The following is a 121,896-nucleotide window of genomic DNA, read 5'->3' as shown; positions in this document are numbered from 1 at the left end:
CCAGAAACACTCCTCCCCTTCTCTGCTCCCCCTGTCCAGCAGTAGCGCTTCTCCTTAACTTTTACCTCCCCCCTGTTCAAAAGCACCCCTTCCCTGCTCCCCCTGTCCAACAGTAGCCATTATCACTTCCTTTTACCTTCCCCCTGTCCAGCAGCACCATTTGTTCCAAATTCCAGCGGTCTCTCCCTATCAACCGGTTCATCGGGCCCTCTCCTCTTCCCGTTGCCGGGGTGCCTGCAGCGCCGCCTTATGTGGAGCTATCTCCAACGCTCACACTTTCTTCCTGTCCTCCTGCTCCATAGTGCTCAATTTCCCGCCCCCCAACGGACAGGAGCGGGCGAGGGAGAAGCAGGAGTCCGGGACACGAGGGTGAAGAAGAGAAGGGAGGGATAATGAGTTAGAATTGATTGTGTGACTGCATGTGGTGGTCCTTTGCTTCCTGTTTGTCTCCATGGGTAGTGTTTTTTTTTTCGTGTAGGCCGGCATTGTTTTTATTTTTGTTGTTGAGGCCGGCTTCCAACCGCCGCTGAAACCACCATGTGCGCCGCTAGCTGCAAACAGCTGCATGCAGCGCAAATGGAACACGGCCACAGAGTCACGGATTACAGCGCTGTAAGTGTGCTTAGGATTTTATTATAGAGGATAGATAATAATTAGCAAATATGGTAAGCAAGTTACAAAAATGCACGCCAAAGCTTACATAAAATAGATAGATATTTTAATTACACTCCAATACTTTCCTGAGACAATATAACAAACCAGCAGCTATATTAGGCTATAAATCATGTGTCCAACAATAACCAACCCATGGTAAGTTAAGACAAGTGACCAGCTAGTCCCCTGAATGACAGAAATCTTGTTCTCACCCTTAAAGGTCTGCAGCTTCAGCATCTAGCTGTGATAAATTGGTTCCTCTTCAGGGCTCTAGTTATGGAAAGTGAGACCCCTGACTAGTATTAGGTATAGTCCTTGATTTGCAAGACAGCAAGATTCTCAGTCTGTTCCTAAGTTCAGTACAAGGAAGCTTATTATTTACGGCTTCTTTCAGACCGTTCCTAGGTGTTACTGACAATTTGGTCCCTCTCCTCAGAGATGCATATGCCAGTTAGTCATCTTCTGGTCCAAAAACGCTCTCCCAAGCCCAATACTGGCTTTGTCCCGATGGTCCACTGGTGACAATCCTAGACCAATCAGGATATATATATATGTATATATATATCAGTAGGTGATATACAGGCACCCATAATGAGGGGCCGATTGGCTTTGAGATGGTCCATCTGTTCAGGAATTGTATGAGATGCCTCATTGAAGTAGCTCACAAGGATTACCTCATGCCAATGTTTCTGTGAAACTCTCTCCACAGTTTCACACTAGGAAAACCTCAGGTCCCTGTTTGCTGCCAGCTATTTCAATTCCGCTTGCAAACCTGAAATGGGACCGACGTCACCGGTTTTGACCTCCCCCCTACCTTTTAACTTCTGCTTATAGCTTAAACTTATAATTTCAAATCTCTTCTTAAATGTTTAAATTCATCAAAATAATTGAGTACTCGGCTTTAGGCTTTCACGTCAGAATGTTGCCCTTATTACAGCTGTGGTGCTTTGAGTCAAGCTGAATTCAAATAGTTGGCAGCAAACAGGGACCTGAGATTTTCCTTCCAATACAATAAATACATGTTATATTCATGATCTGAAAATAAGTATTTGTGAGCGATTTGTTGGTTTCCTGGACCAAGCCTGTATTTTGGAGTGTACTGTATGTGCTAATATTCCCCACTAGTAAGTGTAATCTTCCCACTGCCTTCTGGGTTCAGCCTTCCTTTGTTTCACAACAGCAGCAAAAGCTATTGATCATGGTAGAAAAGAATAAGTTAGATTTCCCCTGAAACAAAGGGCTCCTTTTACAAAGCCGCGATAAATTGCCGCACACGCTAGCCACTACAGCCTCCTTTGGAGCAGGCGGTAGCTTTCCGGCTAATCCGGTGTGTGTGTTAAAACCACTAGCACGGCTTTGTAAAAGGAGCCCAAAGTTTGTATTCCCCAATTTTGCAGCAGGGGTACTTAAAGATATTAAACGGATTCAAAGTTTAGAGCTGGAGGAATTACGATCTTCCAGGCAGGAAAGAAACTTTTCAACCAGATTTTCTGTTAAATTAATATTAAATACGGTAGTTTATTGCACAAGATGACTAAAAATATAAAATAATTGTTTTAAAAATGTTTTTCTAAAAGATAAGAACCAGAAAACTTTAACTCCAATGGAGCTGTGACTGCTTTCCAACTCTGCTCTCTCGTGCCCAGGGCTGCTGAGGCACGAGAGCTGAAGTTAAGAGGCGATAGGCTCAGCAGTAATGTAAGGAGATACTTTTTTGCAGAAAGGGTGGTAGATGCGTGGAACAGTCTCTCAGAAGAGGTGGTAGAGACAGAGACTGTGTCTGAATTCAAGAAGGCATGCGATAAGCAAGTGGAATCTCTTAGAGAGAGGACAAGATAATGGTTACTGCGGATGGGCAGACTGGAAGGGCTATTTGGCCTTTATCTGCCATCATGTTTCTGTTTCTATTTCTGTGGGCTGCCCTTCCCTCCAGGTGAGGGTACAATTAATCATTTAAAAAAACAAACAAACTGGTTACATAATCAAGACCTAGTGGCATAGTAAGGGAGGGGGTGGGCAGACCACCCCAGGCCCCATCTCTGCCACCCCACCCCCACAAATCTTATCCAGCATGAGCAGCTTCTCAGGCCTGCTGCTTGTGTCGACCTGTAGTAGTAGTAGGGTAACGGGGCCAGGAAGTGACATCAGAGGGAAAGCCAATGCCGGCATGAGAAGCTGCTTGCTCTGGCAAAGATTTAAAGAGGTTCATGAGAAGGGAGGGCATGGTGGGAGGTACCACTGCCCTGGGTAGCTCTAACCTTTGCTATGCCAGTCAAGACCTAGAAATAATTAAGATAGGATCACATCACCTTCATATGTGCCTTCACATTAACCCTGCATTAGCCTTCGGGACAGTAAGGGAATTTTTCAAGTACCTTTCTTATTTCTAATCTTAATGTATATTTTCTGTAAACCGCTTAGAACCTAACGGATGTAGCGGTATATAAGAAATAAATTACATTACATTACATTACATTACTACCTGGATAATGTAGGAATGCCAAAAATACCACTAAACACTAATGCATTTCGCAATAGCCAGTTCCTGTGGGCTTATATTAAGGGGTTTTTAGCACCCTTTGGTAAAACAGCCCCTATTGCAGCGGTCTCAAACACGCGGCCCACATGTGGCTCTCCAAGTTTTTTTTGCGGCCCGCAGTCTAGACTGGATCATTCCCTTCCTTTTGGAGCAGCAGCGGGTCTGGCCGGTTCGTTCCGTTCAAAGTCGCGGGTTGGCGGCTCCTTGCGCTATCCACTCCTGCATCTGAAGCCTCGCTGACATCACAACATCAGAGAGGCTTCAGACGCAGGCGTGGATCTCGCAAGGAGCCGCCACCCGCGGCTTTGAATGGAATGAGCCGGCCAGACACGCTGCTGCTCCAGTGGCGTACCAAGGGGGGGGGCGGTCCGCACAACTGGTCACCCTCCACTGTTCTTCCTAGTGCGGCTCGCGGCTCCTCTAGAGCAGGGGTGCCCAACTGCTTCCCTTCCCTTCTCACCGCCGGCACCATGCTCTTTAAGCTCCCTGCTTCTCTCGCCGCCCGACCTCAATTCTGACGTCGAGAGGACGTTCTGGCTAGCCAATCGCTGCCTGGCTGCCCAGAACGTCCTTTCCGACGTTAGAATTGTAGTCGGGCGGCGAGAGTTGGTCGGCCCCGTGGAGATCTCGACCTGTTCCCGATGGCGGCAGCAGCAGCCTATTCCCCGGCGGCGGTGGTGGCATGGGGGAGGGCAGGAAGGAAGAAAGAAAGAAGGGGGGGGCAGGGAGCCAGAAGGAAAAAAGAAAGGGGGGGGGGGACAGGGAGCCAGAAACAAAGCCAAAAATGGGACAAGGAATCAGAGAAAGATAGACATAGAAAAAGAAAGAAAAAGTTGGGGGAGGGAATGAGGTCTGGAGGAGAAGAAGCACACAGGAGGCTGAAAGAAGAGAAGAAACATTGGATGCACAGTCAGAAGAATAAAGTGCAACCAGAGACTGATGAAATTATCAAACAAAGGTAGGAAAATTTTATTTTCAATTTAGTAATAGAAATGTGCCAGTTTTGAGAAAGAAAAGATATTGCACTTTAAATGTGGGTGGTGCAGAAAAAATAGAGTACTTGGAGGGCCGCAGAAAAAATAGTTAATGTCTTATTAAAGAAATGACAGTTTGCATAAGGTAAAACTGTTAAAGGAAAGTTTTATAAACTATAAAGAGTTTAACCTCATGCAAAATTGTCATTTCTTTAATAAGACATTAACTATTTTTTTCTGCGGCCCTCCAAGTACCTACAAATCCAAAATGTGGCCCCGCAAAGGGTTTGAGTTTGAGACCACTGCCCTTTTGTGAAAATTGTCTTAGAAACCCCAAATGCTCCCATCTTTAAGTACTTCTTAAGATTGTAAAGGACAGTCTGTGCTCTGCAAAATACTTTGTTTTACTGTCAATTAACTTTATTAAATGTGTGCTGTGAGTTAAAAAAAAAAAGTTTTGTGCTGTCTTTATTCACCACTTTAACAATAATTTTAATGTAATCTGAAGTATGCAAGAATTTACCGTATAGTTTTTATCATCTGTACAATCTTTTCACCTTTTAACGTAGAACTGCACAAAAAAAAAAAAAAACAAACCACAGACTTGCCATGAAAGACATGTTTATTTGATTAAGCAAAAAATAAAATAAAATGCATAGGAACATTTTTAAAGTCCACAGAGATGCTGACTTTATTTTAAGGCTGCCAGTAGCTGATATGTCATCTCCTTGCTACATCCCTCAGCCTTCTCCCTGGACCGTGGTGATACATTCAGAAATTTTTATTAGCACAGAGTGCTCCTAACATTTCGTATACAGTCTGACATGCTTCTTCTATGCAGTAAACATGGGTTTGAGGACAACATTCTTCGGTTTGCATTAACAAGCAACCAAAATAACCTCTCCCCTTTTAACGGCATTATTTGTGCCACTATTAACCACTATTGCACCTTTTAAGTGCAGCACACTGATGCCTGAATCAATGAAAGCCTATTTTCATTAAAAGGGACAAGCACTTAACACTGAAAATGTTAAAAAGGGACACAGGGTTGTAAGAACAGGAAATCAGAAGTTGTCTGAAGACAGACTTGCCAATGGCTGGTCACCCTGGGCGGAAATGATGCTTAATAAACTACACTAGATTTAAACAGCAGTGCTCATCAATCAATTGATACATAGGAGGGGGTTTCCCCCCACCCCCAATTTACTGCAGGTCCTTTTTATAGGTAGGAGATCTCAAGACTGCTACAGTGCATGTTGCGCTACACTCCAGGGGTCTCTTTGCTGGCCTCAGAGCTCCGGAATTTTCTGCTGTTGATTCCATCTCTCCATCAAGTAGCGTCAACAGCAACACGCCTACCACTCAGAAGGGCATGACAGATGAAGCACAAAACACACAATCATCAATAGCCATAAACAAGAGAAAAGAACATTTGGGTAACTACATATGCCTTTCGTTTCAACAGATTTCCCCCCTCCCCCATATCATCTACAATTTTTTGATATTTTTAAAAAAGCCTAAAAACACCTCTCCTGACATTATCTCCCACTGTAACAAAACTACCTACATTGAGACTTTAAGTACAAAGGTTATAAAGGCATTACCAATCTGCAAACTGAAAGAAGGTTACTTATTTCACTACACAGACACTTAAACATTCAGTCAGCAAGCTCTCGGGGAAAAGAGCTTTAAAAAAAAAATCTACCTGAGTTTATAAGATAATACAATCATGAAAAGGAGGTCTACGACCAGATACACAAAGCTTTAGAACCATTACTGGTTAAACATTGATGGAATATGCCAGTCTGGCTTGTTAACCCGTAAGACTTTTTTTTTTTTTTAAAGACACAAAGTACATTTTCCACCATGACGGTTACACAATATATATATAGCAGTATGAACCCAAAGGAGAGCAAACAAAGCTACCATTTAATCCCCTTCCTCAAATTATTTGGGGAAGGGGTAAAATCCACACTCCCCTAAACCCCATCAACAGTTAACTTTATTCATAGATGAGTCCAGTGCTAAGGAAACACTCAGCCAGTCAAGATTAATACAATGAATATACATAAAGACTGAGCTGCACATAAAGGTGACAATATGTAAATGCCTCGCCTATATAGTCACAGTGGATCTCCTGAAACCCAACCAACAGGATGTGTCCTGAGCATGGGTTGAGAAAAGTAAACTGAACAGCAGCTAAAGCTTTTGTAATTTTTTTTTTTTTTACTCAGTTTCTACATTGTACGTTTCACAGTCACAATGGAAAATATTCTGTTGGGTCAACAAAACAACAAATACAATCACAAAGTCAAGCAATTATCTAATTTCCCTTCAAATGGTTGATATTGTGGGTTTTCTTCTCCATTGAAAGAAATTCTACAATCAGAATTCCTTTTTTTAATTTTTTTTTAATTAACAGAATATTTTACGCATGCAAAAAATATATAAAATAAAGTGTTTTTCTCTTGAAGAGAAAGACCTTAAGGTCCTAAAGGAGATAAGAACTCTGCAAATAAAACAACTCCAAATACCTATTATCAACCAACCAGTAGTTTTACCATAATACTGAAGACACATCATTCAAGTTTGCACAATTCGTAGTGGAAAACAGCAACCAAACATGGACAGAATCCTGTTAACTAGATTTGCCTGAGTGTGAACATTGTCTTATTTACAGTTTTTACCAAAGGCAGCCTCACATTCCATAAAATCTGCATGTTGTATACAACTTACTTTTATTTAAATAAAATTCTAATCTATCTGCCAGGCACTGGATATATATCTTCTCATGCAGACTAATACTTTCTTCTGAAACCTGTCCAGCACTTAACTGAGGTAGATACTGGACAAAAGAAAATTACTGAGGTAGAAATTAAAGTCTGTTTCGCGTAGAATTCCATGTGCATTATTCTATCACAGTGACCTGGGACTACTTGTCTTACAAAGGACTCTACAACCATCTTTAGATTATGATCAAACGCAAGTACCAGTGTTTATACAGTTCCAAACTGTTGTGGTTTTTTTTTTTTTTTGCTTAAGCTTTTTGTTTAAATATAGTATCACCTTTTGGCACTACTTGGATACTCTACATAAAACTTTGGCACTGACATTTCAGTAGATACGAAGCACTTCAACAATCTTCATAAGAGAGAGAAGATAGATCCATCTGGACTAAGCACCAGGGATTTACTCATCAAATAAATTAGTTTTGGCTCAACTAAAGCTGAAGAAGAGCACCATGCTTGAACCACTTCAATGAAAGACTATCAAGTGAAATGCCAAGGTATATTTTGTTAAGTGTAACTGTTGCCCGGGTAATGTTCATCCCATTTTTTGATTTTTCTCAATGACTATATATTGTAAACAAGCTATCCTTACGGGGCACCATTTATAGTAATTCCCTGAGGTGCTGCCTCATCAGTGCTTAGCCAGTCAAGTAACGTTTCCCAGAACCTTGGCCGGTGCTTGGAAGAGACCCAAGCAGAACAGTTTCCCTCAGTCTCTGAGGGGACCTGCAACCCTGCTGTCTACCCCCTGCTCAAAGCCTAAAGGACCATGGTCCTGGAAGTAGTAATCTTCAGGCCACAGAGAAAATGTAACATTTAACTTGACAGCTACCCTTGTTCTTTCACAAGCAAGCAAGTAGTGTCAGAAGGGCTGCCAGAGGACCTGAGCTCATAGGACTGGTGCTGCCCTAGGACAAAAGATTGCCACTTCCCCTAGCCACGAGCCAGGTAGATACAATGAGAGGTGAGAGATGAAGAACGAGAACTGTGGGGTGGCAGGGGAGAAAAGGAAAGTATCCAAGAAGGGGCCATCAGAGGTAAAGAGGAGAGGAAGAAGCTGGGAAGGAGCCTTAAGGGGGATTTAGTGCAGGAGAGGGTCATGAGCAGAAGTACATTAGCTGCTTAAAATACTTCATGCCTGGCAGAACTTACGCATCTGAACCGCAGGCGACTCTCTCCAAAGTCATTACTGTTGGGTTGGGGGACCCCTCCCAAGTCAGTCTCTCTCCCTTTATTTCAATGATGCGACTGCTAGAACTTTGTTCCAGGCACAAGAGATAACTACCTACTCTGCCTATTGGGAAGTCTGCCCTTGTCCATGACAGGCATGTACAGCAGGAAAAGGCCATGGAAAGGTAGGATAGGGTGGAGAGGAGATGAAGGCTTGAGAAGATGTAAGAACATGCACAAATATATCATAGGTGGGGTTGCAGGACAGATGGAGGGCATTCAGAAAAAGGGCCACAGCTGAGTAGAAAAAGTGAGGTCAGGAAGATGAGATGGGAAGAGCAGAATGAACACTAGAGGGGACTGTGAGGAAATACCCAAGAAGGGATCATGGAGAATAGAAGGGAAAACAGTAAGCAATAAGCCTTGGGGGAGGAAAAATAAGGGCAGGAAAGAGGCCTAGTAATGGCCCATTTAGGAGTAGGGCTAGGCCAGGAGAAAGAACTGCTAGGATCATGGGGGCCAATTCCCAAATTTCTATCTGGGTCTCACTATGGTTAACACCGGCCCTGACCGGGACTCGGAGCCAGATTTTCATTATTAAACTTGGAAAGCATTTGACCACTCTCCTAATTCTGCTGGTACAGTGTAACCTTGACAATTACAGTGGCTGACACTTTTGCCAACAGCAATATCCAAGCTATGTTAGCACAATTTTAATTAATCCTTTCCAAACTTTTTACAGTGGCTAAGTATATCCAGGTTCGATACCATCTCCAAAGCCAAAAGGCTTTGACAACAGTCCTCCACCCTTGGAGATCTAGCACAGGATAATGTAGTGGGGTCTGCCCAGGCAGCAGGCCACCATCGCCATCCTCTGCCCTACCTCATGAGTTGTCCTGGTCCTGCGACCTTCCTACCTTTCCCCAAACTAGCAGCATTACGAATACCACTTAGATGGCGACAATCCATCGTCTGAATTTTACTTTTGTTTTTGGGATTGTTAAAAAATTAAAAGTTTATAGACAATTGTCCAATCATAGGATCACCTTGTCAGTGTTAAATGTCATAGCTAACTGCGATGGGGGATCTGAGAAATTTAAATCGGATGCCAAAGGGGTCTCTGAAAAGTTTGGGAACTGCTAATCTATAAAAGGATTAACTAACTCTCAATTGTCAAGAGCCATCATTTAACTTGATAGTCTAAATGTAAAAAGTTCTAAGTGAATGATTTTTTAAAAATTATTATTATTTTGTTCATCTCTTCTAGTTTTCCTTTAATGGGCTTCTTTTTACCCATTTTCTGCAAGTATTTGTATACTTTTATTACCACAAAAACATTTTAAAATAAGGCCTAAAACAAAAGTTCTCCTTTATCAAAATCAATGTCAAAAAGAACAGAATACCAGGGTGCTTCAGCCCAAGGTGAAAAAAGTTCAATAGATCTGTTTGGAAAAACACATCAAAGAGGTTTCTAAAATTATTGAAGGTGGTATAACTTATTAACTCAGACCCTACTAGCTGAGGCTGAACAGCAAAGTAGCACAATCTCTCTAAATCGTATCTTCTAAATAAAATATTTAACCATGCTTCTGTCAGTGTGTAAACCCCATATAGACAGACTTAAGTGTATTGCTGTGGACTTCTCAATCGTATACAAATTAAATCATCTAACTTTAGCTGAAAAAAGTCAAAGTAACTTGTCATCGCTCATCTCCACATGAAACTCGGGGCTGGGTCACCAAGCGATCTGTTATTCATGCCAACTGTACCTCGATTAAATGCTCCTCTATGGCATATACTCACACGAGGCCTAAAATCAGCTTTCAGAGTGTGTTCCACACAGCATTCAATATTTCTTAATAGCCCCTCAGCATTCAGAGGGGGGCTTTTCCGTTTTATTTTTCAAAATAAGCATTAACAAAGACCCTGCAGGTTAATGTTTGTCACCTGCTGGGACATTCAAATTTTGCCACCTTCGTGGTGTTTATACTCAGAGTGGGACATTTTTAAACATTTAGAAAGTACAATATATTATAAAGATTCTGCTTTTTGGCATGTGGGTTAGCCTTTCTAAATTAGCCCAATGTCTGTACATTGGATTCCTGTTTGATATTGATGTTTTCATATTACCCATAACGAATTTTCATAGAACACCGATTCCATCCCATAAAGTTTATGCTGACCATAAAGGACTCAGAGTTAAATTTTACCTTGGCTTTATCTTTTTGCTCAATACTAAATGACTACTTTTACTACACTGCACTCTCACTCTGGAGAAGATATATCAGCTTTCCTGTAGATTCTAATGCGCTTCACTCCAGCAGCTACACACAAGAGAAATTATTTAGGCATGTCACCGCTGCCAAGTTTGAAAGACAACAGTTTGCCTCTTGTAAAACACAATCATCATATAGTCTTTTGTAGAAAAGAGTTAGGCATGATGAATGAAGCAACATTTGCTAAAATAAGACTGCAGACTAAATATAGACAAGCACCAAAAAGGTCTCAAAAATAATGTCTCCTATCTCAACTCTGATTAACTCCAGTAGCATTATTTAATCTAGTACCTGGCTGTGCTGATTAACACTGGAAGGCCAATATATTTTTTGATTATATGAAAACTTTCTTGAACAGCCCAAGTTTGCAATTATCTTTGGTATCTAACAACACATCAAATTTGCATCTCTCTTATTTCATTCTGAAAACTTCTACAGGTGAAGACAATTGAAGATTACTGCACTCTTGTTTATAGCTTGAGGAAAATGTCCTCATTCATCTTAGCAAAATATATATTTGCAACGAGATACTAATACTCTTAGTTTGATCCACCACTGCATTTCAGATTTCCTATTCAAATTATGTTACCATGAAAGTTACATCTGGGATCACTGGTACTCCCAAAGAGGTAGCGGGTGTCTGTGTGTGGGAGGGACATTTTAAGAGTTGTGGCATATGCACATAGAGGATACTGTAGGTATGAGCAGATAATGCTTATAAATATATACAAGTTATCATGAACTACACAGTGGTTCCCAACCCTGTCCTGGAGGACCACCAGGCCAGTCGGGTTTTCAGGACAGCCCTAATGAATATGCATGAGAGAGACCTGCATATAATGGAGGTGCCAGGCATGCATATCTGCTCCATGCATATTCATTAGGGCTATCCTGAAAACCCAACTGGCCTAGTGGTCCTCCAGGACAGGGTTGGGAACCACTACAGGGCACTTAATCATGATCACATAAATTTTCCTATGTAAGGAGTCCCTTTAACACTGCTGCACTTTAAAATATGTGAAAGCAATATTTTTTTTTTTGAATGGAGGTTACATCATTTTTTATTTTTTTTTGCTGCTATATAGAACACTCTAGTTGAGGTAATCAAGATATTTTTTTTATAAAGAGCATCACTGCTTCCTATTTCCTGTCAATTTTGGCCACTAGTACCCTTATCCTTAAAAAAGGTATTTGCAAGACAAAATCTTTCGGCTTGCCAGTCAATTTTGTCTCCACTTGTGTTTCTCAAACACTGAGCACAGCACTTAAACATGGCTACCATCTACTTGCATGTCCCCCAGCACCATACATCCTTTGTCGCAATTATCTTAAGAATGCTTTGACCACTTCTTCCCCTATTCCTAGGGAGGGAAAAAGTGCAAAGAAAACCATGCTAGTACTGCAGGTTTCTCATGTTCAGTCAAGTTAGAAAAAAAACAACCAACCCTGGTGCTCAAAACTGAGGACATTTTTTGGGCTATGATCCAAATGCAGGGTCTAAGTCAAGAGCTGAGGATGGCTCTCCCTTCTTGGCCTTTTTGACCGAGTGTGAAAATCATTTGTACAAAAATTACTGAGGGGAGGTAGAGAGCAGATGGATGGGGGTTAACATCCTGCTACCAAACCCCCTAGGGATGAGACAAGATGTTACAACCATTGCCAAAGCCTGAACTTAAATTTCAGAAAAGAAAAAAAAAAAAGACATTTGAATGTTCTTGTTTTGTTGGGATACTTTTTTTGTATTTTGCCCTACAGGAATCGAATATGTTGCAGCTTATACAGTGGAGCCCCAAAATATTCTGGTAAACACAAGCAAATGATGGAAACCAACAAATTTGCAACCGACAGGTCTGTCTAGGAAGGGGACTAACTAAAAAAATTAAGCAAATGAAACGTTTTAAAGTCAGTTGGGGAATATTCTTTTTCATCTGACTACATTTCTCAGATGCCTATCTCAGCCAGCAATAAAATCTATCATGACAAAGTGCTTGTCCTACATTACATCTAATGGAAAATTGCCTATAAAACACCATAAAAATACTCTACAAATCCCTTCATGTTTGACAGATGGTCGCTCTGCTGCTGTCCTAGGACGGCGACTGGCTCTGGCTCTGTGATGAAGACAGAAGCGTACTGGCAATGTGCCCAGGTCATGCGCAGAGATCCAGTAACCAGAGTTGGGTGTCAGTAATTTCAAAGAATACCTAGGACAGGATAGCATGCTCTTGTCCTTAAAGTTGGCATGCTTTGATTAACCCTTAACTATTACCTGAGCTTAGCATTTTCTATCTACGCTTTGTGGAATTGAAATAAACCCCCTCGTGCATTCTACAGTTATATTTGTCATCTGGCATATAGTTTATCAAACTTTTTCCCCTCCCTTAGTCCTTCTGTGTGAAATATATGCAACTTAAAAAACTGAAGATGACTTTCATTTCATGCACTGTTAAGACTTGCCTCTTCAACTGTTTATTAGCAAAACAAATGTGAGCCAGCTTATAGCTGGAGGGTTTTCTATCACAAAGGCAGATATCTAGTATGGCCAACACTGCTGCCTTATAGACAGATTAGATTGTGATATCTAGAGTTTAACTCTGCTTGCAAACTCCCAACCCTTAAGGTCAAATTCTTTGGTACAAGGGTTTGCATTTCCCATTTCTGGTTGCATTATATGAAGATGATCAACTGCATGTTAAAAAAAAAAAAAATTCCCCCCTTTCCTTGGATTTACATATTACATTTAAAGGGTAGGAGCTGGTATGAAGACCGACGAACCTGCCCTTGGTAATACTGAAACTGCCTACACACCACAAGCCCCCCCAACCCACAGGGTAACCCGTACATACGTCATCATTCAACATTACATAGAATCTGTGGAACTCAACTGCTTTGCGAGACCATCAAATTCTGATGCTTCCTGAAATAATGTGGCATTTTAAGGGGGGAAAATATAAGAAATCCCTGAATTGTTGTATCTGTACAAATTGTGCTGCTTTTTTTTCCCCAATATTTTTTGATCTGTTAAATGACATATCTGTCTTCAAAGCAATTTTTCAAGTTATAGGAAAAAGGTGGAGGAAGGAGAGAATTAGTTAAAAATGTTATGCAACTTTAAAGCTAATCTAAAAAAAAGTCAATGCAAAACTTCAAGTCAACAAGACATGGACAATATAACCAGATCAGAAAAACATCCTATTCCTTCCATCAAAATAAAAAAAAACAAAACAAAACCCAATCACCACCTAAACATTGTTCATGTTGATCATTTTTCCGTTTGAAACTATGACCACACTAACACCATCAGAAGATAATAGAAAACATTTTCAGAAGTTTGTGCATTTTTTCATCCTTTGCACTCAATGTATAATAATGCCCTCCAACTCCTGCCCATGCGAAATAAAGTCACTGTGAACCTGCTGTGCCCTGACCAGCAAGCTCCACCCCCGATAAGAAAAATACAGCCTGTATTCTAAGAATTGGACTTTGTGCTGAACAGCAATTAACTTGAACACAATGAGGTATAAGAGACCAGGAAGATTTTCCCTGTTGGAGCAGCATTAACCACCACCACCATCACCAACACAGCATGGTCAACGAGAACACTGATGTCCTACGGGAACAAACTATTCTACTTTTTTATCCTCCTTTTAAAAAAAAAAAAAAATAAGGTTACATATAGCCTTTATGGCTTGGTCCACAAAATCACACTGAAATCTTCCACTGTGCACAGCAGCACATTTGTGTGCATCTAAACCCACAAACTGGGGAAGAACTAAGTCTTCACTGCACTTTACTGGAAAAATGAGATGGGGGGGGGGAGGGAAGGTGGTTATGAGGTAGATAGACCCAAATTCACAGGCTTAAAACCCGCAGGGAAAGGTAACACATTCGTCTTAAAAAAAAAAAAAATTCTTTTAAGATGAGGTAGGCATAAAACAGTGTTGTATCTTTTTTCACTCTTAAAGAATTTCCCTGAGACACAGTTTCTCCTTGTAATTTTTACAAACAGTTTAGAAGGCAAGAATTCGATTGTTTCCAAAGTCCACCACAATGATCATGCCATCGGGTGTGACTGCTATACCCGAGGGGCGGTCCATCTGCCCGAAGCCACTTCCCTGAGTGCCAAACTTGCACAAAAAGCTGCCATTGGCCTCAAATATCTGCACTCGATGATTCCGTGAGTCAGCTACGATGATTCGTCCTTCTTGATCCACTGCAACTCCCTGTGGGCGCAGGAACTGCCCATTGCTTGTGCCCTCTGACCCCAGGAAGCGTGCTGACTGGCAATCTGGGTGAATGACGAGCAGGCGGTGATTGTTGAAGTCGGTCACAACAAGGTGCCCCTCATGGTTGAAGGCCACACCTCGAGGAGAATCAAAGTGCTTCCAGAGCGCTCCTTCAAAGCCATACTTATTTAAGAAGGCTCCATCTGGGCCAAAAAGCTGAATCCGATGATTCCTTGTATCTGAAACCAGGATTTTTCCCTCCGAGTTGACTGCTACATCCCATGGGTAATTGAATTGCCCATTTTTAGTTCCCTTTTCTCCAAACTTCAATATGAACTGACCATCAAATGTGAAGATCTGTATGCGATGATTGTCCTTGTCTGCCACAATGATTCTCCGGGAGCTATCGCAGGCAACCCCTGCAGGACGATCAAACTGACCAGGCCTGGAGCCCAAGGTGCCAAACTTGTGAAAGAATGCACCACAGGGCTTAAACACTTGGATGCGATTATTACTCCGATCAGCAGCAATGATGTAGCCTTCCCTGTCCACACAAACTCCCCAGGGGCGACAAAGCTTGCCATCACCATCTCCCTCACCGCCAAAAGATACTGCTGGAAGCCCAATGCCAACGTAGCTGCGCCCAGACTTCACTGTAACCTTAAAAGGGCTGCAATCAATGTGTTGGTTGCACACCATAATAGATACGAGGTGTTCCCCTTCTAGCTGTGGGCGGTAGCTGACCAGGTAGGTCCCATTCTGCTGGTCATTCACATCGGCACCAAATAAGTTGCCATCAGGACCCATTACCAATGCAGATATCATGTCACCACCTAAAAGGCATGTCTCGCCATCATGGTCATACCCAATTACAGTGAAAGAGGCCACCTTGCCCTGGAGTGCACGTTTTAGTCCTTCCCCAGTGGCTTTTGTAAGAGGCGCAAATGCTCCACTGCTGACAAGCCCCATGGATTTAATAGCCAGGTATAAGGCCTGGTCAGGTGGTGTGAACATGATACGATCATCCTCCTGGGGCTGCAAGAAACCTCGCACTTTCTTCAGCTCCTGCACCTGAGTTAGCATCCGGTCCCGGGCTAACAGGATATCCAGACTGCGGCCATCCTCTAACACCTGTTGAACTGCACTAATGGTACTATCTAACTTGTTCAGGTTCTGACGCAACTTCTCGACTTGCAGGTACAGAGATTTTGCTTTCACTTGACGAATCTTCTCCACCTACAATTTGGAAAAAAAGAAAAAGAAAGACTAGTAAGATGCATTAAAGTAAATGTAACTTATTTTGAATGGATAAACAGCAAAGCTCAAGTTCAATTATCAGATTGAGATATTAACCACCTTTAACTAAGCTGCAGTAGAGGCTTCTACCGTGGCCCGGAGCGCTAAATGCTCTGATGATGCTCCAGTGCTCATAGGAATTCTATGAGCATTTAGCGCTCCGGGGCGCGGAAGAAGCCTCTACCGTGGCTTAGTAAGAAGAGGACCTTTGTGATTTGAATGCACAATTATTTTGTATACAGGAGTGCCTCCTAGTTAGGCAGCATTCTCTAGTCTGACAAACCTTTGTTGTGCACAGGACTGAAAGGTCATTGGTGGGTTTAAAAGTAAAAAAAAAAAGAAACCACAATACATACTAAGGAGCCATTTTACAAAGCTGCAGTAAGTACTAATGCGCGTTACCGCAGCAAAAAAATGCCTTACAGGTGACCTACTGTAATTTTGAGATCATGAGCTACTTGCATGCTATAAAATATTTAGCATGGGAGGGGGAGGGGGCTAGAGAATAAGTTAGCACACACTAATCAATTAGCACATACTGAGTCCTTACCACCCACAAAATGGCTGGCAGTAGGGGCTTAGCACATAGCCATTATTAAGAAAACTCAGCCATTTTACTGCAGTGGCATAAATGGCCTTAGCACACAAGAATGACCCATGTAAGGATGCTTTAAAGCCAATGTCTACTGCTGTTTGGGTTAGTTGTCTGATTTGAAAAATAAACACACAATGAAAAATCATCTCCTTGATAAAACAGCACAGTTCATACATTTAGGCCCTGATTTGTAGAGGTCCTACAGCTGTCTAACTAGCCAATTGGGCCGCACATTTAAAATAAATAAATAAATAAATAAAATGCTCCCCAGGCAGTCCGCCTATATTGAAGGTGCTACCAGGCACCTAGGGAGGCCCACAAGCCTGCCTAAGCTTGCCTAAGGCTAGGCGCAGCCTTAGGCAAATCTAGGCAGCCGTAAGCGTCTCCCTAGGCCAGCAGGAGACAGATATAATAGACACGGCCACTATACTTATCGCAGAAGGGATCTCCCTGCCCAATCCCTCCTGCCTGAAGACCCCCCACCAGAATGATCAAGGCAGGAGGGAGTCCAATACCTCCTGCCCAAAGTTTCCTCCCACCCCACCCAGATCACGGCAGGAGGGAGCCCATCCTCCTGCCTGAAGACACCCCCCAGCTAAACCCCCCCCACTAACCTGAAAAGTTGGCCAGCCAGACCTTCCCACCGGCCAGCCTCCGGTGGGCCTGCCCCTTCCTGGTGCATTGTGGGATACAGCAGGGAGGGGCCTAAGGCCTAATTGGCCCAGGTGCCTAAGGCCCCTGGGCCAATCAAGCCTTAAGGCCCCTCTCCGGTGAATCCCACAATGCACTGGGAAGGGGCAGGCCCGCCTCATTTCGACAGAGGCGGGCCTGCCAGCCAGTAGAAAGACCCGTCAAGTCTGTCCAACTTTTCAGGTTAGTGGGGGAGGGTTAGCCGGGGAAGGGGGTATCTGCAGGCAGGTGGGGTTGGGCTCCCTCCTGCCGTGATCTTCATGGGGGGTCTTCAGGCAGGAGGGGTTGGGCTCCCTCCTGCCACAATCTTCGTGGGGGGATCTTCAGGCAAGAAGGTTTGGGCTCCCTCCTGCCGCAATTGTCCGGGGGTTGTCTTCGGGCAGGAGGGGGGTGGGGAACACCACCACCATCTGGAGGAAAAGGGGTTTTAAAAGGGGTTTTAAAAAAAATAAAATAAAATTTTGCCCAAGTGATAATGCTATCTGTATGCATAGGCACAAACACACATGCCTCATAGAATCCTTGTTAGCTAAAATAAGTCAATTTAACGTGACTTTATATACACAGTACCTAGTCCCAGGATAAACATACGAGTTTGTAAATGGAGTTAGGAAAAACGTGCAATTTTGTCATACTAACGGAGTCTTTTATTAAAGGTTAGTGCATGTTTTCTGCAGCAGGGCCCATAGGAATAAAATGGTTCCTATGGAAGTTAACATGAGTTAATCGCTAGTTAATAACCCTCTTAAATGTGTCTTTTTAATTTGTTTGATGGATTTTTGTTTGGAGAAATTTAATATAAGTTATGTGTAGGAAAATTTAATATAAATTATGTGTAAGGAAGCAGCCTGTCAGATTTAGGTAAATGAGAAAAATGTTATGCGAGATGTGAGTGTTTGTAGAGAAATTATTAAAAATGTCAAATTTTAGGGATGTTTGTTAAGTGAAATACTTTAAAAACTTTAGTATGTGCAAAATTGATTTAACACATACCTATGAATTAACATGCATAAATTCATTAGGAAGTGTTGATATCTGGAAAAGCAGGGAAAAAGAAGAAAACACCACCTTCCATGCACATCGCTAACATTTAACCACCAAAGCAAAAAAAAAAAAAACCAACAACAAACTCAACCACCACCCAAAAAACCGAACGAACTACCTTCATGATTTCCTGTTTCTTGCCCCTTCCCATTTTGATTTTTACCTTCCAGAGGAGCTCACATTCTCTGTCTTCCAAAGCCTTCTTGTGCCTGGATGTACTGGCTTTGACCTCCGACTGTACAACCTTGGCTTTCATTTCCACCTGCTCAGCAACAGTTTGGGCCTGTTCAATGCTCAGCTGAAAAGAAAATGGACACATTCTTATTATCCTTTAGAAATAAAAAGATGCATCTGCAGATCAGTTCCCTGCTTAAGCCAAACTCTTAATTAGAAAATGTGGGTTAAGACAGTTGGTGTTCAAACTGTGGCACTCACTTGTCGGTCAATTACAAAAATGTTACGACAAGGGTAATTTCAGAAAACTATTAAAAATGCAGTTATTTGTTAATGCATTTTTCTAGGAACTGATCTTTGCGATTGTTCTTTTGATGGGCACTTTACGTGATTTTCTGATGATTATATGTTAATGCTTGTTTGATTTTATTTGTCTTATTAATTATGTATGTAATATGTAAACCGTATAGGTTTAAACGGTATATAAATTTTTAAATAAATATCACCGGTTGCAAAGAGCAAACAGCAGCTCTGATAGATACTTGGCAAATTATTGTTCTGTACCAAAGAGGGGCTTTAATGCCATTTGGAGGTCAATTCAGGATCTAGCAGAAATCTGCTGGGGATCAAGTTCCCAGATTTCCCTTTCTGACAAGAGTCCAAGGAAATGAATCTCAAAGCCCATCTCTTGCCCGAGTATGGCTTCATCGTAACTTTATACAGACATTTCCTAAATAGCATACATGTTAGAGAGTATGTCATATCCTAGTTTTATGTGAAACTATTATTTTTCAGTCCATTATCACAGTAGGGCAGATTTAAATCCATCTTTGTTTAAAAGAAAACAAAACATTTATCATTAAAGCAAAGCAGTTCAAATATTTAATACTCATATCTAAGCTATCTACTGGAAAATCAGGTCATTAGTAGCTGAGGGAAAAATCTGCAACGAAAGATTAGGTTCTTACCTTTGTTAATTTTTCTTTCTTGTAAATCCACACTCCATTCCTAGACAAGCGGGTTATGCAACGATACCAGCTGCTACCTCACAACTGACTCAGCCCAATGAATATTATTACATCTCCCTCCCAGGAAAACTTGGGTTTGCACAGTTGTGGGTAGAAGACAATAACTGGGTCATTCTATACCAAGTGGTCAAAAATAAGAATAATAATAAAAATTTAAAAAAACCTCCCCACCATTATATCTCAGATTTTGTTCAAAATTTGTATGCAGAACTAGCACAGCATTAAAATAAGTTTCCCAAAATATCAGATCCTTAGGTGCAACAGTCGCTGAGATAGACCAGTGGCTCCCAACCCTATCCTGGAGGACCACCAGCCAGACAGGTTTTCAGGATAGCCTTAATGAATATGTATGGAACAGATCTGCATACCAATCGCTCCATTACATGCAAATCTGTCTCATGCATATTCATTAAGGCTATGCTGAAAACCTGTCTGGCTGGTGGTCCTTCCAGGACAGGGTTGGGAACCACTGAGCTAGACCCCTTTGTTTTCCTTGGCTGGAAGCATCGTGCAGTGAATAAAATGTCAATTTTAGTTGCTTTTAAAGCTGACAATAGAAGAAACATACTAATTTTTGGCAGCCCAGCACAACTTTTTATGCTAGTTTCAGTGATGCTAGCATGAGCATCATGGATGCATGAGCATCATGGATGCATAAGCCCACTTAAAATTTTGTTCAGAGTACGTCTTAAAACTTGCAGTTTGTCACGACAGATTTTAACCAGTTTATCAGTTGCTATAGCTTCAGAGCAAAAATAGATACAGACTTCAGATTTTTATCATCCTTGCACTAGACCAGTGGTTCCCAACCCTGTCCTGGAGGAACACCAGGCCAATTGGGTTTTCAGGCTAGCCCTAATGAATATGCATGAAGCAAATTTGCATGCCTATCACTTCCATCATATGCAAATCTCTCTCATGCATATTCATTAGGGCTAGCCTGAAAACCCGATTGGCCTGGTGTTCCTCCAGGACAGGGTTGGGAATCACTGCACTAGACACTACACTATCAATTCAGTATGAATAGCTGCATCAGAACATTCCTTCAAATTTTGCACCATTGACACAAGGGCTGAAATTGGTCAAGTATAAAAAAAGTTTGGCCTCAATCTTTTTCTAACTGAACCGAAAGGTAAAGGCGGAATAGAAATCTGTAATGTAATGTAATGTAATGTAGTACCATCTGAAAGAGAAAATATTACTCTACAAGATTTATATTTATTTGTCTTGCAATGCAAGCCTTATTGAAAAATTTACTTAAAAGTGTGGGATATTTTGTGTGCACGGCCCACACATCACAAGGCGTTGGTCCATGGTGGCTTTGCCACTACTGAGTAAACCAGTATCCCCATCGCCATAAGGGCCACGCCCAACAGCCATGCAACAACAGCCATGGGCGGGTTTCTTTTCCACAGGATCCCAAGGCTGTTTAGATTATAGTTTATCTTGCCAAAAGGATTACAACATTTCTTCTATAAAGACTCATTTAGTGAGGAAAAAGAGCTTCATGATGAAGGCAAACTTGGGATGCTTGCTCCAGATTTGCTCCTGAGCATCTGATCAGTAGCTTCTGCTCATGATCAATAAAATCCTCAATGCAGCCCTTTTTGCATGGAAAATTACATGGAATTTTGATGCACCACTACCTTGTCCAATTGAACAGGGAGGCAAAGTTATATCCTCTTCAGTCTGACATCTATAACCTAAAAATCAATCTGAATCAGATATCTTGGCACAGGTTCAAAAATTTTAAAAATATCTGACTAAAGCACATGAATAGAGCCAAAGCAATAAACAAATAGCTAAAATGATTGGTAGTAATGGTTTCAACAAGGCCTACTCAAGCCCATTAATTCTGAGTGTAAAAATTATTTTAATACCTAGAAAATATGGAAGGTACACAAAATGTAACCCAGTACTGCCTTCACTGGAGAATGAGCAGCAAAAAAATATAGTACAAATCACTAAACTCACTCACCACCAGAAAAACACATATTACAACCAGTGTTCCCTCTAAGCGGGCGGGTGTTGTGAGCAAACTTTTTTCACTGTGAGCTAAAAATATCGGGCGCCAGCAAGTTATGAGCCAAATAAATATGTTGCTTTCTACCACAGAACTTCCTTACGTTTGTATGGAATCTATCCCCTTTCAACTTTAGAGAGTGCCCTCTCGTTCTCCCTGCCTTAGCTACTAAGTCTATTCCCTTCAGTACCTTGAATGTTTCTATCATGTCCCCTCTCAATCTCCTCTGCTCAAGGGAGAAGAGGCCCAGTTTCTCTAATCTTTCGCTGTACGGCAACTCCTCCAGCCCCTTAACCATTTTAGTTGCTCTTCTCTGGATCCTTTCGAGTAGTACCGTGTCCTTCTTAAAGTACCAGTGCTGGACGCAGTACTCCAGGTGAGGGCGTACCATGGCCCGGTACAGCAGCATGATAACCTTCTCTGTCTCTTCAGTCCAGCATCTGCCCCTTCCATTCACTGTCTGTCTTTCCCTGCCATCTCTCCTCCTGCCCCCCCCCCCACCCCCCAATTTGGTCTAGCATCCATCATCTTCCTTCTGTTCCCCTCATGGTCTGGCATCTCTATCCTTCCCTCCCCCCTGTGGTTTTTAGCATATCTCTCTTCTCATTTCCTCATCATTCTCTGCTCTCTCTTCCCTTTTCTTCTCTGGTCTTCCTTCTCTATTTTCTGCCTCCATCTAAATTAAATTCTTTCTTACTATTTAGTCCCGTTTCCCTCTTTTCACTGTGTCTACACACAGCTTGTCACCCCTTTCCCTCACCCCTCCATTATCTTACTATTTTCTTCCCCCTTTATTTATCTCCTCCTTCCATCCAGTATGTGTTCTTTCCCCACTTCCATTCAGCATCTGCTCTCCCTTCTCAACTGACATCCATCTGCCTTCTGCTCTCTCTCCCTTCTTCTCACTTCCATCATCTGTCCCCTTCTCTCTCTCTCTCATCTCCTCCATTCCATCATCTGCCCCTTCTCTCTCTCTCTCTCTCTCCCCCCCCCCCAACTTCCATCATCTGCCCCCCTTCCCCTCACCTTTGTGGGTCACTTTCTTTCCCCTGAGGGTGGCTCATGTCACAGGGGAAGCTTTGGCCGAGCAGAACCGCTTGATTGACAGTGGAACTTACTTGATTGATGTCGATGCTGGGGCCCGTTGCCGTTTGAAGGAAAAAAAAAAAGGTGGAAAAAAGGAACCTGTAAAGGCGAGAGGAAGGGAAACCTCCAGGACAGCTGCTTTTTGCCCTCCTTCAGCGGCCCAAGAGTTCAGACCAGCAGCGGCAGCTCTGTATGCTTTTAACTTCGGCACAGAGCTGCCCCTAATCAATAGTTTAGCGCGGTTTCATGAGGCAGCCTCGGGGCCTTTGATAGCCGGCCCGCTTCGATGATGCGATGTGGGCCGGCCTAGCAAAGGCCCCGAGGCTGCCTTATGAAACCGCGCTAAACTATTGATTAGGGGCAGCTCTGTGCCGAAGTTAAAAGCATACACAGCTGCCGCTGCTGGTCTGGAGGTGCGGAGACAAGGCAGGAGGCAAACGCGGTGGAAGGCAGGAGTCCCGGCGAAGGCAGGAGTCCCGGCACAGCGACTGCAACAGGAAGTTGCAAGTCAGCTGACGCCGGCCTTTCGTTGCGGCGGGGACCGAATCCTTCGCGGACCGGCAAGATTTTGTTTGCGGACCGGCGGTTGAAGAACTGTGCTCTACACTGTGTGCGCTGTGACGAGAAACTTGTGCGCTGCGAGGTAATATTTTGTGCGCCAGCGCACCCCAGCGCAGCTTAGCGGGAACACATTTACAACAATACTATAGAACCTTTAGAAATCTTTGACAAGCATAAAACAGTGGTATTAAAATCGAACATAAATGTCACACTGCTAAGCATTCCTAACTTTGAGGTGAATTTGTACATTTGACAGTGGCATTGCAAAACCAAAAAGGCATGCAAGTATCTTACAGAGTAAAAATTCTCTTTCAAACAGTGTTGCTTTTAGGAAGATATAGGTAAACTTTTTATAATTGACCCTGAAAATTGACAAAATTTCAGCCCCCGTGTCAAAGATGGCAAATTTGAAAGAATGTTATAATGCAGCTATTAATGCAGAATTGCTGCAAATTTGAGTGTAGTGTCCAATTCAAGGATAATATATGATAAAAACAAAAAAAATCTGAAGTCTGTATTTACTCTTGCTCTGGCGCTACAGCAGCTGATAAACTGGTCAAAATCTATTGGAACTGTGACAAATATTTGGGCACACTTTGAACAAAATTTTCAGGTGGGCTTTTGTATCCATGATGCTCATACTAGCATTGTTGCAACTAGAACAAAAATTTATGCTGGACTACTAAAAATTAGCACGCAACCCATTATTTTCAATTTTACAAGCAGCTAAAAATGACACTTATTCACTGTGCACAATACTGCTAACATCCAGCCAGACAACTCTTATCGTATTTCCCCCATGTATACAACGCGGCCTATCTGTCCAGCGGGGGAGGTATTTAAGGGGGGGGGGGGGGAGGATGATTTTAAAAAGCGTTCAGCTACTCTAGATAAGCTGCCCGTTTATCTAGAGTAGCTGAACTTACTTACCCGAAAGCAGCAGATCTGGTCCTGACAACTACCCCTCCCTCCTCCACTTACATACCCACAGCAGCAGAGCTGGACCTGATAACCCTCCCTCCCTCCCCCGAAGCAGCAGAGCCGGTCCTGACAACCCCCCTCCCTCCCTCACCCAAAGCAGCAGAGCCAGTCCTGACAAACCCCCCCCCCCTCAAAGCAGTAGTGGTAGCTGGTGAGCAGAGGCAATGCTGTAAATAGGCTGCTTCTGGCCAGTTCTGGCAAGGCCTTTCCTCTGCCATGTCAGAAGTGATGCAGCAGAGGAAATGAAGCAGCCTGTTTATGGCACTGCCTCTGCTCACTGGCTGCTGCTACTGCTTCAGGTAAGTGAAGCAAGTTGAGGGAGGGGGGTTTCAGGACCGCCTGCTGATTCAGGGGCTAGAGGGAGGGGGTTGTTTGGTCCGGCTGCCTTTTGCTTCGGGAGCTGGAGGGAGGGAGATTTATGGTTGCCATGGATGCTTCAGGAGCTGCTAGAGGAAAGGAGGGAGATTTATGCTGCCGATGCTTCAGGGGAGGGAGGGATGGGGGTTGTTGGGACAAGAGCAAGACTTTGGAGGTTGTTGGAGAAGTGCTGCAGACTTTTTGCCAGCTGGTTGAGAGTGCTGGTTAGTTGAATACCAGTTAACTGAGATTATACTGTACATTTATCAGTACTTTTCCCTTTCTCTATGGCAGACGAAAGGCAGGAAGGAAGTCTGTCTGGCCTACACTGTTACTGTTTTCTGCTCCTCTTGTTACTCCATTGATCAGAAACTTTTCTTAGCCAGCCAACAGACTTCAGGGGGAGGTGGACGCATTAGCTAAGGAGACAGTCTTCTTTCCTGCTTTGCCCTGCAACTCTGTATCCTGAAGATATCAGATTGTTTATCTGGGCAATGCTGAAAAAACAGCACTCAGAGCAGGTGCCTAGGCACATACTAGCTCTACCGTAATGAACTGTGATATTTCTCAACAACCTTCCAATTCCCCCTTCTCACAGCACCTCAAGTTTCCATCTTCTATTTCACACACACTAACCACACCCATATCTCTCTGCTCTGGGACTTCTGGCTTCCCTTATGCACTAGTTTTACTCGGCCTAACTAGTCCCAGAATAGTCTCAGAATAGGCTGGTTCTCATTCCCCTGAGATTCGGGCCATGTCTACTGCTCCTGCCCGTTCACACAGGACATTTCCCTGGAGCATAACTGAACCCATATCCTGTTCTTCAACATGGCCACACACAATTCCTTTCATCCTTGGAACTCTACTGTACTTAAATATTTGGCCTTCTCTGATCTTCTGTTTTCACCATGTGACCAGTGTGACACAAGAACATCTAGGTCTCACGCTCCCCAGCACTCAGATTCTGTTCCTGTCATTTGCCTTGACATGGCTACACAGTTTCTTCCAGCAAAAGGTGATCTGCTCTGTACCTGTATACTGGCCTGAGCTCAACCAGATCACAGCCATGTTGAAATCTTGCTCAACTTTGGCATCTGCAGCTTCCAGCTTTCCCACTGACACCCACTCCCACAGACTTCTACAGCCCATTCAGCCTTCTCCTGAAAACTCCCCGGTATATTATTTTTTCCTATTACACCACCATTAAAATTCCTTTAAGGGGAAAATTTTTTTTTATCATATGATACCTGTGTTTTATATTTGCTATAGAAGGGTGGGGAGGGAGAGAGATAAGTTATGATTTGGACTATTCCTGATTATTAAGTGTTCTATTTAATGTTAAAATGTTTTAACTCACTGTCACACTTATTGTAAGTTTTAAAACAAAGATTTTATCAAAAAAAATTTTTTTTTAAATTCTAATTTCTACATATGGTAATATTTACAGTCTTCACAACCTCTACACACTATTATGAGTATCTGACAATGCAGAGACACTGCTGTACTGATTCTTATGACAACCACACACACTAGCACTTAAAATATGAGACAGTCTGAACTTTAGGTCCTGATTTACAAACTAAAGATTTTCTAAATCAGAACCTGAAGACAAGCCTTTTCTTAGCTTTAAGGCTGAGAATCTGCATGACAATGGGAGGTGAGGAGGGCTAGAGGGACAGTTAATACACTACTGCCCAACTCCACTGGTCACACAAAGCTATTCAGCCCTCAGTTTTTGGCTTTCACAATCGGCTCATCTAGATTTTTGTCCACATCTTTCTAAGACTGCATAAATACACATCTTGTATCCCTGAAGAAGGCGTGTTTAGCCAAAACACGGCCCTGTGTTGGGTCCTCTTATGATAAACGTGGATAGAGTTTTTATTATGCTTATTGTTTTTATTGCTATTGTCAAGAATATTTTGAATAAATTATAACTCAAGGTCCGAGAACATTGACTAGTTAACTAAAAATTAATATAATAATAAGAAAAAAAATTAAACCAAAAACTTGAGAGAGATTTATAATAAAGGGAGCTTTTAAAACAAAAGCATCATTCATTTCTTACAAAAAAAAATTAGGAAGGAAAAAAGGGACCTGCATTAAAGTGCAGAAGAGGAAAACTGTGCAAGAACTGCTGTTCAAAGGCACTACGGGTAACAGGATAAACTCAGGGCTCCTTTTATCAAGCCGCGTTAGTGGTTTAACGCGCGTAAATCCGCCGGCAGCGCTAGCTGCTACCACCTCCTCTTGAGCAGGCGGCAGTTTTTGGTCAGTGCGGGGGTTAGCGCATGATGAAAGTGGCGCGCGTTAAACCCGCTAGCACGGCTTGATAAAAGGAGCCCTCAGTCTCATAACTTAATACAACGACCTCCATAAAATGGCCAAGAGCTACCGGTAAGTATAAAAGTACCTGTCTCTAGACAGGTATGTATGTATGTATGTATATATGAAAGTGCTGTTTGATTTTATTATGATATTTTCTTGCACTTTGTATAAGCGGGTTTTCGGGGTGGGAGCAACCTTCCCATGCTCCTGCCCCGTGCAGATCGCCCATAGGAAATGGTTGCCTTGAGCTCCCGTTATAGTCTCGAGAGATTATGGGAGCTAAAGGCAGCCATTTCCTATGAGCGATCTGCATCACTCCTGCCCCGAAAACCCGCTATACCACCAGGTAAGGCTTAAGGGGGAGGCTTACAGGGCTTAAAATAGCCCAAAAAATTAAAGTGTTTTTTTTTTTGGTTTAAAAATCACGAATAACCGAATTCGCAGATGCTGAAACCGCCGATTCAAAGGGGGAAGTGTATAACAATCTGTCTAGAAGCAAGAGAATCAGCAGAAAATGTGCCTATTGTGTATAGAAAATCCCCATCAGGCCAGGAAACCTACTGAAGCAATTAAAATAAAAATATGTCCTCACTCTGCCCCATTCAACAAGGAGCCAAACGGCGCCTTGATTTCACTTAGAATGCCAAAAATGCTTAAATAAATAAATAAGTAAATCTAAATTCTTAAAAGCTTACGTTTCCGCAGAGAAAACCAGCATTTACCAACTTAAATGTCTGGATACTTTGGTAAAACCGGCAGATATAGCCCATCGACACAAACATTCAGAAGCAGCAGTTAAATAACTTTACAACCAGCATGTAGAAAGACTGGTGGGAGTCCTATTGTTTATTTCTTTTCTAATTCATGCGACATCTTTGGAAGACCAGCTCCATTTTATTCTGAATCTGCTTGTTGACTACAATTCTGATATATCCTATAGATATAACATTAGCAAAACGTGCTGAGAAAGGAGTGTGAAGAATATGGTATTTCCATTACAGGATTATCTTTCTTAGACTCACATTCAGCAGCAAAATTTAAGACACAGATTATATCCTCTACATACTCTGGTTTAAAAGAGGTTCATTGCTCATGGTTTGTGCAAAATTAAACTATTTGGAGAACATAATAGCTATACTGGATCAGACCAATAGTTCATCTAGCCCAGTATCCTTTTTCCAAAAGTGGCCAATCCAGGACATTGCCCAAAATACAGAAGCTGGGGGCATTGCAAACGTAGCCGTTATGACATGAAAATAATCAGTATCTAGCACTTTTAATGTACAATGCTGACAAAAAGTAAAATATTCTGCATATAAAACTACCAGGAGCCAACATCCAAATCTTTAGTAAAGATGCCATTTGATTACATCATAATGCAGCCAGTTTTGTCCTCAAAAAGGCATGATTTAATTTGGTCAAGACCTGAGCCATTGAAGGCAACATCAGTTGTTTCCAAGTTGTAGCCAATGGGAGCCTGCCTGCTGTTACTATATAAGGAAGAGTGGGCGTCTTCCTCTTGCTCGCACTCTGAGGGGGGGGACCACATTCAGTAAATTCCATTCCAACTGAGATCTACCCTTTTTTTAATCAATAGATTAAGGATTAATTTGTACAAGAAAGAGAACCCCCTCCTGAACTCGTAAGCACAAACTTTATTATTGCCTCAACGTCTCCCTTCTTTCTACTTCTTAGTTCCAACCTAAAAAGTAAAATCATCCTTCAGCTTTTATCCACAAGGAACAGGCAGAGATAAAATAGGGTGGTCACCCTATTATTCCACTTGAATACACAACTGATGCAACAAGCCAATTCCAAATCAAATACTTCAAGACAGAAACTGCTCTCTCCTATATAAAGAGCACAGAGGAGAAAGGGTCAAGTAATAGCAGTGGGGCCCTACAGGGGCAGTCTGAAAATGCTTGGGCTTCCATTCAGTGCTTAAAGTGAATTGTCAGGCGTCATCTGCCTCACTCCCCTGCTGGATGCTCCCAACTGACTTGCCCACAGCAGTCATTGAATTCATTTCAATGGGACAAAAAAGGCCATGCCCTAATGGCCCACCCTTCCTACCACCAAGCCTGGGGCCTTTAATGTCAGGAGATAACAGAATCACTTCCTCTGGGCTCTGCTAATGATCAGTTCCCTGCTGTACAGTCTAACAGGTAAACCCTTCAACAGTAAAGCCAGGGGGCGGGGGGGGGCTGCTGGCTCTCATTCAGCAGGAGAGAAACCAGACTGTCTCATTTATAGCACCCTCCTTCTTCAATAAAAAAAAGCTGCTGCAAAAGGAATGGGGATGAAATGGACTAGCCCCTCCTCTTTACAACCCTTTACCCTCACATTTAATTCATGATACACCACGCTTCAGGGTTGGATTTTTTTTTTTAACCTATAGGATTGTTTTCCACTCCTCTCCTCCACAGAACAGGGAACTCCATTTAATCATGTATTGCTTATTAAAAGTATCTTGCTTTATTTAAAAAGGAATGGTAAAACAAGAACACATTTAATAAATTGCAAGTAATTCAAAATGTATCCACATTTCTAAACTTAGATGTGAGCTTTATTTTTTTGCTAAAAGAAATCTCATTTTATTGCAAAAGATTCAGACAGTTACCCTGGAAATTGAGTGCTAGAACTCTAATTTTCAAAAATCTCTCTCATTGTGCTTGAGGAGTTAGCTGTTATCTGTACTTTAGCAAGTCTCTCGAATTTTGTTAACTTGAGACCCTACAATTACTTTTTTTTTTTGCTCACTCTGGGCCCTGAAAATGGCAAGGATGGATCAGGAAGAAGTATAGAAACATAGAAAAATGAAGGCAGATAAAGGCCAAATGTCCTATCCACAGTAACCATTACCTCTTCCTCCAAGAGATCCCACATGCATAGAAACATAAATGCATATGAGTATTTTATACCACATTCATATCGTCTGAGTACAGGTCCTGTATATCTTGGTGGGAAAGGGAAGACATCTTATAGTGGAACTTAGCAAGTAAAAATGTAATATACTAAACTAAACTAAATCTTGGACTTGTATACTGAGTCATCCCTGAGAAACAAGGCTCGACTCGGTTAACAATAGTTGTAGTTAATAGAAAGAATTGACCTCATGGAAACTGATCTGCTAGAAAACGATGAGTAGTTTTCAGAATTTTTTGAAAAACTTGAAGGAATAGACAGGATCTTATTTGAGAAGGTAGGTCGTTCCAAATTGCTGTTAGGAAGGAATGACCAATTTTACTGATAGATCTGGCACCTTTTACAGTGAGGAAAGAAAGTTTAAATACATGGATAGTTCTGCAACCTGAAGATCGAGGAATTTAAAGCTAGCGGGACCAACAAATCGAAGATACCAAGTAAGATTTTAAAAACTATGCAGGTACATTTAAACTGAACTCTCAATTGAAAAGGACGCCAATGTAAACTCCTTAACAGAGGTGAGATATGGTCATACTTTATTTTACCAAAGATCAATCTTGCGGTTTAACATTGCTTTGATATGGACTGTTGAGCACCACACAGGTCTTTTTATCTGCTATCATTTACTATGTTACTATGTGATGAAACCAAATGATGCAGCTCATAGGCAATTAAGGCTTGAAGCTTACTTATCCTTCTAGCTGAGCTTATTAGAAAGAGGACTTTTCACATAATATGCCTGAGTAAAGCATATTCCACTAGCCCAAATAGTGGCTTCATGAGAGATCCAAGGTGGTTTGATATGAAAAGGCCTGTTCATGAATCCAGACATAGTACAGCCAAATAACTGGAAGCTTCTCAGAGCATGATAGGCCAAGACAATGCTGAGAAGTACTCTGATGGAAGAGAAATTGAGGCCTACTACAAACAGTGCAAAATAATACCAGGAGAACAATGAATAGGATTAGGAGTATTTGTGAAATACAAGATGGAAAATCTCTTCCTAAATTAAACCTTAAGTTTGTATACCGCATCATCTCCATAAAGATAGAGCTTGGCACGATTTACAGGTAAATTCAATAAATGAGGGAAGGACATAATAAGAAATTAGAGGTTATGAAGAGGATAGCTAGCTTTACATTTTAAATAGATAGCTTTACTCTTTGGAGAAAAGCCAGGTTTTCAGATGCTTTCAGAATAATTGGAATGAGCCTAGGTTCAGCAGCGGGGCAGGGAAGTTATTCCAAATCTCAGTGCATTTGAAGAAAAGGGATTTCCCTAATTTACCTGCATACATGACGCCTTTTAACGAGGGGAAAGATAGTTTGAGTTTGTGAGCGGATCTGGTAGTGTCAGGTCTCGAAGAATTCCAGGGTAGTGGAATTAGGGGAGGAAGAAATCCATGTAGGATCTTGAATATTAGGCAGGTACATTTAAAGTGAATCCTAGAAATCACCGGAAGCTAGTGAAGTTTTGACAGAAGCGGGGAAACATGGTCAAATTTGCTTTTTGCGAAGATCAACCTAGCCTAGGGTTAGTGTTGCTGGGCACCAGAGAATTGTAAGTGACTGATGATGGAAAAGAACCTCTTATAGTAGCAACCTATTCATTGAAGAATTTTGCTAGGTCATCCGCTGCTGGAGAGGAGGGGAGAATAGGGGAGTCATTTTTAGAGGTTAAGGAGCGCCAGATGTTAAACAATGTGCTGTTCTGGTTATTGGGTCTGGTGATTTTGTCACCGTAAAAATTCTTCCTTGCTTTTTTTTTTAGTACTGTATTGTAGAACTTGATACTGTCCCTCCAGGACTGTCTATCTGCAGGGGATTTTGATTTTTTTCCATTTACGCTCTAGTACACGGCATTTCTGCTTTAGTTCTCTCTGGTATGGAAGATACCACGGGGCCTTACGGGAGTAGGAGACCGTTTTAGTAGACAGCAGTATGTAGACTCAGAGAGGTTTACCCAGTTGTGCCAGTTGGTTTCTGGGGTATCAGGTTTGGGACAAAAGGAAAACAGGTTGAGAAATTGGGTCCAGAACTGTTCACTTGCAAATTTTTTTACGGAAGGTAATAGATTTTGTGGCGTGGGGTTGAACCCCAAGGTGAGACATGAAAATGGGGAGACAGAAGAACCTAGAAAATGGTCGGACCAAGGGACATGTTCCCAGCAAACACCTTTGAAATGGTAGATATTCCTGGTTGATTTTATTTATTTTTTGCAGCCACTAAGATGTCTGGAACAAGCATTAGAAGCTATGAGCTGGATGTTAAACATTACTAAATCCACATGCTGTCAGGGCTAGTGACTTGGGACTGGGATGAAAAAAGGAAACCTTATTTGCATTGCCGATCACTCAGAACATCTGGAACCTGCATTGAGTTAGAAGTACTGGTCTTCTGAGCAAGAAGATTCAGTTTTGATAAGACTAGCAGGTTGCTGTAAGTGTCATGGTGTTTGGCTTCTGTTGAAATTTGTGCAGGGTTTTCACTATAAACAAGATGGGGGGATAAGGGTAAAGGTCTAAGAGCCAGACCATAAACTTAGATTTCAGCAGCCGGTTCCCAGACATACACAGCACTGTATACTGTATATTATATTCAGGCACTCTTGTCTCTAGTGGGTCACAATCTAAGTTTTTGTACCTGGGGCAATGGAGAATTAAGCAACTTGCCCAGGGTCAGAAAGAACTGCAGCAGTTCCTCAGGATCACAGTCTGTTGCACTAGCCATTAGGGCCTTCGCTCTGAGGCCCAAGCTATAAGCCAGTGTCTTGCAAACTTTTTTTAGCCAGGGCACACTAAACCTGGAAGTGCGTTGGTGTGATGATATCATGCCAACGTCGGCGCTTGCGCAAAGGCCCTTCAAATGGGCCTTGCGCCAAGGAGAGAAGAGCCGGCAGAGAGAAGAGGTGCTGGCTTCGGGAGATTGCTTATAGAACGCGCCTCTCTTCGCTGGCATCTCTCCTCTTCCCAGTGTACCGCAGCACACCTGAAATCTAAGGAGGCACACTGGTGTGCTGCGGCACACAGTTTGCGATATACTGCTATAAGCCAAAAAGGATCCATATCCTCCATGAGAAGCCTGGGCCCTCTCAGAAAGAGAATTAAGGATTCTGCAACAATCAACTGGCAGTGCTACCTAGATCATAAGAAATGGATTTTCACTTCCCACAGGATCTACCTGATCAAGAGCCACAGAGTGAACTCAGAGATTCCACCTCTGTCCAGAGATGAAGATAGTCATTCATCCATGTTGAAGCCTGTTATTTCCTGTGGCTGAAGAACTTTGGGCATTGTGTTCTGGCTGGATGCCATGAGATAGAAACAAGAAGTCCCCAGCAAGCCATTAAGATCTGAAAGACTGAAGGACAACTCCATCAAACCCTTCCTCAGATTCAGAGTGCCTACACAGAAAGTCCACTTGAACATTACCTATGCCTGCAATGGGGGCCATCAAAATTCCTACCAGATGTCCATTTTGCCCAAGAGCAAATCCAGACAACTTTCAGTGCCACCACAGAGTTCTTAGCTCTGCCATGCTTGTTGAGGCATGTCACTGCTGCCACACTGTACAACCACACCCTGACCACCTTCTCATGCAGAAGCGGTTGGATGTGTCACAGTGCCCAAGTGAATAGCACTAGCCTCCAAACAATCAATACTCCATGAGACGTCTAGCAGGGACCAACATTTCTATACATCTTATCTAGGAAGTAGGTTTCCATCTCCCACCAAACTTGCATCAGTGGTGATCACAACCCAGTCTGGAGGATAGGCTACAAGTCCCAACATATCAGATGATTTACAAACTTCTACTGAGCAGGAGAAGGACCTCGAATTGCTAAAACTTGGCAGACAAATTGGACAAGAGCCCCCACTGAAGGGGACTCATAAGTTCTTGCCCATAGAACAATTTTAAGTGTCACTGTCATGGAACTATGAGCTTGAGGTGCCTTCTGCACACAACCTCGAAGCTACCAGATGACTGCTGGCATAGTTCATTAACCAGCAAAGGTGCTTGAGCAACTGGCTACCTGAGGTATCAGCAGCCTCAAATCCATCTCAGACGACTGGCTGATCTGGGCCATTCAAAGTACGGATGGTCTTAATCACCCTGCCTGCACAGGTGGACCACCACCACAATGACCTTTGAAAAAGGTGTGCAGGGCCAATGCCAATCCAAATGGGAACACCTGAAACTGCAACTGTTGACCCAGAACAAAGTGCAGGAAGTGTTTTTGTTTGGCTAATGACAATATGGAAATGGGCCTCAATGGACCACATATCAGAACTCCCCCAGTCTGACCACTAAGAACACCAAGCTTAATGTTTCCATTTGAAAAATGAAGAGCACAAAATAGGAGGTATTAATCCCCTTCAAATCTAGAATAGGCTGGATGTTAATAATCTTAGTCACCACAAAGTACATGTAATATAGTGAAGTTGCAGCAGGCATTCTCCGAGGATAGCAGGAAATATATTCTCACATATTGTTTGTTTGTTTATTGTTTAATTAGTTTTTGATTAAACGCTTTATCGATTCTGCAAAGCGTTGTACAAAGTATTAAATAAAATAACATTTCAACAAACATAAATTACAATATAACATACTTTCGAAAAAAAAACTTTAAGACGAACTACTACACATACTAGGTTAATTAAGGACGAACGAACAAAAGACACATGAAGGAAGAAGGGAAGAAATACAATAGCTATAGTAAATGAGAGAAACATTAAGGGTAAGCACAAAAGGGCAGGAATTAATAGAAAAAAGGAAGACTAAAATAACTTTAGTTAAAATCAGCTTAAAAAAAGAATAATAAAACTTTAGTTAAAAGCATCTTTAAAAAGGAAACATTTTAAGTTGCTTTTGAATGTTTTTAAAGTATTTTCCATTTTTAGATACAGTGGAAGAGCGTTCCAAATCGTAGGAGCTGTTACGGAGAAAATGGAGGTTCGACGTGTGCCAATTATTTTTAAGGAAGGAATAACTAGATTAGACTGGGATATGGATCTCAAAGATCTCGGTGGGTCATATGGAATCAATACTCTATCTATGAAAGCTGGGGAATTAGTCTGCATAGTTTTGAATGTCAAAAGGGCTATCTTATGGGTGAGGTCATCTGACAAAGCCCCAGTAAGGATGCTACCCAGTGTTCTGTATCCTTCGGAAGCTTTTGGCAGCATTGTACTACGCATGTGCCTTCCCACCTGACATAAGTATGCAGTATCGATAACACAATATTACAACTAAAAGAATACAACTCCTAAGGGAGGTGAAAGAGGATGTGAGAATACATTCTGCTGTCCTTGGAGAACACCTGCTACAAATGTCTCCAAGGACAAGCAGCAAATGAAGGACAATAGGGACTTGCTATGGCAAGGCCAACCAGGAACCAATGAATCTTAACTTATATACTACAGTCTTGTTGTATTCTGTTCCAGGCTACATTCCCACAAATGGAGGGCCTATCTACCATGCCACTATTCCCGTGCCCTATCCTCCCAATTCCTGGATGTTTCATTTTTCACAAGAACATAACAATAGCCTTACTAGGTCAGACAAATGGTCCGTCTAGCCAAGTAGCCCATCCTCACGGTGGCCAATCCAGGTCACTAGCAACATTCCATGCTACCGATCCAGGGTAAGCAGTGGCTTCCAACATGACTGTTTCAATAACAAACTATGGACTTTTCCTCCTGGAAATTGTCTAAACCTCTCTTAAAACCAGCTACGTTAACCACTCTTAACACAACTTCTGGCAACGCGGTCCAGAGCTTAAATATTTCCACCTATTGGTTTTAAAGGTATTTCCCTGTAACTTCAGTTAGTGCATAAGCTTTTTGAAGCAGTAGTTTTGCTTACAAACTATTTCTGTATAGTTAAACGTTTGGTATAAGAACAACTATTTAAACAGCTCCGTTAAAGAGTAACTGGTTTCAGTTACACCTGCAGAGGTGGTACCCCTTACACTGATTATATTCAATAAGGACTTTGGAACCCTGGGGGATTCTGATAAAGTCTATTTATACTACTATCTTGGTAGCCTATAGAGAACTATTTGCATTGTCAGCACTAACCCCCTCCCCCAAAGATGAATAAAAGTAGGTGGCAAGGTCAAGCCTTGTGGGGGGGGGAAGGGGGGTTAGGGTCAGGGAGATTTTAGGGCATCAGATACATATGCATCTTTTGTCAGAACACTACTGTTTATCCGGAAAGATGAATTTTTCATAGAATTTATTACTAAAAAAGGCCAATTTTCAAGTTTCAGTTCTTACTGTCATGTTTCAATAGCTCTCATCCACAGAATAGTAGCAGTAGAATGCATAACTCCCTGAAAGCAATGATACAACCAGCCAGGACAAGCATTAACCAACAAACTGTTACGTGCAGCATTATTCATTTATAAGTAACAATTTGGGGGAAATGTATTTTAGAAGGTGTTTATTTAATCCTGCATAAACTATTCAACATAGGAATACCTATATCCTTATCCAAAATATATAGGGGGAAGCTATCAGTTTGTAGCAGTAAAAACAACTGAAGTTGATGGCATATTATGGTGAAATTTGTTCTTACTTGTTGGACTTCCTTTCCTTATGAACATAAGAATAACCTTACTGGGTCAGACCAATGAGCCATCTAGTCCAATATCCCATCTTCATGGTGGCCAAGCCATGTCACAAGTATCTGTCAAAAACCCAAATAGTAGCAACATTCCATGCTACCGATCCAGGGCAAGCAATGGCTTCTCCCTGTCTGTCTCAATAGCAACTATGGACTTTTCCTCCAGGAACTTGTCCAAACCTTTTTTTTTTTTTAAATTTCTTTATTCATTTTAAGCCATAAGTAAATGCAAAATAAAATACAATCATATAATTCTATAAAAGCACTTAAATACAATTACAATTATAATCTATGACAAAAAGATTATCACCCCCCAATTATAGCTAAGAACTACACTCAAATTGAGAATTGAAAAATACATTCCAACCCGCCCTCCCACCCTGGACATGTTTGACCAAAGGGCATAATCACCAATCACTCTTTGCAAAATTTTGTCAATGGCTCCCAAATCTTCAGAAACTTCTTATAATATACCTGATGTATGGCCATATTACGTTCCATCTTAAAAACATCACTCATTGTATAACCAGTTGAGTCTCTTAAGTAGTTCACACTTAAGACAGCAAACATTTTGGGGAAAAATTCCTCATTCAAGATTTGTCACGTTGTTACTGCAGCAAGCAAAAATTTGTGAAGAATCACCTGAATCGCCTGGCGCCCTTGCTGAGCATCTGCTAGGAGTTCAATGGTGAGGGCCCGTGAGTCCTGAAGAGCATCCTGGAGGTAGATAAAGCTGTGGCCAGTGTGGCGCCCCATGGTACATTCCCGGCAAATAGGGACCGAGCAAGTATCACAGTAAAAGTGCAGTACCTGGAAATGAGCAAAAACAGAAAAACAGACATGAAACCAGCTACATCGGAAAGGAATATAGAGCACTGACAAAGTATACAGCATGGTGCTTGGAAAAGATTCCATGAAGCAGCAGGGGAGATAACCATATGAGTCAAACCGCATGGAAACTGTACTCTTCTCTGAAATACAACATGCAGAAGAATCCCAAACAAACATTTTCTCCACAAGATGGAATGCATTGGTTAAGCCTGGGAAACTTGAAAATGCAGATGTAAAGGGGATAGGACTTGCATACTGCTTTTTCTGAGTGGTTTACTCAAGAGGTTTTACATATTTTTTTTTAGACTGGTACTTGTTTTGTACAGGGGGAAATGAAGTGTTAAGTGACTTGCCCAGACACACAAAGGGCTAAATGAACTAAAGTCAGCAATCATTGCTAAATCTGTTTTTACAGCTTTGACGACAATCACTTTTAATGACCCAATGCACAAACAGCCCGCTGCATTTTTCCCCTTGATCGCCCATTTTCTGACCTAGCCATGCAAATGAGCTAAAACCCCATGCAAAGTAGCTGAGCAATTGATACACTAACATCGCTTGGCTATATAAAAAAAGGGGTTGTTAGTGATCGGAAAAACAGACAAGTCTGCCTGTTTTAATTTTTTCCATTTTTTTCAATGGCACAGATATTTTGTGTGTGTTACACACACAAAATATCTGTTATACACACAAAATATCTGTCCTATTTAAAATTTTTTTTTTAAAAAGTCTCCTTCTGCCGATGACGGCCCTCCCTGATGACCCCTGACAAATGCAACACGAGAGAAAACTGCCAGGAGGGTATCCACTTTCTCCTGCCAAGCAGAATACTCCCGTGCCATGGCCCCCCATGCACCAGACACCCCCGAGCCACTGTCCCCCCCATCCAAACCCATACAAAATGGAAGGAGGAATGCCCACTCCCTCCTGCCACTGAACGCTCCCCCAACCCCCTCCCCCACCTTTTTTAAAAGTTGGAAGCAGGAAGCCCGCTCTGAGGCTTGTGCTTCGGGCCCGCCAGTCCTAAATGATGGGCCTTCCCCGTGCATCATGTGGTGCACAGGGAGGGGCCAAATGCCCTGATTGGTTCAGTTGCCTAAGGCCCCCTCCTCTTCTAAGATACTGAGATTGGAGTCCAAGGCCATGATTGGCTTGACCAATCAGGGCTTTAGGCTCCTCCCTCAGTATCCTGGATACAGAGGGCAATGCCTAAGACCTGATTGGTTCAGATGCCTAAGACCCCTCCCAAGGGAGGGGAAGGCCTGTCATTTAGGACTGGTGGCCCGAAGCAGGAACCTCAGAACAGGCTTCCTGCTTCAAAACGGTATGGGGAGGGGAGAGAGGAGTCCGGAGGCAGGAGGGAGTAGGCATCCATCCTGTCTTTTTGGGAGGGTTTGGGGGGGCCTTGATGCCCGGGGGGTTCATGGTGCAGGGGTGTTCTGCATGGCAGGGGGGCATGGGCATCCCTCCTACCTATTTTTGGGGAGGGGGAGGGGATTGGTTCAGGGGGAGGGGGTTAGCACGGGGGGGGGGTTTCTCTCTTTTTTAAAAATGGGGCAGATGGTGTGTGTGTAACACACACTCTTTTCCCGGAGCTCTCCCTATACAGACAATAGCTTGTTTGCGGTTTTAACTCATTCTTTCATCATTTGGGACCCCTGATGAAGGCGTGTTTTCCGAAACACGGACCTTGTCGGGTCCACTTGTTTGTTTTTAACTGCATTTTATCTATTGTTATAATAAACTTTGCCTGCATCATTGTACTCTCGTCTGCAGTTTTCTTTGTTTTGGTTTTGCCTTCGTACTCCTGACTGCAGACCCTTGTTGGTTCTCCCCTTTGTTGTTTGCTGTGCGTAAATCATGCCACTAGATGCATACTTTTACTTGAACTAGGAAGAGGAACTCCTTGTTAACGAGTTTAGAAATACACCTATGCTTTTGAATTTTTTAAAATGCCTGATTAAGATTACTCACAAAAAAGTACCCACACAAAAAAGGGCTGCAGATATAGCGTTTTCCCTTGAGCAGTTTAAAAGTGAGAGGTGCATATACTTTAACTTTGAAATTAGTTGAGTCTACACTTATGCCTGTAGGTGAAATACAAACAGACATACCGTATTTTTCGCTCTATAAGATGCACCTGACCATAAGACGCATCCACTTGTAGAGGAGGAAAAACCAAGAAAAAAAATTCTGAACAAAATGGTGTGCCCTGTACCCTGTCCCCCCCTCTGGTGGTCTAGAGGTAGGCCAGGAAAGCATGCGTCTAGTGGTGGGCACGTCTAATGATAAGCATGTGTAGTGGCAGCCAGCTCCAAGCCAGTCAGCTCGCCCCCAGCATCTTTATTTTCATCCCCCCAGTATCTTTTTTTTCATCCCAACGGTCCAGCGTGTTTTCCGCACTCCTGCCTCGCTGGACAGCTGCCTCCTGATCTGTTCCCCTGCTCTCTTCTGGCAGCGGCGCTTTTTGCTTGCCTGCCTGGTCCCGCGCCACACTCTGAATGGCAAAAAGTGCGCGCCTGCCTCATGTACCGCTCTGCCGCTGCCAGAAAACAGCAGGGGAACTGATCAGGAGGCAGCCATCCAGTGAGGCAGGAGTGCAGAAAGCACGCGCTAGACCACCAGGTTGAAAAAAAGGTACGAGGTTTTGGGTTTTTTTAATATTCACTCCTTAAGACATACCCTTATTTCCACCTACTTTTTGGGAGGAAAAAGTGAGTCTTATAAAGCGAAAAATATGGTATTTTACCACCTGTCTCATTTACATGTCATGAGCATCAGCTAATAATGTGTGAGACACACTGCATTAATACATTAATGTCCAGTGTTAACAACCTTTAGTACAGTGGACCTTTAGAGAAACTTGGTCGAGGATAAAGTTTCAGGAATGGCCTACTATTTAGCTACAGATGTGAAAGCGTATACTGATGGATTTTAGAGATTCTAAGTGCAACAGAAAAATGCACAATGGTTATCAGGGGAGGCACAGAGGAGAGAAGGTATTAATATGCATCAGTCACAAGAGTTCTTGTACTACTAATCTCAAGGTTGCCAAACAGTGTTACAAGACAGTAACGAGAGCTGGAGGCATATTAGATTGCACAGGGTATGTACTGCCAAAATTATAAAGGAGGTGATAATGCTTTAAATGGGAGTATTGTGTCCAACTATAGAAGCTATAAGTGAAACAAAAAAAAAAAAAAAAAAAAACACACCCATTTTTTAAATCTTCTACTGTCTATGCTTAATTGCTATCTTAGAAGTTGCAGGTCATGCACAGCATAACAAAAAGTAGGAAAAACATACAAACACGCCTCGTGGAATAATTATCCACTCTCAACCATTGGGTTTCCGAGAACTGTATAGTAATGAAACCACCCCAATATCCATGCTTAGTGATATTAGAGAACAGCTAGATCAGGGGTAGGGAACTCCGGTCCTCGAGAGCTGTATTCCAGTCGGGTTTTCAGGATTTCCCCAATGAATCTGTATGAGATCTATTTGCTTGCACTGCTTTCAATGCATATTCATTGGGAAAATCCTGAAAACCCAACTGGAATATGGCTCTCAAGGACCGGAGTTCCCTACCCCTGAGCTAGATAAAGGATTAATTGCTAAAGTATCATCTCTGGATTTAGCCACAGCATTTGATCCAACTATTCATTGCTTCATGCCTATTTCAAAGAAATAGGACTGGCTAAAAGTTTATAAATGGTTTTGCTTTCTCTTATTATATTTTTAATTCTGTTTCCCACTGTGCTCAAAACTCAAACCCCAAAGCACAAGCTCTGTACTCGTTTAAATATATTTGAGCCCTTTAGCATTACTGACCCAACAATTTGGTACGATAGCGCACTTCTTTTTTGCTAATGACATCCCAATTTGTTGCCTAAGATAACCCACTTTATCCCAACCAAAAATCATTCAATGAAACTAGGATCGCCAGGTTTCCTCTTAAAAAAAAAAAGCTGGGAGGAGGGACATCTAGCCCACCCCCAGTCCTACCCCATTCCACCTTTAGCTCCGCCCCCACATGAACCTCCCTGCATGTGTGACATCACGTTGATATCCATGCATGTGCAGAGGCCCTCCAGATGCAGGCCCAAGCTCGGGGTCTTCCAACACGCAGACAAACTGCCGGGTTTTGAAAATCCCTCCAGGCACCCGGGGACAGTCCTCTAAAGGAGGACAGGTCTGGGTTTTCATGGACGTCTTATAACCTTAGTTCTAAACAAGATAGTAAACTGGAAAAGTGCTGCTGAATATTAGTGGCCGACCAGCTCAGTGGGTGTGCATGAGCAGAGATCACAGTAAATACGAAGGATTATGAAATGTCTTAATCTACATGTGCCCCAATTCCACACATAGTTTCAACCTCCTATGGTGGTATTTTATTCAGACGCCTACTTGTCTGTTATAAAATTGCACTTGGAGAATGACACAGGGACAGGGACTTGTGACTATCCACAGGGTGTAACAGGGACAAGCTTTGTCCCCGTGTCATTCTTTAAAAGCTAGAGACTAGCCTTCGACAGGCTGTTCCAACTAGATGGACGGCATGGGACAATTCATCGTGGGACGTTTCATCACAGCCTGCACAGGGAATGTATTACCAAAACTATAAAGGAGGCGACGGTGACAGAATTCAAAAAAAGAATGGGATGCGAACAGAGGATTTCTAATTAGAATATGAATGGGCAAAACTTTCACGGTCTGAATCCTGCAAAGGAGATGGTTTGGATGGGGTTGGGTGGGCTTCAGCAGCAACTCCAGTAGTTAGAACCTAAGGAGAGTACCAGGTAGACTTCTAAGTTTTATAGCCTAAAAGAAACAAAGAAAAAATAATTTAATCATGAAAGTGTGATGCATGTAGTTACAGGGCAGATTGGATGGACTGTTACTATGAAACAGCCATGCTGAATAGTCCTCTTCACATGTAGCCAGGGGAAGACTTCATCCACAAGAGAGCTAAAGGTTTAAATACTGGTCTGGTTGTTTCTGAAGCGGGTCCCACCCAGACCTGCCAGCTTCTCTTCCCTCTCCAAATATTCTCAGCCTTACTCGGCTCTACCACATGTCCTCTCCTTCAAAGAGGCTCTGTGCTGAGAACAAGCCAGACCCTGATCTGTAAACTCCCTTCAGTAGGGAACTTTGGCAGATCCCTCCCAACTTTCCCCCTCTTTGCAAATACTTATCTTGAATCTTGGTCCGAGTTTGCACAATCTCCTTCTTCCTAGGCATAGCAACCCTGAATGGACCCTGATCTTGGTTGTGAAATTTGATCTGCAATGGTCATGAAGAGTAAAACTTCAGAAGGCAGTTGGAAATCCAGCCTATAGATTCCAGTAACTTCTGGAAGCTTTGGTATGTGAAATTTGGTATGTGAAATTTGGTATGTGAAATTTGATCTGCAATGGTCATGAAGAGTAAAACTTCAGAAGGCAGTTGGAAATCCAGCCTATAGATTCCAGTAACTTCTGGAAGCTTGCAGTGTAATGAGACCCAGGCAATACTTGGATCTCTCAATGGTGGATTCAAAGAAACAAATAAGTGACATCAGAGAGCTCTTAAGCTCATGTTTTGGGCAAGAGAATTGTGTTTTGGGCAGTCTTCCCCATCAGATTGGGATCCATCTAATCCAGAGACCTTGTTAGGAGATTTACTCTTTGGAGTAGTAAAGAGAAAAGGCTAAATAGAAATTGAAGCAGTTGATGTTTTGAAGTATCTTTTGTTCCTGTTGAGCAAGGAATAAAGTTGGAGTTATGTTACAATTGCTGGAGTGGTATGGCATATTCAGAGGAGCGAGATACAGTGTGAAGAGTGCTTGCGACAGCCCTACTACAGGGATAATTCATGTTGCCCCTTCCTAGTAGCCAGATACCCAAGGGTCTTACATAAATGGCGCCCAACGGAAAGGGTCTCCGAGAGCAAGCAAGAACTAGAGACACATCATTCAAGACTAAGTGACTCCACTGGTTAGAGGTTGTAAATTTAAAAGTCATCACCAACATCTTCTCGCACAAGCAGCATTATGGGGTAAAGACCTTGAACAATTGCTCATGCCTACTAACTATGGAGAATTCAGAAAAGACATCTGTTCCTGAAATACTTAGGAAACCAACCTATTCAATCTTAGTCCTCCACAAACGATCGCAAGAACCATCAATCACTAAGTCTGTACTTTGTTTATTCATTCAATCTATAACATTTCTAATCATTGTAAACTGCATAGAACTTCACGGTCCTGCGGTATATAAACTGTTATTATTATTTGCATAAATTTCCCTTGGACTTGCAAAATATTTCTGACTTCTGGTTCTTGGCAGGTGCTGTGACTCCCTGAAGGAAGTATTCAAGGGGACGTATACACGAGTCATGGAGTCCACCCGTGAAGAGCAGTGTGATTTGCAACTTCTCAGTTTGGTGTGTGGTCCGGCGGAATATCTCCTGGTAAAAATCCAGCACAGGAACAGTTCAATGCCTTGGCCCTGGATGGCTTTGAGCCAGAGAGAGTACATTCGTTCAAGAGAACCCAGTGCACCAATCAGATGTACTGGACAAAGACATAGGGGAGTCACGAAATACACGTGGACCCAAGCTAAAAATAGCCACAAGAGGACTATAAAAACTATGCCCTGGAGGACCCAAATGCTCTCGAAGTTAAACCTGAGCAGTCCACAAGGGAGAAACCAAGAGAGCAACTGGTTGCATGAGCTCAGTCAGTTTCCAGAAACACCAAACAAGCATCATTCTACATCTAGAGATGAAGCCACGCCAAGCAGGCAAGTGGAGCCGCGCTCTGCGTCTAGAGATGGAGCTGTGCCAAGCAGACAGGTGTATCCATGCTCTAGATCCAGAAATAGAACTGTGCTGAGCAGGTAAGTGGAGCTGTGCTCCTCATTCAGAGATGGACCCCAGAGAGTTGTGTGGGGACAGAAATCCCACCCGTCCCCTCCGGAATCCCATCCGTCCCCACCCGTGCCCGCAAAAATCCCCTCCGTCCCCGCGAGGAAACCCCTCCGTCCACGCCTGTCCCTGCGAGAAATCGCCTCCGTCCCCACCCGCACCCCATAAAAAAAGTTACCTGCCCCCATAAAAAGCAGCAATTACTTCAGAAAGTTTTTGGTTTTTTTTTGGAGGGGGGGGAAGTCTCTGTACTAGAATAGTTATGCATTTCTAGTTTACTGATGTACCACATGCAACAAAATATTTTTATAATATTGCAAAGTATAATAAATGAGAGAGAACTCAGAGGTATTAAACCAGCATATTAAACCATAAATGTATTTACACATACTGTAGAGAAGGCTGCTTTACATGAACAAAAGGGCTTTTAAAAGCATGTGTGCCCTCATTTGCACATCAGATGTATGTGAACAGAAAGTGCATACCTTTCTTTTATGCAGTCTGCAGAAGGGTGTTGCTGTGTTGAGTTTGGTTGGCGTGGAAGAGGAGTTGTGATGTTGAACGAGGCAACCATTGGGAGAGGAGACACCTGCCCCCCTTAACTAGACCCCCGGCGATCAAGTTCAGTACAAATCCAAACCACCCATCACACTTCGAAGCGGACAATGCATTCATCTCACTGCCTCGGTACCTAACCACATCTTTTGGGAAAAGTGCTTTATATTGACTCCACCCATCGTTTCAGAAAACAGCACAAAATCGCTGGTGCTGCTTCCGACAGCATTAATCATTCTAGTTTTGAAAATCTCAAGCTTTCACTTTTCACAAATCCTTCGCTGGAAGGAAAAAGAAGAAAAAAACGCAAAACTACAAAGTCCAGGTCCGGCGCCGCGGTGGGAACGTCCATGCTGAGAAGGTGCAATGCTCAAAAGTCAAAGAATATGCTCCATATGAGCTGACCCTCGAGCATCCAAGACAAAGCAGAATGCTACACTCTGAAACCCAGCTTCTAGAAGAAAGCCATCGGCAAGCCCCAGACGAATCTTCACATACCTCCAAATAAAGGCAAACTGGAGAAAATTTTGCCTTCCCCTTCTAGAAGGACAGCCACATCCAAGAGACAGGGAATGGAGAGTGCTACATAGCCACTCCTCCCAAAGGACCCGTGAAAGACTCTGGAGGTGCAAGGAGACCCAGAGTCACATCATGCTTCCCCAGGGGAAGAAAATGACAAACCTATATAGCTATGCACTAGATCTGCCACCTATGCAGGCAGCTGAACAAAAGCAATGGAACAGATCTTGAATACATATTTCCAAAGTGGTCCAAACATTTGCATAGGGACTCATTCTGTTACTGGGGTCAGAAAACAGGTAGCTAGGGTAAACCCCAGCAGCTGGGATTTTCTGGGGAGCCAGCTGCTCCCCTGAATCCAATTTGGGAAACACTAAGAAAGCTGTAAACGTAGACAATGGCACCAAGGCTATAAGAATGCCTAAGAACACCGCCATGTCACACTGGGCTACCTGTGTGAGCTTTGCAACTACCAAAATGGCATGCAGAAAAGCTAGAAGCTGGCTATCCAAATGGCTGAACTCAGCACTGGTCCTACTAGGGATAGCATATTGAGTCTACCCAGAAGGATGTGGCTATGCCTAAAAACTTGCACAATACTTACAAAAATACAGATTGACGCCCAAGTTGAGCAATTTGAGCCCAGAAGGGTTTCCTTGCCAGAAAGAAAAAATAGAGGGAGCACAAATATGAGCAAAAGCCATTATATGACTCCATTGGTGGACAAAGAGCAGAAAGTTGCTCAATATTGTAGGTGCTAATGCACCCAACTGGGTCCCCAAAGTTGAGACATCAGGTCAAGCAGTCTCCTTTAGAAGACAACAAAAGAGGAGGAAGGCAGATACACCTGCAATCCACAAAGATGTGCCCAAGAACTGTCACCCCAAGGGACTCCAAGATTCCTTATGTACTTAGGCTCTCTTTGGCCTCTGTGAAAACAAAGACCGGGCTATCTGGATACTGAATTGCCTCCCAAAAAAAAAAAAAAAAGGCATCAGGAAAAGTGACTAATACAACTCTTGGCAGCAACTGGTCCATGCTGGGATCCAAAAGGTGATCTGTGCCAACAGAGCAAGCATGGAGAAGAGACTGCACTGAGCTCGATCCCCCTGTTCAGACAGTTTCAAAAACAAAAATCACGTGCCAAAAATCAACAGGAAACTGCCACTGCAGCTTTGAGGGAAGACTGAAAACAAAGGCCAGCACAAGCCGCAGCGATAACAGCAAAGGGAGCAGAATGTGGTCCCTTCAAACAGGCTGCTAACTCTCTGGCATACTCCTGCCAAAACTTTCGCCAACACTGAATAATCTACAGATAGTCCTCCATTGTCCTGCTATGCGTCAGCCGTGCATGACATAGATCTCCGTAGTCCTGAAAGGCTCCTGAGACACTAATTCTTTGCCGTCTTTTTTTTTTTCTTTTTTAATTGTATCAAAGTGAGCTGCAGAGTGGACAGCTCAATCGCAGAAACTCGATAGAGAAACTGATAAGCAGCGAGACGAGGGAGAGACCGGAGAAAATAACAAACTTTCACAGTCAGCCCACGGACAACAGAAAAACGTTACTCATGCATCCAGGGCCATCCCAAAAGCACACATGGTTGGCTATTCCCAGTGCTACTCATCTTTGCTGGGCCATGCCTCCCAACCGCTGCACTCTCCCTGGATTTAGTCAATCCGTTTTTGTTTTTTTAATGAGAGGAAGGAGAAAGGAGTACAGGGTAAATACCAAGAGGGGGACTGGGGATTGGTAGGGGAACTGGCACCACCATGAGACAGACACACAGGAAGCCTAATCCCCTTGCTCAACCGAGTTAGCTAAGCCAAAACAGGAGCTTTCTGGGCACAATGAGCAGAGATGAAACCAGGAGACCCCCCCTAGCCATCCTCCTGTGGAGATAGAGAATACTGGATTACCAATGAGCATACCATTCAACATATGACAGAGCTCAGCTTGGTGCTCTCTATCTCCTCCTACTGGTAGATGGACACAACCCACTCAACTCAGGATTCATCTGCTGTTAATGACAAGTAAAAGTGATTTTTGGCCAACTTCACAGGAAGTCTTCAGCTGACATAGCTTGGTGGTCCTCATCAGCTGGAGTATTTATATTTAAATTAAAGGCTCTGGCAGAGCCTTATTTACAAAGTATGTATCCTTCCCAATTAATATTTCCAAATTAATAAAGTGTCTTTTCTTATTTGTAAATGTGTCTCTACCAGAGCCTCAATTCAGCAACATAATTAAATGAAATTGCTTCTGAAGTTTATGGGGACGGACGAGATTACTTGCAGGGAAGGATGGTGATGGTTTGATTTCTTTCCCCACGCAACTCTCTAAAGCAGGGGTGTCCAACTTTTGGCTTCCCTGGGCCGCATTGGCCGAAAAAAATGTTTCTGGGGCCACACAAACGCGCAAATGCTGCAGCAAGACAGAAGAGGGAGCCGGCAAGACAGTAAACACCTGGGGGCAGCAGAGGAAAACACTGCATCGCCCTCGACCAGGGCCACACAAAATACTTCACGGGGCCGCATGCGGCCCTTGGGCCACAAGTTGGACACCCCTGTTCTAAAGGAAGAGAGAGAATAAGAGATGCTGGACCTGGTAGAGGGAGTGCATGTGGGATGGGGAGAGTGGGGTGTGAGAGGATAGCAAGAGTGGGAGGTGGAGCAGAGAGTAAAAAACAGGAAAAGCGGGCTATTTGGGTTTTTCACTGGTTTAATTGAGTTGTTTATGTAAACATTATCATACACTGCATAGGTGCAATATTGCAATATATCAAGTGATATAAACAAATATAAATATGCGTTTGATATCTATCTAAATTACATTAAACTGCAATTATAATCAGCTATATTTCTATGGATTCTTTGGGCTCCTTTTACAAAGGTGCGTTAGGGCCTTAACGCGCGGAATAGCACACACTAAAATGCTGCGCGCGCTAGCCGCTACCGCCTCCTCTTAATCAGGCGGTTGTTTTTCAGGTAGCGCGTGCTAATCTGGTAACGGGGAGGAGGTCGAGCTGGCTCGACCGACCTGCAAGCTGGTCCGATGTAGTCCCTCCGTGGCGGCATGGGCTGGCTCCCGCCTTCATCTGCCCTCAGCACGCCATTGTTGCAGCTTGAATTCAACGGAGCTGATCCTATGCTGGTTCAGGAGGGGGCGAAGCAGTGCTTTCACACTCCTCTCCGCTAGTGGCTGGACATGAACACAAGGAGCCGAAAGCCAGAACTCTCCCATCCACCACGAAAAGAAACAGGAACCAATTCTTCAACTCTTAACCGCCACCATAGAACCATTCAGGCATCAGGCAACGGCTCCCTCAGCTGCCAGATCAAACTGGAAATTGGTAGGGAGCTCAAAAGAAGCAAACACCAACGAGACTTGAAGTCCCAAATGAAAACAGCAGAGACAGAACAAAAAACCAACAAAAAATAAATTTAAAAGAAAAATCAACAAAGGCAAAATAAAACAAAAACAAAAGCAGGACAAGGGAGACATCACAGAAGATGACCTAACTGGCCGCCATCTTGTTGGAATATTCATTTCTATCTCTATCTCTACCTCTGTCTTTATATTTTTATCTTTATTTTTCATAAATTGTTTCTTCAGGTACTTTAGTTAGATTGTGAGCCTTTGGGACAGTTAGGGAATTTCCAAGTACCTATCTTATTTATTTTTATTTATTGTATCTTTTAATGCATCATTTTTGTAAACCGCTTAGAAACCTCACGGTTATTAGCGGTATATAAGAATTAAACTAAACTAAATTAAACTAAACTAATCCGGTGCGTGCATTAAAAACGCTAGCGCACTTTTGTAAAAGGAGCCCTTTAAATTTCCAGTTATTTAAAAAAATGTATAGCCCGCCTAAATCTAAGCCAGTTCCAACAAAATGTAAATGTATGCTATTAAATTTCACTTTAATAAAAATATTTCACTTTAAAAAAAAAATGCAAGCAGAGTATGCACTTATAAGTTGTTTCTTGTTGCACATTATAAATAGCACTTTTTTCTTTTAAGATATTTTTTATTGTTATTGTGTTCAGTATGCATTTTTTCGTTGGGCCTGTGTGAGTAGTAGGCCACCGACTGCTTCTTAGTTTGATCTTTATTTTGATTCTTTGTGCAGCCGTACTCTTAAGAGTCTTTTGTTTCAAGCAATTTAGTAACATTCTTTTTCTCTTAGGGCAATAGTGATGCTGCCATAGTACATGCAACAAAGCCCAAATGAATTGAATGGGCCTCAGTGCATTGACCACGGCAGCATCGCTACTGTGGCTTTGTAAAAGGGGCCCTTAATTTGCTTACATAAATTTTGAGTTATGGAAGTATGTTTTCTATTCTTTTCTTCACTGAAGGACATCTAAATATACATATATTTTTTTTAATGCACATATGCTCAATATATACACTTCATGCAACCTGAAGCCTTATAAGATTTTCTCTGAAAAGGGACGTGGCCTTACAATTAAAAAAAAATCCCCACATCTAGGTCCAAGGTTTCTTTTTTTTAAAAAATAAATAAATTTTACTGGACTTGCACAATTATTTACCTTTAAATAAAAAAACTTATTTGTAAGCATAAAGAAAAATAAAATATCCTCAAGCCCTTTGCCTTCTTCCCTGCCATTACAGGGGCTGTCTAAAAAGATCTACACTTGACAAGAGGTCTTACTCTGGGTTAATTATTTCCTAAAATTATGAAAATATTTTCTGTTTGAACAATAGAGAGGGGATCTTACTTCAATTTAAACCGAGCCAATGAACCATATCAGACAGTCAGGCATTTTGTTACAGCCAAGAAATGTCATGGCAAAGCCCATAAAGCTGATTGCTTCAGGAAGGGCTACAGAGTGCACTGTTAAGTGTTTTACAACAGAAGGGAATTCCTGGGAGTCCCCCCACCCATCTTATTCGCTCCCATCTGCCTTCAAAGCGTAGGTGGAGGATGGGTGCTGAGCTCCTGAAATCTCCCCAGGGATTCCATAGCAATCAATCTATCAACATCTGATGAATGGCTGCAAAGTTAAACTTTGACCCAGCTGTGTGACAATTCCCACACCAGCACCCCACCTCTTTCACTAGTCTTGTCCAGCTTGCAAAAGGCCTGGCCGCCCCTCCCCCATCTCCCCCCTTCCCCTTCTCCACATTTCTCAAATACTGGATGCACAAGGACAAAAGCAGTGGAATGCAATGGCCATTAGGGCTATGACACAGCAGAAAGAAAGGCCAAGGCCAAACCTATATTTATGTACACAGTACACCTCTTCCTTGCCGTAATCTAAGGAAATATTTTTTTTTACAGAAAGGGTAGTAGATGCATGGAACAGTCTCCCAGAAGAGGTGGTGGACTGTCTGAATTCAAAAGGGCCTGGGGATAGGCATGTGGGATCTCTCGGAGAGAGAAAGAGATAATAGTTACTGTGGATGGGCAGACTAGATGGGCCATTTGGCCTTTATCTGCCATCATGTTTCTATGTTTCTATGAATTCATGACAGAAAGTTATGCAGTTGGGGAGGGGGGAATGAATTAACATAGGGAAGCTTTTAAGGTCATTTCAGCCTACCAGATACTAAAACCATGAATGACCATACATTAGCTGTTAGAATGGCCTACCTAAGCCTTTTGGGGGAGGGTTACATATACAAACATTATATAAGGAATGCCACAGATGGATGTGGATCGCCACATCAGCAAGAGAGTCTACAGAATACCATTTTCTTCAACAATCACCTTCATTCTACCTCAGCTCCCAAATCACCAACCAGGAAAACACACACATATAGGTGTCTTGAGCAGACAAGAAAATAGTGTGCTCAATACACAGGGATATTTCAGAAGGTATCATAGATTAAAAAACTTTCATACAAATCAACAAAGCCTCGAGTTTATTCTTTCTCTCGGCTCAGCAAATTGAACAAAGGAGGTTGAACCTGACATTCAAAATGGTGCTGCTACAAAAATCACATAATCCAACATTGTATCTCCAAAGAAAGATAGTGGCTTCTTAACTTGGACCTCTATACCTGTACTCTGAAAAAAAATCTCACATCAGGATGGCAGGTCAGAGAGCTTGTTATATTAGAAAAAAAAACATTCCACTGTAAAGGATGGGGGGGAAAAAACAAACAAACACCACCAATGCTCAAGCCACTAGACAACTCTCAAGGTAGCAGAACACTATTCTCACTTAAACATCAACCAAAATGTAAAGAGGGGAAGAAAGGGTTCATGTGTCTGAATTGGCATCACTTCTCATACCCACAACCTCAATCATTGGTCTGAAATTTATTTCTTGCTTAACACCTAAGTGGGTTACAACAAAACATACTTATCCAGTTTGGTGATAATGCTACGTATGTGCAGCCGGTGTTAACCCTTGTGGATGCGAGACTAGCAAATTAGTTACTTCTTCCATTAAAGGCCTGGTTCATAACTGCCAGAATGGCAACCAGGAGAGCGGTCAGGGCACCCGTGCTAACCTCACACTAATCAATTTTCATTGATCAATACGTTCAATATGATTTTCACTATATGTCTGAAATAATGCTTTTGTTCTTGTATTGGGGTGGGAGGGACTGATGCAAATTAAATTTTGAAATTAATTATATGTAAATGTATATTTTAATGCATTGTTTTTGAATGAAAAATTAAGAGTTAAAAATAAAAATTAGCGCAGGGCAATGGGTCACCTGCTTATTAGTGCCGCCACACTTCTTTCCACCCCTCTCCAAGAAAATTATATGTTTTAGTGCTAGATGCATGCAAGCAAATTGGCCATTTGACTGCCAGTGCATGTTCCATAGTGAGTCCTTTTAACGTGAAGTGTGCATTAGCGTGTACCACAGTTTTGTTTGTGAATATACTGCACAGTATTTGTTAAAAATGTGCAATACTATTAGTTGGTTGCTGAATAATGTTAATAACCAATATTTGAAACTTAACGTAACAAACTTTTATTTGTATACTGCGATAAGCCGTGAAGTTTTGACGCGGTTAACAAAAATTAACTAAAGACTGTACATAAGCAGTGAGGGTACAAGTACAAACAGCTTAGGAGCAAGACAGGGTCAGCTTAAGAAACAATCAGTAACGCAGCAGAGTTCACAGGCGGACAGGGCTGAAGAAGCCTGTTAGAATGCTGCCGGCCCGATGCTGCTTACGGAGGTAAGTAGGGCTCGTGGCGGGGTTCCAATAGGACAGAGGGAAGGATGGGGATTTGGCTGCGAGGGGTGGGGGGGGAGGGGGTGCTCTCTCAAGGGTTCTGCTGCACAAGGGATGGAAGGGAGGGAAAGGAAACAGCCGGTGAATCCTGGGACTAGGGCTTATTTTGGGGGTAGGGCTTATATTAAGACCTACCCCAAAAATCCTGATAGGACTTATGTTCGGAGTAGGTCTTATTTTCGGGGAAACACAGTATATTATAGTCCAAAAGTTATACATCATGAAATAAGGACTAGTTTTTAATTATATAGCATGAGGCTGTATATTCATGCAATATTTTAACTTTTTGATAAATGAATTCCATCAATCCATTCATAATGCCACGGGCAATTTTTCTATCTAGAAGATAAAGATGATTGGTTTTGCATTTCTCAAAACTGAATTAGAGAATGACATGGGGACAAATTTTTCCACGTCCCCATCCCGGTGAGTTCTTTTCCTGTCTCTGCTCCATTCCTGCAAGCTCTATCCTCATCTGCCCAAGCCTCAAACAAACACTTTCAAATCATAACTGTCCGAGGCTTGTGTGGTTAAGGCAGAGCTTACAGGAATGGGGCCGGCAGGGACAGGGACAAAACTCGTGGGGACAGGATGGGGAAAATGAGATCCTGCATGGACAGGGAAAGATTTGTCCTTGTGTCATTCTCTACTATGAATTTATATCTGCAGAGAAAACATGCTTTTTTTTACAGGAAAAATGTTATAAAATATAGAGTGGAGAAGACCTTAGCCCCATTGTTCCTTTGCAAATTAAATGGACATAGAATCAACCCTTTACCTATTAAATGCTAAGTTTATATATCTCAGAAGGAGCCAAGTGTGAGGAGGACGGGTCAAGCAGTAAAAATGAAAGGGAAACCTCTTGAACAGAATACTCCACAAGTCTTAGGATTTTTGTGTGAATAGCCTGAGATTTTATCATATTCTTCTCTCCCTGGAGGAGAAAGCTTATAAATGGTAGACCATAAAAAAAATGAGACCCAGTTTGGGAATATTTTAATGAAGCTCCTCTATATCGTTAAGGCAGGCGGGCATGCAAAAAGCAACTACATAAAAGCCCAAGGCCTAGTGTCCAGAATGAAACTTGAGACGTGCTTTGATGAAGATTACAAAAGAAACATTTTTGAGCAGGATCTTCATGGCAAATGCTTTGATTTAATCATAGTTCTTAAAGACTGCCTTAAGGAATGTCATATTTGAGCAAAAATATATTTATTACCGTTACTGTCATTTTGATACAGTTATGAAGAAAAAAAATGAATTGAAATAAGCAAATATTCTTTATGTTGGCAGTACTGAGTGGCAGTGAATACAATGATTAAAAAAAGCATGATTTAAATCAGATCTTTTTGACTAGTAATTAAAATTGATTTTATTTAAATTAGAGAATGACATGAGAAAAAATTAGTCCGTGTCCCCGTGGGATCTATCTCCATCCCTGTCCTATTCCTGCAAGTTCTGTCCCCGACCCATCCCTGCAAGCTCTGTCCTCATTTGCACAAGCCTTGGGGACGGAATAGGGGGATGACAAGGGGACAAATTTGTCCCCATACCCAGGGGAATATAATTTAAATCAAATTCACCCTGTATATGAGTGTCAAAATACTGTAGATCAGGGGGGCCCACACTTTTTTGGCTTACGAGCTATTTTTAAAATGACCAAGTCAAAATGATCTACTAACAATAAAATTTAAAAAAACAAAGCACACTGTACGCACAGAAAATGCTAATTATCATTTGTATTCGGGGATTTTCCCAGAGGTCAAGGCAGATGACTTTAAAATATGCAATGTCATCTCAGTAACAATTATACAAAAACTGCGATACCGGTTTTTAGCGCAGGGAGCTGCACTGAATGCTCCTCGCAGCTCCTGACGCTCATAGGCTCTCTGCACTAAAAACCACTAGTAAAAGGGGACCATAGTGCAAAATATAGACAGCAGATATATATTCTCAAAACGGACACATTTTGATCACTAAATTGAAAATAAAATAATTTTTCCTACCTTTTTGTCTGGTGATTTCATGAGCCTCTGGTTGCACTTCTTTCTTCTGCAAATCTAATATTTCTGTCTCTCTCTCCCCCTGCCTGCCTGTCTTTCTTTCTCTCTCTCCCCCTGCCACCCCTAAGCCATCATACAGATTTCTCCACTTCCCTGATTCTTTCTCATTCCCTGTCCTCCCCCAAGCCACCACACCGATTTCTCCCTGCTTCCCCAAGCCAGGCCTAGCATGTACAAGCACCGGACCCACTAGCCTCCCTCCCACCCCCACCGACATCAATTCTGACATCAGAGACAAAGTTCCAGGCCAGCCTGGTAGCGATTGGCTGGCCCAGAACTTCATCTCTGATGTCAGAATTGACGTCGGAGATGAAGGCTTGTGGGTCCGGCGCTTGTACGCACCTGGCCTGGCTCAGGGAGGCAGGAAGAACAAGATCGACTCACATTGCCTTTGCAATCTACTGATTGATCGCGATCGACCATTTGGGCACCCCTGCTGTAGATTATTGATCTATAAACACTCACATCTACCAACTTCTTCCTTAGCCAATCTCTTACTAATTGGCCCCTTCTACAGATAGAATGCAGATTCTAGTAGACATGTCTGGTATATCCCACATCAAATACCATCAGGAATAAAACTACTAGATTTTACAGGCTGTCATTCCATTCAGTCAGTCACACACTGGTTAGTGGAGCCGACAAGCTTCCCAGTGTCACATGACATCCACTCAATTGAAAACCTACACAAATCAGGAGAACAAAAACCCCTTAACAACAAAAAAAATTTTAAGACAAATTTTAAAATCTAAATAGTTATATCACTATTACAGAGTGAAACACTGTAAAAATTGCTCAAACAACATTAGATCATGCATAGAAAACCACTTGCTGAAGGAGTTTAAGGTACATTCATTGGAGGATCTAATACAAATGCACTCAGATCTAGTTTTTGGTTACAATTAATCAAATATACCCAGGGTAAAAAAAAAGTGTTAAATTTATCTTTAATAAATACCATATCACTTCTAAATAATGTGAAATACAGTGGTGCCTCGCATAACGGACGCCTCGCACAGCGAACGCTGCGCACAACGAACTTTATGTCTTGATCCGTACAACGAACTTCGTTTCACACAACGAAGTCGCCCGAGCTGCATCCTTCCGCGCAGGCACTGCGCTTAACTGCCCTCTCTCTGCCTGGTTCCCTCTTGCCCCCCCGACTCCCCGACACGATCGGGGCAAAAAGGAGCCCAAGCCCTCTTGCCCCGCCGATTCCCCAACTCCCCACACAATATCGGGCCAGGAGGGAGCCCAAGTCCTCCTGGCCACGGCGACCCCCTAACCCCACCCTGCACTACATTACGGGCAGGAGGGATCCCAGGCCCTCCTGCCCTCGACGCAAACCCCCCCTCCCCCCAACGACCGCCCCCCCCAAGAACCTCCGACCGCCCCCCCAGCCGACCCGCGACCCCCCTGGCCGACCCCCACGACACCCCCAACCCCCTTCCCCGTACCTTTCTGTAGTTGGCCGGACAGACGGGAGCCAAACCCGCCTGTCCGGCAGGCAGCCAACGACGGAATGAGGCCGGATTGGCCCATCCGTCCCAAAGCTCCGCCTACTGGTGGGGCCTAAGGCGCCTGGGCCAATCAGAATAGGCCCGGGAGCCTTAGGTCCCTCCTGGGGGCGGGGCCTGAGGCACATGGGCCCAACCCGACCATGTGCCTCAGGCCCTGCCCCCAGGAGGGACCTAAGGCTCCCGGGCCTATTCTGATTGGCCCAGGCGCCTTAGGCCCCACCAGTAGGCGGAGCTTTGGGACGGATGGGCCAATCCGGCCTCATTCCGTCGATGGCTGCCTGCCGGACAGGCGGGTTTGGCTCCCGTCTGTCCGGCCAACTACAGAAAGGTACGGGGAAGGGGGTTGGGGGTGTCGTGGGGGTCGGCCAGGGGGGTCGCGGGTCGGCTGGGGGGGCGGTCGGAGGTTCTTGGGGGGGGGCGGTCGTTGGGGGGAGGGGGGGTTTGCGTCGAGGGCAGGAGGGCCTGGGATCCCTCCTGCCCGTAATGTAGTGCAGGGTGGGGTTAGGGGGTCGCCGTGGCCAGGAGGACTTGGGCTCCCTCCTGGCCCGATATTGTCGGGGAGTTGGGGAATCGGCGGGGCAAGAGGGCTTGAGCTCCCTCTTGCCCCGATCGTGTCGGGGAGTCGGGGGGGGCAAGAGGGCTTGAGCTCCCTCTTGCCCCGATCGTGTCGGGGAGTCGGGGGGGGCAAGAGGGCTTGAGCTCCCTCTTGCCCCGATCGTGTCGGGGGTGCCAGGGACCACACGGAGTCACCCACCGTACCACCCGATTCGGGTAAGCGCAGGTATCGGTGGGTGGCTTATTTGCGGGGGGGTGCCTTATTTTACATTTTTTTCTAAAAAGGGGGGGCTGTCTTATTTGATGGCCCTGCCTTATCATCGGGGAAACACGGTAGAAAAAAAAAAAAAAATGAACAGTTAAGTCCCAGTTTTTGCCGCTGAGACTCTGCCCTCTCACTGTAAAATTAGACTCTACTTAGTCTGTCTTTAAATTTAAAAAATGTGTGTTGTTTTAAAAAACAATTATGTTTTTAGATGTATCTAAATAAAAATAATAACCAAAAATTTATCTTTTTTTATGTCATCTTAGCATATTTTATGCTACAGAACGAATTATTTTTTTTAACATGTATTGTTATGGGAAAACGCGTTTCACATAACGAACTTTTCGCATAACAAACTTGCTCCTGGAACGAATTAAGTTCGTTGTGTGAGGCACCACTGTATACAACATGAACATGAAATGTGACCATACAAAAAGGAACATGAACACTTCCTAATAAAGATTTTTCTCTGACGTTTCGAGAGAAACGCAGAAGAGGAGACGAGAGTTTCTAATTTTAAAACCGGGGGTAACCCAACTAGGGGGTGTTTTCTTTTTGCGTTATCCCTGCAAGTGTATTATTAGATACCGCTCTTTAAAATATGTTTTTGTAGATTCTTCTCATTTAGTTAGTTTTCTCTCCCTAAAACGCTTGGCGAATGAAGGTCGTGTATAATTAAAATATGCTCTTTGTTTCAGCAGCAGATATACATATCTTCATTATTTTATTATGACTTAGTAATTATTCTTTTCTCACTTCTTGGATCACTTATGAGGATTTGAGTGTATTAAGGAATGCCTTTTCTATTTTGATGATTTTTGTTATTACACTTTCTGTACAAGATGTTAAAGCTTGGAAAATAATTTTGAAAATTTAATAAATAATTAAATATAGAAGTGATATGTTATTTATTAAAAATAAAATTATGGTTTTGAATGCTGTTATATAAATTAACAAAAAAAAAATTTACCTGGGTATATTTGAAAAATAGATGGCTTTTTACCTTGTAATATATAAAAGCAGAATGATTTTTTTTTAAAAAATTCTCTCAAATTATGGGCCCTTTTTACAAAAAGCCGCAATAGAGATTCGCCCACAGCAAATGCACTGAAGCCCATTTGCTGTAGAATCACTACCACTGCTTTGTAAAAGGGGCCCCTAAGTCTATTATAATACAAAATTATTCACTTTATTTTTTCTTCCTTAAAATTTTATTAAATTTAAAAAGAAATATACAAAAACCAAATGAACCATTATTCACTTTGAAAATGAATCTCTGACTGGATTTGTTACATATCATTTCTCCCAAAAGAAATCGACATTTCAGCATGATGGCTGAAACATCGGTTTCTACCTGACAAAGACGCAGCAAGACCCAGAAACCTGCAACTAGCCTACAGTCTTCTCATCCTTCTGGAGCCAGTTGCAGCAATTATCTATCTGAACACCTAGCCCTCCGATAGTTTTCTATAGAGAGGTTACCTGGTTGCCTCTGTGGAATGAAGGTATTTCTCATGTCTAGCCTGTTATTCATATCCTCTATTTGTGAAACAGAGCTCCTGGAGCTTCAAGACCCCATTTGTAAGAAGATTCTGCCTTGAGGCTCTAGTGTGCAGACTCGGAAAGTGTAAAAAAAAAACCCAAACAACTTACAGCTCTTTGTGGGTTTTCTTCTTATAAGTTTATATACCCTCTCCTTGGGTTGCTCATTCAAGACAGTTTACAAAATATCAAAAGCTACAATATGAAAAGCAGGGTAGAAAACGCGCACATCAGGGTAATAAACCCTATGCATAACTACCTTACATTGAGAACAATATACTTTAGTGAAATGGTGCTTCTAAGTTCCTTAGGAAGCCTATTCCCCTCCCCCCAAAAAACCCAAACAGAACCTCAATTACAGTTGACATAACAGTAGCATCAGCTGTGCAGATGGATTTCTGTATCATGCCTACTTACTGAACCTTACCTCCATCTATCATGTCTTTTGTTTTGCTTTATTGTGTGTTTGCTTTACAATTATGCTGACTTTTACAAACCGCAGTATAGGATTCTATCACAGGTAAATGCTCTGACAACTCAGACTTCCTATGAGCGTCAGAGCATTTACTTCACCGGTTACTGTAGCTTTGTAAAAGGAGCCCTTAGGTTGTAATTACTATGTCTTATTTAAACGATTTCTGTCCTCTTACTATAATCTCCATTGTTCTGCTTTGAGTGTTATCCAACCATTATGATGGAATTCTTTTCTAACTCTGATTTATTGTAAGCCACTATGCTTACTTGCTTTGAAGGGCAGTACATTAAATTCTAATAAACCATAAGCTTTACACCAGTAGCTTCATTTATCTCTTTCAATCTCACTTTTTACTGCAGGCAAGGCCAAAAAAAAGTTCTTTTGTGAGGAGCATAAATGATTGCCATAACTGACCTGGTCTTTGATCATGTAAAGTCAAACATTAAAACCTACATTTTCAACACACACATTTCTTTGATAGTAGCCATAAATTGTTAGTAGCAATGGCCTTGTAAATTTCCATTTTTTGGCATGGGTTACCTATCTCCACCACGTTTTGCAGTCTATATTGATACATCTGCCAAAAGCCATTAATATTGCATTACAATAATCCACTATGCTTACCACTATTGCTGCTGTAAAAACCAAACACTGCAATCTTTGATCAAACTGACTACATGTGGATTTTCCAAAGAACTTCTATTCGTTTTAAACCTCAGGTTTCTAACCTCTATAATAAAACCTTAAGCACGCATGCACACAGAGTTTTGTGATCCCCGACAGCGGGCTGTGTCCTTCCGTGTCCGTATTCTATTTGCAGCTCACGGTGGCTTCAGGAGCGTGTGCCGGCTGTCAGCGCGTGCAGGGATTTGAGCGGCGGTGGTGGTTTCATGCCTGATAGCTGGCGCCTAGAGAACGGCTGGAGGGTGTCCTGTGGCTGCTGCGAGGTGTCCCATGCTGGCTGATAAAATTTCCCTGCTGGAAGGGATGCTGCTGGACATGGGGGAGGTAAAAGGAAGGGAGAAGGGCTACTGCTGGACAGGGGGAGCAGGGAAGAGGTGCTGCTGGACAGGGTAGGTAAAACGAAGGGTGAAGGGCTGCTGCTGGACAGGGGGAGAAGGGAAAGGGTGCTGCTGGACACGGGGGAGGTAAAAGAAAGGGAGAAGGGCTACTGCTGGACAGGGGGAGCAGGGAAGAGGTGCTGCTGGACAGGGTAGGTAAAACAAAGGGTGAAGGGCTGCTGCTGGACAGGGGGAGAAGGGAAAGGGTGCTGCTGGAAAGGGGGGAGGTAAAAGGAAGGGAGAAGGGCTACTGCTGGACAGGGGGAGCAGGGAAGAGGTGCTGCTGGACAGGGGAGGTAAAACGAAGGGTGAAGGGCTGCTGCTGGACAGGGGGAGCAGGGAAGGGCTGCTGCTGGACAGGGGGGAGGTAAAACGAAGAGTGAAGGGCTGCTGCTGGACAGGGGGAGAAGGGAAAGGGTGCTGCTGGACACGGGGGAGGTAAAATGAAGGGTGAAGGGCTGCTGCTGGACAGGGGGAGCAGGGAAGGGGGGAGGTCAAAGTTAGGGAGAAGGCCTACTGCTGGACAGGGGGAGCGGGGAAGGGGGGAGGTCAAAAGTTAGGGAGAAGGCCTACAGCTGGACAAGGGGAGCAGGGAAGAGGTGCTACTGGACAGGGGGGAGGTAAAACAAAGGGTGAAGGCTGCTGCTGGACAGGGGGAGAAGGGAAAGGGTGCTGCTGGACAGGGGATCAGGAAAGGGGGGAAGTCAAAAGTTAGGGAGAAGGCCTACTGTTGGACAGGGGGAGCAGGGAAGAGGTGCTGCTGGACAGGGGGAGGTAAAATGAAGGGTGAAGGGCTGCTGCTGGACAGGGGGAGCATGGAAGGGGGGAGGTCAAAATTAGGGAGAAGGCCTACTGCTGGACAGGGGGAGCAGGGAAGGGGGGAGGTCAAAGTTAGGGAGAAGGTCTACTGCTTGACAAGGGGAGCAGGGAAGAGGTGCTGCTGGACAGGGGGGAGGTAAAACGAAGGGTGAAGGGGTGGTGGTGGACAGCCATGGAAAGAGAGAGACAGAAAGAAAGACAGACAGACAGACAACGGCCAGAGAGAAAGAAAGAGACAGAAAGAAAGACAGACAGTGGCCAGTGAGAAAGAAAGAGACAGAAAGAAAGACAGACAGTGGCCAGAGAGAAAGAAAGAAAGACAGGCACACACATCTATTCTAGCACCCGGTAATGTAACGGGCTTAAAGACTAGTTCTTTATATTAAGCCACTGATGAAATTCATTATCTCAGTTTCCCATCCAAACATCTCTTCAAAAATGGAAGCAACATAAAAAATTCTAGAAATTAACCATATAGAAAGTAGGTTATATCAAGGGCCATATGAGGGTGCTGTAAATGAGATAATGAGCTCCCTGCATTCTTTGGGGGGGGGGATCTTGATGGTACCAGCAGTAGGGCTTTGGGGGGGGGGTTATTTGCCACAAGCAGTACACTGAACTTCAGAGTTAGTATTTTTCAGAAACTATTGGAAGCATATCTTTGATAGAGGAGGAAAATGGAGAGCAGCAGCTCATTTGTTGTCCTGCTCAGTTATTTTTACTATTGTTCTCTTAAAGAAGTAGTTCACAAGTTTATTTTATTGAGCAACATCCCGGTATGTGCAGAAAGGATAGATTATATAAATTGGATACCCACTGAACAGCCACCCCCCCAGAGGTATCCCTGAATTACAGTAACTAAACTAACTAATCTTAAGTTTATATACCGCTTCCTCTCCATAATTAGAGCTCGGCAAGGTTTACAAGAGCTTAATATAGGAAGGAAAACATAATGGGTTTGGGGGTTGAGAACAAGGGGGAGGAGAGCATTACATTTTTGGGAAAAGCCTAGTTTTCAGTGCTTACGGAATAGTTGGAAGGAGCCCCGATTCCGTAGTGGGGCAGTAAGATTATTCCAAAACCCTATGATTCTGAAGAAGAGAGATTTTCCCAATTTTCCCGCATAGAGGATACCTTTTAGCGAGGGGAAGGATAGTTTAAGTTTTTGGGTGGGCCTGGTGGTGTCAGGACTCGAGGAGTTCCAAGATAGTGGGATTAGGGGAGGGAGGATGCCGTGTAGGATCTTAAAAGCTAGGCAGGCGCATTTAAAATGAACCCTGGAAATTATTGGGAGCCAGTGGAGTTTGGACAAAAGTGGGGAAACATAATCAAATTTGCATTTTGCGAAGATCAACTTGGCAATTTTCCGTTAAAGCAATATCAGCCAGTTTCAAGACATTTAAAAATCCTGATAGAACAGTAAATATTCTATTTAGGCTCCGATATTGGCATATTGTAACAGCCTTTTTATATATTTCAATTGTAAACCGAGAAAAGAAGTACAATATTGAAAGAAAGATAAAAATTAAAAAAAAATAAAAAAAAACCCACAACTACTGATTTTCACAAGTCCCATTCTGCCCAGACAACATCATCATGGTCAGAACACGTGTTTATATTGGACCAAACACATCTTTAGATTCTTTTAAAAAAGTTTAATAGGAGAATTCAAGGCAAAGATACTTGGGAAGCTTGTTCCAAATTGTGGGATCTACTATACTAAAGAGTTTCAGAGTTCACCATAAATGTTTTATTGTATATTATATTTCTACTGCTGCCATTTTCTATCAGCTATGTTCAGCTTATTCTTGCTGTATATCTCCTTGGTTGAATTTCTTCAAAAAGAAAGTAAATAAAGCCTAATAAATGCCTAAAGGATGGTATTGCAGAAAAACTAGGATTACATAACTGAATGCCTTAGGGATCTCAAAGTCCCTCCTTGAGGGCCGCAATCCAGTCAGGTTTTCAGGATTTCCCCAATGAATATGCATGAGACCTATGTGCATGCACTGCTTTCAATGCATACTCATTGGGGAAATCCTGAAAACCCGACTGGATTGCGGCCCTCAAGGAGGGACTTTGAGATCCCTGCCTTAGATGGATTCAGTGAGAGGGTCTGGTGTCTTTGATGCATCTTATGTACTATTATTAGACTCTTAAAAGTAACCTGGTAGTCAATTTTTGCTTTTAGCCTCATGTATTAGCTTAATGCCGTATTTTGATACATAAATCATTTGTATCTATTGGTGTATTACTAACCACATTAATGGCTTCCTTTTGAGGACTATTAATATAAAATGATTCCATAACAAAAACAAGAATCAGTTCGTGAGTGTCCAACTTCAGTGTCCAGAAACTTACACAGGACTAAACCTGTTGCATAAAGTCCCAAGAGAAACATTATAAACAGGTTCTAAAACTGATCCAATTACTGATGCAATGAGTCTATTTAAAGAGTAGATTAGTAGCTTATATATACTATATGTAAATTTTACCATAAACAAAATTATATAATTCTGTTTTTAGCATGCTTTACATATTTTACATTTCTGTGTTTCATCTGCTACTCTTGAGTGACAGGATTAGTGCTGTTTGAATTAGAATATCTAAAAAAATCCTTTTCTTCAGGCAATCACCACACGCTCTTTCCACACCACCGACAGTGGCTCTGGAAATGGCAGCACACGTGTTTTGCATCTGCAAACAAGCATCTTCTAGCTTCCAGATTCTCCATCTCTGAAAACATTCTTATTACTTTGGTGATGTCTACATTGCTTCTCCCCCTTCCCCCTCTTTTTTGCAAGCGACTTATCTATTGAATCACCTTTATTTTTTTACCATTTAATTGTGATTTTGTCTTAGATCACACAGGAATGCTTTAGGTCACTCCAAAGGCAATTTATTCTTCTCCAATCTATAAAGTAGCTTTTTAAGTCACTTGTTATGAAATTTTTGCAGCTGTATTGTAGCACTTTCTTGTAGTGAGTTTCTAGTGAGACACTTGATAATACCTACATCGTTTGACAAGTAGATAGGGGCTTTTAAAAATTTAACATGCAATATATGTTTGCATTTCAACAGCAAAAATTAACACATAGTAAATACAAAGGCTGTATAGTAATTGTTTGGGACATGCTCAATGTCCTGAGCAGTTATTGATGCCCCTGTATAGGTCATTGGTGAGGCCACACTTAGGGTATTGTGTTCCATTTGGATTTGGACACTGTATCTGGTGAAGGATATAAAAAGACTTGAAGCGGTCCAGAGAAAGGCAATGGTAAGGGGTTTAAACCAAAAGAAGTATGAGACGAGACTGGAAGACTTAAATATGTATACTCTGGAGGATAGGAGGGATAGGGGAGATAAGATACAGATGTTTAAACACTTGAAAGGTATTAATATAGAACCAAATCTTTTCCAGAGAAAATGGTAAAACTAGAGGGCATAATTTGAGGTTAAAAGGGGGAAGACTCAGGAGCAATTTTAGGAAATTCTTTTTCACGGAGAGGGTGGTAGATGCCTGGAATGCCCTCCCGAGGGAAGTTGTGGAGAGGAAAACGGTGATGGAATTCAAAAAAGCGTGGGATAAACAGAGGATCTCTAATTAGAAAACGAAGAATGTAAATTAAAGAGCTAAGGCCAGTACTGGATAGACTTGCACGGTCTGTGTTCCATATGTGATGATTTGGTATAGGATTGGGATGGGAAGGGCATCGATGGGAACTCCACTAACTTGGAACACGAGTATGTTACTGGCCAGACTTTATGGTGGATATCCTGCAAACAGGATGGATGGATAGGCTATAGCAGGGATCTCAAAGTCCCTCCTTGAGGGCTGCAATCCAGTCGGGTTTTCAGGATTTCCCCAATGAATATGCATTGAAAGCAGCGCATGCACATAGATCTCATGCATATTCATTGGGGAAATCCTGAAAACCCAACTGGATTCGGCCCTCAAGGAGGGACTTTGAGACCCCTGGGCTAGAGTGATCTTGGACGGCAACTTCAGCACTTGAAACCTAGGACAATACCAGGTGGACTTCAGTCTATGACCCAGAAATATCAAAAAAGAGACAAGTTAATTTAATCATGTATTTTTTTTATGGCTATAACTAACGGGCAGACTGGATGGACCATTCAGGTCTTTTATCTGCCGTCATTTACTATGTTACTAAAATGTTCTTTAGCACATGTTTTAAGGTTGGCGCTCGAGGCAGTGAGCAAGTGCACCTGTACTAACATCATGTGTGACTTATATGGCAAATACTGTGCGCTCACTGGAGTACCCAACCCATGCCCATTCTCTGCCCACAACTTGCTCAGTTCCTGCCCCCCTAAAAGCATGCAGTTAGGGCCCAATATGTCGCCTAAAAAAAAAAAAAACCAAAACACTGGCACCGATTAGTGTGATGCTAAGTGTGATTCTAAAAAAGTTAAGCGCACTGTACAGAATCATGCTTAGTGCTGCCTAAGTGGTGTTGGGCGTTGCTATGCATACTAGCCTTTAGACGCGCCCTATTTACACCAGGGTTTTCTTGGCCTAAATACATGCATTGTGCGCATGACAATGCCCAAGTCAAAAATAGGCCCAAAACACATCCAGTATCCACCCCTAACAATGCCCATTTTTAGATAAGGGCTTTGGGCTAGGCACTCACCACGCTGTGCACTTTTCAATTAACCCAAACAGGTGTTAATTGCCAATTAAGAGACTGATTAAGCTTACCAATTAAGGCTTGATGCGCTAAACTCACCATGCGTCTTAACGATCGTCGCTAAACCAGTTTAGCATCGACGTAATTTAACCAACCATTGTACACAATGGCTCACCACGGGCTTTTCCGTGCATTCATTGCAGCCTCCGACTCTGCCATGCAAGGTCCTCATTAGTATTATAACAAGGTCATTAATATTAAAGGCAGCATTTAGATCGATACCCTAACATCGCTAAGGCATGCACTAAATGTAGCAACAGCAACTTAACGATCCAAAATTACCGACCGGTCTAGACCTGTCAGTAACTGTTACCTACAGGTCTGCCATATTGACCTGAACACAAAAAAAAAAAAAAAGAGGCAGCAGGAGATTCGACCACGTCCTCCTGCCTCGAAAACCTGCACCCCTCCCCATTCCCCCACTGTGAATCTCGCAGCCACCCAAACTACTCCCCACCCTCGTGAGTACTCATGAAGATTGCAGCCACCCAAACCACCCTCCCCCGGCGAAGATAGGACTTGGGCATAGATGTTATAAGTGCGCAACATAGGCACAACATCTGTGCCCATTAAAAAAAAACCAAACAAACCACACACAAAGCAAACTACTCTTTCTTCCTGCCCCAAACGGCAGGAGGCTGCTTTGGAGCTTCCCCTGCTCAGCTGTTTGGGATTTGCCCTGTTGACTCTGCACATGCGTGTAAGTCACTTTTCCAATGACTGATGGGGTGAGATTACGGCCGATCTCCATGAAACTAATTTGCATGCAAAGTCGGTAGGCACCAAACTTTAGGCAGACTTCATAACATTTGGGCGACCAGTTTCATTTGCAATGTCCAGTTGCTCTTCCCATCCTATTACTTGAAGGGTCATTTACATCAAAGGTACGTAGAGCTGCTATCTCCTACCTTTCAGGCTGCACATCTGTTCTAAATTTTAAAAGAAACAGAAGTGAATAAGAAAACAGATAAATGGGGCGGGGGCCAGGGGCCCCCAGTATACTTGTGTGCCTAGGGGCCCCCAAAGAGTTAGTCCTGCCCTGCAAGTTGTGTTATTTTACACCTGCTCCAGAGTACACAAATTGCACCCTTGTGCCTGCTGCCCCTGGCTGCCATGCATAAGCTGTGGTTTTAGAAAGGGAAAAGTGTACATGTGCTTCTGCTTTCTAAACTCACCAGCCGCAACCACTTACGTAACAGGACAGTTCTGAAATACCTATTTTTCCTACTTGTTAAGATTTGGAACTAGAAAATTTTATACAGGTTATGTCTGGAGGGTTTAACACCTTCTTTAAGATTCTTGCTCATTCTCCTGCTGCGATTTAGAACGCCCTTTCTCTTTCTCTGGTGGCGATACCATGCATAAAAATGTGAAGGTGTTTATATACAGGGTGCCTTCGAGTCTTTGAGTTCAAATGGTTACAAAATCAAAACTTATTGGAATATGTTTAGAAATATGACAGCAAATACAAGTCCCAAAAAAACACGGTTAGCAAGATTTTACAAAATCGCTTGCACTTTCACCCTTACAAGCTGCAACCTTCAGACAATGCAACACGAAAAAATGACCAGGTGTTCCTCAAGTGCCCCCCCCCCTTTCCAAGATCACCGGACATTACTGTTTGTGGCATTTTCCTTTGGGGGTACGTGAAAGACAGAGTGTACGTACCTCCACCACCCGCAACTATGAATGATCGATCTGCAGGAACGCATCCCTGAAGCTATAAACACGATTATGCCAGATATGCTTCGGAGAGTCTGGTCCGAGCTCGATTATCGCATCGATGTTTGCCGAGGAACAAGTGGGGTGCACATCGAGTGTACGTAATTAACAGATGCCATATGAAACTTTATGAGTTGATGAAACTAGCCTTAAAGGTGAAAGAATATTCCAATATACAGTGGTACCTCGGTTTGCGAGTGTTTTGCAAGACGAGCAAAACATTCGCAAAATCGGTGCCTCGGAAACAGAGCGTGCCTCGATTTACGAGCGCCCCCGCGATCTGGCAACCCCCCCGCTCGTGTCGCACCCCCTCCCCGCCGCAATCTGGCATCCCCCAAGCATCCACCCACCCAATCACATTTTTTACCCCCGTTTGGCACCGGCACCAACGCACAAGACATGCCGGTGCCCGAAGATCTGCCTCCTTTGTGCTGGGCCTTGAGCATCTGCGCATGCTCAAGGCCTTCAGGTTCCCGTTCTCTCCGAAATTCTCAGATGCTCAAGGCCCAGCATGAAGGAGGCAGAACTTCAGGCATGTCCTGTGCGTTGGTGCCGGTGCCAAATGGGGGTAAGAAATGTGATCGGGTGGGTGGATGCCTGAGGGATGCTGGATCGTGGCAGGGAGGGGAGGGGATGCGATGCGAGCGGGGGGGAGGGGGTGTCGCTGGATCACGGGGGGGGGGGCGAAACGAGCGGGGGGATGGCGGATCACGTAGGGGGGAGCCTTCATGAGCGGGGGGAGCAATGCCGGTTCTTGGGGAGGGGAGGAGCAGCGCCGCTGGCCTCGGGGGTGGGTGTGAACATATCAAAGCGAGTTTCCATTATTTCCTATGGGGAAACTCGCTTTGATATACGAGTATTTTGGTTTACGAGCATGCTTCTGTAACGAATTATGCTCGTAAACCAAGGTACCACTGTATTTTGATTTTGTAACCATTTAAATGGAGTATTTGGGGGGCACCCTGTATTATTTGTGTTAGAACATCTATGGTATGTCCCTATCTTACACTCTGCCATCATGTCACTACTTGTCATTTACTGGAAATCAGTAAACAGCTCATAAGAAAGAGCAGTCAATCTACTGAAATCTTAACGGATAAATTTTTCTTTACAGGCTTTTATTTATTTACATTAAAAAGAAATCCCTTTGAAAAGCCACAGATGGTATTGAAAGAGAGCTATATCAGGGTACTATGAAAGTTTATTGCTTGGCAAGTTTTAATTCCATACAATTTTAAACTATGGACTTAAGCAGTATGTTGCACAGAGTGACGAACACAAGGGCACATAAATTAGAATACATTTACTACTAGCGTGAATGAACATTAATAAAAATGGAATAGAATGTACAATGAAAGTGAAAATGATTAACCGGATAGAATGTACTCAAATAAAATTTCGAGAAACCAGTCAAGTGCAATTCCTTTTTTTAATTTTTACTGTTCAAACAAAAGGGATTTAAAAGATATATAACTTGGGATTTGAATGTAGATTTACCAGCATTTCCTAAGGATTACAATTCCATTTTGCTTCCTATTTCCCAGTTTTGCTATTCAATGTGTCTACCTCTTGTAATTACAAATACAAAAAGGAAATAAGTATCTCTCTTTTTTTCTCTCTCTCCAAAAGGTTTTCGAACATCACATCTGGAAACAAGCCAAAACCAAATGCCCAGCAGTACTAGAAAATTAAAAACAGTGGGTCAAATTTAAACAGAGGACGACGTCAAAAGGTCAGAACAGCCTTAAATCATTAGTTTTCCAGCTGCCAGGAAAGCACAAAGCCGACCTCCGATTATAAAATGCATCCCAGGCAATTTTATGGTGTCAGTCTGGACAACAGAGCAGAATGGAACATTATCTTTGGAAATTATACATTTTTTATCATCTTAAGCAGCATAGCTTAAATCCCATAGTCATTTAAATCTTCTCAAACCTTTTATGAAATCTCTTTCAATCCCTTGGGTTAAACTAACATTTTCCTGCACAAGTTTTAAACAGAGAACAGAAGGCCACCTATCTGCAGTCAAGTGTGCGCGTGTAAAACCATTCTTTTACAACTGAATATATGTCAGAATCCTGCCGCCATGTTTTCATTCAGCTTGATTTCAAGTTTTGCTTAAAGATCTTTTCATTCTTTCCAACCCAACAGATACTGGAAATAAATTATATAAGTAGTTGAATGTCTGTCATCAAAATAACTTTGAAAATGTAACACAACATAATCAAATTTGGTGTAGTGTAAAACAGTGAGGGGCTCATAATCGAAACCTAAATACATCTAAAAAACCGGCCTAAATTGGCTCTTGGCCAATCATTAAGACAAGTTTTCCAAGTGCCGATAATCAAACCTAAAACGACTTAGGCCTTTTCAGTGCTGCTGTACAACCAGAGCTAAAAGGGGCATTTTCCAAGGAGTGGTGAGGGCAGGATTTGGGCGGGACAGGGGCTGATTTAAACTTAAGTCGTACCGCAAGTACCATATTTTTCGCTCCATTAGATGCACTTTTTTCCCCAAAAAAGTGGGTGGAAATAAGGGTGCGTCTTATGGAGCGAATACCCAAATGCCTCCCCCACTCCCCGTTACCTTATTTAAATGCTTCCGCCCTCCCTCGCTGGACACAGCACCCTCTCTTGCTGAGAGCGGTGCACAAGGCTGGCAGTCTGCCTGTTCCCCGCCGCTTCCCCGGAGAACTGATGGCGGACACCTCTTCTGTTCTCTTGTGGCTTAGCGGCGCACCAGTCTGCCTGCCTTGTCGCATGCTGCTTCCTGCAAGTACACTATGCTGCAAGAGAACAGAACAGGAGGCAGCCGCGTCGCTGTTCTCAGGGGAAGCAATGGGGAACAGGCAGCCAGCCAGCCTTGTGCACCGCTCTCAGCAAGGGAAGGCCCAGATGTAATAAAAAAGGTATGTTGGGGGGGGAGAGGAAGAGGGCCATGGCCTGCCCTGCCGATCCTAATTAAAATAGGGGGGAGGAGAGAGAGGCTGGGGCCTGCCTACTGTTCCTTCCTTTTATGTTCTCTTTCTTAACAAATTGTAGTTCTCCCATTTTTTCCTATTGTTCTCATGTCGCAACCCCAAACAAGTATGTCGGTCTTGTAAGGTCTATTTGTTGTTTGTTCCCTATTCATATTTAAACTTTAATGTACAACGCTTTGTATTCCAGGAAAAGCGTTTAATCAAATTTTAATAAACTCGGAAACCATGAAATTTTGCTGGCCCCTCCCACGTCCAAAAGGTCCTTTTCTAGGCCTTTTTGACTTGGACAAATTTTTGGACGAGAATGGAATATAAAGATAGACGACTTAGCAGTCTGGGCGATCAAACAGCTGGACGAACAGTTAATGATTCTCGAAAAACAAAATCTTTTGGACACATTTTTCGAGAACAGACTTTAGAAACTGCTGACTTTGGGCGACTAGCGACTTAGGCCCAAAACGGACTTAGATGTTGCCCCTCCACGAGCGCATATCAAGTTTTGAAAATAGGCCAGATTAGACTGGGCCAGAGAACTAAGCTCCTCTCAAAAACTGGACCAATACATATCTATGGGAGCAACAGTTCTCTCTTCCGAGGCTAAAAACTTTGATATAATGAAGCATTGCAGTTAGGACATTGCTCTTCTCAAAACCACCTCTCCCATCTCTTCTCTCTTTCTCAGTTAAAGACACACACACTAAAAATGAGCACCCAGAAATTTTTTTGGTTTGCGTTTCATTTTTTAGTAGGGAACAAATATTAAGTGTGTGCACTGTATGCATGAGAGCGAGCCCTTTTCTTAAGAGTGCATGCTATATTAATTTTTCCCTTTTGTTCATACACATCCAGGGTGGGGTGGGGGTGGGTGGGAATATTTTATGATTTCTTTTGCTTATGAATAATTGTTGGGTATAAGGGAGGGGGGATATTTGATGCGAGTTAGAATTGATTATATATTAAGTGATATTAAAGTATAAATGATTGTATTATATGTTACACTTATTGTGAGTTTTAAAAATGAATAAAGATTAACAAGAGTGCATGCTCTTTGCACATTGTGCAGTGCCTCCCAATATTACGTGCATACACAAGTCAAAATGCATGTAAAAACAGTCACTCAAAACAAGTCCATTTTTATTTATTCAGTTTTCTATACCGTTCTCCCAGGGGAGCTCAGAAAGGTTTAAATGAATTTGTTCAGGCACTCAAGCATTTTTCCCCCATCTGTCCCAGTGGGCTCACAATCTATCTAATGTACCTGGGGCAATGGGGGATCAAGTGACCCACCCAGAGTCACAAGGAGCAGCGTAGGCCTGAACCCATAACTCCAGGGTGCCGAGGTTGTAGTTATAACCCCTGCACCACATTCTCAGTGTGGTAGGAGATTGCAATCTCCAGACAGACAATATTTGCCAGGCTAATAATCAAGGTAAAGCATAATTATTATTATTATTATTATTATTATTATTAGGTTCTTATATCCCGCCATACCCAGAGAGTTCTAGGCGGTTTACATTCGTTACATTAGGATCCGGTCTGAACCCGGATTTACAAAATTTTATCGGAATTGCAGGTAGCGCGGAAGGAGGCACAGGTTTATCGTAGTTGGGTTAGAGGATAAAATGGAGGGAGTGGGAAACCAGAAGAGGGGGGGGAGAGGGAGGTGGGGGGGGGGGGGTTGGAGTGTATGCGGGGAGTAAGGACTAAGGGTCTTGTTTGCGAAAGAGGTGTGTTTTGAGAAGTTTTCTGAAATCTAGGTAGTTCGGGGCCTCTAGCATCAATTGGGCTAGCCAAGGGTTCAGCTTGGCCGCCTGGAAGGCGAAGGTTTTGTCGATGAATCTTTTGAGCTGGCATGATTTTATGGAGGGGAAGGTAAACAACTGGATTCTGCGGGATTTCTTGTTGGTGCAATACATATTGAAATGTGGGGAGAGGTATTTTGGTGAGAGACCAAATACTGTCTTGTAACAGATGCAGGCGAACTTGAAGAGGACTCGGGATTCGAAGGGTAGCCAGTGCAGTTGGTGGTAGAAGGGGGTGATGTGTTCCCATTTGTTCAGGCCGAAAATGAGGCGGACAGCTGTGTTTTGAATCAGTTTTAGTCTTCTGGTGATTTTCTTTGTGGAGCTTAGGTAAATGATATTGCAATAATCCAGTATGCTGAGGATAGAGGATTGAACTAATAGTCGAAATGCAGTGTCATCGAAATATTTCTTTATGGTACGGAGTTTCCAGAGTACTGAAAGGCCTTTCTTGACAATGAGGTCGGTGTGGTTTTCTAGGGATAGATGTTTGTCAAGCGTGACTCCTAGTATTCTTAATGTTTGTTCGAGTGGGAAAACAATGTATTCTTATAGAGGAGGTTATTGCGCAATCCACTGTTATAGGATTTAAAAGCAAACCAGATGTACATCTCCTTACGAGAGGCATAGAGGGATATGGGTGACTAAAATTACGCCAGGTGTACACCTGGCTGGGCCTCCGCGTGTGCGGATCGCCAGACATGATGGACCGAAGGTCTGATCCGGAGATGGCAGTTCTCATGTGTGTATGATGTGCAAATAGCACACATTCTAAGAAACATGCACACTGATATTGGCAAATGGCATTCTTTTGAAATGACTGCTCATCCTCTCTCACACACACACACAGGAAAATTCCCTCAGGGTGTTTTCCCCACCATGTAAACTAAACTAAACCTTGGGTTTATATACCACACCATCTCCACGGATGCAGAGCTCGGCACGGTTTACAGGAAGTAGAATGAGAGAGGAACTACAGTGGAGAGATTAAGAGTTAGGTGTAAGAGGGTGGGGGAAGGGGGAGAGGCCTAAGAGGGGGGAAGTGTTACAGTTTTGAGAATAGCCAGGTTTTTAGGCGTTTACGGAAAAGTTGGAGGGAGCTTGAGGTTCGGAGCGGGGAAGTGAGGTTATTCCAGATCTCAGTGATTCTAAAGGGGAGGGATGAAAAAAGTTTGTCTGCATGGGAGATACCTTTTGTACCACCCTCCCTCAGCACTTCCGCTACTTTATCCCTGGTCAGCTGCTTCTTAGTCATTTCAAGCGTGCCCTTCACTTTCTTTAGATTTAAATTCAACTGTGAAGCCTACTGAACGAACCATAAAACCCCCATTAAGAAAACGGTGTGTGCTGCCAACTATCTGTTGCCATGGCACAGTGGCACCCTGTGGTTAAACTATAAAATCCATGCTTTCAAAACCGCTGACAGGTGACATCTCGTATATTAGTAACATAATAACTGACAGTGCATGAACACCAGTATGGCCCATCCAGTCTTCTCAGAGAGGTGGTCAGGGTTATACTAGCAACCCTGTGTGAGATACAATCACAACAGTCAAAGGGGAAGGGGGGGATGGAGTTACTGACACCCACTACAATCTATCTCCCCACCATGTATTTTTTTGTTTAAAAGTACAAAGCATATTTAAGTTTTACTGTGAATAGAACGGCTTTATACTTTCCTTCCATCTTCCATTTCATATAGGGAATTGCAGAGTTTATCCCATGCCTTTTTGAATCCAGTCACTGTTTTTGACCTCACTACCTCTCTATGGAAGAGTATTCCAAGACCTACCACTCTTCCCATGAAATAGTATTTCCTGAAGTTGCTTTTAAAGTTTCCCTCCTTGCAGCTTTAATTCAAGTCTTCTAGTTCTACAGTCCCTCTGTTTTGGGAAAAGAGTGTTTTGTTCCCTAATATTTTTTAAGAATTTAAATGGAGAAAGGAGTGGCCTAGTGGTTAGAGCTACAACCTCAGTGCCCCGAGATGGTGGGTTCAAGCCCCATGCTACTTCTTGTGACCTTGGGCAAGTCGATCAATCCCCCATTACCCCAGATACGTTAGATAGATTGTGAACCCACCAGGACAGACAGGGACAAAATGACTACGTACCTGAATGTAAAACCACTTTGACAATTAATAGGCGGTATATAAATAACTATAATAAATATATCACATTACTGATGTATCTCCTTTCCTCTGGGTTTACATATTCAGGTGTCTTTATCATACATCAAATTGTGCAGATACAAAGAAAGATTAGGCTCTTACTTCAATAATCTCTCTTATAGATGTGTCTAATGGTCCTGAATGCTAGGCTTTTGCATCTGAACCCACAAGTTGCTTGCAGAATGCTATCAATCATCTTTTGAACTCTGCCTCCTTCCCAAGGAGCTGCTCCTGCCCCCTCAGTTTGTACAAAAGCAATCAAGTAGCACTGTAATGACAGATATAACCGGAAGGAGGGAAATGGGGAAAAATCCCCAACACTACAATTCTGTTCTGCTCTGTAACCAATATATCTATTAACATTAGAACATTAAAGTAACTGACCAAAGCAGATATAAAACTATGTACAACCAGCACTAATCTTATATAGAGCTTGTTAGTGAATCGCATACCCTGCTATCAAGCAGAGACTTAAACCAGACACTTTACTTTGAGTATTTTCCTTTGTTGGAGGTTGTTTGATTTTGGGTTTTTTTTATCTTGTCAGCTCATCCGAGACAGAGAATTCTTCAAATTTGGACTGATCTTAAGACTGAAGGCAGGCAAAGCCCACTAACAGGGAGGAACTTCAGGATCACTAGACATCTACAAGAAAGAAGATTATCAATGTAAGAACCTAATTTTCTTTCTAGCGCAATGTATCTAGTGGTCCTGAACGCTAAGGACATACCTAAGCAGTCCCTGAAGTCTAGAGTGTGTCTGCTGAGCCTGCCTTCAAAATGGAGAGCCCGAAAGTGGCATCTTGCCTGGCTGCTACAGCCACCCTATAGAACCTGGTAAAGATATGAGGAGTAGACTAGGTAGCTGCTCTACAGATTTCCTCGTGTGAAACCGCCTATGTCTCTTTGCCCATGAGGTACCAACACTTAGTGGAGTACATTTTCAATGCAATCAGCAGCTGCTTACTGCAGTCCATGAAGGAAATGGCCTTTTAATCCATCTGGAAAATCTAGGCTTTAGACGCCGACCTCCCTTACTGGTCAGAACAAAAAAGATGTTACACAAAATGCACGAAATGTACCAGAGAAGCACTCACTTGACATCTAGCAAATGCAACACTTTATCCTTTTTCTTAGACGCTGTAGGGTGAAAAGCAGGCAGACTTCCTAATTCATACTTACTTTTATAAGATGGACGAATTATGTGCAAAGGGAGCCCTGCTTCCATAAACTTAAGGAACGATTCCCCTGCAGGACAGAGCTTGTAACTCAAACTCATCTCACCAAAGTAATTGCCACCAGAAACACCGAATGATCCAGATCCAGAAGGGAAGCCTCTCTTAAGGACTCATACAAAGCTCTACTGACACCTTAATATAGTGTTAAGATTCCAGGAAGGGAAGGGGAGTGCATAATCAAAGTGCCCCTTAAATGAACTGGGTGACATCTGGATGAGAGGCCAGAGAGCCTCTTTTCCCCTCGAGCTTGGAAGCAGGAGCAACCTGCTATCTGCACCTTCAGTGATCCGACAGACCATAAGAATAGACTTACTGGGTCAGACCAATGGTCCATCAAGCCCAGTAGCCCGTTCTCATGGTGGCCAATCCACTTCACTAGTACCTGGCCAAAACCCAAGGTGTAGCAATATTCCATGCTATCAATACAGGGCAAGCAGTGACTTCCCCATGTCTCTCAATAACAGATTATGGATTTTTCCTTCAGGAACTTGTCCAAACCTTTCTTAAAACTAGCTACGCTATCTGCTCTTATCACATCCTCTGGCAATGCGTTCCAGAGCTTAACTATTCTCTGAGTGAAAAAAAATTTCCTCCTATTGGTTTTAAGAATATTTCCCTGTAATTTCATTGAGTGTCCCGTTATCTTTGTAATTTTTGATGGAACGAAAAATCGATCTACTTGTACCCATTCTACTCCACTCAGGATTTTGTAGACCCTTCTGAAGTCCCCCTTGCAAAAAAATTCAGGACTACCAAAATTGGAGCTTGTAAGGGCTCTACATCATCCCCAGCATACCAGTGCTGAAAGGACTTCCAGACCTTGGCACAGGCTGTTATCATCGATGGCTTCTTTGCTCTAAGCAGAGTTGAAACGACCATGTCCGATTAACCCTTGCTCATCTGTGCCGCCCGCTCAAGAGCTAGATTATCAATAGGGACCAGTCCCTAAGTGAGATGATCCACTTGGGACCGGCAGTCTAAGGCCTTCATCCCTCTGGAGGAGAACTAGGTCCACATAACCATGGTATGCAGGGCTAATCAGGTGTCACTAGGAATATCAACTCCAGAGGACACACCCTAGCATGGGCCACAGGGAAAATATGTACAAGAGCCCTCTCTCGAGCAAAGTTAAGACTAACATGTCCAACACCATGCTTCCAGGCTTATATCTTCAGCTGTAGTGATCTGCCTTTCTGTTTCCATCCGTGAACACCCCCAGTGCCAAACTATGGAGGAGTATGCCTAGAGACCCCATTCTCCCAGGTCAAGAGTCTGCCGACTGAGAAAGTCGTCCTGCACATTTTCCATTCAGACCACTATGTGCATTAGAGAAAGACATGGGGAAAAAATTTGCCCCCATCTCCACCCTGTCCCCGCAACTATCTGATCCCATCTGCACAAGCTTCGATTAGTTTTATACTAAATTTATTTTATTAAAGTATAAAAAGAAACAATATTCTGTACAATTGTCATTTTATAAATCAAGTTCTGGCTGCCTAACTAGAGGAAAAGATCATCAGTTGGCTGTGTTTATAAATGTTTATCAAACACAACTAATATACTAGTTTATCCTAAAGCAAAAAAAAGAAAAGAAATATAATTTTTTTTCCTACCTTCGTTGTCTGGTTTCTGCTTTCCTTATCTTCTCATCATTCTATTCCTTCCATCCACTGTCTGCCTTCTCTCTGTCTCTTCCATATGGAATCTGCTCTATTTCTATGCTTCTACCAGAAACTGTGCCTCTCCCTTCCATCTCTCCCTCCACCATCCCCCCAATTGGTCTGGCACCCATCTTCTTCCCTCCGCTGCCATCTATCCTTCCCTCCCCCAGGTGGTTTTTAGCATCTCTCCTCTTTTCCTCCCTTCAGATCTGGTATCTGTCTCCCCAATTCAGCATGTAATCTTTTCTTTATCACTTCCTTCCATCCAGTATGTGCTCCCCTCTCTCTCCCCTCCCCACTTTCCTTCAGCATCTTCTCCCCTCTCTCTCCTACCAATTTCCATGCAGCGTCTGTTCCTCTCCCCTCCCCCTCTCTCTCCACTTCCCTTCAACGCCCTAGGTGCAGTCCAGCAGCCCCTCCCTCTCTCCCAATTGTCACAGTCTGGGCATCTCCCACCTTACCTTCGCTGGCGATTTTCATTTTTCTGTCTCCGAGTGGCTTGAGTCTTTAAACAATTCGTGTGCGGCTGAACTGAAATTTCTCCTCCGACACAACTTCCTGTTTCCGGTTGCATCAGAGGAGAAGTTTCAGGCAACTGTGCACAACTTCTTTAAAAGGTTCATGCCGCTCAGAGATAGAAAAATGAAATACACCAGTGAAGGTGAGAGGAAGGGAGGGAGATGCCCGAACCGCAGTGATCGGGAGGAAGAGATAGGGGGCTGTTGGACCGCACGATCAGGAGGGATGCTAAGTGAGGCAGCGCACACAAAATACTTAACTGCGGGGACAAGGCCATTCACCGCTCCACAGTGCGGTGAATGGCCTTGTCCCCATACCCACAACAACCAGTTTTTTTCCCTCTCCCTGTTTCGGCAGGTTACCCATGGCTAGCCTCGGGCAATAATCACAGTATTATTCTCTAATGTGCATGGCCGAGAGGGCCTGCAAAGAGCTTCTGCCCACTGAAAGAAGAGTTGAGCTTCTAGACATAACGGGGCATTTCTTGTGCCTCCTTGCCTTCCAGAGACTTTCCATTGCCTGAAGTGCTAGTTGCATGGTTCTGAGTTCTGGTTGATTTATAGACCACTTTTGCTGAACTAGTGTCCAATGGCCCTGAACTGGGAGTCCATTGCAACGACATCCCAAATTGTAAAGGTTGGCATTTGTTGCTAGAATCTCCCAGGAGGAAATTCGGAGAGGCATGCCTCATGAGAGGGGCAGCTGGCTGCAGCCACCACCGCAGACTGCTCTTCATTTCTGATAACCAGGATTGCAGTTGCTGAAGCAAGTCCATCTGGGAAGACCATTGAGAGAGAAGAGTCTTGGGGAGATCTCATGTGCACTCTTGCCTAAAGGACTCTCTCTATGGCTACCACCAAACCCAGAATCTGCATATGCCACCACAATGGGAATTGGACTCTGTAGCAGGTTCAAAATCTACTTCTGGAGCTTCAGTCTGCATGGCTCTGGAAGAAAGACCTGGCTCAAGACCACGTCAAACAAAACTCCCAGGTACTTGAGGCATTGGTCAGCTCCAGCTGGCTTTTCTTGAAGTTGACAATCCATCCCAAGTCCTGGAGGAGTTAGACCACTCATGAAACTGCCAGTTTGTCTTCCTCCTTGGACAGGGCTCTAATTAGCCAATCGTCAAATATGGGTGTACCTGGCTCCCTGCCTTGCAGAGGTGTGCTGCCACTACAACCATCACCTTGATAAAAGTGCGAGGTGCTGTCATGAGACTGAAGGGTAGCGCCTACATCTGGAAATACTGTTCCAGCACATGAAACCATAAGTATCTCCTGTGGGCTGTAAAAATGGGAATGTGAAGATAGGCCTCCATAAAATCAAGGAAAGCCTGAAACCCTCCTGGCGCCACTGCCTCTATGACCGAGAGAATGGTCTCCATGCAGAAATGCAGCACTTTAAGTGCAGCATTGACTGACTTGAGGTTCTGAATTGGACACTAGTCTGAGCCTCTCTGATACGATAAGTATAAGTACATGGAGTATCTGCCCAAGCCTGTTTCTTCATCCAGTACTGGGTCTATGGCACGAAGGTCCAGTAACCTTTGTATCATTTGCCAGGATCTGAGGGTTTTCCCCAGCTGTCTAATCAGAGACTCTACAAAGATCTGAAGGGAGGCACAAAAAACTTGATTTTGTAACCTTCTCAAACAACTTTTAAAACCCAACAATCTGTGCCTATCTGAGTCCAGACTGACCAAAACGCTAAAAGCCTGCCCCCTATCTAGAAGGTTAGCTTGGCCTCTGTGTCCTAGCATCTTTGCGCTTTCTTGGAGGTTGGGGAGGGAAGAGAACCAGAGGCTTGTTGTCTCTTACCCCTGCTGTGACCTCTGAAAGGATCTCTGCCTCATAAGAACAGAACCTTTGAGAGCCTCAAAAATTCCCACATCCTGTACCCCTTGTCAACCGAAGTCTGCTGTCTGGAAAGGTTTTAGGGCAACGATCTAATGCTATCCATCATGTCATCTAGACCCTTGCCAAATGGCATCTGCCCTTGAAAAGGAAGGCTGCTCTGAGTGACTTTAGAGGCTGAATCTCCTGCCCAATGTCCGACACCTCGCTCACAACTCCGATGCATGAGAGTGCAGAGTAGAGAATGACATGGGGGACCATTTACCGTGGGAAACCATAGTCACTGTAGTAAATCCACAGGAATGGAGACATTTACAACTGGTTTACCGCAGGAATGGGGACAAGCCCTTTCACTGCCCCGTGGGAGCGGTGAAAAGTCTTGCTCCTGTGGTAAAAAAAAAAAAAATGCCTGTGTCAGACTCGGCATCTCCTCCCCAGTTCCTCTTGGGCCTATTTTATCTTCAGGAGCCAGCCATGCCACGATGAAGACAGAAGAAACCTAAAACCAAAGCCCGAGACCAGTGTGATTTGAAGAAAAATATTGCCAGACAACAAAAGGTAGAAAAAAAATTTATATTTTGTGATTAGACTATTTCAGATTTGAAATATGTATCCTGCTAGAGCTGATATTAGATATAACTGGGGACCGCAAAGCCCAGGCTGTGCTTCTTTAGCTTCCAGCTGGCTTAGGGTTCACTCTCTCTGACCAGGGGGCAGTTGCCTTAGTTGCTCTTCCCTAACACTGTTCCTGCCATGTGTGAGCGAAGTATTCTGTTATCTTGATTATTCTATGTAGAATTCTGTAGTGATTTGGTTTGTTCAGTTTTCACAATAGTGGCGGGGATATTTGTGAAAGGGAGGGGAGACAGAGGTTTTGTTGATCCTTGCTCTGTATTATTTGCGTTTATAAAATGACAATTAGACAGAATATTGTCTCTTTTTATACTTTAATAAAATAAGTTCAGTATAAAATCATAACTATTCGAGGCTGGTGCAGATGGGATCTGACAGTTTGCAGGGCGGGGACCAAGCTCGCGGGGACGGTGCAATAACGGGGATAAATTTTTTCCCTGTGTCATTCTCTAGTGCAGAGGCTTTGAACAGCCAGCACACCGTGGGGGTCTTCCCCCTGGTCCATGGCCACTACCAGTTCTTGACCACTGTCCTCATGCAGAGAACCAGACTCTGCTAGGGAAACTGCATCCTGGGAAAATATTTATTTAAAAGATTTCTTAACCACCTATAACTAGGCGGTTTTACAAAAAACAATCATATAAAATATAAACATACAACACATTATACAAATAACAGGTCTGTGACAGAGTGTATGAAACCCTGCCACTTTCCCTGTTTGACACTGCTGCTCTGACTCAGAATAATCCTCAGGAAAACCTGGTACTCCCACTTCTGGCTAAATTGTCTCACAATCACAGCAGCACTGAGAAAGTTTCTCCTAGGGAGGGGGGAGGAGAGAAAAGCAGGAAACCAGGAAGTGACTCAGGGGAACTTAAAAAGCTGAGCCACATCCAGGAGGAAGGGTGTGTGTACTAGAGGGAACCTAGAAGCTGGTTGAAGGGCCTGGCACTGACAGAGTTTGTAAGAGGTTTAGACTACTGCATTTATCAACATTGCCTTTGTTCTAGTGCCTGCTAAGACCTGGGACATAATGCTGCCTAACTGTTCCCTGAACATGGAATAAAGACTGTTTGGGGCATGGCACACCCTAGGGAAAAGGGAACTTGTGTTTGAGAAAGACTGGGGAAAAGCCTAACTGTTTTATTTTAAGAATACAAACTTATAGGAGCCTGTGAAGAAACAGGCTCTGCACTACTGTTGAATAAAAAAGGGTTTTTTTCCTTGAATGCCCAGAGTGTGGTCTGGCTGGCTGGCTATGCAACCCTTCTCCTGAGCAAGCTGCCCCACTATCACAAGGTCCTTCATATCAGCCTTATTTTACAGCACTTGACAGCGTATTAATAGAGAGAAATTCATAATCCTAGAAAAAAGCATTTATTGAAATGCTTCTATGAATAGTACTGAACTTTCCATCCTCCCAGTCTATGGCAGACTGAACCTCCTGGTCCAGCTCTGCAGTCTCATCTGAGGGGAGATCCCTTGTGCCACCGCATCCATCACACTGAATGCAGACACTGAGGCTCCTCAGTTCAAATAGGCATTCCATATAAGGCTCACAAAATCTGGGGGTGAAGCCTTGTGCTGGGGTCTCGAGGACATTGGTAGAGACCCCCTCCTGGGCTCTGTGGCCACCGTACATCCGACTTGGCCAATGCACTTTTGGAGGACTCTGGAAAGGGGCTCTTCCCTTGGAAATGTGCCTCCTGTAGATCCCCATCCCTAAAGGACTCAAAGGCTAAGCCCAAGGCTCCTGCATGCTCTGTTGCACGTGGGACAGACACTTCTCGGCTGGCCATCCAGTGCAAACATGGCAAGATATAGGGGTAAGAAGGACCGAGGGGTCCATTCCTGTTGATTTTAAGTAAAATCAAGAGGTTTTGAGGCAGATGAAAGCTTTAGAAAAAAAATGGTTTAAAATCCAAAATGACCACTGCCAGAAAATAATTGCACCAAAAAAAAACAGCCCCGTGGGGACTTCCTTGAAATACAAAAATTGGTCTCCAATGTTAGTAAAAAATGTTTTTAAAATTAGTTTAATAAAAAGAAGATCACCTTATTTCCATTTATCAATACAGCTACAATACTACTTTATCCTAAAGTTAAAAAATAAATAAATTCTACTTTTGTCCTCTCTGGTTTCTACTGCCCTCATCTTTTCTTCATCTCTCTCCTTTCCTTCCTCCAAGTCTGGTATCCGTTTCCTTCCATTCCATCTATCCCTTCTCCCATGTTCTAGCAGCTTTCTCCTCTTCTTCTTTTCTATCTCTCCCCCTCCATAATCTAGTCTCTGGCACCCCTCCCCCTCCCCACTACTCAGTATGGCATCTCTTCTCCCTTCCATGGTCTTTCTTCTCCTTTACACCTCCAACCCCCCCCCCGCCCCCACTTAGGCGCGGCATTTCTCTCTATCCCCTCCCTCATGGACATTGCAGAAAGAACGTTCCGGCTTGGCTCCTGTGGCCCTGTATCTTTCTTGAAGCTGAATGGGTACCCAGTGGTAGACTTGGGAGAGTCTTTGGACGTCGTGTACCTGGATTCAGTAAAGCTTTTGACAGTGTCCCACACCGCACAGGCTGCTAAGCAAGATGGAATCGATGGGGTTAGGAGAGACACTAACTGCATGGGTCAATGATTGGCTGAGTGGCAGACTTCAGAGGGTGGTGGTTAATGGTACCCTCTCTAAAACATCGGAGGTGACCAGTGGAGTGCCGCAGGGCTCGGTCCTGGGTCCACTCCTTTTCAACATATTCATAGGGGATCTGACTCAAGGGCTTCAAGGTAAAATAACACTATTCGCCGATGACGCCAAACTATGTAATATAGTAAGTGAATGCAGTTTACAGAATTATATGGCGCAGGACCTGCTTACATTGGAAAGTTGGTCCTCAACCTGGCAGCTAGGCTTCAATGCTAAGAAATGTAAGGTCATGCACCTCGGAAGCGGAAATCCATGCAGGACGTACTTCTTGAATGGAGAAACTTTAACTAGGACTTCAGCAGAACGAGATTTAGGAGTAATCATCAGTGCAGACATGAAAACTGCCAATCAAGTGGAGAAGGCTTCATCTAAGGCAAGGCAGATATTGGGTTGTATCAATAGAAGTTTCATCAGCCGAAAGCCTGAAGTCATAATGCCGTTGTACAGGGCCATGGTGAGACCTCATCTGGAGTACTGTGTGCAATTCTGGAGGCCACATTACAGTAAAGATGTGCGCAGAATTGAATCGGTTCAGCAGAAGGCCACCAGGATGATCTCGGGGCTCAAGGGTCTCTCGTACGAAGAGAGACTGAACAAATTGCAGCTCTACACTCTCGAGGAACGTAGGGAGAGGGGAGACATGATCGAAACATTTAAGTACCTCACGGGACGTGTCGAAGTGGAAGATGATATTTTCTTTCTCAAGGGACCCTCGGCCACAAGAGGGCACGCGCTCAAACTCAGGGGCGGAAAGTTTCATGGCGACACCAGAAGGTATTTCTTCACAGAGAGAGTGGTTGATTCCTGAGGGATAAAGGGATCGTGGGATACTGAGAAAGCTAACCAGAAAATAAGTATAGAAACCCGACCAGGTCGTGCATGTGCAAGACCGGAGGACTAGGACTTTGATGGGAAGATAGGACTCAATAGGAAACCAAGGTGGCATGGGGGCCCCTTCTGGTGATTTGGACAGGTCGTGACCTGTTTGGGCCGCCGCGGGAGCGGACTGCTGGGCAGGATGGACCTATGGTCTGACCCGGCGGAGGCACTGCTTATGTTCTTATCATTGGAACAAGCTTCCAGTGCAGGTGATCGAGGCAGACAGCGTGCCAGACTTTAAGAATAAATGGGATACCCATGTGGGATCTCTATGAGGGTCAAGATAAGAAAATTGGGTCATTAGGGCATAGACAGGAGGTGGGTAAGCAGAGTGGGCAGACTTGATGGGCTGTAGCCCTTTTCTGCCATCATCTTCTATGTTTCTATGTAATGATTCCCACACACTGCCTGCCACCGACTTGGAAGCTTTTCCCTCTATTGCAAAACAGGATGTTTTCTGCAGAGGGGAAGCTTCCAGGTCAGTGATAGGCAGCATGTGAGAATAGTTGTTGCTGGGGACCCATTCAGCTTGAAAAGATATGCAGGACCATGGCAGTGGAGCTGGTAAAACATGCGGACTTGGGGAAGGCTATCCCAATGCAGCAGGCATGCCACAATGGAATGGTCCCCATTCCTGTGGTACTACCATGGAATGGTCCACTATTACCTCAATATTCCCAGGGGATTTTTCAAAGTGCTCCCCGTTATCACAGTAGCCATTCTTGTCATTCTCTAGTCCAGACAATGGTCTACCCTGTGGACATACCAGCCTGATGCACAATTCAGAACAGAAAAGCACATTGATGCTACTGAGCATGAAGATTATTTGCTCTGAAAAAATTACCAGTACTTGTGCTTGGGAAAAAAAACGACCCAAAAAACCAATTACCCCAGGTGCTTCTCTCATAGAATCTACTCTTGTAGCATTTTAATCACTTATAGTGTACAGAAGCTACATCATCCTCAAACAAATAGTATCAAAACCAGAAACATATAATAATTTAAATAATGAAATATGTTACCTCCAAGCAAAATAGTCTCTGCACACATGGACCTCAGCAAATGAAAACTGAACCCTAAAAGCCGTGGTAGTTTCACAACAGCTGACTGAGCCACATCTGGAGTGACAGCTGATGTCATATCTCTACAGGTAGGCTAATTCTTAAAGGAACTTATCCCAAATTTACAGATGTAAATCCCTGCTAAACTTTCCTATCAAATGCATTTATCTGAAGCATTCTCATTTGCCCACGTACCCACACACAAACAAAAAGAAGAACGCAAAGTGTAGCACCCATCCCCCCCAGACTACCATATAATATTTGGCAGTCTAGTGTTGCATCAGGGCAGGACTGAACCCCAGTCACTCTTGCCCATGTCAGCTCTTCCCTCAAAATAGCTGCTGTTTCAAGTTTAATAAATTCTTTAATTTGATCGCAAAATCATATTTCGATGCGATTTACAGCAAATAACAAATCGAATAAAAATAATAAAATCCACATACATCACATAAAACACTACTAGACATTAATACATTAGGGAAGAGGGGAACTAAAATACAATATTAAAAAAATAAAACAGTAAATAAAATCAGGTATAGGTTTAATATACACAGGATGTGACTTTTTGCTGCAGTTTTGCGAGATTGTCACTAGAAGTCAAAGCAGGCATTATGGGCAGGCAGACAACATCCTCGGCGGCAGTGGCCAGTGCTGCATATCCCCAACAGGTGGCTCACGTAGTACTGCATTTTGAGAAACTATTCTAGGGCACCCAACACAGGAAGGCTCTTAACCAGAGAGTCTCCTTGCTACTGGCTGGACCCCCTTGGGCCACTAATACATACCTTGTACAGGGAGCTAATCAGCAGTCTCATTCCTTTACTCTTGCTATGCACAAAATGGGGTGGTGAAGGATGCCACTGAATGCCTTCCCAAGCCAGATATTTTTGGCTGAGGGGTTTGAAGAAAGAACCAGAAATCTAGAGGTTGTCTAGTTGAGGGCCTGCCTGACCTAGAAGAGTCATTTTTATATTTATACACACAGGCTGATCTAATTTGTATCCCTTTAAATTTACTACAAATGGGGAGTTAAAACTTTTTATTGTGTGCTAAAACACCATGCACCGAAATATGGCACCGTGTTACATTCAGGACTTGATACAATTAATCACGTGTTTAAACTTCAAACCCATTATTATTTCAAACCCTGATGGTTTCTGAAATTGTACCATCTGTTTTTAATACAAAAATTACATAGATGGATGGTTAAGGATTTTGTCTTAAGGTGCTGATGCATATACCAAGGAAACTCAAATATAACCAGAGATTTGGGGCAAAAAAAAAAAGGGGGGGGGGGAGTTCTGTGTATATACAAAGTCTCTTCTTTTAGTCCTTCCCCACTTGGTTACCACCATTACAAGATGTCACTTGCAAGTCCTACCTCTTTTGGCTGCTACTAAGAAAGAAACTATATATGCTGGGCTGATAAAGGGCCCCGAGCATCTGCCCTACACCAGCTCAGCACATAGCTTTTGGTAGGGGCAGCTAAAGGAGGTAGAAGCTGCAAGTAAAATCCAGTAACCACGGGGGCCCAGGTGTATACACTATGCAGTGACTACAGAAGCCGTTTCTGCTATTGCTGATCACTGCTTTGGAATAAACAACCAAGATACTTCAACACGATTGCTGCTTATTGAAGAATTTTCCTACGATTCTTTGTATAAGCCTTTTTGGCTCTCATTTTTATAGTTGATTTTCTGAGGATTATTTCTTTATGCTTGTCTGATCTTATTTGTTTAACAGAATTATGTATGTAAAATTATGTAAACCGTTTAGGTTTAAACGGTATAGAAATTTTTAAAATAAAAAACATAAATTGCTGAAGAGACTTATTTTTTGGGGGGGGGTCAGGCTTTTCCCTCTAGCTCAGTGTCTCACAGACTTCTGGAAGCCATAAGCACACTAAATCCTGTGCCACGGCTGAAGGGCATCCAGAAATGGGCAGACATCGACGCGAGGTCGTCGTGTGCATGTGTGATGATTCAATGGCGATGGCCACGCACGCACAAAGACCCTCCAGGAGGGGCCGTAAGACACTGGGGGGGGGGGGAGGGCTGCAAGAGGAGAGGTGCAGCTAACTCCCTACAGAACATGCCTCTCGTGGTAAGAGGCATGTCGTGTAGGCAGTCAGCTGGCGCCAGCACCTCTCCTTGCCGGCATCTCACGGCACATAGTTTGTATACATTACTCTAGGTAATGCTGCAAAGCGTAATTGGAAGTACTGCAAAAGTTGTTTTAAATATGTTTTTTATGTTTTAATTTTTTAATGTTTTTTATGTTTTAATTAATGGACTGGCAGATGATGGTTTGTAATTTTATGCATTTTTTCTAATGTAAGCCACTTAGAAATAGTTTAGATTTTTTTTTTTTAAGTCAGTAACCGTATGGAATGAGGGAGATTTGGAGAAATGTCCATCATGGGTGGGTGGGGGGAGGGGGGTTAAGGGGAAGTTAACTTGAATAAACTGAGAGGAGAGTTAATAGTTCCCCCTTTTTTTGGAGGGGAAATCTCAGTTTATACTTGAATAGGTTTATCTTTGAGTATATACAGCAAGACATATCAATTTGATAAGCACTCACATATAAAAAGGAAAGTTTATGATAAAATGCTGCTACCCAACATAAGGCCCATCAGCCTTCAATGCGCCTGCTATTCCCAGGTGGTCTCCCAGCCAGGCCCAACCCTGCTTAGCTTCTGATAGCGAGAGCGGGCCTACTCAGGGCAGCCAGGCCTGAGGGGCCCTATGTTGGGCAGCAGTGACATAGCGGAGCCACACACTTCACGGGAGAAGGCAATGGCAAATCACTCCTATACCCTGCCGTGAAACATCACAGGGTGAATTCCTCACTGTACGTGTCGCCGACTCGGTGGCATAATCAATCCAATCCATGATAAAAAAATACTAAAGAAAGATTTGCAGCATCTGATGGCCGCACATCGATGCGCAGGAGACTAAGAAGCACTTTTACTAAGCTGCAATTGTAAATGGGCTTCGGACGCCCTAATGAGGGTCTTTTCTACACAGCTGTAAAACAGGAAAAAAAGCCTAAACACTAATGCACATATGGAAGCCTACGGTATACAGAATTTTTCTTAGTTTAATAAGATTTGTTATCTACGCAGAATCATATATTTCAATGCGTATAACAATTTTCCAATGCATAAAATTTTTTTTTTAAAAAAAGGAGGACAAAATATGATATTACATACAAATCATATAAGTTCTAATACAAACTAATACAAAAAGGGTAAATAGGATGGACTACAGTCTTAATTAAAAAAAAAATAAAAAGAAACATTTGGGGTGGAACATATAGGATGGGATCACATAAAATCCATTAGGATCTGAAGATTTTATATTTGGGAGGTTAAGCTGTCTATGTATTGAATGCATCCTTCTACAGAAAGCTTTTTAAGGGGCGCTTGAATTTTTCTAAGGATGGTTCATTACGCAGATACAGTGGTAAGTTGTTCCACAGCTGAGGAGCTATGACTGAGAAAATGGTAGATCTCCTGGTCCCTATTATTTTTAGAGAAGGAATAGTTAGTAAATTTTGTTGTATTGATCTGAGAGCCCTAAATGGAGAGTACGGTATCAAAAGTCGATCCAAAAATATCGCCGCGTGCGATTGTTGAATTTTAAAGGTAAGCAATATGATTTTAAAAGTTATTCTATGTGTAATTGGTAGCCAATGTGCAGCCTGTAAAAGTGGCGTACCGTGGTCATATTTTTTTTGATCTTGTAATAATTTTTATTGCTGTATTTTGTATTATCTGTAACCTTCTTATTTCTTTATTGGTTATGCCATGGTATAAGGTATTGCAATAATCTAACCTGGAAATGATTAGTGAATGAATAAGAGTATAGAGAGCTTCAGGTTTTAGAATCTGGTGGTAAAGGATTACCCAAACTTGGTGGCATAATCAATCCAATCCATGATTAAAAAAAAAAAAATACTAAAGGTAAGCAAATTAGCTAATTATGTATAATTGGTGTTAATGGCCACTTAATTGGCAATGATTAGGAGTGACTTGGGGGATCTGCCCTGCTCCTTATTCTATAACATTTGTGCTTAAATTTCATAGTGCATGAGCAGGTCAGGCTGTGCTTCGTTTTGACTAAAACCCAATCACTGAACAGTTTCGTTTTAAGTAACATTATTCCCAGAAGTCTTGTGGATCACCCAGATGCACTTTAGCAACCTGAGCCAGGCAATGTTCTTTCTGGAAAGCAGTTAATTCCTCCTTAGCCATCATCTCAGGCACACTATTCCTGTTCAGTTTATGGTTGACACATGATCCCTGTAAAGCATTTAATTGAAACAAGCCTTATGCAATAAATTAAATAATTCCACTTAAGTGATAATGTAGAAGCAGGAATGAGCCTAATTTCAAATCAGTGTGTGACATAAGTAAGCCCTCTAGTTTCCTCGGGCACAATTTGCTGACTGATCAGAACCAGGAGCTTAAGCGGGTTTGTAAATCCAGAGCTGGTGCAACACAGTAAGTGCAGTAAGCACAGAACAGATGTGCTGACATTTGGGGGTGGCAATGCCTGCTGTGAGCAATGCTCCAGCTCTTGCACTAGTCCTGTCTGTACAGCTCAGCTCTCTTGCTTTAAGCCACATGGCACAGAAATAAGCTTCTATGCAAGCCTTCAAAGAGTAGACTTGCACTGCAGTTCTTTCCTGCTCCACATGGCAGTGGAGGGAGCACCTGGGGGGGGGGGGGGGGGGGGGGAGTCCCATTTGCGGGTAGGTGCCAGAAACCATGGCTCCAACTCTGAATAAACCATCCTGCAGAGTAAATTTGCTTGGTCGAATTTGGAACCCTATCCTATGTAGATATGAACATATATAAAAACCAAGTCTGAACCACGTTGAGTTTGGTCTTCACCATAGACATTAATGCAGGGTTGTCCACCATTGATCCTCAAGGGCTGCAATTCAGTCAGATATTCAGGACTTCCCCAATGAATTTGCAGATCTATTTGCTTGCACTGCTTCCATTGTATGCAAATATCTCATGCGCATTCATTTGGGAAATCCTGAAACCCCAACCTGGTGAGGGCCGAAGTTGAACACCCTTGCGTTAGTGGGAAATCATGCTAAGATCAAAAGAAATTACAAAGGACTGACACAAAAAAGGGAGGAGGGGGGGAAGAGCAGAAACATGGTACATGAGAAAGACTAAAATAGCCATCAGCAAAAGCTACCATTCAATGAAACTAATAATAAAAAAAAAGGCAGGGCCATCTGCTACTGGACCTGCCCCACTCCAAGTTTCAGGCAATAAATTTTTAAAAAAGCGAGATCAGAGGCAGCAGTGGTGGTTAGTATCAATCATGGGAACCCTTCAATGCAGCTAACAGTACATAGAACTTCACGGTCCTGCGGTATATAAACTGTTATTATTATTATTATTATTATTAATAATATAAAGCAACTCAACTGACTGCCACAGCTAAAGTGTCACTACAAGAGCCATGACATTTAGTCCTGCAGAAGCCCAAAATGAAGCTCTTAAGTACAGAGAATGACACTGGGACAAGTTTGTCCCCGTGAGTTTTGTCGTTGCTCCTGCTAGCTCTACCTTAACAAAAAAATGGACTTTACTTGAAAGTGTCAAAGTTCCAAAGGTACACTGAAATCATCCACATAAAAATAAATTCATCCACATAAAAGCCTTAAAGAACCTAGTCCGCTAGGGATACAGGATTTCCCAAATGAATGCGCATGAGATAAATGAAAGGTCTACTGAGAGATGTGTGTGTGTGTGGGGGGGGGTAGAGAGTAGAAATCATCCACTAACTAGCAATAAGGAAATTGGAGCCTAAATACCAAGACGAAGGAACATAATGCAAAGAAAGTAAGCTAGAAAATTAGAGAATGGCACGGTGACAAAATTCATCACTGTTCCCGTCCCAGCAAAGAACCATGGGAAGCCTCCATATCATTCTTTAAAGAAAGAGGGAAGATTCAGAATATGAATGGGCATAACCACTGACCCTCAAACCTTGCATTGAAGAATGCTGGTGTAGAAGGACTGAGGTTGAGATAAACACTAAAGAATGATAGTCTCTGGTATCCAGATGTCATAGAAACATGATGGCAGATAAAGGCCAAATGGCCCATCTAGTCTGCCCATCCGCAATAACCATTATGTCTTTCACTCTCCGAGAGATCCCATGTGCCTATCCTCTTGAATTCAGACACAGTCTCTGTCTCCACCACCCCTTCTGGGAGACTGTTCCATGCATCTACCACCCTTTCTGTAAAAAAGGGTTTCAGTTTTTCCTTAGATTACTCCAGAGCCTATCACCTCTAAACTTCATCCTATGCCCTCTCAATGCAGAGTTTCCTTTCAAATAAGAGACTTGACTCAAGCGCATTTATATCAAGTAGGTATTTAAACGTCTATCATATCTCCCCTCTCGCCTTTCCTCCAAAGTATACAACTTATGATGAAGGCCACATACGATTTTAGTAGCCTTCCTCTGGTCCGACTCCATCCTTTTTATATCTTTTTTGAAGGTGTGGCCTCCAGAATTGTACACAATATTCTAAATGAGGTCTTACCAAAGTCTTATACAGGGGCATCAATACCTACTTTTTCCTACTAGCCATACCTCTCCCTATGCAACCTAGCATTCTTCTAGCTTTTGCCGTCACCTTTTCAATCTGTTTGGACACCTTAAGATCACCACATACAATCACACCCAAGTCCCGTCGTGCACATAAGCTCTTCACTCCCCAATCTGTACTGTTCCCTTGGGTTTTTGCAGCCTAAATGCATGATCTTGCATTTCTTAGCATTAAATTTTAGCTGCCAAATTTCAAACCATTCTTCAAGCTTCGTCGGATCTTGCTTCATGTTTTTCACACCATCCAGCGTGTCTACTCTATTGCAGATTTTCATATCATCCATAGAGGCAAATCTTACCTGACAACCCTTCATCAATATAGTTTATAAAAATGTTAAAAAGAACAGGCCCAAGAACAGAATCTTGAGGCACCATCCTGAGGAAAGGGATGTTACCAGTAGTGTGCCTCATTCTACCAACACCTAAGCGCCATCCTCATCAGTGATGTCACAATGGGTTCATTATCCTATACTTGGCTCAGATAAGAATCAGAGTATGAATGGGCACAGCCACTGACTCTCAAGCCTTGCACTGAAGAATGCTGGTGTAGAAGAACTGAGGTTGAGATAGACACTAAAGAATGACATGGGATTGTTTCCCACAGTTATCTGTGGGGACGGGAACGATTATAAATTCTGTCACCGTATCATACATCTCTCCTCCTCTTTCCCTTGGTTCTCGCTTCATTGCTCAGGCTATAGTCAGTCAAGCTTTACATATATAATTTTCAGGCACAGCTACATGAGGGAAGGATACAACACTATTGATAATAAGGTTTCAAGCAAGAAAGGGGTGGTTGCACAGATTGAGGCTGCTACCAGCTCTTTACCAATAGCCTGATTATGTCATGTTGCAGATCTTCGCAATCCCCCTGCGTTTTTCAAAGTAGTGAAGATGCAGGGGGATTGCGAAGATCTGCAACGTGACATAATCAGGCTCGAGGAATGGTTATCAAAATGGCAAATGAGGTTCAACATGGATAAGTGTAAAGTGATGCATGTAGGTAACAAAAATCTCAAGCATGAATACAGGATGTCCGGGCAGTACTTGGAGAGATCTCCAAGGAATGAGACTTGGGAGTTATGATCGACAAGTCGATGAAGCCGTCCGCCCAATGTGTGGCAGCGGCGAAAAGGGCGAACAGAATGCTAGGAATGATGAAGGGGATCACGACCAGATCTGAGTAGGTTATCATGCCGCTGTACCGGGTCATGATGCACCCTCACCTAGAGTAGTACATCCAGCACTGGTCGCCATACATGAAGAAGGACACGGTACTACTCGAAAGGGTCCAGAGAGGAGCGACTAAGATGGTTAAGGGGCTGGAGGAGTTGACATATAGCGAAAGATTAGAGAAACTGGGTCTTTTCTCCCACGAACAGAGGAGACTGAGAGGGGACATGATCGAAACATTCAAGGTACTGAAGGGAATAGACTTAGTAGATAAGGAGAGGTTGTTTAACCTCTCCATGTAGGGAGAACAAGAGGGCACTCTCTAAAATTGAAAGGGGATAGATTCCGTACAAACGTAAGGACGTTCTTCTTCACCCAAAGAGTGATGAAAACTGGAATGCTCTTCATGAGTTGTTGTAGGGGAAAACACCCTCCAGGGATTCATGACAAAGTTAGACAAGTTCCTGCTGAACCGGAACGTATGCAGGTAGGGCCAGTCTCAGTTAGGGCGCTGGTCTTTGACCAAAGGGCTGCCGCGTAAGTGGAGTGCTGGGCACGATGGACCACTGGTCTGACCCAGCAGCGGCAATTCTTATGTTCTTATCACAAGGACCTGGATTTTCTAAGCTCTTCACCTCCTACATACACACACACAGAACCAAAAGAAAATTTAGTACCTCTGAACATAAAGCAGCTGCAGCAAAACCTTGGAGAGCTAAGCTTTCCCCCTCCCCCATTCGAAATGAGGAGCACATGGGTAGGATAGGGGAGCTGAAAAAGCTCTTAACCACTCTTGCCTTGTTCCTAGATCCATGAAAAAAAAGGATTATTGTACCCACATTGTAACAAGCTACACTGTCTGCCATTAGCTTTAGCTTCAGATCAATTACAGTATATCTACTAATAAATGTAATGAAATAGAAAGTAGTGCAAAATTTGCTTTTAAAACTATTCCTTTGCAAGCATGTTTGTTTTACGTGGTTAATTGTTGATTTCTCTTGCCATTTAGGCCCTCTTTTACAAAGGTACGCTAACCCAGTGTTCTTCAACCACTGGTCCATGGACCAGTGCCGGTCCACAGAAATTTCCTGCCGGTCCACAGGGCCAGCATGTGCATCAGGACCAAAACAGTGTTCTTCAATCGCCGGTCCACGGTGTACTGCTTTCAGCACCTTATGCACTCGAGCACTTTTCTACATAAAGTTAAAGATAAGTGCACTTTATATTTAACTATTTATATATTTATTCATTCATATTTATTTAAAATTTAAAAACGCTTTAAATTTGGAGTAAGAGATTGGGGTCGATGAGTGAAAATCCTCCCTGCATTACCATTCTGGCGTTCATTCATTGAACGTTGCAGGATTTCTGAGACCCCCAACTCTTAATTGTATTACAACTTTTAGTTGGTCAGAAACCTGGAGGTACACAGTTTGAATGTTCATTCAATGAGGTTTCGTACAGCCTTTATATTATACAGGGGTTTAATTTATAGCCTCTTCACCCCCCTTTGGCTTCTCCTAACCACATTGGCGCTGTGGTGTAAACAAAATAAAGAAACAAAAAAGACTTTTCCTCTCTCTCTGTTAAATCCTAAATCACGTTTGCGGTCTAACACCAGCTCAGGCAGGATACACGTTTCAAATCTGACATATTGTAATCACAAAAGAGAAAATAAAATTAGTTTTTCTACCTTTTGTTGTCTGGTCATTATTCAAATCTTGTTGGTCTCGGGCTCTGGTTGTCTTCTGATAACTTGCTTGCCAGGGTCTCCTTCTTTCTGCATGCTAACCATCCATCTGCCATCTCTGTCCTCCCCTTCCGTTTCCTTCCCTCTCCTGGAGATCTGGCATCTTTCCTTTTTTTCATCTCCCTCCACAGATCCACCTTTTCTTAACTACCCTTTTATCCAGCATCTCTCCCTCCTTCCCCACCACCCCAGAGTCCACCATTTCTCCCTTTCTTTTCCCAACTACCCTCCTATTCAGTATCTCTATCCCCCCCTCCACACCATCCCTTGTGTCCAACTTCTCTCCCTTTCTGTTCCTTCCCTCCCTAAATCCCATTGCCCATCATCTCTCTCCTTCTCCTCCATTTTTAGACCCATTATTTCGTCCCCCCCCAAAAGTCTGGCATATGCACATCTCTTTGAACCCCTCTTTCCTCCCTCCTCTTTGAACCCCTCTACACCAGGGCCCCCCTCCCCTGAAGGTCTATCCCCCCTGAAGGCCTGCACCCCCCTTGAAAGCCTGTCCCCCCATGAAGGACTGCCACCCCAGGCATGCCTGTTCTCCCCTCTTAAAGCCTGTCTCCCCCCTTCTTAAAGGCCTGTCCCACCCCCCTGAAGGACTGCCCCCCCGAAAGACTGCCTACCCCCCCCCCCCGGGAAGGCCTCCGTGTTCCCCCTGGCCTCCCCGAACCGTTTACCTTACAGCTTCAGCCAAAGATTGCGGTTACAGCTCTTTGCACTGCAGTGCTTTGAGATGTTTCCTCTGCTGCGGTCCCGCCCTCCTCTGATGGGAGAACGGCATAGAAAATTGAATGAATGAATAAATAAATAAATTTGGGTTTTTGGTATATCCACTGGGAATAAACAAGAAACACATGCAAATCCAATCTAAGGGGAGGCAGTGCAATATACTTTCTCTTGTATATTAAGGATAACCTGAAAATCGTGACTGGCCAAGTGTGTTCCAGGGACTGGGTTGAGAATCCCTGCAATAAAGTCAGGATAAAAGACAATATTTGGTCATCAGTGCTCAGGCCTGTCAGGTCCCTATCTGCAACCAGCATCTGGAAAGGTCAGTATAATCCATGTCCTTAGAAAACATGGGAAAATCTAGAGCAAAACAAATACAAAAAAGTTCCAAAATATATATGCCACATACATACAGTCATGTGTGTCTGAACAGTGGTTCCCAACCCTGTCCTGGGGGACCACCAGCCAGTCGGGTTTTCAAGATATTCCTAATGAACATACATGAGAGAGATTTGTATACCTGTCGCTTCTGTTATATGCAAATCTCTCTCATGCATATTCATTAGGATATGCCACATACATACAGTCATGTGTGTCTGAACAGTGGTTCCCAACCCTGTCCTGGGGGACCACCAGCCAGTCAGGTTTTCAGGATATCCTAATGAATATGCATGAGAGAGATTTGCATATAACAGAAGCGACAGGTATACAAATCTCTCTCATGTATGTTCATTAGGGATATCTTGAAAACCCGACTGGCTGGTGGTCCCCCAGGACAGGGTTGGGAACCACTGTGCAGCTAAAACGGTGACAGGGCAAAAGCGCGTGAGGACAAAGGCACACTGACAAACGAGCGCCAACAATTCAGCGCAAGACTTCATCGCGCCGCAGGAAAACCCCCCACATTATACTGAAAACTTAACTTTTGCCCTAAAAAATAGGGAAAAAGTTAGGTTTCCAGTATAATGTGGGGTTACAACCCCCCAAACCCCCCCCCCCAACGCCAGCATGATCACTATTAAGTAAAGTGTGTGTGTGTGGGGGGGGTTTCCTACCAACACCCCCCGTCGGAGCCCTTTAAAAGAAGGTTTTCCTGCGGCACGATGAAATCTTGTGCTCAATTGTCAGCGCAACTTTGTCTCGCGCGCTTAAGACTATGAACCGCTAAAACAATGTGCAGGAGGGAAAGGGAATATTCCAAAAGACAAAACATCACCAGTCAAACCTTGTACCAACAATAAAGCTGTAAAATATGCAGGCTCTGTGCAAACATCAACTGAAGTTGCAACTATGTACACAATAAAATGTGACCCTCTCTGGGAAAAGGCGACTAAAGTCTCCAGATACAAAAAAAATGAGTTTAATGAATCTGGGGATGTGGGAAAAAAAAAAAACAACAACCCATTACATTAGTTCAAATATGTAACTTTTGCAGACTGCTTATGGACCCATGACATGAAAAATCTGCCACGCTAAAACATTTTGGATCTGCTACTTTAGTCACCTTTTCTCAGAGATTGTCACAAACGTGGGCATGAAGAGAGTAAATTGTAACTGTTATTGGATCATTTTGTAATTGCTACTGGTTATACTATACACTTGATAACTAACTCTCTGTATCCTCGCTCTATATGTACAGACTCTTCTCTTGTAAACCGCTCTGAACTGTTTTGTGGTACAGTGGTGCCTCGCATAACGGACGCCTCGCACAGCGAACGCTGCGCATAACGAACTTTTTGTCTTGCTCCCTATAACGAACTTCGTTTCACACAACGAAGTCGCCCGAGGGGCCCGGGGGGGGGGGGGGGGCGGAACTACTCTCGCCGCTTCCTAATGTGAGCCGGGAACAGCAGCACCCTCCTGTCTGAATGCAGTGTTCCATCATCTCCCTCCACCTTACCTTAGATGCCGAGTTTTCCGGCTTTCTTTTTCGGCCAGCCACACACTTTCAAAGAGCAGCACATGCGCGCATGCTCTGTTGTTCAATCTTCTCCTCTGACGCAACCGGAAACCGGAAGTTGCAGGAGAAGAGAACATTGATCAACTCCAGCAGCTGCGCGTGCACAGCTTTTTGAAAGCGTGCGGCTGGGTGAAAAAGAAAGCTGGCAAACTCTGCATATAAGGTGAGGTGGAGGGAGGGAAATGTAGGGCTGCAGAACGAATTATTTTGTTTTACATGTATTCTTATGGGAAAACGCGTTTCACACAACGAACTTTTCGCATAACAAACTTGCTCCTGGAACGAATTAAGTTCGTTGTGTGAGGCACCACTGTATTGCGGTATACAAAAATAAAGTTATTATTATTATTAAATTCTATATATGGCACCTAAAAAAGACCGATTCAGAAAAAAACTAAACCAAACGCTAAGCAAGGAATGTTACTACACCTTGGGTTTTTGCCAGGTACTAGGGACCTGGATTGGCCACTGTGAGAATAGGCTACTGGGCTTGATGCACCATTGGTCCGACCCAGTAAGGCTAGTCTTATGATTTTAGGCACATCCATTTGCACCAACTGAAACATGGTGCATATCCTCACTCCTAACTGGATTTTACAAAGCTGCGGTAGAAGTTTTTGCTGTAGGCCAATGAGGTACATGCTCCGACGCTCAGGATTTTATATGAGCATTTACCCCGCCGGCCTGCGGTAGAAACCTCCACCGCGGCTTTGTAAAAGGAGCCCCTAGGCATGGATGTCCCTTATTCTCTAATTACATGCACAATTTGAGAACACCCCCCCCCAATCTGCCTATGACCTGCCCATTCTGTATCCCCTTTATTTTTTTGTAGCATGCCTAATTTTTCGGTTCATAGACAGTAACGCGGAAGACAAAGGTGCGCGCTGACAACTGAGCGCAAGATGGAGGCGCGCGCCCAAGAAAAAGACTGTTTTTAGGGGCTGCGACGGGGGGTTTTGTTGGGGAGCCCCCCCCCCACACTTTACTTAATACATATCGTGGTGGCGTTGTGGGGGGTTGTAATCCCCCACATTTTAGTGAAAACGTAACTTTTTCCCTAAAAACAGGGAAAAAGTTAAGTTTTCAGTAAAATGTGGGGGGTTACAACCCCCCAAACCCCCACAATGCCCCCACAACGCGGCGCGATCTGTATTAAGTAAAGTGGGAGGGGTTCCCCCCCACACACCCCTGTCGTAGCCCCTAAAAACAGTCTTTTTCTTCGGCGCGCACCTCCGCACTGCGCTCAGTTGTCTGCTCGCGCCTTTGTCCCGGCACGCTTTTGACCTGACACCAATTTTTCAGCCACAAGTTTATATGAAAACCGAACTAGTGCTAGCTGGCTCATTGTTCAATTAAGTTGTGCATGCAAATTGAGCACAGGCAGCTCAAAGCATCATATATTAAAAAAAACCAAAAAACCAAAAAAAACCAAAAAAAAACAAAAGGAAGAGGGGATTGATTTAGCACAAGTATCCTGTGAGCACTATGGTGAAAGCCTTAGGTATGCTAACACCTATCAAATCTTTCAGGAAATGCCAGATTGTACACAGTGCGACCCACTCAATGACATCCTTAGGCGAAAGAGTTGCTCCTCCCCCCCACCCCAAACCAAGGCCACAACAATCCACATCTTGTAAACCAGGAAGGAATGCAAGATCTCAAACACTAGGTGGGGGGAGAGAAAGAGGAACCAAGGAATTACAAGCCTCCTTTATAGCTTCATTTCGCTGGCCAGGGCCCTGAAAAACACCTCCGAGGCAATAAGAATATTTTTGGTTTTGTACTTAAGATTACAAAAGCTTTCAGGACTGCAACTGAAAAGAACTGCCCACGATTCAACCAGCTGTAGCAGTCTCCGCTGGATTCAAACAGGTGTGGGATAATCTCAGACGTTCCCTAGATGGAATAAAAAGTACAGATTGTAGAAGAAGGCAGAGGGGGTAGACTGCATCAGGCACCACTTACAACCCTAAAGACTTTAAGGGGGAGGAGAGGTAACCTGCACAGCATCACAGGCACAACCCTGGCCATCTTTTTGGACAGACTACATAGGCTGCGCTGGTCTCTCTGTCCTCATTTAGAATATTGCGTTTTTGTTGAAAGAAAGGAAAACTAGTGTTTCTCCAATACAAGTTCCCCCCTTTATTTTTTTTATTAAAAATTACCCCCTTTCTGTTATTTCCTGATGTACGAACACCTAAAATTCGGTTCATAGACAACCCCGCCAAAGACAAAGGTGTGCGCCGACAACTGAGCGCAAGACGGAGGCACGCGCCGAAGAAAATTACAATTTTTAGGTGCTCCGACAGAGGGTTTTTTTGGTGAGCCCTCCCAGTTTACTTAATAGAGATCGCGCCAGTGTTATGGGGGGTTTGGAGGGTTGTAACCATCCACATTTTATTGTAAACTTAACTTTTTCCCTAAAAACAGGGAAAAAGTGAAGTTTTCAGTAAAATGTGGGGGGTTACAACTCCCCAAACCCCCCACAACGCAGCGCGATCTCTATTAAGTAAAGTGGGGGGTTCCCCCCCATGCCCCCCCGTCGGAGCCCTAAAAACAGTAATTTTCTGCGGCGCGCACCTCCGCACTGCGCTCAATTGTCTGCGCGCGCATTTGTCCCGGCGCGCTTTTGACCTGACACCTAAAATTCATTTTAAATTGTTTCAAAGAGTCATCATAGGAACAGAAATTGCAAATATAAATTTAACAGACTAAAAGGGCCCTTAGCACTCCTCTCCCCCCCTCCCCTTTTATGAAGCTGCATTAGGGTTTATTGCAGGCCACCGCGGTAAAAGGCTCCAATACTCGCAGAATTCCTATGAGCGTCAGAGCTTTTACCACGGCGGCCTGCGATAAAAAACCCTAATGCAGTTTCAAAAAGGTGTGTGTTAATGTGTGACTGTGCAGAAACAGGCCACTGCATAACTGCATTAAGGGATTTTGCAGTAGGTTTGCCTATTTCTGCATATCAGGGTAATTTTCGTCAGGGGATGGTAGAGAGCCAGCAGCAAGTGCTTCTGCATGATACTGGAGTACGTGGCACCTATTACTCTGAATGTTAACAAAAGACTTACAATAAAGTTACTGAACACCCTCAGTGCAGCCCCGCCCCCAAAACAAAAAAGTGTTCCCCTGCCTATGGCTACAAAGATTATACTACAGTATTAGTCAGTGGTCTCAAACTCAAACCCTTTGCAGGGCCACATTTTGGATTTGTAGGTCCTTGGAGGGCCTCAGAAAAATAGTTAATGTCTTATTAAAGAAATGACAATTTTGCATGAGGTAAAACTCTTTATAGTTGATAAATCTTTCCTTTTGGCTAAGTCTTAATAATATTGTAATTTATAGCTAAAGAGACAGATTATCAAGAAACTTGTTATTTTACTTTTGTGATTATGATAAACATACTGAGGGCCTCAAAATAGTACATGGTGGGTCGCATGTGGCCCCCGGGCTGCGAGTTTGAGACCACTGGTATTAGTGCTTTAAAAAAAAACAAAAAAAAACCCACGATTTTGCAATTACATGTTAATAAAATGTTACGTTGCAAATTCTTTATATACTGCCAAGACAAAAGCAAGTCTGACACCTGGATAAGAAACTCATATTTAAAAGGAAAAGTGTGCCCGAGTTCTTCTGACATAGGTGGCAGAAGAATCCCACTCTTTGAAATCTTTTTTTACAATGGTTAAATTGTCCAGCAGCCAGCGTTGGAAGAAAGAACTTCAGCGCCAGAATGAAGTCTTTCAATGCACGCATTAGATTTAAAAGCCAGGTTAAACCCACCTCTTTGTAAATCATTGATTACAGACACCCTTATTAACCACAGTTCTAGTTTTTGGATTTGGTATTCTTTATGACTATGGGAACGGTGAGAGAATGAACAAGGGCTTCCCCCTAAGCTATAACAAAGATGTAAAAGGCAACTAAAATTACTTTTGACCAAATTTAGGATTTCTCATTTATGCAAAAATGCTCACAAAAGCCTCCAAGCTCCTGGCGACGTAAATTTGATTCAACATACAGAACTGTTCGTGAAAGATGAGGATCTTCCTGCAATCCAAGTGACTGGAGACCTATGAATGACTGTAAATATTTACCCTTCAATAGTCAGGATTTTAAATGCTTTTATCTCGAGTTTACTGTGGAGTTACAGGAATTAATTATTTTGTCTCCTAAATGGGTGGATGGCTAAGGCTGGAATACAGTACAATGACTCAAGCACCAAATACAATGATCTATTGAATTCTCCAAACTCGTTACTGTAATGTCCCTCATTGAATGATTGTTGACGTTCCACTGAATGATTGTTGATGTTACAAATATTTTCAGTTTACCAAGACTCATACTAAGCTTCAATTGCACATACTGGTTTAAAACAAAAACAAAACAAACCCCTAATAATTAAAAAAATAATAATAATAAAAAACCTTGCGAAACCAGTTTCAGAGGTCAAACATGATAAAGAGAAGCTGCATCATACAAACCAGTAATTCATTTCTTTCAAGTCATGAAGACAGGAATTGTGTGGTGTGATTTATGAATGCAATGCACACGACCATCAACACAATATTTCAATAAGTTTTGAGTGGTCTTGTTTTGGTTTCTCAAGGTTAAAGAAATCAGCTGTAGTAAATCTTCTCGCATTTAACATTTCATTATACCACCCCCCAACTGAAGAATTCCTATTCACAGGCTTGAGACTGAAAGAGAACGCATAAAACTGCTAATCTGTCTTGAATTAGGTGTGCTTAAGGGCAGAATTTGGAGCCTTGCTATTAATTGTGAAACACTTAAAATCTAAAAAGACCAGATCAATTATAAATCAGAAGCAGATCAGAAGTAAACAAATACCAGCTTTGCTACAAAAAAAAAGTTGCAAGATCTATTTACACTCTCTAAAGATTTCAAAGTGATTCCAGTCAAGACTAAGGAAGAGGGATCCTAAAGTAATTCAAGAACTAAGGGGGCCAGTTTTAAAGAATGACCCCATAATATGCATACAGAAAAAACAAGCAAGCAGCTGGCCAGATTTACCTACACAATTTTTACATAACATTTCCTTTGTCAAGGGAATTCTTTCCTGAAATTTGGAGGGGGAGAAAATTTTCAAACACACACACAAAAGCCCCTGCGGAAATAAAATTCTGCCCAAAGTGCTTTATGTTATGAGTGCATATTTTATTGTGTATTTTTTTATAAACCCAAATTTTTGAAGAAAATCTGACCAGAGAAAAAAACCACGGATTAAAACAAAAAATGATTTTTTTTAAATTGTACCTAGACTGTATAAGGCAAAAGGTTCCAAGGCATATCTTGCAAAAACTTTTGCTTTCATAAGTTACTGTGAATTTTTCCTCTTTCTGCAGTTAGAAAAAAAATGAATTCCTTAAAAAAAAAACAAAAAAACAATTCAATATTGTACTAAAACCCTCAACTTCCAGGCTGGCTCCCTTCTGTTTATACAAAACCAAGTTGATCCCAAAATTAATTTCAAATAACCCTGAAGAAACAAAAAATCTTTTAGTTTTAACCCACACAATTGTTTAAAAAAAAACAAAAAACCAGAACAAGCACACAACACACATCCAAGAGGAAAAGAAATTTGAGTTTCTCAAACAATTATCTACAAGCAGAGAGGCATTTGTAGTTCTATCCTTAAATAAATGTGACCACATTTTTTGTTTTGTTGACCCCATAAAAAGAGAGTGCTCCTTATTTTTCTTTTAGGTTGATTTGTTTTTTTGTGTTTTTGAAGTCAAACATTTATCTGCTAGATTGGCTATCAAATATCACAACCATTTTACTGAATAAAAAAAGTGGCTGAAAGACTAGACTCTCTCACTAATTAAAGTGTCTAAGATTTTGTTTAGAGTTGATCCCTGTGCCTTTTACTAAATGTAACTAAAGGTACAGTGAATCTTAAAAAAAAATGTGCACATGTAATTTTTTTAAAATGAAAACCAATTATTTAATTGTTTAAAACATAAGTAATATTCTGAAAACAAATAGCAAGTGATCAATTTTCATTTGAAACATTTTATAAATAAGTTGTTTGGCGCTGGACTTCCAAACAAAACAAACAAAAAAAAAAACACTTTTTAGACGCACAACAGAAGCATTAAAATATCTAAACCAGTTTGAAAGCTGTGAGCAGCCATGCGAATAAGGGATCAGCCCCAACTACTGACCAAAATCAGGCATATTTTTTTATCATTTATGATTCAGTAATCGTAGCTGAAACTTAGTGCCGTCCCAGGCTTCAGAACTTGGAAATTTTCCACCATTTTTTATGTTTTACACTATGTTGTTCTCCCTTTTGCCAATTTTCTGGAGAGGGAGGAGGAAGAGGAGCTATATGAAGCTAAAAATTAATTTTAAAGTTCCTTGGCAAGGTAGACAAGTATATCAATTCATCTAGGTGGCACTGCAAAGAAAAGCTTCTTCCCTCAAAAAGTTACACGAATAAATAGACATACTCAAGATGACAGCCAATGTACTGTATATCTGGGAAGGAGGTACTAAAAACAGTCATATTCAACATAAGTAGTCTATAGACAGAATAGCGTGACTACCAATATACTTTGGTTCCTGTTCAGGATGCCTATGTATAAACAAAAGTGATGATTTCCAGGTGGCTATTAAAGAGATGGGGGGGGGGGGGGGGAGTTAACAAAATACAGTTTCTGGCCACTTTTTAAGCCATTAGACTGTCTTTGGATTCCATTGACTGCATTTGTTACCTCACAGTAATGGTCATGTATTTCTCCTTTTCTTAGATTTCCTTACACATCCAGGGTGGGAAGTGTATTTTGAGGATTAAAATTACTTAATTATAATATTGTAGTCACATAATATGTTTTATTGTATTAATAATTGTGGGGAGGGTGGCAGAAAATGATTGTTTTATGTAATCACTTGTGTAAAGTTTCAAAATGGGCTATAGTTTAACCCCCCCCTCTTGTTTTTTTCCTTTTTCTACCAAGATGAAAATTGTAACTTTTCCACTTTCCCTCCTGACTCATGTTTGTATTTTATGAAAGAATATTGTTAATATGTTAGTCTCTCTGTATTATACTCTTATTTTTAATTTTGTTCATCGCTTAGTAATCCTAATAAGCGATTCATCAAATATACTAATAAACTTGAAACTTAATTAATAGTGCGTTTTACGCAGTAGTTTATGTTCAATTAATTGTATCGCACTGTCAAAAGTTTGAAAATCAATAAAGATTAAAAAAAAAAAAGACCGTCTTTGGACTTAGAATTTCTATCATGGTGGGTGGTGGGAGGCTAAGGGAGTGAAAGTCTGCAAACCACTCCACCTAATTTAACAACCACCCCCAAAAAGAGCCCTTTAAGAGGCTATTCGGAGAGATCAGGCAGACAAAACCAAGCCACAGAGGTTGCGGTTTTTCACCGTAATAAACTCCAAGCGCCCGCAGGTAACCTTACCTCCTGATCGTGCTGCTGGCAGTAGCTGAGCCTCTCCGGGAAGACGGGCAGGATGGAGAAGGGCGGCGAGAAGGCCTGGGACAGGGAGGGCAGCGGCGGACTGGCGCCGCCGGCGGCTGCGGTGGTGGCGGCGGCGGCGGAGGAGGAGGAGGAGCCGGGGACGGGCAGCCCCGGGTCCGGCGGGAACCTCTCGATGAAGTGGTCCTTGGTGAGGCGGACTCGCTGGTGCGCGCGCACGCAGCGCTCGCACAGGTACTCGCGGCAGTCCAGGCAGTGGGAGCTCGCGCCGCTGCCCTCGTCGCACGAGCTGCAGCGCGGCTCCCCGGGGCTGGCGTGGCGGCGCAGCAGCGCCGAGAGGGGCGGCTGGTGCCGGTGATTGCTGCCGCCGCCGTTGCTCTTGCCGGTCTCCTCGGCGGCCGACACCACCACGGCGTCCAGGAGGCTGCTGAGGTGCAGGAAGGCGGCGGAGGGCAGCGCGTCCATGCCCGCCTCGGACAGCAGCACCTTGTGGTCGCAGAGGGGGCAGCGGAGCTTGAGCGGCTCCCCGGGGCTGGCGTGCGCCTCGAGGCAGGGGCGGCAGAAGGCGTGCAGGCAGGGCAGGACGTGCAGCACCGGCCCCCGCCGCCCGACGGCCGCCGGCGGCCGAGACGAGGACGAGGAGCCGCAGGAAGACGAGGTGGAGGTCTGCGAGGAGGACGAGGAGGAGCCCGAAGAGCCCGGGGCGGGCGAGCTGCACACTTCCTTGCACAGGGCGCAGAGCTGGTAGTCCGCCTCGGGGAACGCGGCCATTTGCGAGGGAGCCGACGGGGGAGGGGGCAATGCATAAAACAAATGTAGTGGGGAGGGGTGAGGGGAAGAGCGGAGGTTGCAGAAAGCGCCTTCCAGTTCAGTCGATGGCAAACAGCTCCGCCATAGGACCTTGCCCACTTCTGCTCTTGTGGGCTCTACAGTTAACCCTGCGCTTCTTTACGTTAAATAACTGTATCGATCTGCAGGAGTGATCAATAAGTGACAGTTTTGCATTTCCCTTGGGTCATCCGTAGACAATGCGCCGTTACCGGGTTTATCGGCGCCTCCACAAGAAGGAAACATCCGATGTAAACTGAATATACATTTCTTTGAGGACTACTTTTTTTTCTTTCTCATGTGGCTAACTTTTTTTTTTTTCTTTCTTCTTCTTGCGGATTATTTTCTCGCCAGAAATTATCTTAGCGATCCAACTTCATGTGCCCGATTCGGCAGCCAAATAGCACGTTTTGGGGCTATTGCGGTTTGGAGGATTTTCTTCCCCCCCCCCCCTCTCTGAGATATTGCGAGAACTTTAAAGGCAATCAAGGCTACGTTGCGAAACCGAACCGTGTCCCCGAACGATCCTCCTCCTCCTTCCGCGCTGCCAAAACCACAACATGACAGGCGGAGTGCACCGAGAGCTCCGGTGGAGGAATGAATGAATGAATGGATGGCAAGAAGTGACCTACTCGTGGCGGGGCCCCGCAAAATGCACCATGTCTTGCTGGGGGGGGGGGGGGGGAAGGTGGCCGCTCGCCCCTCTTGTACCGAGTCTAGCCTGCGGGCTCACTCCCCAGTTGCCCCCTTCTTCTCTCGTCTCCGGGTCTTAAAGCCCCATTATCTCTCGAGCGATCAGCGGAGGCTGCCCTGTGTGGAGGCGAAAGGGAGCACGGGAGGTTGCAGCCGCTCCCCAGCAGCGCGTTAAATTATTCATTGGGCCATATTCTCCGCTTTCAACAATTCTAGCCGCGCGATGCCATTCAATATCCACACCAGTCGCTTTTGCGTCTCCTTTCTTCACCTTGCATAAAAACAGCAACAGGGGGGGGGGGGGTGGAAAAAAAAATCACATTGCCTTTGGCGGGTTTCCTCCTCCTCCTCCCCTTTATTTCCAGTCCGGAGCGTGGAACCTCCTGCAACCACCAGGTTTGAATTAGCAGCAATGGAGAGGAGGAAAAAAAAAAAAACAACAACACTCAAAGATTCCGAATCGGTGCGCGTAAACTTGCGGTGGATTCCTGAAGCCACCGCTTATTAGAAGAGTTCTTTCCTGCTTTCTCCCCTCCCCTTCCTTGCCCCCCTCCCCCCCCGGAGAGGTTTTGTGCGTGAAGCCGATCGCGTTGCTCCCCCAGGCTCGCCGGTCTCCGGACGCGTGGTGCTAAAACGGGTCGGGCGCTGGGAATCCTTTTTAATCTGCACTTCCGCCTGAGTTCCCGGGAGGAGGGGGGGGGGGGAGGTCGCAAAGAAGCAAACAGGAAATATTAACCCTCTCGCTGCCACCCTTCCTCCCGAGGAGGAGCCCTCGCTCTTGCATGCCTCTCTAGCCCCGCCCGTTCATCCCTTTCAACCTCTGTGCTATTCAGTCGCCTCGGTCCTAATCGAAATTGGTTTAGTCCCGATTACATTTAATTTAAACACCTGAAAAAATGTTTACCACTGCAAAGCTGGGCTTTAAACACCTAATTGTCTTGTACATGTATACAATCTTTTTTTGTTGTTGTTAAAATGGCACATGAGGGTCTCTTTAATCTGTTTGTATTTCCTGTTTCCGGGCGAAAGTGTGGAGGGTAAGGTTAATTATTTTCTATAAAGAGATAGTTGTAATTGTTTTCTTTCTTCCCCCTCCCCCCCAAAAAAAAGATAATTAATAACCATAGATAGGAGGAATACATTTGTTTTTATTAAAAATACATTAAAAAAAAAATCAAACAGAAGTCATGATGCCTCTGTACCTGTTGCAGGTTCTCCAAGCTAGTCCAAATAGTTCTGACTCTGATAATAATATTAACTCCATTCATAAAGATCTTTTCATGGATAATAATTTTGTACAAAGCTACTGTTACCATTTACTGCTGGTTCTTAGTTGCAGCCTAAGAAATTTTATAATATACCTTCTGTATTTTTGTACAATTTTCTGTAAATATAATTTAGACACTAGTGTATTGACTAAAATAGTGCATCTGGTCCTAATTTGTACAGCTAAACCTTTTTCAAATAGCTGCTGAAAAAGGTTGAAAAAAAAATAAAATTTAAAAAGGCACATTGAATTGAGGGCCGGTTTATTCATAATTTATTTATTTTTTAGGACTTTATGGCAAACTGTTCCTGCTATACTGCTACAAAGTCTTATATTGAAGTGAATTATTATTTATATAATTTACCCTCCCCCCCACCTTTTTTTTTTTACAAAACTGTGCTAACGTTTTCAGCGCTGGTCATGGCACTAACAGCTCTGACTCTCATATAATCCCTATGAGCATTGGAGCTGTTACCACCTTGACCAGTGCTAAAAGCTATGCTATGGTTTTGAAAAAGGAGAGGGGGTGGGTGTTAGTGAGGGTTTTCTGATATTCATACCTTTGAGTTTTCCCATCACTTGTATACTGTACAGGCAGACCTCGGGTTAAGAATGAGTTATGTTTTTAAAGCTGTTCTTGAATCGGATTGGTATGTAACGCAGAACTTGTAGATTTTAAGATTCTCGTTCTTACCTCTCCTCCCAGCTGACAAAAGGGCCAACTGTCTCCCAGTGTTCCCTCTAAGGCAGTGGTCTCAAACTCAAACCCTTTGCAGGGCCACATTTTGGATTTGTAGGTACTTGGAGGGCCGCAGAAAGAATAGTTAATTTCTTCTTATTAAAGAAATGACAATTTTGCATGAGGTAAAACTCTTTATAGTTTAGAAATCTTTCCTTTTGGCTAAGTCTTAATAATAATATTGTAATTTATAGGTAAAGAGACATATGATCAAAACGGTTTTATTTTACTTTTATGATTATGATAAATATACCGAGGGCCTCAAAATAGGACCTGGCGGGCCACATGTGGCCCCCAGGCCACGAGTTTGAGACCACTGCTCTAAGGTACAGCATGCACTACCACACACTTCTTAATGTGGCCAAGCAATATTTCTTAATCTGCTACAGGAGAAGTGTAGGAGTCTAGGCCGCTGGAAATACTGCTCCGTGAAATCAAATGAAGCCGCAACCACGTTCTTAAATATGAGTCGTACTTAAATTGGGCATCTGTAACTCGGGGTCTGCCTGCAGTGAAAACCCTTTTTCAAATAGATGCCAAACAGCATAATATTCTCACTTTGGTAATATGAACATATTTAAATGTGAGGACTCATAATTGTACACCTTACTTTAAGGTTTAATAAAACATTTGCTACATACAGTATAAGGGTGATTTTTTTTTTTTTTTTGTAACTCCAGTTGTGATAAATGTATAAGACAGTTGAAGAAGATATCTTATGTACATATTTCAAGTTTCTACACACATTAACATAAAATGTAACTTGATCGGATTTGCACAGATGCATTGTAGAGTAATATCACTTGAATATTGTTTCCGTGCCAATAAGCAATTTAAACCTGAAATGTAGTGGATTCCCTTTGTATTCACACAGCTGGGGGCCTTTAAAAATGTGCATACATCCAATATATAGTAAATCAATGCAACTCTGCATTCATTATGCAATACATGGAGCCTGATGCATTTAGAGTTTCACTTAGGAGGCTAATAGTCAACTAACATGACTTGGAGGTTTCATTTCCATCCAAACTCATTTTTATAAACGTGTCTTTCTCCTAGCTGCTACCCCTCCCCAGCCTCTACTGATATTTATATTATTTTTATAGGCTTCAGACAGAATGCCCAGCCCTTTCTCAAAGAAGGTTATCATGCCGCTGTACAGGGCCATGGTGCACCCTCACCTGGAATACTGCATCCAGCCCTGGTCGCCGTACATGAAGAAGGACACGGTACTACTCGAAAGGGTCCAGAGAAGAGCGACTAAAATGTTTAAGGGGCTGGAGGAGTTGCCGTACAGTGAGAGATTGGAGAAACTGGGCCTCTTCTCCCTTGAAAAGAGGAGACTGAGAGGGGACATGATCGAAACATTCAAGATAATGAAGGGAATAGACTTAGTAGATAAAGACAGACTGTTCACCCTCTCCAAGGTAGGGAGAATGAGAGGGCACTCTCTAAACTTGAAAGGGAATAGATTCCGGACAAACATGAGGAAGTTCTTCTTCACCCAGAGAGTGGTAGAAAACTGGAACGTGCGCACTGGTCTGTGACCTGGGGGCCGCCACGTGAGCAGACTGCTGGGCACGATGGACCACTGGTCTGACCCAGCAGCGGCAATTCTTATGTTCTTAACCATAATGGGAGCGAATATCAGATAACTCATTTTTCTGTGATTTGTACATGGCCACTCTGAAAGCATGGGTAGATGCCTCATTTGCCATCATTCCCTTCTCCATCCCCATTCCCATCCTAAGCTAGTACTGTGTTGAGAGGAGCATTGCCCCAACATATTCCCCCACAAAACTCCACCCTCAGCTAGAAAGAGAACTGATGGGATGTGGTTGAAGAGAGGGGAGTAGAAATGAATTGCCTAAAGAAGAGGGAGAGAATGAAATTGTAATTAAACAGAAACTAAGATGAGTAAGGGAAGGGAAAGGTGGAGTAAGCGTAGAAGCCGACTAAATTATGGTTTCAATTTTGACATCAAATCTATCCCAAAATTATTTTTTTCTGCCTGGTTTTGGTCAAAAGTATGGCCATAGTTTTGGTTCTGGCAGAAACTGCGTTTTTGATGGAAGCCTAAAATTTGTGCTCTATTCTGTTTGTCTCCTTGCCCACCCATAGGTGCCCTCCTCGTGCCTTTCTTACAGTCTCTGGCAGTCTAGGGGTGTAGTCAGGGTAAGAGTGATTCCGAGTCACTCCTGCCCCCGCTGGTTCTTCTCTCAAAATGGCTGCCATGACCTCTAGTGGCAATGTGCTTTTTTTAAATTCCAGATTGTGCATCAAGCTGGTACAAGACCCACAGTGTAGACCCTTTCTGTAATACTTTTTTACAGAAAGGGTGGTAGATGTGTGGAACAGTCTCCCGGAAGAGATGGTGGAGACGGAAACAGTGACTGTCTGAATTCAAGAGGGCCTGGGATAGGCACGTGGGATCTCTCAGAGAGAGAAAGAGATAATGGTCACTGCGGATGGGCAGACTGGATGGGCCATTTGGCCTTTATCTGCCATCATGTTTCTATGTTTGCCATGTTTTAGTAAGAATCTATATCATGCTTCTCCATTAAATACAAAACAGGAAATGATTCAATTCCACTTTCTCTTATGCAGTTTGGGTAAGCATATGTTCTCACAAGGGTCCTGTCTCAGGATATTTAATAATAACTTTATTCTTGTATACCGCAATACCATGGAAGTTCAATGCGGTTTATAACAGAGGGATTATAACAGAGGAAGAGACTGTACATTTACAGCGAAGTTACAAACATGGCAATGATAAGACATATAATATATAGGTGTAACAAGGACAGACCGTTTAGATAAACAGAATCGATTATGAGAGGCCATATAGTGGCTTGGCAAGGTAGGAGGGTTCAGAGTTTGGAGGCATATCAAGGGCAGGGGAGGGGGAGGGGTTAGAGGAATTTGCTAAAGAGATAGGTTTTTAATGACTTCCTGAACAATTGGTAGGGCGGAGAGTTGGAGAAGAGGGTGGTTAGGCAATTGTTCCATTTGCCCGCTTGGAATGCTAGGGATCTATCGAGGAATCTCCTGTAGAGGCAGCCTTTTAGGGAGGGAAAGGTGAACAGGTTAGCGTTTTGTGTGCGGGAGGGGCCTGCTATTTCAAGGTGCTCAGACAGGTAGATAGGAGAAGAGCTGGTTAGAGTTTTGAAGCAGAGGCAGGCGAACTTAAAGATGATTCTTGCCTCTACTGGAAGCCAGTGGAGTTTGGTGTAATAGGGGCTTACATGGTCGTATTTTTTGAGATCGTAAATGAGGCGAACGGCCGCATTTTGGACTATTCTTAAGCGTTTGATGGTGTTTTTATAGGATCCCAGGTAAATGATGTTGCAGTAGTCTAGAATGCTTAATATCAGAGATTGGACAAGTAGACGGAAGGAAAGGTGGTCGAAGTAACGTTTGATGGTGCAAAGTTTCCATAGGGTGCAGAAACATTTTTTCACCTGGGCGCTGGTATGGTCATCGAAGGTTAGGGTTGATTTGCATTGATTTGGGAACTTAAACATGCAAGACTTGATAAATATTTCTTAAAATGGCTCTCCCAATTATCAGCCTATGCTTGCAGTTCCTGGGAATAATCTCCTGGGGGCTTAGAAGAGGGGTGTCAATAGTAAGCAAGTTCTGACAATCCACAGTGAGTCTCTTTGGTTCACATTCACACAACCAAACTGTAGTTTTCAGTTTCTGTTTTGGCTGAAATCAGGCACTAAGTTTCTGCTGCAGTTTCATTTTCAGCAGAAAGTGGTTAAGCAGTTTCTGTGGTCATTTTGGTTTTGGACGAAACTGGAAAACAAAAAAAAACAGTTTCGGTCGGCCTCTAAGTAAGAGATGAATAATGAGGACTGAAAAGAGGAGAGGCATATGGAGGGACAGAACTATAAGAAAAGAAGGAAGTAAATTGGCAGAGTGAGTACAGGTAAGATTTGTAGGAGAAATGCACCAAAAAAGGTAGAGGGGGAAATAGAAAATAGAGAAAAGTGATATGAATTTGTTTTTTTAAATGCCTGTCCCAGTTGGTTCAGACTCATGATGACCATCTGGGTAGTTCCCCTGAACGTGTATGGTTTTCAGTTATTATATACTTGAATATAAACCAATCTGAATAGACACAGAGGTACCCTTTTATCCCTCCAAAAAGGAAAAAAGGTTGGCTCGAATATAAACCAGAGATTAGAAATTAGGGTTATCATGGTGAACCAAGCTATAAAGTCTGCTCACCTTCCCTCCGCATCAGCTATCTCCTAAGTCACTAAAAATAATACAAATATCTGTGATGCATATATAACGTGACCATTTATTTTTTTCATCAAAAGGGGACATCTATTAATTGTCAGTCCCGCCCCCCAATCTTGCCCTAGTCCCGCCCTAGCCCCGCCTCAACCCTGCCCTAGCCCCACCCCCGATCCCGCCCCAAATTTCTTCCATTCATTTTTCATGTACACATAATATCTTCATATTAATTCATAATGGTAACCTTAAAATTAAAAAAAACCTACAAAGCACACTATACGCAGAGAAAATGTTAATTATCATTTGGGGTTTTCAAAGATGTCAAGGCAAATGACTTTAAAATATGCAATGTCACCTCAGTAACTATAGAAAAATAGACAAATATAGACAGCAGATATAAATTCTCAAAACTGACAGGTTTTGATCACTAAATTGAAAATAAAATCATTTTTCCTACCTTTGCTGTCTGGTGATTTAATGAGTCTCTGGTTGTGTTTTCTTCTTACTGTGTATCCTTTCTTTCTGCACTCAGACCCAACAATTGTCCCTTTCTATTCCCTCCCTCCTTCCTTCCTATGTCCATAGTGCCCCCAGTGCCTCCTTCCCATGTCCATAGTGCCCCCCCAATGCCTCCGTCCTGAGTCCTGTGCCCCATTGCCTCTGTCCTGTGTCCCTAGTGCCCCCCAGTGCCTCCTTCCCATGTCCATAGTGCCCCCAGTGCCTGTCCTGTGTCCTTAGTGCCCCCAATGCCTCCTTCCCATGTCCATAGTGCATCCAGTGCCTGTCCTCTGTCCTTAGTGCCCCCAGTGCCTCCTTCCCATGTCCCTAGTGCCCCCAATGCCTCCTTCCCATGTCCATAGTGCCCCCAGTGCCTGTCCTGCGTCCTTAATGCCCCCAATGCCTCCTTCCCATGTCTCTAGTGCCCCTAATGCCTCCTTACCATGTCCATAGTGCCCCCAGTGCCTGTCCTGTGTCCTTAGTGCCCCCAGTGCCTACTTCCCATGTCCATAGTGCCCCAATGCCTCCTTCCCATGTCCATAGTGCCCCAGTGCCTCCTTCCTATGTCTTCTCTTGTCTTTGTCCCTCCCCCAAAGCCAGCCTGCCTGCCTACTTCCTTCTCTCTCTCCAGTACCTGATTCAACCCCCCCACCCGCAGATTCAACCCCCCCTGCGATTCAACACCCTCCCCCGCGGATTCAAACTCCCCGCCCACTCGTGTACCGACGCTGCCTGCCAGTCTGCCTCCCTGCCGCACGGATTGAAATGCTGGGCTGCCGCCGCTGCTTCTTGGCTTCTTCCCGACGTCAATTTTTGATGTCGGAGAGGAAGTTCGGGCCAGTCAGGCAGCGATTGGCTGGCCCCGAACTTCCTCTCCGCTGTCAAAATTGACGTCGGGAAGAAGCCAAGAAGCAGCAGCGGCGGCCCAGCATTTCAATCCGTGTGGCAGGGAGGAAACTGATCGGTGTCCTGGTGTCCCCACGCACAGCTTCGGGACGCTGTCCCTGAAAACGGGACATTTTGGTGTCCCGAAGCGGTGAGTTGGGACAACGGGACGGTCGGCCCAAAAACAGGACTGTCCCGTTGAAAACGGGACGTATGGTCACCTTATGCATATATCCCAAGGCTAACATATTCACAACAAGGCCCCTACATAGGAAAACACAACTACAAGCAACCACAAACTTAAATAAATGTAGACAAAAATCAAACTTAAACCTCAAGAAGCCATATGCAGTTTAACACCAGAGAAAGAGAAACAGCACTCTACACTTTGGAAAATGAAAAGAAAGCAGTGTAAATTTTATAGTAAAACTGCATTTTCTGCTCATGAAATTAAAAATAAAATTATTATTTTTCTACCTGTTTGCCTATTTTGTTCATGTTTATCCCAGTTTCTAATTTCTGCTTTCTTCTGTCTTTTCTTAATTTTCTTTCAGGGTCTTCAGTTTATCTGCCTTTCCTCTCCTACATCCATCTCTGACTTTCACCTTTTTCCTTTCAGTTTTCTGCATCTTTAAATGCTTCTATTTACAGCTTTCCATCTCCCTCATCCTATTATTCTTCAGGTTTGTTTGTTTTTTTGTTAACTCTTCCCTCTCTCCCTCCTTCCAGCATCTTCTCTTTCTCTCTTTTCCCCTTCATTTTCAATCTTCTAACCAGTATCAACTCTGCCTCCTACATCCAGCATATCCTCTCCCCTCTTTCCTCCAATTCCATTCAAGATCTCTTCCCATCACCCTTTCCCTTTGCCACTTCCAGCACTACCTACCTGGGGCTCTGGGTGTGGAAAATGGAATCGCAGGTCTGGGGCAGGCACGAAATGTGAGACAGGCAGATGATTTCTCCCAGTGGCGGTTGTCTATGCTGTTTGCAGGCCGCCAGGAGGAGGGGGAGTGAGGAGTCTGCTGCGCAGCTGGATTGCAATGAGCCCTGCCTTCAGTCCCATTTCTGCTAAATCGGCTGGCAATGAAGCCAAACGCTGCGGGAGCCATCCCTCTTGCCAAGTCACTATAGGCTGTGCAGTAGAGAGCTGCACGGGAACAGGGACAACGGGGATCCCACGGGTTCCCACTTCGGGTCACGGGGATCCTGTGGGGGACACCCCCTAGGGTCGCTGGAATCCAGTGGTGACGCCCCTCATGCTCTCGGGGATCCCGCGAGGCTCATCTGATTTTCCTACCTGCCCTGCTGCAAGGCTCGTCTTCCATTTCCTGCCTGCCCTGCTGCAGCACACATAGCCAATCAGAAGTCTTCCCCGATGTCAGCGCTGACATCGGAGGGAGGGCTTAAGCAAAGCCCTCCCTTCCTCCGACATCAGTGCTGACATCAGGAAGACTTCTGGTCGGCTGTGTGCGGCAGGGCAGGTAGGGAAAAGGCAGTGGTGTACCAAAGGGGGGGGGGACGGTCTGCCCCAGGTGCAGCCATGAGGGGGGAGTGTGCACAGCCGGTCAGGTCCCCTTACCTTTGTGGCGCTTCTCCCGACCGACCGACAACAGGCCCGGCCGACAAACCTCCTTGCCCTGTAGCCGCGAATCTAAATTACCTTCTTACAGCAGCTTCAATACTCCAGCTGCTGTAAGAAGGTAATTTAGATTCGGGGCTACAGGGCAGGGAGGTTTGTCAGACTGGGTCTGTTCTGTTGTCGGTCGGGTAGGGAAGCGCCACAAAGGTATGGGGCAGGGAGGGAGAAAGGGAGGAAAGGTGGAGTGGAGAAGAAAAGACACTTAAGGGAAATGGGTAAAACTGAGAGGGGGGAAGGACGCTGAAAGCACTGGGGAAGACAAAAGGGTGGAGAAGGACGCTGAAAGGACATGGGGAAGACGGGGGGGGGGAGAAGGATGCTGAAAGCACATGGGGAAGACAGAGGGGGGAAGAAGGACACTGAAAGCACATGGGGAAGACAAAGGTGTGGAGAAGGACGCTGAAAGCACATGGGGAAGACAAGGGGTGGAGAAGGACGCTGAAAGCACATGGGAAGACAAAGGGATGGAGAAGGATGCTGAAAGGACATGGGGAAGACGGGGGGGGGAGAAGGACACTGAAAGGACATGGGGAAGACGAGAGTGGTGGAGAAGGACGCTGAAAGGACATGTGGAAGACAGAGGGGGGAGAAGGATGCTGACAGGACATGGGGAAGATGGGGGGGAGAAGGATGCTGAAAGGAAATGGGGAAGAGAGAGTGGGGAGAAGACGCTGGCAGGGAAGAAGACAGATTATGGGGGGAGCGGAGGGAAGAAGATGGGTGCTAGACAAATTTGGAAGGGGGGAGAAAGGGAGAGGCACAGTAACAGAGCAAATGGAAGATGCAGAGAGAAGAGAGACAGTGGATGGAAGGAATTGAATGAGAACATGAGGAAAGCAGAAACCAGGCAACAGGTAGAAAAAAATCCTTTTTTTTAATTATTTTTTTGCTTCAGGATAAAGTAGTATATTAGTTGTGTTGATAAAAATTTATATTGAACAATAATAGGAAGATATACAATAATATTCTGTGAACAATTGACAATCAGTTTACTACTAAATTTCACAGTCTTTGACTTTTTATATTCATTTATATTTTGTATTTTGTCCTTGTCTTAGATGTATATCTAAAATAATTACGGTGATGTGCTCAGACCTGTAACCCAATAAATAGTGAAGCCACTACCATGAGTTTAACAAGGGGACCATCATTGCAACCACCTGTCCCCAGCCCTCCTTAATTGATCTTATAACCGCTCAAGTGCTATAATAGTACTTATCTGAATGGAGAGGTATTAGTTGTTAATCTTGATCTTGTTAAATCTCGGTTGTGGCTGTGTTCTAACCAATGACGTGAAGATTAAAATTCAATGATGATTGTGTGTGTACTCATCAATTCTAAACAATTCCCGTCCCCTCGACTCGAGTTTCGTCTTCTTCGTCGGGGAGGGACACTCGAAATCTAAATCAAAATATTTTCATTAATTCTGCTTTTCTTAAAGATCTTACAACTTATTATATAATACGATCCAAGCTACATCTCTTCAAAATACTCTTTATATTCTTGACTATTAGAATTATCATAAGGTGTTACCTAATACCGGCTTGCTGAGACCAGATTCATTCAAAATCTTCGGGCCATCTGGATAACTTTGCTCTGCCAGTGTGTTTATATGAGAAACTGAACGGAAAGGGCTGGACTTATTGAAATCCCCGGATGTAAACGCCGCCAGGGAAATTCCTTGTTTTACTATATAGCTAACCACTCTATGTCAACATTCAAACCCTGTGGATACAGGGTCTGCCAGTTATATATAAACCGCTGTTCTTTTTGGATTAACATTTTCGAGATATCTCCCTCTGTGTTATAAATTTGTATTAACACGGTGTATTTGAGGTCCTCTAATGCATGTGATTGTTCCATCCAATGAGATACCAGGGGGGCGGAGACACGATTTTTTCTTATGTTGCTCAGGTGTTCTATGATTCGTGTTTTAATCATACGGGCCGTTTGGCCAATGTATAGTTTTTTGCAGGGACATTGTATACAATAAATTACTTTTTTAGATTCACAATCTGTTCCTGTATTTAATTTGAAGTGTCGTCCTGTCTCCCCCGGTATCTCAATGTTGTCCGTGTGCAATATATAACGGCAGACCCTGCACTTACCACAAGGTCTGTGAGGAGACTTATTTCTGGTGTTATGGTGGTTTAAATTATGTTTTAACTGTTCACCTATATTTTTAGCTCTAGAAAAAGCAAATTTGGGTTGATTATATAAATATGGGTAATATTGCAGTATTTTCCAATGCTTCAATATGATATGTTTTATGGCGTTGCTTTTATTGATATAAGGCATAACGCATACTATGTTTTGTTCTTCATTCTTGTTTTGCTTGTCATGGATTAACCATGATCGGTGACAGTTTTTTGCTCTTTTCCATGCTTTCTTAACGGTTTTCGCAGGATACCCTCTGTGAATGAATTTATTGTACATATCATTTGCCTCTTTTTGAAAATCTGTTTCCTCTGAGCAGATTCTCCGTAACCGGAGAAACTGCCCAGTAGGAATACTGTTTTTTAATGCCCGTGGGTGAAAACTCTGATACTGTAATAGAATGTTTCTATCGGATAACTTTTTGTGTAGAGTGGTGGAGATATATTGATCTTATTTGATGATCTTAATGTCTAAAAATGTAACTTGATTTTTATTGATTGTGTGAGTAAAAGTTATATTTTCATCTTTTTGGTTAAGTTCATCTAAAAATGTATTTAAATTTTCTTCTCCACCACTCCACACAAAGAAGATATCATCTATGAAACGCTTCCAGCAAACAACGTGCTGGAAGTGTGATGATGTATAAACATATTTTTCCTCGAACTGAGTCATATAGAGGCAGGCTAATGTCGGGGCCACTGTGGCCCCCATTGCTACCCCCTTCGTTTGAAGGAAAATATCATTTTCAAATTTGAAATAATTATTATATATAACTAGTTCTGCTAGTTTTATCAGTAAAGATGTTTTCTGATCTGTTAATTTGAGTTTACATAATTGAGTTTTGACTAAATTGGTTGCTTCTTTCTGTGGAACATTAGTATATAATGCCACTACATCGGCCGTGACCAATATTGAGTCTTCTGTTATTGAACTTTGAGAATATTGTTGTATGACTTGTAAAAAATGTGATGAATCTTTAATGTATGACTCAGCCCGAGGAACCAGATGTTTTAATTGACTATCTAGATATTGGGATATAGGCTCTAAAACTGAGCCTATTCCAACAACTATTGGACATCCCGGTGGTTTTGTATCTGATTTATGTATTTTAGGTATAAAATTGATTTTGGGTATCCTGGGAAAATCGCTGGTTAAAAATTTGATTTCTTTAGTGGTCAATATTTGTTGGTCCCTGGCGGTGCTTATCATTTCGTCTATCTTTGATTTGATCTGCATGGTGGGGTCTTGTTGTAACTTTGTGTAATATATGGTGTCAGTTAATTGACGCAAAGCTTCTTCCTTATAATCTTTATAGTCCTGGATGACAATTCCCCCTCCTTTGTCGGCCCTCGATATTATTATTGATTGATCTGCTTGAAGGTCCTGTATAATATTTCTTTGTAGATGAGTTAAATTTGAATGATTGATGGATCTAAATTTATAAACATTAGAGGCTCTGTTAGAAACCCGTTTACAAAGTATGCATTCTTCCCAATTAATATTTCCAAATTAATAAAATCTTTTTGCTTATTTTTAAATGGGTTTCTACCAGAGCCTTTAATTCAGTAGCATAATTAACTGAAATAACTATTTCTGAAGTTTATAGGGATGGGCGTGGACGGGTGGGAGTCCTCACGGGGATGGGTGGGACTTTGGCGGGGATGGGTGGGATTTCTGTCCCCTCGCAACTCTCTGCAGGTCTCGATCCTGCCTTGCCCCTCCCCCCCCCTTGGTTACTTCCTGATTTTGAGGGGCTGGTGCTCGAAACCTAGAGCCTAGAGCACTAGAGCCGATTAGCACTGAATTAGGGCTGACATTAATCTTCGCAGAATGTTCAGGGCTCCAGCAAGGGAAATATGTGCACCAAAGATTAGTACAATAGTAGTTTAAATGTAGGCAAACATGTTAGTGAGGTCATTTCACCAATGTTCAGAGAACAGTGCCCAAAACAAAATACCCTTACCACTGGAAACCTAATGTTTAAGGTGTTTGAAGAGAGGATATCCTTAAAATCTGCCTGTTTGAAGTTGGAAACCTCTAAGAACTGGGCGTGAGAAACGTGTGCGAGTCCATGCAAAGCTGAAAATGAAAGCACACACTGGCACTTGTTTTCTGCACTTAAGAGTATATATAAACCTTCAGTGAAAAAAAAAAACCCAAACCCTGAAGGGCTTATATTTAAAAGGCTCAGATGGAATGATACCAATGTACTGTATGCTTCACTTTTGGGTTTGCCTGCTGCATGCACACAATAGCCCTGCTTACCACAGCACTCTAGTGCACATGCAGCAGACATGTTCCTTCCTTGTAACTTGTCTCGCAGTATACATATTATTTGCATGCAATTAGCATTGAGCATCAGGGAGCGGGTCTAGGACAACTTATTAAGGCCAGCTGTTTCAGTGTGATGAACTGGTCGCAATGAATCCAATTCAGCGTGTGGTGGGTGATGCCCCCCCCACCCCCAAAATAATTATATCCACCCCCAAAATTAACAGCATGCCCCAGAACGGCAGACAGCAGGGTGAAGCCAGGAAGCGTGTGTGCAGTGGGGGCGGCAGCGGCTGGCAGGGAGGCCCGGTTGGAGTTTTTGGCTGCAATGAAACATTCCGCGATGAATCGTCCTATTCCGCAGAAATCTATTTTTTTCTGTGCTGTTCCTGTGCTACTCCCAGGTGCTGTTCGCTACAGCGCTGGAGTTCTGAGCACTGGCCCATGAGACACCTTTATGCTGAAAGAGGAGGTGCTGGTGCTACTCAGATTTTGCCCAGTGGGTGCCTTTAAAAGGAAATTGAACCAAGCTGACAGTAAGTTCCAGACTGTCCTTACTGAAGGAGCCCAAGACTCAAAGGAAAGCTTCCTTGTAAGGAGAAACCTATTAATTTGAGAACTATCCAGTAGTTAACACAGCAAGGGGTCTGAATTAGCACAAATCTAAAACATGCCTGTAGTAGCCCTAATTGTCAAGACTTTAGCTCTGGCTACTGTCCATTCACACATCTTTTACGCACTCAAAAATTAATGATCTTATAAAAAATCTATGGGCTAGATTCACTAAGCAAACTGTACCGATCGGTTTGCGAGCCCCTTGCGACCAAATTTCCCACCTGCACTATTCACTAAGGCCTATAGCGATCCGATCCCAATCATCCCATGCAAATTAGTAAAACCCCATGCAAAATAGCCAAGCGATTGATTCACTAACAATTGCTTGGCTATTTTGAGTCGGGTTTTACTATTGACAAACCTGACTGCTGCAGACCTGTCGGTAACTGAGTTACCGACAGGTCTGCAGGTTTTCTGACAGGGTCTATTGGGCGGTGGCCGAAGAGTGGCGTAGCAGGAGGGTCTGGGCCCCCCCTCCTGCTCCCGAAGATGGGAGCCTCGAAGGAGCATGAGGGATCAGGCACCTCTCCTGCTCCCGAAGATGGGAGCCTCAAAGGAGCAGGAAGGACCGGGCACCCCTCCTGCTCCCAACTATTTCAAAGGTACCAGGGTGGGTGGGCTGGGCCCGACCGCCTGGGCCAACCAGGGGTGGGCCTGGGGGTGGCAAGACTAGGACCAGGAAGGACTGAGCACCCCTCCTGCTCCCAACCTTTTGGTGCCAGGGGTGGGTGAACCTTGCAGGGAGTGGGGCGAAGGCCGGTGTCGAGCAGGGCTGGAGTGTCGGGCCAGTGCCCGATCTCTCTTCCCTGCTCACCGGACTCTCCTACTCTCTGCTGCCATTCCCCGCAGTGCAGGCCCGCTTTAAAACCATGGGCTTGCACTGCAGGGAACGGTGGCAGAGAGCAGGAGAGTCCGGGAGCAGGCAAGAGAAATCTGGGCTGAGCCCTGACAGCAGTGACAGGAGGCTGCTTCTCCTGTCACTACTGTCAGGGTGTGCGCATGAGCGGGGATCGCTCTGGTCGTGGGTAGGGGGCGTGTTAACAATCATCCCCATTTGTATGCAGGCCTTTACTGAATTTGTCAGCCAGCATGCAAACGGAAACGGATTGTGCACGGTTTGGAGGTTTAGTGAATTCTGGTCTATGTAATGTAGAGAGGCTCTCTCATTCTTGGATTAGACATGGGGCCCAGGGCTAGATGCACAAAAGTCTCTGATCGTCTTAACGATCATCGTTAAACCAGTTTGACCTAACGACTGATAATTTCTGCTGACCCGATGCACAAAACGGCTCTCCCTGTGGTTTTCTGTACGATCTCATTCTCTGATTCTGGCATGCAAATGAGGGCATTAGTAGTAAAACCAGCCATGGGACTGACTTAGATGCACTAAAGTCAGCAATTGTCCCTAAACCAGTTTTGACTGCTTTAGCGACGATCCCATTTGCTGACCCGATGCACAAAATGGCTCACCATGTGTTTTTCCCCTCGATCGCCATGAAAATTAGCTATTCAATATTTAAATGCCATGCAAACTAGCCGAGTGATTGATGCACTAACATCACTTGGCAATGCACAAAAAAAATCTATGGGTTATAGCGATCCAAAAAAATCTTACTGATAGTTCAACCTTTTTTTTTAAAGGGCATAGATGCTGTGTGTGTTACACATACACAATATCTGTCTCATTAAAAGTAAAAAGACCCCCCCCC

At 43.3% G+C, this 121,896-nt stretch overlaps 1 protein-coding gene across 1 annotated transcript; it reads right to left on the bottom strand.

Moving 5' to 3' along the window:
- Positions 1 to 11,404: 11,404 nt before the first annotated feature.
- Positions 11,405 to 106,740, bottom strand: TRIM71 (tripartite motif containing 71). Its single transcript, XM_033930098.1, has 4 exons — positions 104,330 to 106,740; positions 36,988 to 37,155; positions 18,417 to 18,551; positions 11,405 to 15,864 (listed from the first exon to the last, which is right to left on the bottom strand). The coding sequence occupies exons 1-4, from the start codon at positions 105,116 to 105,118 to the stop codon at positions 14,413 to 14,415; spliced, it is 2,544 nt and encodes an 847-aa protein (XP_033785989.1). The 5' UTR covers positions 105,119 to 106,740; the 3' UTR covers positions 11,405 to 14,412.
- Positions 106,741 to 121,896: the final 15,156 nt, after the last annotated feature.

The sequence above is a fragment of the Geotrypetes seraphini genome, chromosome 2 (assembly GCF_902459505.1).
Source record: "Geotrypetes seraphini chromosome 2, aGeoSer1.1, whole genome shotgun sequence".
NCBI lineage: Eukaryota > Metazoa > Chordata > Amphibia > Gymnophiona > Dermophiidae > Geotrypetes > Geotrypetes seraphini.
Note: the sequence above shows the minus strand (reverse complement) of the source record. Positions and strands in the feature narration are given on the sequence as shown.

Excerpts from the sequence above, each read along its gene's own strand:
- TRIM71 (XM_033930098.1), bottom strand. The coding sequence starts at position 105,118 with ATGGCCGCGTTCCCCGAGGCGGACTACCAGCTCTGCGCCCTGTGCAAG. Across the intron at positions 37,156-104,329 it reads GCCAGCAGCACGATCAGGAG|GTACTGCACTTTTACTGTGA; the intron begins GTAAGGTTACCT and ends GCTCATTTCCAG. Across the intron at positions 15,865-18,416 it reads AATGTGAGCTCCTCTGGAAG|GTGGAGAAGATTCGTCAAGT; the intron begins GTAAAAATCAAA and ends TCCAAATTGTAG.